General features: G+C 46.0%; 1 pseudogene; it reads left to right on the plus strand.

The window, feature by feature from the left end:
* Positions 1 to 6,779: 6,779 nt before the first annotated feature.
* On the plus strand, positions 6,780 to 104,447 carry LOC142019768 (semaphorin-3D-like; annotated as a pseudogene).
* Positions 104,448 to 144,179: the final 39,732 nt, after the last annotated feature.

Raw genomic sequence — 144,179 nt, forward strand, 5'->3', positions numbered from 1 at the left:
GTAGCCTAAAAGCAATTAAACTCCAGGGAGAGAAAGTGACTAGTCTTGCAGTTTGGAGAAAAGGTTTTTACAGAACCCATCAAATGAGAGTGGTTAAGTTAGGTGACAAAAGCCCTTTGGTCAGACAATGAGTACTCTGCCTCTCTCAAGATTAGGCCCTTCGTGAGCATTGTTGATCTGAGTATATTTGTTTGTTCCTTTTCCTAACTTATCAGAAGCCATTAAAGTTAAGATTTGTCACTCCAGAGATTTTTGTTTTCTTCTCTATCTCAGTAGATATACACTTAAATTGTGTCAGCTCAACAAAATTGATTGATGCTTCCTGTGGTGACAGGGCAAACTGCACTTTAGAACCTCTCAGTCCATCTCAAAAGCAATTTACAGGTAGCTTGTGAAAAACTCAATTGCTAAGTCTTATAATGTCTAATGAGAAGTTTTCAGCACAGCAGTTGTTACATTTATTTTTCCTGTCTACTTTTCCACTTCATCTTTCATTAGACACAGACTATGTCAAAGCTAGCCCCAGGACTTCGAAAGAGGCATGATAATGAACCTAATCAAAAGATGCTAATGAGGTGCTACCATGAACATACCACACCTCATCGCATAATGGCGGCCGTGGCAGTTCGAAAGCGCCGCTTTTGATTGCGCGTGGCTCATTTACATGGGCTCCTTTTCGAAAGGCCTCTGCACACTTCAAAATCCCCTTATTCCTATTTGGTTATTTTGGATATTTTGGAGCATAAGCTTTCATGGACAAAGACCTGCTTCATCAGATGCAGGAGTCAGGGGGCGGAGTTCAGAGGGGTATTTAAAAAGTGGGTTCTGACCCTCCCCCCACTTGTGCGTCTGATGAAGCGGGTCTTTGCCCATGAAAGCTTATGCTCCAAAATATCTGTTAGTCTATAAGGTGCCACAGGACTTCTTGTTGCTCTCAAAGATACAGACCAACATGGGTACCTCTCTGGTACTTCATACTTTCTATCTTCCTAACAATGAATACATCTCAATGGGCTCATTTTCTTTACAGAGCTTTGAAACAGACATTTGGAATGATCCCATTTTCCGTATGTCTGATTAAAGGTGGCACCTCATATGCACCACTGTTCATAGTGTAATACAGGCTGAACCTCTCTAGTCTGGAAGGCTTTCATTTGGTAACATCCGTAATCCATAATGATTTTAGTTATACAGATGACCACTTATCATGGGTGTGGCCAAGTTTCCCATAGCTCCATAAAGTTTGTTTATAGCCACCAGTCCTGGTTCTCACTGTTCTGTGTTATTATTTAGCTGTAATTTACCCCTAAATGTCTTCTAAGAGCCCAGTAAGCAATGGAAGAGTTTGTAATTCTGTTTGACAAGACTGACCTCCAATGGACCAGCATATTCTCTCATCTGGCACTACTCAGGTCTCGAAGGTCCCAGACCAGTGAGGTTCAACCTGTACAAAATTGAGGCTTAACTGATGCTTGGGATAACACACAATTACTGCTAAAAATTACTGCAACCATTAGCACAGTAACCAAAAGTTTTCAGTACAAATAATGTATTGTAATCAGAGTAAACTTGGCACTTTTTTTGTGTCAGGAGTTTTATCTCAAGATTTTCACTAGAGCATAAATAATAGACATTCCAATGTAAAATCTTGGCAACTGCTGTATAAAGTAACAGGAGAATCAGAGCCACTAGGTAGCATAGTGCTCAGCAGGGCCCACTTAAGCTCAGTGTGAGTAATTATAGGAGGCAGTTAATACCGGAAAACAGAAATGTGCATCAAGTGGGATAGAAACCAGTGTCTGCTGCCTATGAAACATAACTGCTGTACAGTCTGGTACATTGACAGAGAGAACTTTGCTCTGAATTAGGAGAACAGAGAAAAAAGTTTTCAGGGGGCATGCTGTAGATGGAAATTCTGGCAGAAGGGATTGAAAGAATTCCCTGAGAATTTACAGAACTGCAGCAGATACACCTTTGTTTTATTATGTTAGCTAAAGTGTCTTTTGAGATGGACGTTGCTGGAAATAGTTAAAAATAACTTAGCTTCCACAATCTACAAGACTTCCCCCACAAAATGTGCAGCATTTTCAGTGAGACGCGGAGACTAGTTTTCTAAATAAAATGTTAACTGAGTGTGCCTTTTGCTCACTCCGAGGGACCCCATAGACTCCGAGCCATTATAACACCATAGGAACAGCATTAACTTTCAGCCCAATGAAAGGCCTCATTGTGGGCAACCAAATGTTTCTACAGTTCCCATGGGAAGAGGAAAAATGCCTGCAACTGAAATGTGACCTACATTTTCAACCACAATTAAATGAGTCAGGACTGTGAGTGGCAGTCAGAACACTGCCTGGCTGCTTCACAAGATTTAGCCACATTTGCCACTTCTACACATGAAAGATCTTCCAGAAGATCAGCGCCTTCTTCCGGAAGATCCATGGTGTGTCTACACACATAAGGCACTCTTCCGAAAGGAATCTGGAAGAAGGTGCTCCATCCTCCGGATTCTGTCCTCTGCTGAAGAACCAGGAAGAGGGCCTTCTTCCACAATAGTCTCCCAGAAGAAAGTATGCGTAGACGCTCGTGGCCCTTTTCTTCTGGAAGAAGCAATCCGCCATGGTGGTGCCCTGCTGGAGAGCGAAGACTCTGTAGGCGACCTCAGTGGGCCTCTGTGGTCTCTTGGTCCTGCGGCTTTTAAAGCTGCAAGGATCCAGAGACCCCATGGCAGGAAGGTGAGAGTGGGAGCAAGGCAGAATGTGCAGGGCTGCCAGACACAGTCACCCAAGGCCCTACGTCATCCACAGAGCCCGGACCCGGAGAGATGACCAGCAGGTCAGCACCCCGCACCAACCAGGGGAGTCCCAGAAACCTGGACAAGGGCAGCCAGGCCCCCAACTGGGCTCCCAAATGGAGGGCCCCCTCATGTACCGTGCCAGAGCTCCAGGACCTCCTGGGGCTCTGTTGGGATGAGGAAATCCTCTGTGACACCAGTGGGCACTGGAGGAATGCCCCAGCCTTCACCCACCTTGCACAGGGCCTGGCTGCCCATGGCCACCCCTCCTGGACACCTCAGCAAATGAGGTGCAAGGTGAAGGAGCAGCGGCAGGGGTACATGCAGGCCCAGGACAGTGCTTGCAGATCCAGATGTGCCCCAGCCAGCTGCTCCTTCTAGAAGGAGCTGTGGGACATCCTGGCAGCTGACAAATAGACGTCGATATCCACTGACCCACAGGGTTCTACACCCAAGAGACACTGCAGCAAACAGAGAGGAATGTGGTCCTGTCACTCCTGGGAGCCAGCTCCCTATGCTGGCAGCTCCTCCTGGCAGTGTGTTTGTGCCATGACCAGACCTTCCTCCAGATGGGCTCTACCACAGGGCACTGGCTCTTGGGAGTGACAGGACCATATCCTCTTCATTGGCCTCTCCTCCTCAAAAACATAAGTTCAACACAGAAAGGGGAGCATGGTGCCTGGAATGATCATGTGTGCGAATTTGTGTTAACTAACATTGGTTAATGTGGATAGAACAGGAATATTTCAAGAAGAGAAAGGTTCAATGACTACTCTATTGAACTACAGTGTGGGCCAGCCAACAACTACATGTTCCCATCCTGTGGTCTTGGCAGTCTAATTGATGTGTTCCTGCACATAAAATAATAGAACTACAACTCAATCAGTTATAGTAAATTGAAGTTCCTTGAGAATAAAAAGGGTTAGATTTGGTTCTAGCCTAAAGGAAATGTTCAAGTCATATTTCTCGCTTTATCCAAACTATTCTCCAGCCCTCCTGCCCCACTTAAATGAAAGTTGTTGATACTAGTGATACAGATTCATCAGAACTATTTTGTTTTATTACAATGGTGCCTAAAGTTCCCAACTAAGGTCAGTGTTCCTTTATGCTAGGCACAGTACAAGCACATATAAGGAAGAGTGTCTGCCCTGGTAAGTTTAAAATCAAAATAGACAAGACTTACAGCTAGTGAGAACACAAAAGGAATCAAATGACTTGCCTAATATCATGTAGAAAGTCAGCAACGGAGACAGAAATAGACTATCAAGATGTCCTAGCTCCCTGACTGGTGTCTTTTTTACTGAGCTTTTTAAATTTTGTAGGATGTGAGAAAAATATTACTTTGGAATAGATTTTCAAGGCAAGGCTCTGAATGTCTATATAAAGTCAGTAACTCTGGGACCAACAGAAAAAAACTCAGTACATCCCTCTGTGTTCATCATAGCTTTTGGTTAATTGGTTATTTGCAAGTCAACCATCATCCCCGAAATCAGGTAGGGCTTGTGAGCTCATCCTGATCCCATCACTACTAGCAGCTTTATTGTGAGTGTAACATTGTATTAGACCTGCATGATGACAGAGGTGCTGAAATCTAAGGCAGATAAAATCAAAAAAGGAACAAATGGGATAGACATCAGGGCTATCACAGATCATGGAGAATTTGTTCTGTCAAACTTCACATTGATTATGATATGTTATACAATATCTGATATGCAAACAAATTACATTTTACGATGAGATTAAAGCCATATGTAGTTATTTTGCTGCTACACAAGCAACACAGAGAGATGCTTAAATTGCTCCATACCAATGAAAAGGCTTTGGGCTGCATTTAAGCTAATTATACCCATTCAGAAGGGGCTGCCACTGCTAAAAGGTAACTGCTCTCTTGGGAGATTTACCAAAAACTACTCTCTGCCTTACTTCTGGAAAAGCTAATGATGAATATTGTCTCATTTTTGGCTTCTGTGTTATTCTGGCCTGACATGCAGTTCCCCTTGTAGTTTTATTTCTGCTTTTATTTAAAAAAAAGGCTTTATAATTTCAAAAACGACTAGCCACTTTGGTTTCCAATATTTAGCTGCCCAATTTGAGATACATTAGCAGGGATCTGAGTTTGAGAGGGCAGATCATTGCTTTCTGAAAAGCTAGCCCACTGAAGGAATCTCAACTCAAATGCCCTAAAAAAAAGAAGGCAATAAAAACTTTCATAATTCTGAGAAATGTAGGCCCAATCACAAGAGCAATAGAAGCCAAATCTCTGTTGCAGAAATGAGCCAGGAAGGCAAGGTCCAAGAAAGGTGATTTCTTCCTGCAGGATTTTGGTTTTCACACTTACTTGAAACCCTTGAATGTGTTTAGGGATCTCAGGCTGAGATCTTCAAAGATATCAGGATCTCACTGTTTACAAAGTATTCACCAGAGTCATGGTAGCATTATTAAAGGTATGAATGAATAAGAATGTGACTGGACTGCTTTCAACAGGTTTATAGCTGGAGTTCAGGACTTCAGTTTTCCAGAAAGAAAATGTTCAATGTATGTTTTTTTATTGCTATTGTGGGCAAGCCAGACTCAGGAGTGTTTCCATCCAAGGCAGAAAAAGTGTTCGGTGCCCTTCCCCGACCCATCAGGCCAAACGGTTGTGCAACCCCCTCCCCATGAAAATAACCCTCCCTCAGACATCTGGCATTGTGAAGTAGAAAGATTTGGTACCCCTTCCCCTCAAAAACATTGGCACCCAGATTGTCAGCTCTGAATGCCTCCCCTTTGGCTGGCCGTTTGTTTGTAAATCCATTGTGTTGCTACTTTTCACAGGTTTCTAAACTTCTGCAAGGCCCAAGTCAAGTCCATGTTCGTGTCCCTCTTTAAAACCCACTTTTGGTGTGCTGCTTGGCAACAATCTTGTGCTATTAGTATAGTAAATTCATGTAGTTGATCAGTACAAATTCTCCACAATCAGTATCACATGCAAATCTGTTTCCAAACCTTGTCTCAGAGCCTAGTTTACTGTTCAGACTCAAAATAAGTCAATACCTTGATTACAGCCTCCAGAGACTTTTGTCTTTCCCCTCTCAGCCTCCAGAAAACATTACACCCCTTTCCCTTTAAACTCCTTGCTGACTCATGTGATAGGTAGGTAGCCCTTAACCCTTTCCTTGCTGTCACACACAAGTATCTTGATTTGCGTTCTGTTGGAGGCACACAGATTGTATGCTCTGCCTGTCCATGCTCTGGTGGTCCATTTGTTTTCCACCTGCAAAAGAAGGAGGCCCATGAGTGCTGCTTTGCCTCAGCACAATTGCCTGAAATATGACATAATCTGATAGAAGCTTGTTTAAGAGTCCATACAACGTGTGTTTATGTGTGAATTCAGAATATCAAGTTCAAAGAAATTGTTGGATGATCCCTTGTCATTTCTGAGCATTCTGAAATATGAACAAGCATATTCTCAAATAGTTGACACTGTGAAAATATTTTTTCCCATCAGTTGGCCACTGTATCAATATCAATGTTCACTGACTCTGGTGGCATGCAAATTGCCAAGGCTATGTTTAACTTAAAGAATCAGGCTGCAAATAGAGGTGTCAAATAGACCTGCATCCTAAGAAGTCTTCTGTGCAATCTGTAATGGTTCCATGGGTTTTTGGGTGGTACACTGACCAGGAAGTGATCACATCAAGGAATATGTGACCAATTTCAGAATCTACACTGAATGAGAGCCTTCAGTAGGCAATGCTGGAACATTGTGAGATGTAACAGCTCCAGTGGCAGAGTACATTAGTCATGTACAAATACACAGCCATCTCCATGGAAAAGCTTCTTGATGTTTACTCAAAATAAGACACAGTTGTCTGACATTTGTACAGAACCGATTCAAGGCAAGAAGCTTCCTTAATGACACATGCTCAAGTGAAAACTAGTCCTCACTGGCATGGAAATATCCCAACAGAAATAAACCAGGGTGGTGTGGTGAGCAAGAGAAGACATGTCCACCTCACATGAGGAAGCTGACAACATCCTTGCACAACAAATGGATATGTTTGCACAAGAGACAGTGGTCAAAAAATCAGCACAACCAGATCACACAGGTATGTATTTGTGTTACTCTTGCACCATAACCTTTGACAGGGCCTAATATCTGCAATGATTATGAAATGCTATGCATTCTGAGGTTGAGTTATAGTAGCTTCCTATTTTTGCCTTGACAAAGATTCTGTGAGGGGGATTCTCCCTTTCTCTGCTGGGTGACAGTGCAGCAATGCTTGATGCCAGGGACCAGGCAACCAAATTCATGGCTGCAATTCTACTGTTGCCCAATTACCTTGAACGCAGCCTATGCTTTCTATGGACAATCAAACTATGCCAGCAGGTTGGAAGCACAGCGGAAATCATGGCAGCAAACATTGGCAAATGTATCATGCCAAAACCAAAACTCCCCTCTTTACCATCAAAAACTAAAGTATCTTTAGAAAAAGATAAAATGGTCACCTCTTCCAGCCTGTGTACAGGAAATTGCTCTGAACGGAATCTAAATGCACCATGTGGTTAAATCTCCTGGCTTATCATGGAAATACCAGGTTTGTGATCTGGAAACAGGTCAGTCGCTTGACTGAAGAAAAGGAGATCAGCTTCTTGATAACATTGCAGCACTGAAAATATATTTTAGTGAAAGCAATAATATGTTTGTTATCAAAGACTAAGATTTAAGAGATACTGTGCAGGGACTATTATAAAAACAGAAAGGTTATAGATGAAATATCTGCCTTCTACAGACTAAACTTAATGAGCTAATCACATACCTAAAAGCAGTGCTATCTCACTGAAACATCATTCTTAGCAATTCCAGCAAGGGGAGGTTGGGATCCAGTTGTCATGAATGTAATTGTACTTCCTGATTACTTCTTGAAGAGAGGAAAAAAAGAAATATTATTTTGCTTTCTCCTTTGATCACCCAGTATTCACTGTTGGTTGCTGGAGTTAACATGACCCCCGACATTTCTTCCTGGTGTGGTCACTTCCTGTTGTTTTCACACCCTTATATTGACTTAATTTGCAAACAAGGCTTCAATTGTGTTGGCTTACAATGCTTAAATTACAGGTGAACTGAAGCAGTCATCTCTGAATGTCAACTGGGGCTTGATTCAGATGTTTTAAGGAACATATTTCTATTATAACTTCCTACACTATGTTTATTCAATACACTTCAATACTTATGGGCAGTGTACCCTTGTGTTTATTTTAGACCTTGTATAATGTTTGTTATGGACAAAAACTATGCAAACAGCATAGTAGGTGTACTAATTGTGTCAGGTGTTGCTGTGACAGAACAGTACACAATCTGTCAGTTGGCATTGAGAAGCGCTTAGTGTGACAGACTTTAAACCAATATGGCTGCTGGACTATACTGAGCACAAGCAATTAAGGGGGTAGTGGGTCAGAATCTCAGGAGCCCATTGTCCTGCTTGGATGCACAGGAAGGGTCACAATGTGACTTCACATATGGAAGGTTTCTACTGGAAGAAGGAATGAGTTAATAACACACCAGAAGCTAAAGATTCTAAAGCAGTATCCATCATATTGTGGTGTATGTGAGCCCAACCTCATGCTGCGAATTTCTCATAAAGTGATCCGTAATAATAATACAACCATCTTATCCTTTTTAATATAGCAGAGCAATAGGAATAGCAGAGCAATAGGAATCTTCCCAAGCAAATAGAAAAAAAAAAACTTTTCAAATATCAATGAAAAAACGTCTTCTAATAAAAATAAGGCCTCCAGCTAGAGAAAAGTGCTTTTCAGATACCACTCTAGAAATCTGAGCATTTGGATTATTTCACCCATGTTATGACTGAAAATCCAGCTCATAAAAGCTGTGTCTACACGTGCACGCTACTTCGAAGTAGTGGCACCAACTTCGAAATAGCGCCCGTCGCAGCTACACGCGTCGGGCGCTATTTCGAAGTTAACTTCGACGTTAGGCGGCGAGACGTCGAAGTCGCTAACCTCATGAGGGGATTGGAATAGCGCCCTACTTCGACGTTCAACGTCGAAGTAGGGACCGTGTAGACGATCCGCGTCCCGCAACGTCGAAATTGCTGGGTCCTCCATGGCGGCCGTCAGCTGGGGGGTTGAGAGATGCTCTCTCTCCAGCCCCTGCGGGGCTCTATGGTCACCGTGGGCAGCAGCCCTTAGCCCAGGGCTTCTGGCTGCTTCTGCGGCAGCTGGGGATCTATGCTGCAGGCACAGGGTCTGCAACCAGTTGTCAGCTCTGTGTATCTTGTGTTGTTTAGTGCAACTGTGTCTGGGAGGGGCCCTTTAAAGGTGCGGCTTGCTGTTGAGTCCGCCCTGTGACCCTGTCTGCAGCTGTGCCTGGCACCCTTATTTCGATGTGTGCTACTTTGGCGTGTAGACGTACCCTCGCAGCGCCTATTTCAATGTGGTGCCGCGCAATGTCGAAGTTGAACATCGACGTTGCCAGCCCTGGAGGACGTGTAGACGTTATTCATCGAAATAGCCTATTTCGATGTTGCTACATCGAAATAAGCTATTTCGATGTTGGCTTCACGTGTAGACGTAGCCAAAGTGAAACCATACCACACAAGTAACTTCATTTGGTTAGCAGAGAGAATTTGGAAGTCAGGTGAAGGAAAGAACTGGGTACTTCATTGGGTCTCCTGGTTCAAAGCTCCATTAATAAGCTAATAACCTTCCTTCCTATTTGAGGATAAACTAATCTGTAACTGATAGGAATTAGAAGGAAACATGCACCTTCATCTGAAGTAAATAGCTATGGTTACCTTCAGAGACAAGAGAGTGAACCATGTGAACCACTGGTCTAATCCAGCATTATAATTATTATTGTTTATTTGTTATACTGTTGTTGGCCCTGGGAACCCTAGTTATGGACCATGACTCCACTAAATACAAACAAAAACCCAGAGTGATTACATCAGCTAATATGGAAATGTCTATGCTCCTTACTCATGAACCAGAAAACCTAATTCAGATCTCACATTACAGCTATGTCTACACTAGCATCCCTCTTTCAAAAGAGTCATGCAAAAGAGGGAAATTGAAAATGCAAATGAGATGCAGATTTACATGTCTAGTGCCTCATTTGCATATTCTTCTTTTGAAAGAAGAAAAGCAGTGTAGATGTGGCGTTTTTGGTACTAAACCCTGTTTTCGAAGGAACTGTTATTCCTATGGGTGAAGATTTATATTTTGATGAAAAAAAAGCCAGGGGTTTCCTCCTACACTGATTTTTTGTCTACTGAAACTCAGCTGAATGTGGTCCTCAAAGAAGAGGAAAACCATATAAGAATGGAGGTCAAACAAGTCTGGCCATCTGTCCCTTTGTCTCCACCCAAGGCATTGACAACACTTGAAGAGCAAAGCAAGTATCATTAGAGGCAGGAAGGGATCCAGACAGAATGAGTTTCAGCCACTATTATTGTTAGAGCTTGTGGTGAAAGAGACTTTTTTGCATTGAATTCACTTAGTTTGTTAAGGTATTAGGTTATGTCTATACAGCAGTTTTATTCTGAAATAGCTATTTTGGAATAAAACTTAAACATAGTTTAAGCAGAGTAAGCAGCATGGAAGTTATTTTTGTTGGCAGAATGTAAAAATGGACATAGTATCTTCTATGATTGTATGTCATCAGGGCTTTGATTCACATGAAATCTGAGAGCTGACTGCTCAGAAGCAGTGTCTCCTTCCATTATATTGTGGCATTGGCTCAGTGCTGACTTAAAGGGAAAAGAGCTACTTACCTTAACTGGGTTTTGCATAGAGGTCTCTTTTCAAAACTTCAGCCAGGCCACAGCCTGTGTTTGTATTAATGGGTCTTCCAAAATAACAACATGGCTGCAAAGCTTGCCTGTACATCACAGATCAAAATGCATCTCGGTGCATTTTCAGTCTGTTGTAGGCTGTTCCAGAGGCACAGTAGTTTCAATACCACTTCACTGCCTAACCACTGGTTTAGGGGATGTGCCTGGGGAAAAGTGAGATAGCAGAATTGTTCATGTGCCCAGACAATCCCTGGGTCTCAGAATGGCCCCTTTTAGAATGTGTATAACTAACATAAACTAGAGGAGCCTTCAGTTTACTCTAATTTGCAATGGGGCATGGGCAGGGCATCTGACCACAAAGGTCTTAGCCACCTTTTCATCTGCATCCCTGGTCTGCCCTGGGATGCATCCCATTCGACCTGAGGATCTGTCTCTCTGTGTGTGTCCTCCTGCAAGAGTTAGTCAACCAGGGCATTTCCATCTCACGTAGGAACTCATTTAAACTATTAAAACACCATCGCATAGCTTTAATTAACTCTCCTACATCAAATTATTATATAGAGTGGTTTCTAGCTTTCACATTAACCCTGCCTGATATAATTAAGTTAGAAGATGAATTTTTAATCAACACAGAAGTAGATTTTATGCACTTTATAAACACTAACCTGACCTCTGAAGAACAAGCACTGACAGGGAGTTATAATTAGAGCTTAGAGTTGACTTTGGAGATGACTAACTCATTAGTTACAGTGATGCTAATCATTTTCAGTTTAAATTATTCATGCAAAATTAAGTGTTTTTAGCTCTTAAATCTTTTGAAAATCTTGGTCAATGATTTAATATACAACATGTTGAATACATAGAATCATAGAAATGTAGGCCTCAAATGCACCTTGAGAGGTCAAAAATGGAAGACCAAGTATGCAGAGAAAATCCCCAGCAGGCGTTTCTCTAACCTATTCTCAGAAATGCCAATTCTGCAAGCTGCTTTGGAATTCTTTGAAGTGCTTAACCACCAGTACAGTTAGAAAGTTTTTTTGTTTGTTTGTTGGTTTGTTTGTTTGTTTTTCTAATTCTAACCTGCAGCTCCTTTGTTTCAGATTAAACCAATTATTTCTTGCCTGAGCTTCAGTGGCCATGGACATCAATTAGAGTGACAAGATGACTAAAATAATAGCTTTCATAGGACCCACTTTTGTTGTTGAAATTGAGGAGGGACCAAAGTTCTGGTACCAATGTGGCTAAAACTCATTGCATACATGGAGAATAAATTACTATTATACTTGTTATAACAGCCATTAACATATCTGAAGATTACAAATCCTGTGGCACCTTGTATACGAACAGATATTTTGGAGTACAAGCTTTCATGGGCAAAGACCTGCTTTGTCAGATGCATGAATGGTGGTGGGGGGTGGGCGTTCTGAGAAGGATTTAAAGAGGGAGTGTCAGTCAAGGGGAGAGAGGAGAGAATCACAACTCAACATTAACTGCTGATAATGGGCCACATCCACCCTGACTGAATAGACCTTGTCAACCCTGGCACTCCCCTTGACTGAGACTCCCTCTTTAAATCCTGCTCTGAAACACCCACACACATACATCTGATGAAGCAGGTCTTTGCCCACTTAAACTTATTCTCCAAAATTTCTGTCAGTCTGTAAGGTGCCACAGGACTTCTTAGCTACGTCTACACGTGAAGCCTACATCGAAATAGCTTATTTCGATGTAGCGACATCGAAATAGGCTATTTCGATGAATAACGTCTACACGTCCTCCAGGGCTGGCAACGTCAACGTTCAACATCGACGTTGCGCAGCACCACATCGAAATAGGAGCTGAGAGGGAACGTCTACACACCAAAGTAGCACACATTGAAATAAGGGTTCCAGGCACAGTTGCAGACAGGGTCACAGGGCGGACTCAACAGCAAGCCGCTCCCTTAAAGGGCCCCTCCCAGACACAGTTGCACTAAACAACACAAGATCCACAGAGCTGACAACTGGTTGCAGACCCTGTGCATGCAGCATGGATCCCCAGCTGCTGCAGCAGAAGCCAGAAGCCCTGGGCTAAGGGCTGCTGCACACGGTGACCATAGAGCCCCGCAGGGGCTGGAGAGAGCACGTCTCTCAACCCCTCAGCTGATGGCCACCATGGCGGACCCTGCTATTTCGATGTTGCAGGACGCAGATCGTCTACACAGTCCCTACTTTGATGTTGAACGTCGAAGTAGGGTGCTATTCCCACCCCCTCATGGGGTTAGCGGCTTCGACGTCTCGCCGCCTAATGTTGATGTTAACATCGAAATAGCGCCCACCACGTGTAGCCGTGACAGGCGCTATTTCAAAGTTAGTGCCGCTACTTCGAAGTAGTGTGCATGTGTAGACACGGCTCTTGTTATTTTGGAGATACAGACTAACTCGGCTACCTCTCTGATACGTATTTGAAGACTGTTATTGGAGAATCTTTATCCTCTTTTCTGAAGATAAGCATTCCCAGTATTTTTAACCTTTCCCCGTAGGTCAGGTTTTCTAAACCGTTTTTGTCATTTTTGTTTCTATTCTCTTGACTCTCTCCAATTTGTCCACATCTTTTTTTCTAGCATGGCCCTCATAATTAGACACAGTGCTCCAACAGTGACTTTTCCAATGCTGAGCTGTGTGGGACAATTACCTCGTATTTTTGAGGTAGTCCTGTTAATACACACCTAAATGATGTTAGCCTTTTTTATGACTACATCACATTGTTGGTTCATATTCAAATTGTAATGCCCTATACTTCTCCACCAAATCTTTTTCAGCTGTACTGTCACTGAGCCAATTATTCCCCAATTTATAGTTGTGCACTTGTCTTTTCTGAATATCATCTTACTGAATTCACATCTATTCTGCATTTTGCATGACTGTTTTAAATCCTGTCCTCCAAAGTGCTTGCAATCCCTCCCAGCGTAGTGTCAGATTCGAGTTTTATTAGTGTTTTCTTCACTCCATTATGCAAGTAAATAATTAAAATATTTAATAGTACCAGACCCAAGACTTGACCCTGTGGAATCCCACTAGACATGTTATCCCCATTTCACAGTGATGCATGGATAACTACTCTTAGCCTACAGTCTTTCAACAAATTTCCCACCCGGTTTATAATAATTTAGTCTATAATTACATTTCCTTAGGTTGCTAATGAAAATGCTCTGTGTCAATAGCCATACTAAAATCAAGCTATAGCACATGTATATGACATGACTATAATAAAATGAAACTCTCACAATTTAGATACATTGGCTTTCAGGTCAGAAGGGGCTATTATGATTATTAGTCTGACCTGCATGCTGCAGACTGCAGAACTTCACCCACAGGTTCTTAACTAGATCCATAATCACTGGCAAGTTATTGAAGGTCTTATATCATGATTTAAAGACTTCATATTACAGATAATCTGCCATTTCCTCCAGTGTAAATCTGCAGGGCTATGTCCGCACCACAGCCTAGGTTCGAAATAAGCTACACAATTTGTGCTATGAAAATTGTGTAGCTTATTTTCAGTGTGGTTTGAAAGAGTCTATTTTAGCATTTGGTGCTGCCTAAACAGTACCAAATGCCAAAATAAAGCACTGTTTCAAGACATCCCTTATTCCTCCTGCAACAAGGTGTGCAGGGTTGCTGAAATAGTGCACCTGTTATTTCAGAAAAAATATTTTGAAAGAACTGGCTCATATCAAAGACATGGAGTAGCTATTTTGGGATACTGAGGTATCCCAAAATAGTTTTGCCATGTAGACATAGACCAAGTGACCCATGTTCTGCGCTATAAACTTAAATGGATTGGCTACAGTTTGCATGTAGGTTTAGACCCAATGGTCTGGAGTCTTGGTTGGCCAATCCCACTTTTTGCTGTATAATCAGTTTCAGATATTTGGATTACCCCATTACCATAGTATCTAAGGAATATTTAATGATTTCTCCTCTCAACACCTGTATGAGGTAAATGCTACTATCCCCATTTTACAGATGCAGAACAGAGTGACAGAGAAGTTAAAGGCACACAGGAAGCCTGTGACAAATCAAGGGATTGAAGGCTGTTCTCTCAAGTCCTAGGCTAGTGTCCTAAAACCATCAGTTTTTTAAGTGCTACAAAGCAGCTTCAAACAACTGAAAATAGAAAAGAAAAAATCTTATGCAAAAATTTGGTGAAGATGGCTCTGTTGCTTCCTGGACCAATGTTGCAAGTAGGGTGAATGTGCAGTCTTGGTTTTGCTAGGGGCCATGTTGCACTGAACTGTCACCTCCATTTTTCTGAGAAGTTCTTGCACAGAATGGAGAAAGAGGGCTTATATGTTTATGAATAACCATTCTAAAACCCTCAGTAACTTTCACTGACCTGCGTTCACAAAGTCTTACTTTTTAGAAACGTTTCACGCTACCTGCTGAGCTGGCCATAAATCCTTGGTATAAAACTGTTTGTCTTTCTAAGCAGCGTGGAGAAATAATGATATATAGAATGGTAAGGACATACGGCCTTTTGTGCTCACTAAAGTGAATGGAATGCAGCAGCTGAAACCCCCAGGTCAAACTGTATGTGAGCATCTCAGGTAGACATGGGTCAGTGACAAGAACAAAACTTCATATTGCATGTCTCCCTCCAATGTTTAAATGCTAACCATGACTCCATTGGTGCCTAGAAGTGTTTTTATGAATTTCATTTTCATCATCTCTCATGGCATGCAGATAAGTGTTTCAGCTTGCCTTATAAACTTTAACAAGCCAGATTCTCCACTCTCAGTGGAAAATGTCTGGTTTTCCATCACAGTGTCTGAGACACTGGAGAAGGGAAGGCCCTAAGAAGTTATGTACTCCATCTCCCAGTATTGGTCCCTGGAGTATATTTTCTAATGCTTATTTTAAAAGTGTGGCATTTTCACCACTTCCCTATTAACTCACTGCACTGTCAGGAGATTATTCCTGTCATTCTGCCTACATTTTCTTTTTCTTAATATAATCCTGTTACTTATTTAAGTCACCCTTGAGTTTTATTGGGGAGATAACAGTGTAAAAGGGAACAGAAAGGAGGATGAGTAAGTTTCTAGTAGGAAAAAAGCAGATGGGACATAACAACACATGCAGCTAGAGGTGGGCAGGGAACAGTTTTCCTGTCCTCAGAAAAGCTGATATTTCAAAATAACTCATGTTCTACCTTGTGATGAAAGTAGGACTGTTCAGAGATTTTCATGGAAAAATATATCTGATAGTCTTTGGAAGAGCCAACAGACTGAAGTCTAGGGCACTCACCAGGGACATAGAGAACTATCTTCAGATCCTTCCTGTGGAGGAGGAACTTGAATCTGTTTTTTTACATCAAAGCTGAAGGTGCTAACCATCAGGCTGATACAATCAGTCTTGCTGTGGTCCAGTAAGTGTTTACATGTAAAAACTGGAACAACTCCATCAGGAAAGGTTGAGAGCACCTCTGTACAATGCCTTGTCCACTGGTTTGGGCACTTACCTGAAATGTGGGTGATCAAGTTTCAGATCCCCCACAAATCAGCCAGAGCAGGAATGTGAACTCAGGTCTCCCAAATACCAGTACCCACATCACCTGGCCTTTATGATGCTTGTGCATACTCTGATTGTCACCAGAAGTTTCATGCTGCTGGGAAATCTATTTTAATAAAAGTTCCATTTGAACTGGTACATTTCCATGAAAGGATCTGATATAATAAATCAGCATTTTCTGATTAAAAGAATTTTTGCCAAAAAATTACTGACCAGCTCTATTTTCATGGCATTTTTTGTACCTATTTGATTACTTCTATGGCCCATGTCTTCCTAGTAGCTACAGCAGGCATGGGCAAAATATGGCCCAAGGGCCTGCCAAACAGCCTCTGGGCTGCCATGGCTGTTTGGGCTGCTAGGAGTTCCATAAATAGCTGGATGCAGCTAGCAAGCATGTCTCTGAGTGCTTCTTGGTAGGAGAGTGACTGCAGGTCTCCATGAGCTTCCCCCACCACAACATCTTCACAGGTCCCATAGGTGGGAAACCAGTCAATGGGAGCTTTAGGGGCATTGCTTGTGTGTGTGGACAGCAAGCAGATATCCACTGACATCCTTCCCCAAAGAGATTCACAGAGACACGCTTGCCAGAAGTGGGCAGCTGCTTTGAATATTGTGGGGCCACCTGAGTGCCTCACTGTGCTTCCAACTGAGAGCCTCCTATTGTAAGTGTCTTTTGGCTAGGGTGAGTCTGCACCTTTCATCCCCTTCCACATCCCAACCCCTTGCCACAGGTCAGATCCCCTTCTTGGTCCAAACTCCCTCCCAGACCTTGCACCCATCCTATACTGCTGCTGAAGGTTAGAACCTCCTCCTGCACCCATACAGCCTTCCAGACCCCTCATCCCCTCCTGCAACCACTGACTTGCCTGGAGCTCCCTCCTGTACTATCCCAGATCCAACACCCCATGTGTTAATAGCACAGAAAATTGCAGCCTGGGAATACTTACCAAAACTCTTGGAGTTGTCCCCTCCCCTCTGCCCCCACAAAAATTATTGCCTACCTCCAAGCTACAAGCATGTTCCTGCTCAGGAGTAGTTTTATTTAAGAGATGGGAGATTTCAAAAGTACATTCTTATTTCAAGATGTTTGGCGAGCTTGGATACCTCTCCAGAACTTCTTGAGATTTATTTTTTCCCAGTGCAACTTCTTAGTGAAAGCACAGCCAGACATTTCTAGCCTATAGAGCTCAGTTATTATTTTACTATAGGATGTTGCAGGCAAATACATCACAGTTAAATAAAGTGTCATGCAGAGTGAGAGGTTGGAAGAAAGATCTCTGTGAAGCAGGAAGGGTGTTCATACACTGTGAAGAATATTTTATCTGTATAATCAGCAAAACAATTGGACAATACATTCACACTGATAGCTATAAACACAGTCTAAACAAACTTTGAAAGTCAGTGGTATGCAATGTACATTTGTGGCAGAATGATTTTAGCTGATGTGGTTGTCACAAGAGATGTACATCAATGTCAGGCAATATGTAATAATGATTAGGAAAAGGGGCATTAACTAGAAGCACACGTATTTCTAAATCCTAGAGACTTACGTGTCTCCCCAGACCATGGTGCTCTCATTGGGTGAAGCTTCCTAAATGAACCTGAAAAATGCCAAATCTCTGTACTTAAAATAGTCCAGTTCAAGCTCTAATTCCAGTCAGTAAGTCAATTTTGCTGTACTTTAGTGGAAATTCTAAATATATGTATATTTGCATGACTGGGAGAAAATGATGAATGTTTCAAATCAATTACGCCTACTGGGCTCTCCTAAACCTCTGTTACAGCTTTGTACCTCAATATCTCCGTCTGTAAAATGGAAAGAGGAAAGCAGGGAGAGAACTAAATGATGATCATTGCATGGTGGCCGTGAGAGCTCTTTGAAATGTTCCTACATAGACCTTTGCTGGAGTTGTCTGCTGGCTCTTTCTTTTGACCTTGTTTACATCTTAATTTTTTATTTCTTTTATGCTTTGCAAAAGGACAAGGAACCTAGGGTTTGCCCCCTCCCCAGCTCACACAATACATGGAAACAGAATTTAACAAAGGGTCTGAACTAAATGAATATTAGTGTAACAGAGTGGATTTTTCTTCCACTGCTGCTTTGAAAGAAAGCTGGATTTTATTACAAGTTTTGGCTCAGAGAGGCAAATTTATTTCTCTGTCTGGTTTAATACCCAGTGGCAGTCAGGCAACTTGGACGGAAGGTTTTCATTTCTCCAGAGTGTGTTTCTTGTGCACTGAGTGGCCCCTTTTTAAAGTTTGCAAGGAGGAAAGTATAGAAATGGTCATTTGGGGGAAAACTGAGGAGTTTAACACAGAAAATGAGGATTGGCAGCAATACACTGGCAGTTGGGCCACTTGAGTTTATAGATAAGAACAAACTGGAATAATTCATCATAGGTATCCCAGGCAGCAAAAATTGCTTCTCATAAAGGATTTTGTTACATCCACAAAAGCAAGGAAGTAGAACCACCCACAGTAGACTGGGAAAGGACCCTGCCCCCCAACAGGTGTAAACAAAGGCAATTGCCCTGGGGCCTGGTGATTCTAAAGTGACTGGCACTCTTGGCTGTCATCCTGGGACCTTTAAATTACCATTGGAGAACAGGGCAGTGTGCTGCAGAGCCTCAGAATACATGCTGTAGGTAAATCAGAGGGCTAGCAACAGGTAGGGGAAGGAAGGGCGGCGCAGTCTGGGTGACACTGAGCCTTCTGCTCACTGCCCCACCCCTTCCAGAGGTGAAAAGCCACTTCACGTTGCCCGAGATCCTGGAAATCCTGTCAGCCTCCTCGGAAAGACTGCAAGGAAAGCACAGGAGGAAGGTACAACACAATCTAGTTCAGTGGTTTGGATATGATGAATTGTGGACTAATTTCATTCCACATATTGATGCCACAGTGTCTGATGCTTTTTATAGTTGTCTCTGAGCTTTATGTAGGTTCTTATCTGGTCCCCATCATCTTAGTAAATGAGAACCTTAGAAACAATCATAAATGTATCCTCACAATATACCTTCAGGGTATATCCGACCTCATTTTAATAGGTAGGTAATTGAGACACAGAGAAATTTCAAAGGTACAGGGAGCAGATAGGCACCTGGGACAGTGAAAATCAATTATCAATGGGTTTCCAATTCTCATTTGTGTCTTTGAAAATCTTCCCCCGAAGTGACTTGACCAAAGTTGTGAAGAAAGTCTGTGGCAAAGCCAGATCTTTTGAGACCAACTTCATAAGACCTTTCTTGCCTAAAACAGATCAATAAATTCTAAAGTCAGAAAGAACTATTGTGAACATTTAGTGTGGCCTCTTATATAATACAGGTTATAGAATTTCCCAAAATAATCCTGTGAGCAAATGTGTTAGAAACAGTGTTCCATCTTGGTTTAAAATTTGTCAGTGATGAAGAATCTGGGTAAATTGTTCCAATGACTCATTACTCTCACAGTTAAAAAATTACATCTTCATCTCAGTCTGAATTGGTCTTGCTGCACCTTAAAGCCATTGGACTGTGGTGTATTTTTCCCTGATAATACATGGGTAGACAGGGAAGCACAAATTTAGGACTAAACCTTTTTTCATAAAAAAGGTATTTTCTGGATACACGATAGTGAGTGTAACTGCCTTAGGGACTCCTGCCTAATCAGTGAGGTAGAACGTGAAAACTGATCTTTCCTAGCTACTTGTTTTTATTGAGCATTTGGTTATAAATTACCCTTCATTCTACATGTGGTTTCTATTAGTCTCTGATTATTATTGTGTGGTGCAAGTAGACCACAGAGCTTCTTGCAAGCAGGTAAATTCGAGTTTGCTAATGTTTCTTTTTTTTCAGTAATAGATAAATACAACTCGTGAACAGCAATTAGAGCCAAATTTTGAGATATAAGGTTTCTGAGGGGAAATGGCCCATCATTTCTTTGACTTCTGCCTTCTCCGTTTATGTTCCATTTCATTTAAAACACTAATTGAACTGTAAAAGAATATGTCTGACAAAAAGCTTTCACTAGATTAAGAAATAATACCCCCATGATGCCCTGTGTCCTATATTAGTCATCCTACATGAGTGCAGGAGTGAGTCAGTCTGCTATTTAGAAGGGAGGCCAGACCAGCAGAAGAAAAATGGAATAGATAAGAAAACAGAAATGTAAGTTGTAAAAACTTCAACTAGCTAAACATCTTTCTTGTATTGAATGGAACAATACAGCCGATCAGTTTTTTTTTAATGTTACAAGATGAATATGAAGGCGTGAGTCATTTAATGCCATGCTTTATTGTCTTTCACCAACTGGCTGAGGAAGGCTTATAAGATAACGTATAATGCACAATAATAGTCTAACCCTGTGTGTCAGGGCAGGTGATTTTCTGAATGCCCCATGAACTGGGATAACCCCCACCTGGCTTTAAGTCTGTATTTTCAAACAACAAAATCTCTCCTGTCTGTCTGCATCCTTCTGTCATCTCTGATACTTCAATTGAAAGCTCTTTGAGGTCAGGGACTGACTTTTTTTCTCTCTGTGAGTACAGCACTTAGTGCAATAGGGTCCTTAGATCAGGAATGGATCTCCCAGGCATGATGACAATGGGAAGATAAATGGTGGCTGGATGAAAAGCTGTCTCCCTTTACTAGTTGATTTCTGCAAATGTAACTCTGAGATGACACTAAAACATCTGCAAATTCAGCACCTAAAATACTGCTCTGAAAAAGCTTTTGATATTAAAGGGAGCAATGGATGTTCTGTCCAAACAAATTACAACAGCACATTGGAACAGCTAACTTACCAATAAGGTGCACAGATGCATTTAATAACTTCTAAATACAGTGGCAGATGATCAGTTGAAGGGAACTCCATTTTTGCAATTTTTTTTCTCACTCTTCTCAGTGACTCTGGGATTTCATTTCTCATCTGTATAAGCAGCTAAGTCATAAAGATGTTATTGCCTTCCTGGTAAAATGAAAGTTACCCAAACCACTAAAAAGGCACTAAGTGCTCCACCTAGATCTTATTTACTTACTTTTGTTGGAGAAATCAATCACTTATTTTTTTTCCTTTCCGTAAACATTAAATAGGTAACCCCAATGTCTGACTATCTACCAATGGGAAAAATCACTGATCCACGGATACTATTAAAATCCCCCACCAGAATCTTAACAGCAGGTTTCTAGGATTTTGGAATATTTTTATACCGGGACTGCTGAGAGCCACTAAAACAAACTGTCAACCCTGTACATAATGGACACCACTTCAAGTCGGAGGTGCCGCCCCATGCATCCTTATGTCAAGTACCTGTGAGGAAATACACATTTTAAAAGTCCATTATTGGAAGAATCTGTGAAATTGCATTTAAAACCAATACCAGAAATACCAGAAATATATTTAGACCCCTGCTTGAATAATTTTAAATCCATTTTAAATTACATTGGGAAATTCTTTGTGGCTACTTTGTCATCTTAATTTAAATAAATAACTACCACTACATGAGGAAGTTTATTTTACCTATTTCCCTTCTGTCAACTGAAAATCAATCCAGCAGTTTTTTGGAAGATGAGATTTAGAAGGTACTCTTGGAGATCAGGAGAGATTCTGTATGATTGGAAAAAAGCAAATGTAGTACCCATCTTTAAAAAAGGAAAGAAGGATAATCCGGGGAACTATAGACCGGTCAGCCTTACTTCAGTATCTGGGAAAATAAAGGATGGGATCCCCAAGGAATATATTTTGGAGCACCTGGAAGCGGGAAAAGTGATCAAAAGTAGTCAACATGGATTCACCAAGTGCAAGTAATGCCTGACCAATCTGATTAGCATCTGTGATGAGGAAACAGGCTCTGTGGACATGGGGAAGTCAGTGGGTATGATATACCTTGACTTCAGCAATGCTTTTGATACAGTTTCCCACAACATTCTTGCCTATAAATTAAGGAAGTATGGGTTGGATTAATGGACTATAAAATAGATAGAAAGCAGGCTTGGCACTTGCGCCCAATGGGTAGTGGTCAATGCGTCAATATGTGGATGGTGGTCAGTTTCAAGTGGCGTGCCGCAAGGTTAGGTTCTGGGGCCGGTGGTGTTCAACATTTTTATTAATGACCTAGATGAGGGACTGGATTGCACTCTTAGTAAGTTTACAGATGACACCAAGCTAGGGGGAGAGTTAAATACGTTGGAGGGTAGAGATAGGATCCAGAGTGACCTGGATAAATTGGAGGATTGGGCTGAAAGAAATCTGATGCAGTGTAATAATAAGAGTGTAGTGTGGAGATACTCATCTCAAAGAACTAGAAGGTCATTGAGTTTAGCTCCCTGCCCTCTTGGCAGAACACAGCACCATCCCTTCTTTGTTCAATCTTTTAGCCCCAGATCACTACATGGCCCCCCCTCAAGGATTGAGCTTACAACCCCTGGGTTTAATAGGCTGATACCCAAACCACTGAGCTATCTATCCCCACTCCTTAAGGAGAAGTGCAGAGTCCTACACTTGGGACAGAAGAATCAAGGGCTCTAGGGATTATGGTGGACGAAAGTCTGGACATAAATAAACAGTGTGCCCTCGTAGCCAAGAAGGCCAGCGGCATATTAGACTGCATTCAGAGGAGCATTTCGAGCACATCTGGAGTGTGTCCAGTTTTGGGCTCCCCCAGTATAGAAAATATGTGGATGTGCTTGAGCAGGTTCAGCAGAGGGCAACAAAAATGATTAAGGGGCTGGAGCGCATGAGCTGTGAGGAGAGGCTGAGGGATCTGGACTTGTTTAGTTTGCAGAAGAGCAGACTGAGGGGTGATTTAATAGCAGCCTTCAACTTCCTGAAGAGGTGCTCTAAAGAGGATATAGAGAGAAACTGTTCTCAGTGGTGACAGACAGCAGAACAAGGAGTAATGGTCTGAAGTTACAAAAGGAGAGGAATAGGTTGGATATTAGGAAAAACTACTTCACCAGGTGGGTGGTGAAGCACTGGAATGCATCGCCTAGACAGGTGGTGGAATCTCCATATCAACAGGTTTTTAAAAGTCCTGGCTTGACATATTCATTGCTGGGGTGTCTTAGTTGGGGCTGATCCTGTTTGAAGCAGGGAGCTAGACTCAATAACTTCTTGAGGTCTGTTCCAGCCCTGTGATTCTATGATTCTTCTTCTTCTTCTTCATTTCTCCTTGTTTGCACTGCAGTGGGACCTTTGAAATTGCATCACCCCCTTATGGAGTACCATTCTTCACTGGGGACAGTCTTGGGCAAGGTTAGGCCAGCCTTTTAGCTGATGAGATGACCAAGAGGTTTTGGTGATGGAGTGCTAATCCCTTGTGTTCTGCATGTGTGGGTTTCAATACAAGCAGTTCTACCCCTTCTGTTCTTGCCTCCACCGGAGCCAGGCACACCTTGCCCCAGGGTCCACAGTGGCTTTTGGCCCTGCTGCCCACATTGGAAAATGTTAACAATTACACAAGGGCCAATGCAGTGGAGAGTGAAGACATGGAATTGTACATTTTATAGAGCCAGCACCTTAGCTGATGCAGCTCTATTGACTTCAATGGACTTGTAATTCTCACAAGTTGACACTCTGGTCTATGATTCAAACTTATTGTCATTTTACACTCACTTTGCATAAGTATAAAAGACTGTTTCAGGTCCAGCATGGGAAAATTGGCCCGATAATTAAATATATTTCAGTAAATCATTAAATTGAATATTTTGCTTTTATTCAAGAGGAAAATTTAGTTGTAGTGTAATTGAATACACTTTCCAATGGCTTCAGTGACAGTTTTTTATTCCAGGACTTAATTTTTTTTAAACGCTGATTCTTCCCTCCTATATGTTTGATGTTTTATTTTCTGTTTTCCACAAAATGTTCCTGAAAAATTACCCAAATAGCCATGGAAATTATCTGTTTATCAATAAAGAAAATTCATTTTTCATTAAGCAAATTACGTCAGACAGCATTCTGATAACATTATTAAAATTAAAAGCTATTAATGAAAAATACTTCGGCAGTTTGACAATTGTTCACGGTTTTATTTTAAATGGTCATTTTACGCTTTTCATATGAAAAATGCTAACCAGTTCTAGAAATGCTTTCGAAGTTAGCATAAAAAATGCTCTAATTCAGACATTGTATTAAATCTTTAATATTCTTAACTGAACTGGTGTAACCATCTGAACTGAAAGCCAGATATTATGTTAGTACCTTCTAAACCTCATCTTCCAAAGAACTGCTGGATTGACTTTCAGTTGACAGAGGGGAAATAGGTAAAATAAACTTCCTCATGTAGTGGTAGTTATTTATTTAAATTGAGATGAGAAAGTAGCCATAAAGAATTTCCAAATGTAATTTAAAATAGATTTAGAGTTATTCAAGCAAGTGTCTAAATATATTTCTGGGAATAAAATAAAAATGTTTAAAATAGAGATTCATCCTTAGGTTTATGAAGTATTCTCAGGAGCAGCACTTTTGGGAGTTGATACAGAAAATTAATGTGACCACCTAAGTATTCAACATTTATTTTAAACAATCTGTGAAATTTCACTGAGGAAAACATACACAGTTTATTTCTACACATATTTAGCAGGAGAGTGTTGTTTGTTTGTTTGTGGTTTTTAAACTGACTAGGCCTCCATGAAGAGATGATCATTGTCAGCTACTCTAGCCTGTTCACACTGAAAGCTCTCTGAGGCAAGGACTGTCTTTACCTGTTAGAACAATGGTGTCTTGGTCCCTGACTGGACCCTTGTCCACAAGCTGAAGAAATACGAATATCAAGCAAACTGGTTTCTGTAAACTGTCTTGTACTTGAAACACAAAATAAATGTAAAATACAACCATTCCAAAGCTCAGTTTGAACTCATATAAATGGCCATCGAAGGTGCAGGACAATCATGAATGAGGTCCAATGTATCACTCACTGCTGTTTCTGGCATGTTGTGTTAAAATAGATGCTCTACTTCATGGTAATTTAGGGATGTTGACTCCCTTCTCATTCCAATTTTACACCCATATAGCTCCCTATATATCAGTTATTTCTACTTTAGTGAGTGTAAGGGCTTGTTTAAACAGAGAAATAATGAACAGCATTAAAGGATCAAAATCTATAGTATAGGTTCAACCTCCCTCGCCTGGCATCTTCGGGGTCCTGTGCCAGGGATTTTGTGGACCGGGGTGGTCAATTCTGCCCCCCTGCTGGCCTCAGCTCCTGCTCCTGGGCTTCCTCCTGCAGTTTCCCAACCCCTTCTAACCCTGACAGACTCTCCAGCTGCTGGCTGTTGGCCCGAGCCACCCATCACCAGCCCCGGCTTCCGGGAGCCATGGTTTTCCACTAGGCTCCAACCACAGCTTCCTGAGGCCATGGCTTCCAGCTGTCACAGTTTCCCATGCAGCCCCAGCGATGAGCTGCCAGCTTACCATCCTGGGTGACTGATCCCTGCTGCTGTTCCTGGCCTGGGCTCCCAGGCTGCTGCTAGCCCCCTGCCTGCCTTGCAGCCAGACCAGCTGTGGCTGCCCTGTCCTGGACTCCTGCTTCCAGTCTGGCTGCTGGGTTCTTCTAATCCCAGCCCCGGGACTCTCTGGTCCTTCGAAGCTGTGGTCCTGCTTGCCTACAGATGTTGCCAGATAAGAGAATGCTGGATTTGGGAGTTTTAACCTGTAATATTATACTATAATATAATATAGTAATTTGACATATGTTTACCAGCCGTGTGGCTCCTTCTACCTTGGACTAAAAGAAAATTTCTTGCCCTATTTATAAGTGAAAGCTGTCTTTAGCACAGACAAGGTGAGATAAAGGAAGGGCATTGAGGAGCAGCTGTCAGGGACCCTGGGCTACAGCCCCTGAAATCCCTACATGCTGTGTGTGTTCTGGACCAACTCTGCCTGTGGAGGTGGGGAAGCTCCACACACTGTCGTTCCTCCTCCTCCCCGGAGACACCTCATGGCAATGAGCTCTGCATTGTGAAGCTCCATCCTGACACCATCCTCACTTGCAGACTCTACTGACTGCAACTCCCATTGGCCACAATTTCCAGCCAATGGGACGCGGGGTCAGTGCCTACAAGTGAGCATGGGCTGCACAGAGCCACCTGTCCCTGCTCCAAATGGGAGCTATTACAGGTAAATACCCCGACCCCATCCCTCTTCCAGCCCCAGCTGCCCAGCCCTTTCCTGCACCTATCTCCCTAACTCCCTCCCAAACCCCACATCCTACACACCAGCCCTGAGCTCACTCCCATGTATAAAATCCTACCCAGAACCCACACCATCTTCCCAGACTCCTGCCCTGAACCCCTCCTGCATCTCAATCATTTGATGGCAGCGTGGAGCCATCTTCACCACAAATGCCTAATATCCAGTCCTACCCAGAGCCTGTTCCTCCCATCAAAGCACTCACGTTTCCTCACCGCACCCCCATTTATGCCTCCATCTTCAGCCCCCTCCCACATACTGATCCCCTAATTTTGGCTCCATTCCAGAGCCTATGGCCCCCTGCAAAATCTAGCAGCCCTGGGTACCCATAAGGGTTATTCTGGCTCTGAGCATTCGTGCTGGAACTAGAGGTGCTGAGGGTGCAGTAGCACTCCCTGTCTTGAAGTGGTTTTCATTATGTATAGAAGATTTGCAGTTAGATTAAGTGGCTTTCAACACCTCCACCATGCAAATTGTCCCAGCTCACCTGGCCTCTAACTTTCTGAAACACTATGAAATATACAGCGTGTTTACTACAGATTAACGTTGGATGTTCAAGACAGGGTTCTGCATCACCATATGTAAACCCAGAGGCACTAAGACCACTGACAAGGGAGCGTGAAGTCTCTGCTCCACATCCGTGGCTGAGCAGCAGCTGGCTTTTAGCTTATGTGGTAGAAAACCAGGTTTTAGCCTCTACCTCCTTCTGATGACCGAGGTACATTGGCCTTACGCATGTTTAAATTAATATCCCATCCTGTCATTGTCACATGCCTTCAGTATCTGGTTGTACTCGATTACTTCTAGACAAAAAAGTTTCCAAAGTACAAGAATCAAATACCTCACAAATCCCTGTAGCTCCACAATTTTAAAATATGGTTCATCTTTGAAAAGTATGCCTGTTAAAAAGGTGTCATGGAATTTCCTATACAATGTCTCTCAATGATTCCCATTTTAAAGACGGACAGTTTACATTTTAAAACAGATTTTTCCAAGTGTGCGCCCCGTTTTCTCAATCTAGGATCTGAAAGTCAAGATGGTTCTTTCATTTTTAGATGTGATCACCAGCTGTAAGAGGTCTCTGGGGCCACATTCTACCCTCTGCCATCTCACTGTCTTTACATTCTACCCTTAGCTCCAACTATGCACTTTGGAGTGTACAAATGAGAAGACTTCCAGTTGTCATGAAGTCTTTTATGATGTGGTCTCCTGCTGTGTAAGAAGTAAATGGAAATAACTGACAGATGATTTTAAGATTCAGATGTTCAGCAGCAACAGTCAGAACACACAGCCATTAGGTAGCATAGAAGAAACAGTTTTGCAATTTAAGATAAAAGAGACACATAATGACACTATTTCTATCAGAACTCATTAATTTTCATCATAGGAAGCTTACTAGGGTTATTATCTTTGAAACAGTAATAACTGCAGTATTTGTGCAATTATAAAGAAGATCTTCTGTTTATGAAATGATTAGGGAGACAGAATTTTAATTTAGTTGTCATTAGGAAATATTTTTTTTCCTCTGAGAAATTGTTCCAAAGACACAGGTGAATTCTCTTTAGGTCAGTTGATCAATGTGGAGTGTATCATAACACCAAAAATGTACTTATATTTGATACCGCTAACAAGTGTAAGCCAAAAATTTCATCCATATTTACTGCCCAAATCCTTTATTTTATGTATCCTGAACCAGTAGCTCTGCAGTACGAATATATACATTCAGAAATAATATAGTGGGTCTAATCCATCAATGCATGTGCTATGGATCAGGATTCCATCCTATCCCATCTCCGTGAGACCCTACAAGCTGCTTTCCACGTGTGATACAGGGAATGAATTTGCATAGTCTAGAATTCATTAGCCAAAAAACTAGCATCACTCTTCAGATCAATAATGTGGTTTCACTGAGCAAAGGTGCAAGTTCAGGTCTGCCAATGGGAGGCTGGGTGGGAGGGAAAAGGAGGCAGTTGCCCCAGGGCCCAGCAGTTCTAGCTTGGAGTTCCTGGTTGCTACTACTGTGGTGGTGGCAGCTGGTGCCCTGCACCCTTTTAAAGTGCCCCTGGAGCCCCACACTGAGCACTTCATGCAGCTGTGTGGACTGGGGAGGAGGGAATGGAAGCCAGCACCACTGTCCAGGGAATGTTGATGGGTTCATATCTTGTGAAAAGCAATGAGTCATTGCAAACACCTATGTAGAGTATATTTCCACAACTCACAGTAATCAAATGAACCCCAGCACATTTTTATGCCTTCTGCATCCTCATTCAGCAGAAGTGCACCCTCTACATCTGCCAGATTGTCTTGATTACAATATGACCCTAGTGAGGAACAGATTGGCACCTTAGGGCAGGCCTGTGGAAAGGATTGTGCTTCTTCAGGAACCCCCCACCTCACGCATTCTCCAGTATATAGGAAAAAGGCACATGCTTCAGATCATCTCCAGTGGTGCCATTTTTCCTTTTCTCAGCCAGTTTCCTCGGTTGTTCCTCAGGTCATGGACTCCTCTTTCCCCATCCCCTCTGATGGGGTACATAGAATGTTTGGGTCCTTCATCCCCATCAGTGCAGGGTCTTCTTGCTGTTCTCCTGGGTCTTTATAGGACTGTGTAAGAAGGCCTGATGGCTGCCTACTGCCTTCCTTTTGTACACTCAAACTAGCCTGGGGGACAATTTGGCCTTAGCGTAACACTCCAATGCAATGTTGGGCAGTCCAACCTTCACAAGGTGATTAATATGCAAAGCCACTGCAGCCTTCAAAACAGTATTCTTGGCTGCAGAAAGGGCTTTCTGACAGCTACTGCTCCCTGAAGGCAGCATTTTGGTGGATGATACAATTATGTGGGTGGGCAGATTCCCACTTGTATAGATGACCATGGGAGAATGCTCTCAAAGCTAAAGCTGAACCGTACTATTGCATTTTCACAGCACTGTACTAGTGGGAGCTAATCAAGCCTCAACTTCTCTGTGCCGTAGTATGATTACCCCTGTTTTACAGAGTGAGATATTTTGCAAAACATAGGAGGGCCTCTCACTCTTCTGGGCCCCAGGCCCTGTTCTGTCCACAAATGAAGCGGAGACCATTCCAGTTCCAGGTACCCATGTTTGTACTGTGTGTAAAATTCTCGCTCACCTCCTATATACAGCTCACCACAGTAACCCCTGTGGTTACCCAGATACAGGGGATTAGAGTCTTCCACACCCTGGCTCCTCCCCTTCCTCTCTCTAGCGTTCCTACACTCCCTCCTGCTACACTCTACTAGCTTTCTTATATAACACCTCTGCACCAGGGGCTCACAGACATCAGGCCTGGGTTTGCTGAGCCAGCTCCATGACCTTCTTAGCGTGGGACTGCTGTGACAGAGCTCTGCTTCAGCCTCTCTGGCCAGTAGTCTGTCACAGAAAGAAGGCTAAGGTCTAGATCAAATTTAGCTCTCAGTGCTTTGAAATCAATGGGTGTTATGCGCCCAAAAGCCTTTGAGGATCCAGACCTAAGTGGCTTCTCCAAGGTCATACATCTAGTGAAGGGCAGGGCAAACATGAGAACTCAACAGCTTCAGGTTTCCACCTATGTGTTCAGTTCCATTGATCACTCTGCCTCTTCCATTGTAACCGTCTACGCTCTGTTGTTCAGCTACCACATCTTCAGGTGATGGCTGTGTCTGTACAAAGCCATATAACAGTACTCATGGGACCCATATATCGTTGTTCCCATTTTAAAAAGGGATGTGTTTGTACTCCCTATTACAATCCAATCTCCACACCACCTGAGTTTACTTTACAGGATGTACTGGCCCTTGGTGTTGGCAGTAATGTAAATTTTTCTCACTTGTTCCCCCTCTGAGTGAGAATTTCCCCACTTTGGTCAGCTATTTTTCATTCTATATTGATAGCATCCATATGCTGATTTTTTCCACTGTATTTAATATTTTCTTTATGCTGGGATCTCTTCCAAACTTGGCTGTATACAATATGGCCTTTCTTATTCAATTATATGGCCCACACACAATCTAAGAGCTCAGCTAAGAAAGATTTTCCACAGCAATTTTTGCAAAAGTATAATTTGAACCAGTGAATGAAGAAATCTTAAGCTTTCATAGGATGTCTATCAGCATGAAAGTGAACAAATATACAAAGAGACACAGGACAAATCACCAGAATAGAAAAATCTTACAGATCATCATCAGCAGATATAGACTAATCGCACTCACTAGTGAATTACTTTTGGGACTCTAGTTATGTTACATTCACCTTTATTATTAGTATTCCAGTAGCATCCACTGATCCCACTTCAGACTGTGTCCATGTTTTGCTCAGCACTGTACATACCATGTTAAGATACAGTCCCTGTCTTGAAGAACTTAGAATTTAAAGAGAAAAGGCAAGAATCAGCAGTTGAAAGATATTATCTCCATTTGGCTATGTCTAGGTTACACCAATTTGTCAACAGAAGTTTTCTGAGAGAGGATATCTCTTACGTCGACAGATCACAGCTAAATTGCCAAGTGAATCGCAAGACCAATCTGCTTTGTGAACAGAGAGCAGACTGAGTGCCTGGCCACTTTCTTGACAAAATGGCCAACCAGAAACACAGCAGTGAAAGCTGCCCGGTGTCTTGGAAGCCCTGTCTGTCAACAGATGTCCTGATCACCTTTCTGTCAACAGATCTCTGTCAACAGAGGTGTTATGCCTTGTGCGGGTGGGATAAGACTATTGACCAAAGTGCTGCATTCTGTTGATTTACCATTGATGGAATGCCTTGGGAATCTGGACTCTCCCCTGGGTTTGTCAACAGAACACTAGTTTTGTTGACAAACCCCTCTAGTGTAGACATAGGCTTTTACTGAAAGGCAGTGAACTGATCAGTTCAAGTTCACACAGGGAGACTGTTTATAGCTTGGAGCTGATCCAGGTCTTCTGAGTCTCAACACCCATATTTTAACCACAAGACAATTTGTCTTGTCTGTGTCTGATTTTTAAGGCCCTGTACTTTTATTCTGCTAGTTCTAAACCTGTCTGCTTCAATAATACCTAGTGTGCACTACACTACAGGACTCAGAAAACAGGGGAAGGAAGAGAAGAATTCTATTGGCTTTTTGTGAAAGATGTCCTTTGTTTTGCATACTAAATAGAAGATTTACACAGTGTTGCTTGGAACCTTACCTCAGATAACAGTGTGTTCTTCTTTATTTAAATCATTGTACTGGTGTGTGCCTGGAAGTGAAGTGTTCAGTATGCAGGCTGCCCTGGGAACAGAGGACAACCCCAGACTCCTCTCATCTCAGCAGCATGGTGCCAGGTGAGAAGTGCCTTGCCATGGCCGCTGAAGCTACAGCTGCAGCAGGTACAGCTGGGGGAGAATTCCAGGTATATCCCATTGTCTTGACACAACGAAACACTTACCTAGCTTTAAGTTATAAAAGAAAGCTGTATACCTAATTCGATGGTTCTAGCTCTTACGGCAAGGAAGAGTTCTTGAACAGACAGACAATCTCACAGACAGAGAGATACAGAAAGTTTATTAAAATGTATAGTAGAGGTCAACATGAGAACAAACTCTGTTAACTAAGGGAGACAGGTCTGTAGTAAAAACTCATATGGAGCCTAGTTGAGTTACCGAGCAGAAGTCACTTTAGGTTGTGTGTGAGCAGTGATGATTCTCTCGAGGCTATTCCCTGATTTCTTTAGCAGAAATTACAAATCAATACTATGGCTAGACAATATGAGATAGCAGATAATCATCACCAACACAACCCAGACTACACATGTCTAATGAGGGGGAAATCAGAGGAGTGGCTCTTAACATAGCAATCCAGGGAGCTTGATCCCCTCCTGCCTGCTCCAAGGACTTGATCCAAAGCCTAGTGAACTCAGCAGGAGTCATCTTTGTATTCATGTCAATGAGCATTGGAATCAGGGCATAGGCTTGTCTCCAACCATGCTCTTTATTACTAATTTTTATGAACAACAATTTCATTTTTCATTATTGAGTACTCTTTTTACAATGCCTGCTTGTTGTGACAGCCTCTTTCATCGTACAAAAGTGGAAAATGGCACTATTACAATTGCAGAGAAGTTATGCCATTGAATAACACTTTGTCCATACGATGGTTCTCAGGGTACCAGGACTGTGAGCCACCTTATCATGCTCCAAGCACTGTCAGACCCTTATTTGCTTTGCTGGTTAAAAACAGGTACATCCCAGTCCCCAGCCTCTTTGAAGGGTTCCCTGTACTTTCCAGCCCCTTTTTCACTGAACACTCACAGAAATTTCAGGTGTGCTGTTTTGAGTGGAACAGTGCAAATATTAATTTGCATGATTCAGCTCAGGATCTGTATCTTGCTTAATATCATAGCACGTAGGTATACATTGTAGTGAACATAAAGATAAGTTTATTACCAAAGATTCAAGAGACAGTGAATAAGGGTAATAGAAACACAAAGTTGCATATAAAAATAAAAACATATTTTCTAGGTATGAAACTTGACAGGCTAACCTACCATCTCAAGAAATTCCCTCCAAAGTAGTAGTAAGAGTAAGCCTATTACACTCCTACATCTTGGAGTGTAGGCAATTCATGACTATTCACCCCTGCCCCCATCCTGGGTGATCTTTTCCTGTTCTGACCAGCTACATCCTGTCTTTTCAGTGTCTGCTTTCAGTTTCCTGTGCCAGGTGTTTCTTGGGCACCCTCTTTTACTTCTTCCATGTGGGTTCCAACTTAAAGCTTGCTTTGTGATGTTGGTGGTTGGTTTTCTAAAGATATGTCCAATCCATCTGACCTTTCCTTCTGGATTTTTTCTTCAGTAGGAAATTGGTTATTTTGTTGCCATGAGTCTTGGTCGTTGATGGCGTATGGCCAATAGATCCAGAGGACTTTACAGAGGCAGGTATTGATTAATATCTGAATATTATTTTGACAGTCCTTGTTGTTGTTCTCCAAGTTTCTGCTCCACATGGTAGGATTGATTTGGCATTGGAATTGAATAACCTTATCTTAGTCTGAGTTCTGATCTGCTTAGAATTCCCAATGCTTTTCATGAGAAGAGAAACAGTTCTTGCTTTCCCAATCCTCTCTTTCACATCAGCATCAGTATCCCCCTCTTTATCAATGATGATGACCAGTTATGTGAAGACCTCAACTTCTTCCAGTGCCCTGCTGCCAAGTATGACTGGCTGTGTGCTACTGATGTTGATTTTGCCAAAACTGTGTTTTCTGTCCAAAAACAATTAATGGAAAAATTTAAACCAGCTGTAAGCTATTCTTCACTTCTGATAATAACTAAGGCAATTCTAGTGTCATTTACATAAATATAAGTTGGCCTGTGGAGTTACTCTTCATGTACACCAATGTACCAATAACAAAATTTAATCCATGTCTAAATTCATAGAAAACCAATCTATAAATAATAACAAAGTATAGCTATTGTATCACTGGCAATTTTCCCCAAATGCAGCAATTTGCTGCTAGAATTTTTAGCAGCGAAATAATAAAAAGGAAATAGGTCCAATGAAAGTGGATGTAATGCAAATTAAACCAATCTGCTTGTATAATATTACTCTGTGTTTCACTGTAGCATTGGGACTTTATGATCACATATTTTTAATGTTCATTTCATCTTGTAGTTGATTTAAAGTCAGCTGTTGATTTTGTGTGTTTTTAAATGAAAATTAAAATAATTAGCTCCACCTTAAAACAGCTTAATTTAATTGAAGCTCCTACAACATTGTCAAGGCAAATTGAGCCATCTGGATGAACAGACAAAATCTTTGGAGAAACTCAAAAGACAGGTGGCATGCCAATGTTTCCCATTTCTACCTTAATATATGGATATAAAACTGGAATGGGCATAGAAACAAAAATAAAACTGTCATGGACTCCAAGATAAAATCTCAGTGTCAAAAGGATACTTCTGAAAGTACAAGGTATAATTAGACTTCAATACTGAGAACAGTTGTATTTGTTAATATGCCAAATTTAAGTGCTAATTAAAATTAGTACATCAGTACTTAAATCAGTTGAACAGTAACCATAAACCATCTCAAGAGATACCCTGCAACTCAGCTTGCCAATGGGATACAGTCACTATCATTTCAAAAGGAATTGTGATCTTTTCATTAGGTATCAGAGTAGAAGGCAAAAGATCAGGCTTTGGTTTTCAGCTCTGTCACACGCTTTCTGTATAAGCCCAGGCAAGTCACTTGGAGCTGATTGCTGTGCACCCACTGACATACATGGACGCTCATAACTTAAGAAAAATTGAGCCCCATCCATCTCTCTGGCTACATCTCCACTACAGTGATCTGTCAACAGAAGTTACTGCTGGAAGATATCTTCTGAGAAAACTTTCATTGGCAGATCATAGCCACACATGAAGGTGGATCACTCCCTTGATCTGCTCTGCTGACAGAGAGTGAACAGACTACCTGGCCACTCTCTTGACTGAATAGCCAATCAGAAGCACAGCAGACAGGGCTGCCTGGGGACCCGGAAGCACTGTCTGTCGACAGAGGGACCCCAGAGCATCCACACAGCTTTTTTTTTGACAGATTCTGTCAAGAAAGGCATTCTGCCTCATGGGGGAGAGGCAGAAAGTACTGCCAAAAGCGTCGAGTTCTGTTGACAGTATGTCAACAGAATGCATTTTTAGTGTGGATCCTCTGTGAGTTTTCTTGACAGAACTTGCTGTAGACAGAGCTCCTGAACCTCAGTTTCCCACTTGTAAATGGGAATAATATTTCTTCCCATCTCCCACTTTATCTGTTCTGTCCAATTATACAATAAGCTTTTTGATGCAGGTCCATTCTATATCTTCGAACAACGAATAGCACAATGGAGTCCCAATGTCCAGGTGACACTGTGCTAGATATATAAGGAGGCTGACATTTTTAAAAGCCCCTTTTCATGGTCTAAAAAAGTCTTATTTTGCAAAAATAAAAATAGAAAAATAAGATTGCCTCCAAAACTGACTTTTTCTTTTTCTTTTCTTTTCTTGTTTTGAATCTAATATGGTTTTGGAATTTTTACCAATTACTTTAATTGCTTCATAACATTTTCAACTGAAATGTTTTACAGATTTCTTTCTAAATCTTCTTCAAAACCTTTGAAATGAAAAAAGTCTTGCATAGAAATAATGAATAATGACTATAGGAAAGCAGAAGAGGAAAATATAGGCAGGGCAAAACTGTGAAAGTGAATGACACAATCTGATATGCTGGCGGGTGGTATTTGAGCTCACCTGTAAGACACCCCTATGAGTTAAAGGTTAGTGTTTTTATGTTCTTTTATTGCCTTTTAATGATATTTGAAAGGCTTTTAATGTCAAAAGCACACCTGTGTTGTTTTACAAATGCTACCCCAAGTGGGGCTGACAGGTTTAAAGAAATTTTGGTGGTGCTAAGAAGGGTGGCACTTACATTCCTCTCTCTCCCCCCCACCCACCTTTTCTTTAAATTGCGCCGGGGACAACAGGTGGGGCTGAGGGTGCATAGGGGGATGGTGGAGCACGCACAGGTGGCAGGCAGGGTCAGGAGATGCATGGGGAGAGTATGCAGTAATGGCAAGTGGGCTTGGAATTGCACCTGGGGAGAGTACATGAGAGCTGCAGGCAGGGCTGGGAAGAGACCTATGCTGTAGCTCAGCTCTGGGTCAGAAATATTTCCTGGTCCAGGTGCATCATGGGCCCATAAACTCATGCACTATGACCCTAAGGTAGGCTTTCCCATGCAATGGTTCTTAACAGACACTACAGTAAAGAAGGTTGTGTAAGTGCAGCAAAATCCTTCAGTCCAAACTAATTGAGACAGGGGTCAGCTAATCAAAACTTTGGATAATCCAGAAAAGAGCAACGTGTGAGGGTGCAGCTCCAGCTAGCAACTATGGAAGTGATTGGCTGTTTGATTGTTTGTTCGGTTAATACAGAGACCCCAGTAACAAAGCAATGGAAAAATGGAGTATTACCTCATCTAGATAAATACAGAAGATGGATTGGCAGGGAGCTGGGGTGTGACTATATAGAAACGGCAGAGAAGTCAGTTCCTAAACGGAAGGATCATCTGCACTGGTTCCCTGACTCCCTCTGCTGCAGATGTTATGTCTCTTCTAGGAACCCCTAGTAATGTAAGACTCGAGGCCTTACTCCTTCTGCCCAAAACCCTGCTCCCATTCCACTGGAGCTCTAAGTGCCCATCACTTCCACAGTCAGAGGATTTCTGGCCGAACTGCCTTGGATTCCCAACCAGTACCACCCCTGTTGAGAATCCAGCACCCTATCACGCTGCCCCCGTTACTGGCTCACTGATATCTGGCTGGTAGCAGAGCTGTGCTCCTTCCAGCTTGGCACCAGTCTGGGGGAAAGGGAAGAGCATGGGTAGGGTCAGGGCTTGGCTTAGCAGAGACTGAGCCTCCCCTAGCCTATTATACCATCCATCCATGCAGGAACCATATTGCCTCACAGCTCTCTGCTGCCCTGTAGCAGACCTTAGATCTCACAAGGAAATGGCAGTTGTGACAAGGGGTGCTTCTTGCAGATTTGAGCAGCACTAACCCACCTCTTGCAACACCCTCTCCACATGTAAAGAAGGATGGCAAAGTTACAGGGATAGCTTCCCTTTGTCCCCTCCTGAATCTTTGCATCTCTGTTGCATTTGGCCGCAAGCCTCTCACCCAAGTGTACTGGCTTGTGTGAGTATACTAAAAGTAACCGTGAAGATGTTGCTTTAATTATGAGGTGTAGGTTGATGAATAGAGTGGGCAACCAGTGATCCATGTGCCACACATGGCTGGTTAGGGTAAGCCACTGGTAGGTTGCCAGATAGGTTGTTTATCTGGCATCTGTCAGTACAGCTGTCAACACTGAGAAGACAACCTGTCTGGCAGCCCACCAGCAGCTTACTCTGATGAGCTGTGTGTGGCATACAGGTGGCTCATCACTGGTCTACATACATATTTGTTTTATCTCACATCTTGCCATTGTGCTGACGGAAGCCTAGGAAGGACTAATTCTTCAGGCTGGGACAACAGGCAAAGGTCAGGTACTGAAGGTCTCCCTGAGCATGAGGGTGTCTGACAATTATTCAGCTCATTAGATGGCTTTACAAACTTCTGCTCTCTTCCCCAGGCCTGAAGAAAAGCTCTGAGTAGCTCAAGATCTTATACCTTCTACTCACTCAACTTAGTCCAATTAAAGGTACTATTTCACCCATCTTGTCTCTTTCATATCCTGGGACCAACTTGCTACAATTAGACTGCAAATCTTCAGAGGTGAGATGTCCTGAAGGCAGTAATCAGAGAGCATTTAATTCACGCAGGGGCTATGCAACGGCAGCTCTGTACACTTAGATGTATGCCATTGTTTCTCAACCTTTTTTTTGTTTTTTTATAAAGTATCCCTTTAAAATATTATAAGTGCCACCCACTACCTACAATTTTCAGACACATTTTTTCTACCATGGTAACACATTTGTTCTACTGTATAAGAGCAAGTTGTAGTACAGTGGAATATTACTAATATGTTTAGTTTTCTAGAACTCCTGAAAACGTTTTTTGAATAATAACCTGAATATTACAGAGCAGTGTTTCTCAACCTTGCCATATAATTGTAGACTTTCAGGAGTCTGATGGGAGCATGCAAGACCAATGTTTCACCTCACGTTCAAAAAACTAGTTGCTTCCAAAATCAGTCCTTAAAATACAAATGTGTTGTAACACACTATTACTGTCAAATTGCTTACTTTATTCTGTTTACCATAAAATAAATTAGTTAAAATATAAATATTATATTTAAATCTGGGTGTGTAAGTCATTGTCTAAAATGTGTTTGTGCTGACTTCAATAATACTTTTTGTGTAAAAGGCCTGTTGTAAAACTAGGCAAATAGTTAGATGAACTGATGTACCCCATAAAAGACTTCTGAGTTCCCAGTAGGGTACAGGTACCATTGGCTGAGAACCACTGATGTGTACATTTAGGGCTGGATCTTCATAATAGTGTAACCTCACTTACAGCAATGGTGCTACAGTGATTTATACCAGCTGAAGATCTACCCGCCTTTTGTGTTTCTTTCTCTTTTACTTTATTTTTATGTAGGGAGGGTATTTATAAGGTTATTTGGAATAATCAGTCTTTGTGGTATTTTTAACATAATGCATTTAACTTTATTTCCAAATTTTAGGGCACTATAACCCTCAAAACACAATTATATGTAAGAATAGAAGTACAAAAGCTGCATGACAAATACTGTAAATTCTGAACCTTACGTGGAAGAACACTGACTTTCTGTTGGACAGTCAAAATACATACTCCATGTCTGTCCTGACCTTGGGAGCAAAAGCTTTTGATGCTGCATTGCTCAGACGAAGTTTTAATAATACAGCTCAGAGAAATTATAATCCTAACCCTATAAAAAGTACCTCAAAGCCCTGTACTTATATTTCCTTAGAAATGTTTGCAGAATGTTTCTCATTTAGGAACAGATTGTGATCCACTTAATCATGCAACTGAATTTAATAAAAAAAATCAAGATTAAAAATGGCTCTCTTTCTCCAAGAGGTTGAGTGAAAAAGAAATGATAAGTAGAAGTGGGAAAAGTGATTTGGATAAAAGAATAGCAACTTGGATGCTGTGCCTATCAATCCAAAATAAAAGTGTGTCCTTTTGAGGTTGGGTGACTGCGAGAAAAGTTAGCATCATGCCTCTCTGTGGTTCCTAGCTGGTTCTAGCCTTTCCTAGAGACCAAAGACCAAAACCCCACAAAATATGCTGTTCTCATAAGATTTGCTTCCTTCCTTATTTTGAATCCGAATGACTTGACCAATTGAGATCAGGGAGGTCAACAGACTTTCAGGGACCTTGGACAATGTGTGTGTTGGGGGGTGCTCCATGCTTCTGAAAGGGGTGGGGCCTCTGGTGGAAGGAACGGGGCTGGGAGAAACTGGTCTTCAGCACCTCTAGGAGCATGCTACACCACGGCTTCTACCTCCAGCTATCTCTCTGTGCTGCCTAGAGAGCACTGCATGGCACTCTGGTGGTGATTTAAAAGGTCTGGGGTTCCATCCGCTGCCACTGCTGGGCCTCAGAGCACTTGTCCCTTTTCCTTCCCTCCATCAGCCAGCCTGGTTCAGGTAACTTAGAGAAGTCAAGATGTTTATTGGAAGGTCATGCCATTTGTTCTAACCTCTAGCAGTACAGTGCAGTAGCTGAACATCTTTCAACCAGGAAAACTAAGGAAAAGGAGAGAGCTATGTTTCCAGTCGTAGGAACAATGGAAAGTCTTTGATTCATGAATCATAAGGTAAAAAGGGACCATAATTTACTCTGACCTCTTGTCTAACACAAGCTGTAGGATTTCCTGGAATTAATTCCTCTTAAAATTAGAGCATGTCTTTTACTAAAAGCATCCAATCTCAATTTAAAAATGTCAGTGATTGTGGATCCACCACAATTCTTGGTAAACTCTTTTGGTAGTTCATTTGTGCCACTCTTAAAACTCTGCATATTTTTTCTAGTCTGAAGAACCCTCTATTATCAACTTTCCCTATTAGTTACTTACAAAGATTGTGCTCAGGTCACCCTGTAAATTTCTGTTAAGCTAACAAGATTAGTGCATAATAACTAGAGCTATATGAAATTAATAATAGTATTTGGATTAATTATTAAGTATTCTCCAAAGGCCCTCTATATCATATCAAATCACACAACATGCCTGTAAGCTAGATAAGTCTTATTACCCCTGTTCTAGACAGAGAGGTGGAGGCACAATAAGGTTACATGATTTGTCCCAGAAACAGATTATCATGTTCCTGTTTTAACCACTAGACAAAACCTTTAGGGAGTTGTGACACAAAAGTTCCTTAGCAAAGGAGCAATGAAAGATCTTTTGTTCTTTTAAAACTCCTCTCATCTGAGGCTTGACAAGCACACTGAACCAAACATATGTCCAACAGGATAAAGAGTAACATGTAAGCCGTGTCTACAAGTGCATGCTACTTCAAAGCAGCGGCACTAACTTCGAAATAGCGCCCGTCACGGCTACACGTGTTGGGTGCTATTTCGATGTTAACATCGCCGTTAGGCGGCGAGACGTCGAAGCCGCTAACCCCTGAGGGGATGGGAATAGCGCCCTACTTCGACGTTCAACGTCGAAGTAGGGACCGTGTAGTCGTTGCGCGTCCCGCAACTTCGAAATTGCGGGGTCCGCCATGGCGGCCATCAGCTGAGGGGTTGAGAGACGCTCTCTCTCCAGCCCCTGCAGGGCTCTATGGTCACTGTGTGCAGCAGCCCTTAGCCCAGGGCTTCTGGCTGCTGCTGCTGCAGCTGGGGATCCATGCTGCATGCACAGGGTCTGCAACCAGTTGTCGGCTCTGTGGATCTTGTGTTGTTTAGTGCAACTGTGTCTGGGAGGGGACCTTTAAGGGAGCGGCTTGCTGTTGAGTCCGCCTTGTGACCCTGTCTGCAGCTGTGCCTGGCACCCTTATTTCAATGTGTGCTACTTTGACGTGTAGACGTTCCCTCGCAGCGCCTATTTTGATGTGGTGCTGTGCAACGTCGATGTTGAACATTGATGTTGCCAGCCCTGGAGGGCGTGTAGACGTTATTCATCGAAATAGCCTATTTCAATGTCGCCACATCGAAATAGGCTACTTTGATGTAGGCTTCACGTGTAGACGTAGCCGTAACGAGGTATCTACAGAAAGCTTGTTACTTGTCAAGGTTCATAATCTTCACAAATTGTGACATGTATGCACAGATAACATTTAAGGAAAAATACATATATATTTAATGTCTGGAATATAGATTCAGAGTAAAATATAGACTTGGAATAGAATTTAATCACTAGGGGACAACCTGCCTTGGTGATAGCCTATTTCAGGGAGGGAGAGTTCCTGCCTTACTTAGCCAGAGAGGTGATGTAAGACTCAGTTGCTTAGCCTTGCACAATGCTAAGACTTTCAACTGAAAATCAACACAGGCAACTATACACAGACAAAATAATTTAAAGGTTAAAAAAAGAACCTTACAGCAAGGTTGGTCAGAACAAAAGATTGTTTCTGTGTAACACAGAGGAGGGAGAGGTCCTGAGTATCCATTCACTGTAGGAACACCTAGTGAAATAGGGGTATTTTCATGAAGGTTTGGGTCCTGGTTCTTATGAGAACAGCCAACATTGCAAGAGACTGAACTTAGTGGAGAGTGGAGTCGGGGAGGCGCTATTTCATTAGCTGGAAAAGGTAAGTATTAATAAGTGTGGGGCCTAGCCAGTCTTTATCCTTTCTTATGTAAACACTACTAGTGTTTTATTTTAAGAGCTCACAAATACTGTGTGTTTTACAAAAGCAGTGGCTTACGCTGGCAAACTGGGGTATGTGGCACTTTTGGGTACAGAGGAGCTGGAATTTCTGTGTGCAGCTGGTGTCAAAGGCTAGGTATCATGAGGGAATAACTCAGTGGGACTTAGGTACTGGGGTGCACCGGTTGTTAATTGGCAAAGACAGAGCTAGCAAAATGCAGAGGCGAATGCATGAGTGGCTGAAAGACCAGTTGTATTTGGCAGATGTCTCCCAACCAGATACAGGCAAGATGGGGTTACAGAAAGGTGACTTCACAGTCCTGGGTGCCCCAAGACCTATCACAGTAGTCAGAAACACTGATTGCTGTGGCTCTGAGAAAGGATATACATCAGGAACAGTCCCTCTTAACACTACTTATTGATCTATTTGTCCCTGAAGGTTTAAAGGAAATTAATACACACATTGTTCACATGTTGTATGACTTCAACATCTCTCTTATCCACTTAGGGCCTGATCGGAAGTCCATTGACTTCAATGACCATTGGATAAATAACACATATCTATTCCTTTCTTAAAATACAGTATGTATCTTAACATAGCACTTGAGTTTATGGCTGTTAATCATTCTGTTTTACTTGAAAGATAAATTTACTCTAAATTATATCAAGGTGAATGAAATATTAGCAGGCAACAGCAGCTTCACTAGTTGACACAAAAGCTAGAACATGAACAAAGTTTAAGGTGTATGCATTTTTTTGAAATAACAAAACAGTCAAAATTGCTGATGGCAATACTTTTATTCCCAGATCTGTGTGCAGAACATAATGTGAAAAATAAGAAAAGCACCAACCCTCCTCTCCGGCACTGACCAACATTGAAAATGAAAAAAAAATGCAAATTTCCTATTCAATATTATCTCTGCCACAGCATCCATAGAAACATTTTGCATCCCATCTACTTTTATCGAACCACTAGATGGCAGTATTGCACCTCAGAAGTTGTGGGTTCTGTCATTGGTACTCTTCAGATAAGCCACCGCAGTCAAACGGCACAAACGGTGGCGGAGCTTTGTGGCTTTGTCCTCACCCGCAACTATTTCAGATTTGAGGACAAATTATACCTTCAAATTAGTGGCACTGCTATGGGCACCCGCATGGCCCCACAGTATGCCAACATTTTTAAGGCTGACCCAAAACAACTCTTTCTCAGTTCTTGTCCCCTAGCGCCCCTCCTCTACCTGCGCTACATTGATGACATCTTCATCGTCTGGACCCATGGGAAGGAAGCTCTTGAAGAGTTCCACTGTGATTTCAACAGTTTCTACCCCACCATCAACCTTAGCTTGGACCAATCCACACAAGAGATTCACTTCCTGGATACTACTGTGCAGATAAGCGACGGTCACATAGAAGTTAGTCAGATAGGGAACGTGGGAAATAATATATGGGCAAGATCAGATGTGAAACAATCGCATATAAAAGAATCCAACGCGTCTGTGAAAGGCGGACATATAAATAGTGGTAGTTTTTAAAAGTGCTTTTACACAAATGCTAGGAGTCTGTCTAATAAGATGGGTGAACTGGAGTACCTCATATCAAAGGAGGAAGTTGACATAATAGGCATCACAGAAACATGGTGGAATGAGGACAATCACTGGGACACTATCATTCCGTGATATAAATTATATCAGAAAGACAGAACAGGTCGTGCGGGTGGCGGAGTGATACTATATGTGAAGGATAATATAGAATAAAATGAAGCAAAAATCCTAAAGGAATCAAAATGTTCCATAGAATCATTATGGATAACAATTGATTCCTCTAATATGAATATGGCATTAGGAATATATTACCGACCACCTAACCAGGACAGTGATAGTGATGCTGAAATGTTAAGGGAGATTAGAGAGGCTATCAAAATAAAAAACACAGTAATAATAGGAGATTTCAATTATCCCCATATTGATTGGGTACATGTCACCTCAGGACGGGATTCAGAGATTAAATTTCATGATGCCTTAAATGACTGCTTCTTGGAGCAGCTAGTACAGGACCCCACAATGGGAGAGTCAATTCTCGCTCTAGTCCTGACTGGAACGCAGGATCTGGTCCAAGAGGTAACTGTTACTGGACCGCTTGGAAATAGTGACCACAATATAATAACTTTTAATATTCCTGTGTTGGGAAGAACACCGCAGCGGTCAAACACTCTGGCATTTAATTTCAAAAAGGGGAATTACACTAAAATGACGAAGCTAGTTAAACAGAAACTAAAAGGTAGAGTAACTAAACTAAACTCCCTGGAAGCTGCATGGAAACTGTTTAAAGACACCATACGAGAGGCCCAACTTAAATGTATACTCCAAATAAAAAAACACAGTAAGAGACCTAACAAAGAACCACCATGGCTTAACAGCCATGTTAAAAAGGCAGTGAGAGAGAAAAGGGCAGCTTTTAAAAAGTGGAAGTCAAATCCTAGTGAGGAAAATAGAAAGGAACACAAACACTCACAAATTAAGTGTCATAATGTAGTAAGAAAAGCCAAAAAAGATTCTGAGAAACAGCTAGCCAAAAATTCAAAAAATGATAGTAAAATGTTTTTTAAATACATTAGAAGCAGGAAGCCCACTAAAAAAGCAGTGGGGCCCTTGGACGATAAAGATATAAAAGGCGTGATCAAGGAAGACAGTGCCATTGCAGAGTGATTAAATGATTTCTTTGCTTCAGTCTTCATGGCTGAGGATGTTACAGAGGTTTCTAAATCTGAGCCAGCCTTTTTAGGTGACGAATCTGAGGAACTCTCCCAGATTGAAGTGACATTAGAGGAGGTTTTGGGGTTAATTGATAAGCTGAATAGTAACAAGTCTCCAGGACCAGACGGTATTCACCCAAGGGTTCTGAAAGAACTCAAATGTGAAATTGCGGAGTTATTAACAGTGGTTTGTAACCTATCCTTTAAATCCGCTTCGGTACCCAATGACTGGAAGACGGCCAATATAACGCCAATATTTAAAAAAGGCTCTAGAGGAGACCCTGGCAATTATAGACCGATAAGTCTAACATCAGTACCAGGCAAATCAGTAGAAACAATAATAAAGAACAAAATTGTAAGGCACGTAGAAGAGCACGAATTGTTGGGCAAAAGTCAGCATGGTTTCTGCAGAGGTAAGTCGTGTCTAACTAATCTATTAGAATTCTTTGAAGGGGTTAATAAACGTGCAGACAAGGGGCACCCAGTGGACATAATATACCTAGATTTCCAGAAAGCCTTTGACACGGTCCCACACCAAAGGCTTTTATGTAAATTAGGCGGTCATGGGATAGGAAGAAAGGTCCTTTGATGGATCGGGAATTGGTTAAAAGACAGAAAACAAAGGGTTGGAATAAATGGTAAATTTTCACAATGGAGGAGGGTAACTAGTGGTGTTCCCCAGGGGTCAGTCCTGGGACCGATCCTGTTTAACTTGTTCATCAATGATCTAGAAAATGAGGTAAGCAGTGAGGTGGCAAAGTTTGCAGATGACACCAAGTTGTTCAGGACAGTCAAAACCAAAAGGGATTGTGAAGAACTACAAAAAGATCTCAGCAAACTGAGTGATTGGGCAGCAAAATGGCAAATGAAATTTAATGTGGGTAAGTGTAAGGTAATGCACATTGGAAAAAATAACCCAAATTACACTTACAACATGATGGGGTCAAATTTAGCTACAACAGATCAGGAAAGGGATCTTGGAGTTATAGTGGATAGTTCTCTGAAGACATCCACGCAGTGTGCAGTGGCAGTTAGTAAAGCAAATAGGATGTTAGGAATTATTAAAAAAGGGATAGATAATAAGACAAAAGATATCATACTTCCCCTATATAAAACTATGGTATGCCCACATCTTGAGTACTGCGTGCAGATGTGGTCTCCTCACCTCAAAAAAGATATATTGGCATTAGAAAAAGTTCAGAAAAGGGAGACTAAGATGATTAGGGGTTTGGAACAGGTCCCATATGGGGAGAGGCTAGAGAGACTGGGACTCTTCAGTCTGGAAAAGAGGTGATTGAGGGGCGATATGATAGAGGTATATAAAATCATGAATGGTGTGGAGAAAGTGAATATAGAAAAATTATTTACCTTTTCCCATAATACAAGAACTAGGGGACACCAAATGAAATTGATGGGTAGTATATTCAAAATTAATAAAAGGAAATTTTTCTTCACACAGCGCACAGTCAACCTGTGGAACTCCTTGCTGGAGGAGGCTGTGAAGACCAGGACTCTCTTAGGGTTTAAAAAAGAGCTTGATAAATTTTTGCAGGTTAGGTCCATAAATGGCTATTAGCCAGGGGTAAAGTATGGTGCCCTAGCCTTCAGTACAAGGGCAGGAGATGGATGGCAGGAGATAAATCACTTGATCATTGTCTTCTGTTCTCCTTCTCTGGGGCACCTGGCATTGGCCACTGTCGGCAGACGGGATACTGGGCTGGATGGACCTTTGGTCTGACCCAGTATGGCCATTCTTATGTTCTTAGATAGCTCAAATACCTGCTCGTGAACAACTGTACATCTTGGGTGACTTCAGTGCAAGAGTTGGAGCTGATTGGGCCTCATGGCTTTCCTGCTTAGGACACTTCGGTGTGGGAAAAATGAATGACAATGGACAACGTCTCCTTGAACTGTGCTCGTACCACAATCTGTGTATCACAAACACACTCTTCCAAACGAAGCCACAGCACAGTGTCGTGGAGACACCCACGCTCGAAGCACTGGCATCAACTAGATGTGGTCATCACTAGGCGTAATAACCTCAGAAATGTCCTTCTGACATGCAGCTATCATAGTGCTGACTGTGACACAGATCACTCGCTAGTTTGCTCCAAGCTCAAGCTGAGACCCAAGAAGCTGTACCGCTCTAAACCTGCTGGAAGGCCCCGCATTGACGCCAGAAAGACAGCAAACTCGGAGAAAGCTGAAAAGTTCAGGGAGACCCTCCAGGAAAATCTGCGCAGCGGCCCTGGGGGTGCCGTTGCGACATCCAAATGGCAACATCTGAGGGATACAGTTTACAACACGGCCTTGTCGGTGTTTGGAAGAAGAGCTAGAAACACGAACGACTGGTTTGAAGCTAACTCTGATGAGATGATTCCAGTCATTGAAAAGAAGCGCGCTGCACTCCTGGAGTACAAACGCTCACCGAGCCAGAGTACCCAGCAAGCACTTAGACAGGCCAGAAGAACAGTACAGCAGACAGCCAGGCACTGTGCCAACAACCACTGGCTCCAGCTATGCAGCAGCATCCAGACCTGTGCCGACTTTGGTAATCTCAGAGGAATGTACGAGGGTATGAGGAAGGCATTAGGACCCACCCAGAACAAGATGGCACCTCTGAAATCCAAATCTGGTGAAGTCATTGCTGACAAAGCCAAACAGATGGAGCGCTGGGTTGAGCACTACTCCGAGCTGTACTCACGCGAGAACGTTGTGGTTGACGCAGCCCTCGATGCCGTCGAGCTCCTACCAGTAATGGACGAACTGGATCAAGAACCGACTGTGGATGAACTGAAGAGAGCCATCGACAGCATTGCAGCAGGAAAGGCCCCTGGTCAGGATGGTATACCACCAGAGGTAATCAAATATGCCGCGGACACACTCCTGGAACCCCTACATGAGCTACTGTGCCTGTGCTGGAAAGAGGGTGAGGTTCCACAGGATACGCGCGACACTAACATTGTAACGTTGTATAAGAACAAAGGAGACAGAAGCGACTGCAACAACTACCGTGGAATCTCCCTCCTAAGCATCACTGGTAAACTGTTCGCTCATGTCATCCTTGGCAGACTCCGGAAGATTGCTGAGAGGGTGTACCCCGAATCGCAGTGCAGATTTCGTGCAGAGAGGTCTACCGTTGACATGGTCTTCTCTCTAAGGCAGCTGCAGGAGAAGTGCAGGGAGCAGAGAAAGCCATTCTACATAGCCTTCATCGACCTGACCAAGGCCTTTGACTTGGTCAGCAGGGATGGTCTGTTCAAACTGCTCCACAAGATAGGCTGTCCTCCACGGTTATTCAAGATGATCCAGTTGTTCCACGAAGACATGAGAGGAACCATCCAATATGATGGCGCATTATCGGATGCTTTCAGAATCAGGAGCGGCGTCAAACAAGGATGTGTGCTTGGTCCGACATTGTTTGGGATCTTCTTCGCACTCCTCCTGAAGCATGCCTTTGAATCTTCAACAGAGTGCATCTTGCTGCACACAAGAGCCGTGTCTACACGTGCATGCTACTTCGAAGTAGCGGCACTAACTTCGAAATAGCACCCGTCACAGCTACATGTATTGGACGCTATTTCGAAGTTGAAATCGACGTTAGGTGGTGAGACGTCGAAGCCGCTAGCCCCATGAGGGGATGGGAATAGCGCCCTACTTCGACGTTCAACGTCGAAGTAGGGTCCGTGTAGACGATCCGCGTCCCGCAACATCGAAATAGCGGGGTCCGCCATGGTGGCCATCAGCTGAGGGGTTGAGAGACGCTCGCTCTCCAGCCCCTGCGGGGCTCTATGGTCACCGTGTGCAGCAGCTCTTAGCCCAGGGCTTCTGGCTGCTGCTGCTGCAGCTGGGGATCCATGCTGCATGCACAGGGTCTGCAACCAGTTGTTGGCTCTGTGGATCTTGTGTTGTTTAGTGCAACTGTGTCTGGGAGGGGCCCTTTAAGGGAGCGGCTTGCTGTTGAGTCCGCCCTGTGACCCTGTCTGCAGCTGTTCCTGGCACCCTTATTTCGATGTGTGCTACTTTGGCGTGTAGACGTTCCCTCGCAGCGCCTATTTCGATGTGGTGCTGCCCAACATCGACGTTCAACGTCGACGTTGCCAGCCCTGGAGGATGTGTAGACGTTATTCATTGAAATAGCCTATTTCGATGTCGCTACATCGAAATAAGCTACTTCGATGTAGGCTTCACGTGTAGACGTAGCTAAGATCTGATAGGAAACTGTTTAACCTTTCAAGGCTGAAAGCTAAGTCTAAGGTGCAAGAAGTCCTCATCAGAGACATGCTGTTCACAGACTATGCTGCTGTAGTGTCTCACACAGAAGACCAGCTTCAAAAACTGCTGGATCAGTTCTCCAAAGTGTGCAAGGACTTTGGGCTTACCATCAGCCTAAAGAAGACAAACGTACTTGGTCAGGATGTTGCTGAATCCCCATCAATCAGCATTGACAACTATACATTAGAGGTTGTCCAAGAGTTCGTTTACTTCGGATCCACCATCACTGACACCCTGTTGTTGGACACTGAGCTAAATAGGAGGATCGGAAAAGTGGCCACAACTCTGTCCAGACTCAGCAAGAGAGTGCAGAATAACAACAAGCTGTACACTCACACCAAAATGCAAGTCTACAGAGCCTGCATCCTCAGCACCCTCCTTTATGGCAGCGAGACTTGGACCCTGTATACCCGCCAGGAAAAGAGGCTGAACGTCTTCCACTTGCGCTGCCTCAGGCGCATCCTTGGAATATCATGGAAGGACAGAGTGACCAACACCGCCGTCCTCGAGCAAGCTGGAATCCCAACCATGCACACCCTCCTCAGGCAGCGTCAACTCCGCTGGCTTGGCCATGTCCACATGATGAGTGATGGAAGGATTCCAAAAGACATCCTGTATGGTGAGCTAGCCTCTGGCAAAAGACCTCCCGGACTCCCCCAGTTGCACTACAAAAATGTCTGCAAGAGAGACCTCAGAGAGGCAGAGATCGAGCTGGACAACTGGGAAGAACTAGCAGATGACCGCAGCAGATGGAGGCAGGGGTTACAGAAGGGCCTTCAGAAGGGCGAGATGAAGATCAGACAGCTAGCAGAGGAGAAGCGAGCGCACAAAAAGCACAATAAGGACTTGCCAGACACCCGCTACATCTGCAAGAGATGAAGCAAGGACTGTCACTCTCGTGTGGGTCTTCATAGTCACAATAGATGCTGTAAATGAAGTCCTCAATTGAAACTTTAAAGGGCGCAATCCATAGTCTATGCAGACTGAAGGGTGCCTACTACTACTACTACTACATAGATACCACCCTATACTGAAAACCCCCAGACCACTATGCTTATATACCCAGCTCCAGCTTCCACCCAGGGCATACTACACGATCCATTGTTTACAGCCAGGCACTAAGTTACAACCGTATTTGCTCTGACAAGGACAACATCTACAAGACCTTTACCAAGATTTCCTCAAACTACAATACCCACCTAAGGAAGTGAGGAAACAGATTGACAGCGCCAGACGGGTTCCCAGAAGCCACTTGCTACAAGACAGGCCGCGCAGGGAAAACAAGAGAACACCACTGACCATCCCATACAGCCCTCACCTGAGGCCTCTCCAATGCATCATCAGTGATCTGCAACCCATCCTGAACAGTGATCCTTCACTCTCACAGACCTTGGGAGGCAGGTCTGTCCTCGCCTACAGACAGCCTGCCAACCTTAAACAAATCCTCACTAGCCACTACAAATCACAAACCAGTAACTCTAAGCCTGGAACCAGCCCCTGCAACAATTCTCGCTGCCAACTCTGCTCACATATCTATACCAGTGACATCATCACAGGACCTAACATCAACCATGCCTTCAGGGGTTCTTTTACCTGCACATCTACTAATATAATATATGCCATCATGTGCCAGCAATGCCCCCCTGCAATTTACATTGGCCAAACTGGACAGTCTCTACTTAACAGAATAAATGGACATAAATCAGACATCAGGAACAGTAATGTACAGAAACCTGTGGGAGAACACTTGAATCTTCCTAGATGCTCAGTAGCAGATTTAAGGGTGGCAGTCCTGAAACAAAGAAATTTCAAGAATCAAATGGAGAGAGAAATCTCTGTGCTGCAATTTATTTGCAAATTTAACTCCATTAACCAAGGATTAAACAGAGACTGGGAGTGGCTCACAGTTTACAAAGGCAGGTTCTCTGCCCTGGATGTTAAGATCTCCCTTTTAGATTCTGACAATGGCTTATATCCCCCTGTCTGATCTGACATGTTTTTTCTTCTTTGGATACCTAGTATTGATAATGGGTTATTTCCACCTTGCTGAATAGACCTAGTCAGCTCTGGCCTTCCCTTTTTCTGGGACCCCATTCTTTAAATACCCCTCTGAACCACCACCCCCAACTCATGCATCTGATGAAGTGGGTCTTTGCCCACGAAAGCTTATGCTCCAAAATATCTGTTTGTCTATAAGGTGCCACAAGACTTCTTGTTGTTCTCGAAGCTACAGACTAACAGGGCTACCTCTCTGATGCAGTCAAATGTCTCCTTTGAGTGTATTCTAATAAAGAAAGCGCCTTTGCCTACTTATGTGGATGAATGACTATTCTTCACATGCAGGTGCAGTTAATCTTTTCAAGATGGAATAAAGTCCAATAAAGCCGCACTCTGTTGTGTAAAAAACAATAAGTCTTTCATGTTTATTTACCTTTTTTGTGTCATGAAAAGAGAGGTAGGGTAAAAAATGTGAAGCTTGTGTATTTAAGCAATAATGAGATTGCTGCATTGTCTAATGTAAACCCTGGTAGTGTGCAATTTCCTTTTTCCTGTTTTTCAAATTAGCTAGTGGGAGCAAGATCCTCCAGGTGAAAATAAGTTCTCCACACTTCTTAGAAGGGGCTGATCAAAAGCAAAACTTCTTTCCACAACTTGACTTACCTCTTAAACAAACTGGGGAGGCTTGATAAAGTAGCCCATATTCTCCATAGGGCTTGATCCATCACTCATTGAAGTCAGTTATGTCCTTACAAAGATTTCAGTGGACTTTGGATCAGATTTTAAAAATAACTGTGGTGACACACTGGTGCATCCAGCAGCACTCATTGGCAGATCTCAAAGTGCTTTACCAACATGAATTAATTAAGCTGGTCAGCAGTTTCATAAGGCAAATATTTAAAAGTAGTAACATGGGGCAGGAGGGTTAAAGTCCAAGGTACCCCTCACCTTCCCAGGACAAAGTAGAAAAAAGCAATCTGTTGTCAGAAATAGAAGTCCATATCATTCCATTGTTTGATTTGTCCTTGCTGAAGCTAATACCTTCTTCACTAATTAAGGTATGTGATCTCCTTGGCAGACCTAATAAGGTATGGGATGGTAGAGACTGTCGATCTCTATGGCTATGTCTACACTAGCCAAAAACTTTGAAATGGCCATGCAAATGGCCATTTCGAAGTTTACTAACGAAGCGCTGAAATGCATATTCAGTGCTTCATTAGCATGCGGGTGGCCACGGCACTTTGAAATTCACGGGGCTCACCGCCGCGCGGCTCGTCCAGACAGGGTTCCTTTACGAAAGGACCCCACCTACTTCGAAGTCCCCTTATTCCCATCTTCTTATAGGAATAAGGGGACCTCGAAGTAGGCGGGGTCCTTTCTAAAAGGAGCCCCATCTGGATGAGCCGCGCGGCGGCGAACCGCATCAATTTCGAAGTGCCACGGCCACCCGCATGCTAATGAAGCACTGAATATGTATTTAAGTGCTTCATTAGTAAACTTCGAAATGGCCATTTGCATGGCCATTTTGAAGTTTTTGGCTAGTGTAGACATGGCCTATGTGTGAGATATACAACTCTTCTGTGAGGTCTGTACTGTGTCATGATACCAAACGTTGACTTGACACAGTCTCTTGTTAAGTATCAGAGGAGTAGCTGAGTTATTCTGTATCTTCAAAAACAACAAGAGTCCTGTGGCACCTTCTAGACTAACAGATATTTTGGAGCATAAGCTTTCATGGGCAAAGACCCGCTTTGTTAGATGCATGAGTAGGGGTTCCCGAGGAGGGTCTAAATTTATAGGCTTATGAAAAGAAGGGAGTCCCAGTCAACAGGTGGGCCAGAGTTGACAAGGTCAATTCAGTCACAGAGGATGTTGACCTTGTCAATTCTGACCCTCCTCTTGACTAGGACTCCCTTCTTTTCATGAGCCTATAAATTTAGACCCTCCGCTGGGACCCCAACTCATAAATCTGATGAAGCGCATCTTTGCTCACAAAAATATCTTGCTGGTGTGTTAGTTTTAACACAGTGGAGGCAAGGGCATTTCAGCTGCTAATTAATACCTTTGCACTTGGTGGATTCCAGTATCACCTCCCAGCTGCCTTCAAATGCTCTGCTCTTTGCAGTGCTTCAGACACCCTGTTTCTGTGATCTTCTCTTCCTGATCCTACAGGCCCTGGAGCTGGTATAGCAACCCCAGAACCCTCTGCTAATTAATCACATTAGCTAAGTAAGCTGTATTGCTTGGTGATAACTCTTAACTATGCTCTGCAATGCTACAGCAAGTCAGGGGTCAAAAAGGACTCTCAGATGTCACTATGCTGGCTGTCATAGCCCTTCAAATGAACACAGAAGTAGTGAGATACAATTAAGAGCTTTTTGCTTCAAAATCAACCCTCTAGCAGTTAAACTAAAAGAGTATCTTAATTAGCTATTTGTATTGTATAGCCTGTAACCACAGTTAAATACTTCTGCCTCTAAATGACACACCAGCCAGTTCATTACAGCACCATTGTATCAACCTTCCGCTGTATACCACTAAAATGTGTATCAGCCAGACATATTTTCCTGTCATGGCCTGTAGCAAATGTCTTCTTTTGTCTCAGCAACGAAGGATCCTGTGGCACCTTATAGACTAACAGAAAAGTTTTGAGCATGAGCTTTCGTGAGCACAGACTCACTTCATCAGATGCAAATGGCCATACATTTTGAGGCATATGTTACATAGGCAACCAAACAGGGAGATCCTTGCTTGTTATTGACTGAATAAAAGGGACATTCCAGAGATACACCTCTAAGGTTATATTTTCCTGTAGACAAACAAATCCTTAAATATTAACTGTACCTACACTCTACAATGATTATGATAACCAATAGTCTACTGGTGCTCCATACTATGCATATATTTGACCCAAGGGATTAAGTTTCTCTGTTAGCTAAGTGCTTTTGTGGCTAAACAGGAGAGATTCAGGTGATGCTCAGCTAATTAGCAGAACACCCACGGCTCGCAACACATGCTTCTACAGATAGTGCTCATCTGCACATGGCTTGGTGCACATAACAAAATTTATTCTGCCCATGGAAAAATAGAGAAAACTGCAAAGATTGCTATAAATCATTATGCACCCTCCAATGCTACTCTCTAATAGGCAAAATTAACTAATGCCCTGCTAATTTCCAAAACTTAAATTACTCTGTCAACTCTAATTGTAATCCTCCTTATAAACCAACTCTGCACTATATGAATTACTGGTAACACACTACTTTAAAAAATAGAGCACATCTGAGACATCTCCAGACAGTAGCAACCCTCCTCCCAACTCTATGCAAAGTACACATCTGCTCACTTCACAGAACTTGGTACAGTCACAAAGCAAGTTATAGTTCTAGAGGAAGCCAAGGGATTTTAAGGTACCACCTGTTTCAGGCTCCTGTATATCATGGCCAATGAAAGAAGCCCATGTTCTTTATTGACAGAAGGGTCAATGTCATATCTGAAGAGGAAACCTAGCATCCCATGGCTCCAACTGCCAATTAACAATAGGTGATTACTGTAGAGGGGAGGGAAGGAACAACTTTATGCAGGCTTGGGGAATCTCTAAAATCTCATCACCATCAGTGACCTTTCAGACACTCTTGTGTGAAAATCCATTGAACACCTGCTTGGCTTTCAGTGCTTTACCTACTATAATTAGTTTTGCGTACTATGCTCTCCAAAGAAACACACAACTCCCTTGTGTCAAAACCAAGCCATATGGAAAAGTCATATATCCCCTATATTTGATCTAACTTATTTCATATGCACATAGAATAGATATCATTTATACAAACTTGATTTTAAGCATACAAGTAATCCTTGCTATGGAACTAGATATATTTTAAATGGAATAACTATATTAAAAATAATATCTATTTTAATTATGTCCTTGAAACAAATTTAGCTTCATGTCTAGTGTCCTGTGTGATGAAATTAGATGATTTTTAAACTATGGAATATTTTATATATAGTTTCTGAGCATTATATTTAGAAAAATATACGGAGAAAGATATTGCAAGGTAGGAGAGATATCTGGTGGATATGGCAGTGGATAAGGCTTTGAGGGACACATGGCTCAGACACAGATATCCTATGTGGCTTTGACCAAAGTCACTTAATTTACCCTTAGAAGTGCTGTGCATTCACAACTGAGGTCAATGAAAACTCAGGTCTGGCCATATAAAGTATAATACAATACTCTAAAACCTCAGGGCTTAGACATTCAAAATTAGTGGAACTATCTGATCTTAATCTCTTTGGCTGTTTCTACACAGGCCACTTTCTTCGATGGTAATACATGGCCCAAAATATGCTAATAAGGCATGGATGCAAATTCCCCACACCTCATTAGCATACGGTCACGTGATTTGGAGTCCAGAAGGCCATTCTTGTGGACTCCAAAACGCCGTGTAGAAGCGTGGACCTGGGGGAGCTTCTGGAAGGAAGTCCTTCTTCTGGAGGTCCCTTCTTCCCAAAAATTTTGGCCAAATGGTCCTTCCTCTTGCTATACTGGCCAGCACCATGTGCCAGGACATGGATGGTGATGTGTGTGCCATCCAATGTGCTGAAGCTGTACGGGAAGCCCAGGTCCTCGAAACCTGTGACGGTGGCATCCAGATCCACCAAGCGGATGGCCCTGTGCAGCAGCATCATGTTGATGGCTCTGATGACCTGCATGGAGGGAGGGGAACATGTGGTCCATGAGGGCATAGCGGGCTGTTGCCCCCCGTCCAAGGCTCCAGTCCAGGTCTGCTCCCTTCCCCCTCCTGGCCTGCCCCCAAAATATTCAATGAGTGCAATTAACCTCTTTGCCTTATGATTTTCCCTTTCTCAGTCCTCTACTTTCACCTACTTACAAACTCTTATGGAGCCAGATTATGCCCAGCTATTCAGACGCCTCCTATCCCACATCTCTGTGCAGTAATCAGGCCCAGCCACAGGCCCTCACTCTCAGCTTGGCCTTGCACCATTAAACTTGATAATAGTTTCCATGGACTTTAATGAGAACAGGTTTAAGCTCTTTTAGAGCATGGCTCTCCGGAGTACAGCAATCCCCAAAAACCAAAGCATCCAAAGGAATGGAGTATGCTCCATGCATGTGTACTGTGTTTGTAGAAGGCAGTATGCTAATATCAGATAACATATTTCTTCCCCTATTCTGAATCTTAGCTTATTTTTCTGCTGGGACCTGACCAGAGTTCAGTCTTTTCAAGGCTTTATATAGCTATCTAACTAATACAGAACAAACCAGTTGTCAGGTAGCACTTGAAAGACTAACAAAATGATTAGGTGACGAGCTTTCGTGGGACAGACCTATTTCTTCAGATCTGAAGAAGCACGACTGTCCCATGACAGCTCATCACCTAATAAATCATGTTGTTAGTCTTTAAAGCGCTACCTGACTGCTGGTTTGTTTTGTTAGAATACAGGCTAACTTGGCTACTTCTGTTACCATTTAACTAATACGGAATTAGTCTTTCTGGTAGAAAGAGACAAAATCTGTGAAGGAAAATGTATACTAAATCTATGTGGATGATTAAGCAACAGTTTAATTGTTACTCTCAAAACACTTATGAGTATTGTCAATATCTGCTATTTTAAAGACAACACTTTTTGGAAAGAAGGTGCATGTTACCTAAATGTTAGTACTTGTTACTGTTACCTATTCAAATGAAAAACATAATTATGCACATATGCCCCTCCCTCCTAGGCTCTTCTCAGGGAGGTTTACCTTCCCCAGACTCCATGAAATGGTGTCCAGAACCTGTGTAGGACACAGCAGCTCATTATAGTCTAGGGAAAAAAGTGATCAGGTTCACTGATGGGAGGGAAAAAAGGAGAAGGGGGGCTGATGATTCAAAAGTGCCTGGGGCTCCCAGCCACTGCTGCTGCTACTTACAAAAGCAGCCCTGGGCCCTATATATGCCTGCCCGAGCCACAAGTGGTGTGCTCTGGACAGTGCTGATGGACAGGCGGGGATGGGTGGGAAGGCTCTTTCTAGCCCCACCCTTTTTGCCTGAGACCTCCCCACTTCCAGGAGCATTGACCCTGTCTCCCCACACCTGACTCAGGAGCCCAGAAAATTTGTTGGCGTCCCTGCAAGTGGTTAGCCCACAGTTTTAAAGACAACGTACAATTTGCACAGGCTGCAGCAGTTCTGGACCTTCTCCTTTGTTTTCCATAGGTTTTGCAAGTGTCCAGTTTGCAACAGAACACCTTGCTGAAAAGGGAACCCATTGACTCTGGTCAGCACCTGTCACTGGGCCATTCAAAGTCTGTTTGTGACACAGTAGGGAAGGCAGGTTCCCTGCCCAGCTCTGCACCTCTGGCTCTTAGACACCTGGGGTACAAAGGCGGATACAGGCTGTCCCCACTCTGAACACTAGTTCTGCTGCTCCCATTGGCCAGGAGCTGCAGCTTACTTAGATTTCCAGAATGCCTTGGACAAGGTCATTCACCAAAGTCTCTTAAAAAGTGGTCTTCAAATGTTTTGGCCCATGGCCCACACTGCTCAACACAAACCTTCTTGTGGACCACCAGCCAACCACCTATGATGATAAAATGACTTTGTTTATCTATAAATTACTTAATTACCGAAATATTCACATTAGGCTACTGAAGCTAGAACATGAGGGCGCATATATAACCAGTAAGAAAGGAAATATTAATAAGCAAAGACTAGGGTGACCATATCCTCCTGTCCCAAATACAGAACAGGGAGATATGGGGTGGAGGCACGGCTCCTCCTGGCTGCACCACTGCCCTCTGCAGTCCCCCAGCCCCATGGAAGCAATGTCTGCAGGTGTTCCCCACCTGGAGCCCTGGGGAAATGGTGGATGCAGGTGCTCCCCACCCAGAGATGCAGGAAAGACGTGGCCATGGGGTCTCCTAGCCCTGGAGTCCCGGGAAATCAGCAGCCATGGACGCTCCCACCCCCAACCCCTGAGAGCCTAAATACTGGATAATTCATCCCTTTTAGAAAATAAGTCAGGATGCCTTTTTGACATCCCAAATACAGGACCATTGTGCCCAATACGGGATAGTTGGTCACCCTAGGAAAGACAAAATATTTAATTTGGTTAAGTGATTCACCAGTATCATGTTTGTTTACCAAACGTTATTTTAAATAAAATAAAATTTTAATTTATCTCCAAAAATAGGTTTAATCATAATCTTTATTTATGGCAGGAGTGGCAAACTTTTGTGGATTGAGGGCCACTGTTCTACAGAAGAATCAGTCAGGGGCCAAACAAGTGAGAGGCACCCCTCCAAAAGGAAACAAAAAGTCTCCCAAATCTCACTGATATGACTCCAGATGAGATACCTCACTCCCCTGGTTCTCCAGCCTGATGGGGGGGTAGGGAGAGGAGGCAGGAGGGACCAAGCTTTAGGGCTTCCCACAGGCCAGATTAGCCATTTTAGGGTCCTGGGGTTAGTACATTTTGTGAGCCCGCCAAGGATCTAGTGTGAGTCCAAAACTGAGCGGTTCTGTGTGCAGGAGAGGACTGCCAGGAAGTGGGATAGGAATGAGAATGCAGATGGGGATTTGGGCAGGGGGTAGGGTGCTGGAGCAGACTGGGGATGGAGGTCTGACCAGCAGGAAGAGTGCTGGAGCAGTCTAAGCTTGGAGTTCCTGGAAGGCTGAGAGGCTGCAGGAGTGGGTTGTGGTGGGCATAGGGCTAGGAGGCAGGGTGCTGGACAGGACTTGAGAGTGGGAGCACTGGAAGAGAGAGAAGGTGTAGCAGTGGGTGGGGATGGGGTGTCTGGCCAGGGAGAAGGATGCAGGAGCAAGGATGGATGCGGAGGCAGGTCAGGAGACAGGATGCAGAAGAAAAGCAAGGTGCAGAAGAGGACTGGGGGTGGGAGGTCTGGCAGGCAAGGGCTGGAGGTAGGGTGCCTGGCCAGAAGGGAATGTGAAGGAGCAAGGGAGGGTGCAGTAGCTGTGCAGGAGGGGGAATGTAGGAGCATCGGGTGGGCCCAGGATTGGACTGGGAGTGGGAGAGCTGGGTGGGTGGGGGTGCGTGGGGGGGAGGAAGGGGATGCAAGGGCTGACCATGATGGGAGTGGGAAGGGGGCATTTACTTTGGCTTCTTGCTCCCCGCAGCTTCCAGGTACCACTCTCGTCTGCTCCCAATGGCTGAAATCCTGCTAATGGGAGCAGCAGGGAAATCCCCGCAGAAGCTTCCAGCACTGAGCTCTCCCAACTGTGGGAGAGTGGGGATGACAGCATGCTGAGCCATGCTCCATTCCTTCCTACCTTGGCCCACAGGGTTTGGAGCTGTTTCATGCCCACAGCAGGAAGTTAGTGTGAGAACCTCATGGGAAGAGGAGGCAGCACTGTGCAGCTGGAATGCAGTTTGAGAACCAGTGTTCTTAAATAAAGTAAGTTGTCATGGGATAAGTGGGGAGGTCTCCTAATGGATTCATAGCTGGCTAAAAGACAGGAAACATAGGGTAGGTGTAAATGTTCAGTTTTCAGAATGGAGAGAGGCAACTAGTGGTGTCCCCCAAAAGGGTCCGTAGAGGGACCAGTCCTATTCAATATATTTATAAATGATCTGGGGAAAGCAGTAAACACTGAGGTGGCAACATTTGGTGATGATACCAAATTGCTTAAGACAGTTAAGAACAAAGCAGACTGTGAAGAGCTTCAAAAGGTGTGATGGAGTGGGAAATACCTGTGTGTATGTGAGTGACTCACAGAGGGTGTGAGGCTCCTGCTGAGGGTAACCTTAATGACCAGGTAACACCTTTGTACTGCAGACAAAGGAGGAGGTGGAGGCTGAGGGGTTTAAACTGGAACTGGGAGTTGGGAAGCAGTTAGTCTGGGCTGGGAGAGAGAGACAAAGGAGGGGGCTAGGCCCCAGCTCTGGGGGCCCCTCGGGGCCTCCTCTCCCCAACATGGATTGGACTGGCTGTCTCTGCCTGCTGTACTGACTCCTCTGTACGATGCTGTGTCCTGTCGGCTAATAAACCTGCTGTTTTCCTGCTGAGTAAGAGACTCTCCTGCCTGCGGACAGGGTGCAGAGCTTGGGGGACCCCAGAACCCCATCACAAAAGGTTCTCACAAAACCGGGTGACAGGGCAACAAAATGGCAAATGAATTTTAATATCGGTAAATGCAAAGTAATGCACATTGGAAAAAATAATGCCAACTATACATACAAAATGATAGGAACTAATTTAGCTATACCGACTCAAGAGTGAGATGTTGGAGTCATTGTGGATAGTTCTCTGAAAACATCCACTCAGTGTGCTGCAGCAGTCAAAAAGCAAACAATGTTAGCAATCATTAAAATGGAAAAGAGAATAGAGAACTAAGAATATCTTCTTGCCTCTGTATAAATCCATGGTACGCTCACATCTGGAATACTGAGTACAGATGTGGTCACCTCAATTCAAAAATGATATATTGACATTGGAAAAGGTTCAGAAAAGGGCAACAAAATGTATTGGGGTTTGGAACGGGTGCCATATGAAGACAGATTAAAAGGACTGGGAATTTTCATGTTAGAAAAGAGGAGACTATGAGGGGTTATACTGGAGAGCTATAAAATCATGAAAAGTATGGAGAAAGTGAATAAGAAAAGTTATTTACTTGTTCTCATAACATAAGAACTAGGAGCCACCAATGAAATCAGTTGGTAACAAGTTTAAAACAAACAAAATGCAATTTGGAACTCCTTGCCAGGCGATGTTTTGAAGGCCAGGACTCTGTCAGGGTTCAAAAAAGAACTAATAGCCAGGATGGGTAAGAATGGTGTCCCTAGACAGGATGAACTGTTTTTCAGAGACTGGAGGTGGATGACAGGAGAGGGATCACTAAATGCCTTTTCTGTTTACTACCTCTGGGGCATTTGGCATTGGCCAGTATCAGAGACCAGGATGCTGGGCTGGATGGACCTTTGGCCTCAATTAATACGGCTGCTTTCATGTCCTTATGTACAAGAGTGATGCTTTCAGGCAGGGGGTGGGAGCCGGGTACACAGCTCCCTGTCTGCCTTTCAGTGTAGGAGCTGGAGGGATAAGTCATTGCTTCCAGAAGCCTCCTGAGATAAGCACTGCCAAGAGCCTGTACCCTGAACCCCTCATTTCTGGCCCCATTCCAGAGCCTGCAGCCCCAGCCCAGAGACTGTATTCCTTCGTACATCCCACCCTCTGCTGCGGCTTAGAGAAAATGGTCAAGTAAGAGAGAGTGGGGGAGAGTGATGAAGGGGGGATGGAGTGGGTGGGGCCAGGGACATGGAGAAGAGGCAGGCGGGGGAAAGGACATTTGGTTTTCTGCAAATAGAATGTTGGCAATTGTGCTTCTCCACAGGGGGGTGGGAACTGCAATCTAAAGCCAACAAAACTTGCAGAGTGCCTGGAACACAATCCTTACAGAAGACCCTTCTGATCCTTGTGTTGCTGCGCCACTAAGTCTTGCAGTCTGGCTCCCATTACTAAAATCCCTACCACCTCTGCGGTTCCATTCCCTGGGAGACGGACTCTGCAGGCATACTGTCAAGCTGTTTGCCCACAATGGAATTCACCCAAGTACTTTCACAAAGCTAATGAGCACTTCGTGCTCACCACACCCAACTTCTGGATGATTCTAGCCTCATGGTTTTCAATCGCAGCCTGCGGGCACATGCAGGCCAATTAGCAACAGCTGTTGTCCAGCTGTGAGCTAAAAAAAGAAACCCAAGGATTGCTGTGCCTATTGCCTCACTACTAGGTCCTGACAGGGGAAGGGGCAGGTCCAGGTGAGGGGGAGATGCACCATAGAGCCCTTCTGGAATCTTACTGAACAGATGGGAGGGCAAAGCAGTGTGTATAGTAAGAAAGACACTCAGCTGTTAGTCAGCCAGAAGCCTGCTGCTTCCTCTCTCCTCGCACTGCAGGGATGCACCAAGAGTGCTGCTGCCATGGGAGCACAGGCTCCTTGCTTCTGGGTGTGTGCAGGGGGACAAATAGAGGATGGGGTACGTGCTCCCAGAACTATGTTGCCTCTTGGCAGGGGGAATCATGCTGTGGGCTGCAACTCACCCTTTGCTGCCTCCAACAGAGAGCTGAGCCTGCAAGCCTGCTGGCCACGTCCAGTGCTCACTTCCAGAGTAGGAAGTTGATATTTTAGTTGCATCTTTGCAGGGAGAAGGGGTTCAGGGCAGCAATTTATCTTGTGGTGGCTTCCCAGCTAGGATCCTCCATAGCTCAGGAGTGAGATCTCCCCTGCTCCAATGGCCTGGGAGCAGGCCTGGAGAGACTTGTGCCTGAGCAGGATGACACAGAAGGCGGGGCAGGGAGGATCTCTTTCTCCATCTTATGCAATCTTTGCTATAGGGTTCTAATGCTTTCTGCAGCAGTGACCCTCTCTGGCCTGGATGGTGCACTTTTGATCAGCCCCATCTGGGTCTGAGTGCATGTGTCTGGTGCCTGGTTCTCTGAGCTGGACTTGGAGCTGCACCTCTATTCCAGTGCCTCTGTTCCAGCCGAACCTCCTAAGACCAGCCAGAGGACAATACTCACTCACACATGCACAGAGATTAGCAGCCTCCAGTAGAGCTCTCTCCCCACCTCAGACGAGCTCCAGGTGAGGGTGCCCAGGGCATGGTTGTGTGCCACACACCATGAACTTGGCTCCCTGCACTAAAGCACAGCACCCCCAGAGGAGGACACACTGCCAGCTCTGTTTTGTGGGCCCAGTTCAGACAAGACCTAAAGTGGGCAGAGTCACAAGGGCTACGTCTACATGTGCACCCAACTTCGAAATAGCTTATTTCGATGTTGCGACATCGAAATAGTCTATTTCGATGAATAACGTCTACACGTCCTCCAGGGCTGGCAACGTCGATGTTCAACTTCGACGTTGCGCAGCCCGACATCGAAATAGGCGCAGCGAGGGAACGTCTACACGTCAAAGTACCACACATCGAAATAGGGATGCCAGGCACAGCTGCACACAGGGTCACAGGGCAGGCTAGCGCTTCCAGGGCAACAGCTAGCCGCTCCCTTAAAGGGCCCCTCCCACAGACACTCAGCCTGCACAGCACGCGGTCTGACGAGCCAGATAGGCACACAGACCCCGAGCGCCGCAGTTATGGACCCCCAGCAGCAGCAGCAGCAGCAGCAGCTAGAGGTCCAGCCAGCCCTCCTGGCAGGAGCAGGGCTTGCCCTGGCTCTTGTCATGTTGGGGGCAGCTGAGCACCATCCTGCCCCAGGGGAGGAGATGCCCCCGGGGCAGCGGGGCTCAGCCCTTACCCCTGCAGCACCCCGCTCCACCCCCCGCCTCACACGCCGGCGGCTGTGGAGCCACCCCACCAGCACCGACTGGTGGGAGCGCCTGGTGCTTGGGGAGTGGGACGACGAGCACTGGGTCCGCAACTTCAGGATGACCCGACAGACATTCCTGGAGCTGTGCCAGTGGCTCAGCCCCGCACTCAGGCACCGGGACACTGCCATGCGGCGTGCCCTCCCTGTGGAGAAACGGGTCGGCATCGCTGTCTGGAAGCTGGCCACTCCGGACAGCTACCGATCCGTGGGCCAGCAGTTTGGCGTCGGAAAGGCCACCGTTGGGGCTATCCTCATGGAGGTAAGAGAACCCACAGGGGGAGGCCAGGCCAGGGCAGGGGGGCCAGGGCAGGCCAGGGGGGCCAGGGCAGGCCAGGGCAGAGCAGGGCAGGCCAGGGGGGCCAGGGCAGAGCAGGGCAGGCCAGGGCAGAGCAGGGCAGGCCAGGGGGGCCAGGGCAGAGCAGGGCAGGCCAGGGCAGAGCAGGGCAGGCCAGGGGGGGCAGGGCAGGCCAGGGGGGCCAGAGCAGGCCAGGGCAGAGCAGGGCAGGCCAGGGGGGCCAGGGCAGGCCAGGGGGGCCAGGGCAGAGCAGGGCAGGCCAGGGCAGAGCAGGGAAGGCCAGGGGGGCCAGGGCAGGCCAGGGCAGAGCAGGGCAGGCCAGGGGGGCCAGGGCAGGCCAGGGGGGCCAGGGGGGCCAGGGCAGGCCAGGGGGGCCAGGGCAGGCCAGGGCAGAGCAGGGCAGGGCAGGCCAGGGCAGAGCAGGGCAGGCCAGGGGGGCCAGGGCAGGCCAGGGGGGCCAGGGGGGCCAGGGCAGGCCAGGGGGGCCAGGGCAGTCCAGGGCAGAGCAGGGCAGGCCAGGGCAGAGCAGGGCAGGCCAGGGGGGCCAGGGCAGGCCAGGGGGGCCAGGGAGGCCAGGGCAGGCCAGGGCAGGGCCATGCACACCCTGCTCACCCCTCATTGGGGCTGTCCCATGTGCTTTCCCTGCAGGTCGTGTGTGCCATCAACTCCATGCTCCTGCACAGGCTCGTGAGGCTGGGGGACCCACGTGCCACTGTCGCCGCCTTTGCCACCCTGGGCTTCCCCAACTGCTTCGGGGCTCTGGATGGGACCCACATCCCCATCCGTGCCCCGGACCACAGCGGAGGCCGATACGTGAACCGAAAGGGCTACCATTCAGTCGTCCTGCAGGCCTTGGTGGACAGCCAGGGACGGTTCCAGGACATTTACGTGGGCTGGCCTGGCAGCACCCACGACGCCCGGGTTTTCCGCAACTCGGGCCTGTGCCGCCGGCTGGAGGCGGGGACCTACATCCCCCAGCGGGAGATCCCTCTGGGGGACACCACCGTGCCCTTCTGCATCATTGCGGATGCGGCCTACCCCCTCCGGCCGTGGCTCATGCGCCCCTACACGGGCCACCTCTCCGCCAGCCAGGAGCGCTTCAACGAGCGCCTGAACCGTGCGCGCCAGGTGGTGGAGCGCTCCTTCAGCCGCCTCAAGGGACGATGGCGATGTCTCCTCACCCGCCTGGATGCCAGCCCCAACAACATCCCCCAGATTGTGGGTGCCTGCTGCGCCCTGCACAACCTTGTCGAGAGCAAGGGGGAGACCTTCCTTCAGGGCTGGGCCGCCGAGGCCAGCAGGGCACACGTCCAGCCACCTGCTGCCCCCAGTCGGCAGGTGGACCCAGAGGGGACCCGGGTCCGGGAAGCCCTGCGGGCCCACTTCGACGACCAGGCCGCGGGGTGAACTCTGCCCGGGCCCCCGACTGCCCGCCCCTTCCTCCCCCACACTCCTGCCTCAACGCCCACACCACCATGGAGCACCCCACCGCCCCCCCCCCCCCCCCCCCCCGTCCAGGAGAAACGACAGCACGAACTTGTGGGTGAACGTAAATGTTTTCTTTGGCTGAACCTTTTTTTTTTTTTAAATAGAAAACTATAGACATGTGAAAGGGAAAGCAAAAAGGAGGGACAAACATGTAACAAAAGCAAGATGGGCACGAATAAAACTATGTACAACAATAAACTCCAAGCAGGGTGCGCCATCAACAAAAGAAAACCAAAAAGCAGGGAGGAGAACGGGGAGAACTATTTACAGGGGGGACGGGGCAAGCAGGGGCAGCACCCACACCACCCACCCACCCAGTCCCCAAAGTCTGTCCATCGGGGGGGGGCCACGTCCCGGGCCCCTCACCCCCTACAGGCCCCCAGTGGGCGTTCCCGGCCGGGAGCTCCGGCGGGCCTGCAGTCTGGTCCGCGGCTGGGTGGGAGCGGGCTCCACCGGAAGATATCGGCGCCGGCGAGTCTCGGGTGGCTCCAGGGGTCCCTCGGCGCGGTGGCCCTCGCGGGGAGGTGGTGGGGCGACGGCGGACGGGCCGGCGGCGGCTGGAGCAGCCGGTGGTGGGGCTGCAGGAGCGGGCATGGCGGGCGGTGGCGCAGTCGGCGTGGCATGGGGGGCCAGGAAGTCAATCAGCTGGTTGACGGTCTGGAGAAGGGCCCCCCATGCCTCTCGGTGCCAGGCCAGCGCCTGCTCCTGCAGCCGGAGGTGCTGCTCCGACACCTCCAGCTGCCGGCGGAAGATGGCCAGCAGCTGGGGGTCTGTGGCCACCGCCGGTAGTAGGCGCGGGGTCCGCCATCTTGCCCTCCGCGGGGCCGGTGGTTCCTCGGCTGAGGGGCTTCCCTGGAGCGAGGGTCCCGGAGGAGTCTCCAGGACGACCGACGCCTCGCCGGCGCTCTCTTCCAGTCCTTCGGATGGTGCAGGTGCAGGTGCAGGACACAGGAGAGGAGGGGGGAAAGAAGAATGGAGACAGGCGTTAGTGTGGGCCCCGAGCCGTGGCCTTTGTCCCCCCCGCCCTGTGCTGCAGGTTCCCCATCCCCGTCCCTGGGAGATGCTGCTGTGATGGATGGGGTTCAGGGGTCCCCCTGCCCTGCAGCCCGTCCCCTGGTGGGAGCGACTCTCACTTCACCCCACAGGGTCTGACAGCAGGAGAGGTTTCTTAGGCCACAGATGCCCAGTTTCTGCCAGGAGTGACAGCACCAGCTGTCGGAAGAGACAGTCCTTCCAACCCGTCGTGGGGAGAAGACCCCAAGGGGGGGCCCCTCTGGGATGCAGCTTTCCCTCTCCTCAGGCTGGCTGCCTACCAGCTCTCCCTTCCCCTAGCCTCTACCTGTGGCCCCCGCCCTTGCCCCCCAATTCCAAGCCAGCTCGGCTCCTCCCTCCTGTTTGTTCAGGGCAGAGGTGTCACCCGCCAGCTGTAGCGCCAGGATCCTCCTTTGGCTCTGGGAGCTCCTCGGCTCGGGTGGTTCATCTGCAGCCTGGGTCTCCCTTTGGCACTCCCCGCACTCCATCGCATGCTGCTGCTGCGGGGTGTCCCACCCCCTCCGCCCGGGGGCCCCTCGAGGTTCCGCTCCCCCCTGGCCTGGGGATGGGGCATGGCACTGTCATGCAGGGTGACGGGGGGCAGGGGCTGCTGGCTGCAGTGCTGTGAGGGCCCTGTCCCTGGTGTCCTTGGGGCCATGGCCATGTGAGCGTGTGGGGGGCCCTGGACAGATCTCTGTTCCCCCCGCCCCTCCAGCCCCGGGGTGTCCACCAGAGAGGGGTACCTACCTGTGGGTCTGCTCCCATGGTCCGGAGATCCCCGGGGGTCGGAGGCCCTGCTGCTGCTCCGGGATGGCAGGAGGAGGATCTGCAGGCTGGAATCGGTGGAGGAGGAGCCCCCCTCCTCCTCCTCCTCCTCCCCCTGCCGCGATGTCCCAGGAATGGCCTCCGGGGGGGACCCCCAGGGTGCGGGGCTTACCTCCGGGCCGGAGCCCGGCTGCAGGGCCTGCTGGGGCTCGTCAGCCGACGTGTCAAGGGTGGCCGGAGGGGGGGAGGTGTGCCGGGAGCCCAGGATGTCCCTGAGCTCCATGTAAAAGGGGCAAGTGACTGGGGCGGCCCCAGATCGGCTGGCCGCATCCTGGGCCCGGGCGTAACCCTGCCGCAGCTCCTTCACCTTGCTGCGCACATGGTCAGGAGTGCGGGCAGGGTGACCCCGGGTAGCCAGGCCGTCGGCCAGCCGAGCGAACGCATCCGCGTTCCGTCTCTTGCTCCCCATTACCTGGAGCACCTCCTCCTCGCTCCAGAGCCCCAGCAGGTCCCGCATCTCGGCCTCCGTCCAAGAGGGGCCCCGCTGCCGCTTTCCAGACTGCTTGGCCCTCTGGCTGGGCTGGCTGCCCTGGCTGCCCTTGGGGGGGGTCCCCTGGGGGCGCTGGGGGGGCTGCTGGGCTGCCATGGCTGCTGTCGGAGGCTGAGGTCTCTGCAGGCTCCTCGCCGCGTGTGCAGCCTGCAGCCTGCACGTTGCCACAGCCTCCTGCAGTCAGGGCGGGGGAGGGGCCCTTTAAGGGGCCGCTCCACGCGGCCACCAGTGAGCTGCGGGGCTGGAGAGAGCGTCTCTCAACCCCCCAGCTGATGGGCGCCATGGAGGACCCGTCAATTTCGACGTTGCGGGACGCGGATCGTCTACACTGTCCCTACTTCGACGTTCAACGTCGAAGTAGGGCGCTATTCCCATCCGCTCATGGGGTTAGCGACTTCGACGTCTCGCCGCCTAACGTCGAAGTTAACTTCGAAATAGCGCCCGACGCGTGTAGACGTGACGGGCGCTATTTCGAAGTTGGTGCCGCTACTTCGAAGTAGCGTGCACGTGTAGACGCAGCTAAGGGGTCACAGTGTCAGGGGGAAGAATTAAAAACTAAGTTGGTCACAGACAGTATATCTGCAGTTGCATGGGGTGGGGCAGGCGCAGCATGATCAATCTTCCAGGGGTCAATTTTGCCATGTGTGTGAAGACACAGTACAATTGATTTCTCTGGCCTTGACTGTCAACCCTGGTACTCCACGCTGATGTGTAGAGTAAGGGGCATCAGCACAAACCTGAATATCCCTGATCTACACCAGGGAACAAAGCCAATCCTGATATGTCAGTTCTATCTAGACTTATGTCATGGCTAGAATTGCGTATCTGGGATCAGCTTTGATCACTGGTATAGACCAGGTTTGAGGAGCACACTTTAAGGGCTGCCCTAAGGACTGAATGAATATTTATTTCAGCTGGGATAAGCAAAGACCACCCCTTTCAGACATGACTTTGTCAGGCTACTTTAAGCACAGAACTCAGTTTCACAATTATCTTGTAGTGATCAACAACTCAAAACAATCTTGATTATTATGCAGAACGTGGTTGATTCACACCCTTTGCCCACAGTATTATATACCATAGTCACTGGTATTATATATTGTGTGGGTGCAGCTGATGTAACACTTAAGCTATACCTACACAGCAGCATAGAATAAGACGAATAAACTATTCTGGAATAGTTTATTTTGAAATAACACTACCTCACACAAAAATGCATTTTGAAATAGCGCTTAGCTATTTCCAAATGAAGTGTCTACAGGCAAAGGATGTGTCTATACAGCATTCACCTTTTGGAGGACTGTAAATGAGGGAGATAAAAAATGCAAATGAAACACTGATTTACAAATTTTTCACTTCAATTGCATAATCTAGCATGATCACATTTCTGGAAGAGACTTTTCTGGAAACAAAAACAGTTGTGTAGACAGAGTTCCCTTGGAAGAAAAACCTTGTTTCCAGAAGAGCCCTTTTTCCTCAGTTCTTCAGGTATAAGGAAATTTTGAAGTCTGGGGTTTATTTTGAAGCACCTACACCTACATGGCCAGTTTGTGTTTCAAAAGCAGCTCTTGCGAAGTGCGACTGGCTGCCATTATGCTAATGAGGCACTGAGTATTCATATCAGCACCTCAGTAAACAGTTCTGATCCCTGTCATTTATGGGCTCCTTCCGAAAGGGAGGGGTAGTGTAGCTATGGCCTAGGATGTTATTTGGCAATAACGGGTGTAATTTAAAAATAACATTGTTGTGTAAACCTATACTTAGAGAGCTGCATATGGGACCCACAATGATAGCTAGGTTGAGAACCATTGTTCTAGTCCAATCGGGAGAGTCACCCCACAGGGCTTCAGTAGGTCTGCAGCCACAAAGACTCCCTGTCACCTGCTTGCCTGAATTCATAGGCATCATCTGAGAAAGTGAGCACACTTAATTTTTAGGAGTCCAATTAATATTTAATGTAACATGGGTAACTTGGACCTTATACAACCCAAAATAAATCAAAATTTGCTCATTGATATATATATATATATAGTGCAATCAGAACTGGGTTTTGACCAAACCTAGCTTCTTGTGTTAAGGCACAGGAAGGATTCTTTCTCCTCTCTCATAGCTTCACCTAAAACTACCATTTGATATAATTTATGAGGCCCTTTTACCTGGACAGCTGGACCCTGATTGGCCTCTGCCTGCTCCCATCCTTTCTAGCGCCTGGAGGGCCAAGTGTTGCTGGTTCCACCAGCAATTGACACAAGGAGTCTTTTCTGAACAATGCCTAAAGGGAATAGGGACTTGAACTTAGCTCTGATACCTCACAGTAGATGCCTAACCACTGGGCCTCTTCCCCCTGCCACTTCCTATTTAGCTGATTCCTCAGTTTTCACTCTTTCAATAATACTCCAGATCTGAAGAAGTGGGTCTTTCCCACAAAAGCTCATCACCTCATAAATAATATTGTTAGTCTCTGAGGTGTTACAGGACTTCTTACTTTGTTTTCTGAGACAGTGAGCCAAGGGATATTCTGATAGAGGACTGCCTCAGTGTCTTCCGTTAAAGCCATTCCACTGTGGCTAAATCATTTAAAATATTATTAGGGTAGGGGGAGCAGGTACTGTTTCTTCTCTTAGATGACTGCTCTAACCATCAGGCAACAGAATCATTCCCAGGCTTGCATCACACCCAAGTTTATTTGCAAATCTAGCTGTTAGTGACTGATCCTATGTTCACAGGGCTATACACTCTAATTGTATACACATTATGTTACGCATGTGCCTTTCTTACTGAATGCAATGGGATTTATGTACTTTTCTGATTGGAGCCTATGGCCTGCATGGAAATTATTTTAATAGATGTTCCAAATCCCACTGCAGACTCATTATCGTCAATGATATTTGGATCAGGTCATAAACGGTTTATAATATGGTAGCAAAAAAGAATAATCTGAACAGAAAAGAGGAAGGTTATTATTATTTTTTCTTTTTTTAATTGTACAACCATTTGATAGGGGTTAAAGCCTCATGTTTAAAGTTTAAGCCTGTAATGAATTACTTTAGTAAAACTATAAATCCCTAAAATGAAGCTTTATAACAGAAGTGCTGACAAAATCTTAACTAAAAGAGTACCAGTGGCCCTGCTACAACTATAAAATAACAAATCCTGTTTTGGAGGAACTTGCACAGTCCAGCTGTTTGTTCTGGTTTATTGAACTGGTGTTTTTCACTGAATTCATAGTTTATATGTTGCCTTGCTCTGTGTTGGTCGGTAAGCCAATAATAAGCGACATATGGGACTGGAGGGCACAGGGAACTGATTTGTCGTAAGGAGTATCTGAAGTGTCTGTATTTTGTTTCTTTACTCCCGTTTATGTTGCTGCTATTGTAAAGAGACTAGAAATTAAGTCTGTATATCTTTGCTATTTACTTACTGTACTGTAATAGCTACAATAATCAGTTAAGCAACCATATCCTGTCTCCGTGCAGATTTGTGTCTGCCAAAGTAATCAGGACAAGGCAGCATTCATAATACCTCACTCCATCAGAGAAGAGAAGGAGAATTAGTGCATGGTTGAATTTATCTGGAGGTATGTGGCATGGGAAGACCTCGGTGAAGTGACTATGAAGAATGGTCACCACACCCCTGGTGCAACATGCTGGCTCAGAACGTTGGTTTCAATAGGAGTGTTGGGTCTGGCTAGGGGCAGAACCAAAAGATTCCTGGTTTCATGGAGCCAGGAGGTAGAAAGTCTCTTCAGGAGATGTATGGAGTATCTGTACCCTGGGCACAACCAAAAGGACCCTAAGATGGAGTTTGGTGATGGAAAGGTGTGGGCAGGGCTGTCACTAAGGTGGATGTTGAGTCTTGGGCAACCACTACACCAGTGCCCTAGGTGCAGAGCCCAGGACAACACTCCCTGTGGCAGGCCCTGCCCTGCTCTACCCATTCCCTTAAGCCCTGGCCCTGCCCTACCCTGACTCCTACTGAATCCCTTTCCCTCAAGCAACATGAGCTTGGAGATTACTCCAACATGAGCTGGGAGATTACTGGGGGGTTTGACGTGGGCTAACAGCAGGGTTGGGCCTCTCTCCTGCATTTACTGCAGCAGTCTGCTTTACCCAGTCACCCTTCCAGTCTGCTACATTCCATTTCTCCGCACTTCCCCCAGACTCAGGGATGCACATGCCGCAGCCAGGGTAACTTGCCAGTGTCCTCTACTGCCCAGGTGTTTTAAATTACTCCAGGGCAGTAGGTAGGGTTGAGGATGTGAGGGGGGAGCGTGCAGAGCAGCAGTGTGGATTGGAGGATGCTGGGGACAGAGGCATCAGTCAGTGAGTTTTCATGAAGATTCCTGATACTAGAGCTTCACAGGCTCATGTAACCCACTGCTTACGCCCACGGAAGCATCTGTCTGGACATGCCCTGTTCGTAGGCCCTTTGGAGAATATCTGCACTGTTTCTATGGGCAAGTATCCCAGTCCTGCCCCTTGGGGCTATGTTAGAAGGCTTCATGATAGCACCTTCAAAATCATGGTGTAGACCTTTTGGCTGTTAAGCCTCCTACCCTCCCTCTCTGCTTTAGAGCTCAATTGTCAGAGCGCAAGCATGAGCTCATTAACACAAGTCTGTAGTCCCAGGTTGGAAAGCTTGAGCCTAATCAAGACAGCTGGGTGACTAATCCTGACTGGTGGGGGGCATAAGCAGAAAAGGCTGGAGCAGGGACAGTCTTTCAGAGCTATCTGGTAGCTGGGGATATCCCCCCACAAGGTAGTGACCAGGCATGGATTTTTACCTAATACACTCCCAGAGATAGCATCATTGGCACCGTCCCCCCACCTCACCATCTGACCCTGCCTACAACTCTCCCTACACTCCATGTGGCCCTACCTGGGGCCCTTCCCACTCATCCACATGTGGTTCTGTCCAAATCCCTCCCTAACTTGTCTCCACCTGACCTTCCCTAAATCTGCCCTTCCTCACCCCATGTGGTCTTTCCAGTAGCCACCCCATCTCCCCTATATCCCCACGTGGTCCTGCCTGGAGCCACCCACCCCACGTGGCCCTCTGGTCTGTGTTGCATACTTTGTCATGTAACCTGACTCTAGGAAGTCTGCTGTGCCTTCAGTTGGGGAAAAAAAGCACCTGTCTTCTAGTTGTTTGCCACTGCCTGCTGGAGCAATCATTCTCAGTCAGATCAGGCTGTTCTGGTGCCACAGGAAGGTGAAAGGCAGAGCTGAAGCACATTGGGTTTTTTGGTGGAAAAAAATTCTGCATCTCACAGCCAAGAGTTCTGCACATGTTGCAAACATCATCTAAGTGGGGGAGGCACAAGGGCCCACACATAGCTTGTGGGGCATTTTGGCAGGCAGCAGGACTGATTAGGAGGCTTGCTGCCTCCCAAGAACTCCTGAGCAGGGTGACCAATGGCAGCAGGGCGGCAAAAAGGATGAAATAACTTAACTCATTACATTAAAAAACCTCAGCAACAGGTAGCTGAAAATAACTCAAATCGACTATAAAATTACATATTTAGCAAAGCTCCTAAGACACCAGCTCCTCAGGCACATGCCTACCGTGCCTAATTGCAAATCTGGCTCTGGTAGCAACCTTGAGTAGACAGGAGTGGGTGCTTTCATTAGGAGTCTTTATACCTGCCTTGGAGTCACCTGGTTAGGCCTTTGTGGGTTACTTAGGACTCTGACAAATATTGACAGGTCAGGCTCTGAGCACCCAGGCTCAGAGATGACTCATCAGGCTCAGAACACTTATCACTCTCCCAAACACAGGCCTTTCCCCCTTCTTCCTATCCAACCACTGAAGCATTTTCAATGGAAAGGGTAGCTTTCTGGCTCCTCAGGGGGTCCATGCACTTCAGGCCAATAACTGAAGGGTGAGGTGGACTTGGGTTTTAGCATGAGGAAGAGCTAGTGTGGCTTTCACTGCACAATTGTCTGCCCAGGAACGCGCACTGTCTTGATCATGGAGAACATTCATCCCTTTGCCTCTCTGAATGAAGTCTTTCTGACAACAAACTAAGGAGGAAAGTCATTGTGCATTTTCAGATGCTGTGAAATCCCTACAATTCAAATATAAAAGATATATCTGAAGTGTACACACCACACACAAACATCATCTTTCCCACATTATGCAGGCTGAAATATAGATATGCTGCCTACCACATGGAATATTGTTTGGCATGGTGTAGAATTTTTATTCAGTTATGTGTTATTCTCTACTGCAGTAAGTTTTCATTCAAAATAAACATATCTTAGCTCAATACTTAACTTCTTGTCAGGTTAACCATTGATAGATAGCACTGACATCCAATTTTCAGTGTATTTCTTTAGTGTAGATACTTGGAGGTGGCTACGTATCCTAGGCCGTGTCTACACTTGGCAAAAATTTCAAAAGGGCCATGCTAATGGCCAAATCTGAGAACACTAATGAGCTGCTGAAATGAATATTCAGAACCTCATTAGCATGCTGCTGGCTGCCGCACTGTAAAAGTGCCATGTTTCAATTGTATGCAGCTCGTCCACACGGGGCCGTTTTCAAAAGGACCCCACAAACATCAAAATCCCCTCATTCCTGTCAGCTGATTTTGATGTTTGCAGGGTCCTTTTGAAAAGGGTCCCATGTAGACAAGCCATGTGCAATTGAAACATGATACTTTTGAAGTGCTGTGGCCAGCAGCATGCTAAAGAGGTGCTGAATCTTCATTTCAGTGCCTCATTAGTATTCTCAGATTTGGCCATTAGCATGGCCCTTTCAAAATTTTGACCCAGGGTAGACACAGCCCTATAGTCCCTACGTGGTGCTGTACAATTTGAATAAAAAAAACATCATTAGGTAGAAAACAATGTTCTTTTACTTGGTAGGTAAGATGCAAGCCAGGGACTGAGTCAAACCCAGTCAGTACTAAAGATTATGTATAGTATTAAAACAACAAAAAAATGCGTTTTAAAGCAATGTTGGAAACTACAGCTGATGACATCACTAGGACTTCAAGTGGTAGCTGGAAAAAGTCACCATTGGCCTTCTGATTTAGTAATGTCAACATCCTTATTTAGACTTGCACAGATAAAAATGGCTGTAGTGGGAACATCTACACATAACAGGCAGGCTTTCTCAATGTTCCATTACTTTTGGTTGAACACTCTTATATATATTTTATGCCTTGATTGTCAGTTTTCAGAATGGAGAGAGATAACTAGTGGTATCCTGAGTGTCTGTACTGGGATGAATACTATTCAAAATATTCAAAAATTATCTGGAGAAAGGGATAAATAGTGAGGTGGCAAAAATTACAGATACTACAAAATTGCTTAAGGTGTCTATGCCCAAAGCAGACTATGAAGAGTCTCAAAAAGGATCTCATAACTTAAGTGACTGGGTAATAAAATGGCATATGAAAATAGCTTATTTGAAAGAATAATCCCAGCTATACATGTAAAATGATGGGGTCTAAATTATCTGATTCTACCCGAGAGAGAGAGAGAGATCTTGGAGTCATTATGGACAGTTCTCTGAAAACATCTACTCAGTGTGCAGAAGAAGTAAAAAAAAATGTTGAGAATCCTTAAGAAAGGGATCAATAATAAGACCGAGAATATCTTTTTTGCTTCTGAGTAAATCCATGGTATGCCCATATCTTGAATACTGTGTTCAGCTCTGGTCGCCTCATTTCAAAATAGATATTTTGGAATTGGAAAAGGTTCCAAAAAGGGAAATAAAATTATTAGGAGTCTAGAATGGCTGCCATATGAGGACAGATTAATAAGACTAGGACATTTCTGCTTGAAAAATAGACTACTAAAGGTGGGAATATGATAGAGCTTTATAAAATCGTGACTGGTGTAGAAAAAGTGAATGAAGTAGAGATATTTATTCCTTGCCTGAACATAAGATCTGGGACTCACCAAATGAAATTAGTAGGTAAAACAAACAAAAAGGAGTACTTCTTCACACAACACGCATTCAATGTGTGGAACTCCTTGCCAGAGGATGTTATGGATGCCAAGACTATAATAGGTTTCAAAAAAGAACTAGAGAAATTCATGGAGAAGAGGCCCATTAATGGCTATTAGTCAGGATGGGCAAGGATGCCCAGAACCTGTTTGTTAAAAGCTGAGAATGGGTAACAGGGCATGGGTTATTTGATTTTCACCTGTCTTGTTCATTGCAACTGGGACACCTGGCATTGGCCACTGTCAGAAAAGGACTACTGGTCTAGATGGACCTTTGGTCTGACCTAGTGTGGCTGTTTCTATGTAGAATGTTACTCAGAAGACCCTCGTTCAAGTCCTTGCTGTCCCCACGAATTTCTTTACGTTGTTGGGCAAGTCTTGCTGTGCTTCTTTTCCCCATCTTTAAAATGGGGATAACAACACTGCCTGTCAGGGTATTTGGAGGTTAAATATAAACAATTGTGAGCTATTCATATATGATAGAAAACTAATGGGTAGGGGGAGTCAGTGTGAAATCAGTTAGAAATAAATCAGTAGTGAAACACAGTCACTGCATTGGGTACTACAGACCTTTACTTCAGACACAGGAAGAGTACTGAAAGTTGTGCATATTAGAAAGGAGAAGTGGAAGAGCTGCACATTTTAACACTGGGTATTAAAGAAATGAGAGATTAATTCAGGGGTGTTTTAACCTCTTATGGAGTTTAACCTCTGAAGCAGTTCATTTCTTAGAACCAGTGCAAAGTTTCCAAACTTTATTTTTAATATGAGATCCTTGAATTTTCCAAAGGTGACTGACTTAAAAAAAGCATTTATTTTCAAGCTCCTGCTGTTAACTCTTGCAGCTTTATCATGCATCTCACCAAGTGTGCTTGATTTTTAGTATTTTTCCTAAAGCTACAACATCTGAAGTCCTCAGATCTCTGTTATCATTTAAAAATGCTTTCCGTCATCATAGTTGTGGAGAAAAACCTTGAAAATGTGAACAATTTGGGTTAAAAACAACAACTAAAAAATCCCACAAGGCTATTAAAATGAACCAAAATAAAAAGAACCAGATATCTATTATTTTAAAAAGTTCAGTGATTTTTAAAACGAACTCTTGATGTGCTTTTGTTTTTGTTTTTGAAAGCTGATTCAAGGTGTTGTGTCTTAAGGCTGCTCAATATTGGTAGAATGTCAGAGAGAGAAGAAATCCACAAAGTCAGACCAACACCTATGAGATGGTCATAGATGGTATCTATATTGGGCTAAATGCTGCTCTCTATTATACGGACATAAATCCTGATTAACTCTGTTGATGGCAGTGGAGTTGATATGGATTTACATGAGTATAATGGAAAATAGAAGGTGTGTGTTGATTTATTTTTTCATTCAAGTGTTTCTCTCCTTCTTTTTGACAGACTCTCACTGTTCCTTTTTCATTGACTCCAGCTCTACTTCATTTTTCACCTTGCTGTTTTGCTAATGTTTTCCTTTCTCCCCACCATCTGCTCTTTTGACTCTCTCCTAAGTGCAGTGCAAGCCCAAGAACAGTGGGGTCGTAGTTGATCTTTCTAACTCACAGTGGTCAAGTGATTTTGAAATCAGATACAGAGAACTCACCCAGCAGTAGTAGAGACTCTGTAAAACTGACTGATATTACAAAGTTAATCTCACTATGTGCCTTTTGATTCATCATCTATACTTTGAGAAGCCTCTTGATTTAAAGGCTCTCAATATCCTCTTTCCATGGCCATGAGCACCAATTATAAATATTACTTTGAAAATACCAAGATTGCTCAACAGTCTGCCAAGTAATCAGGCGTTTCAGTGTGCACACCAATTTGCTGCATTCCTATAACAGAACGTCAAGGGCAGACATACCATATCATATTTAACACTAAAAGGGTTGGGGTTTCCTTAGCAGACATCCCCCCACTTTCTGAATTTTACCTCTACATTTTAATACAGAAAACTAAAGAGGAGAGAGCAGCTGCAAACCATTCATTATTCCTAAAGTCACATTAAAACTACACAATAGGCTTAGGTGTTGTGTTATGTGATAGAACACAAATAATATACCACAGCCATCCTGCTTTTACTACAGTCATTGGCACAACATCCATTGACTTCCCAAGAGGTAATATTCACCATTGGTACAAAGGAGCAACCTTGAGTCCCAAAATAGTGCTTAAATGGAGCTTTTAGATCTAGTGCCAGTCCTCTGTGCAGGATGATTTAAGATCTTCCTGGATAATCTAATCTACTAGCAAATAGCAGAGAATATTTTGCCGTGTGTTTCTGCTAGCAAATATTTTGTGTTTTCTAATCTTTCCATTAACCAATTAAATTGACATGCAGTTTTATTTTTGTCCTTAGGAAGGTACTAAAATATGCCATCTATTCTATTAAAGATAGAAGCAAATGTAAGTGAATGGTTACACTCACATTCCTTCATTAATTTTTCAGCATCGGTCATTTATCTCAACTTTGGACATGTCCCCAAAGCAGGTAATTCACACACTTGTTTAATTCACATGAATAGCATGGTATTTGGAGCATTCAGCTTTTTGCTTTGCTGGTGACATCTGTTGCTTATTGGTCAAACTTTCAAAGGTTGCCACTTAAGCTGCATCTGGAAAGTATATGTGTGAACTAGTTTGCATGGAAAATTGACATTTGCTTGCAGATAGTTTGTGTTCACAAACTGTTAATTAGTCATGGAGACAAATCCTTAGTGTTAAACACATGGGCTTTGAGAATGAAGTTGATGCGCAGCATTTTTCAGACATCATGAAAATTTGACTCTGTATAATCAAACAATTTAACAAGGCACTATTATAATTTTATTATTGATCATGGTAATGGTATTACAAGTGCCATTGCTACAGATCCTAAATAAAGAGCAGGGCCCACAGATTCCAGGCATTGTATACATAACAAGAGGCAGTCCACATTCCAGGAGTTTATGTTGTAAATGCACAAATAAAAAAGGTGGGAGAAAGGAAATGTTATTCCCAATTTTAAATATGAAACTGAGAGACAGAGAGGGAAAGTTATTTGTCTGAGGTCATCCAGATGTCCTGAATTCTGGGTCAGGTTAAGAGTTTAATGTCAGACTATGGAGGACATCAACATCACACAGCACCATCACATTAAACCCAACATCTGAAATTAGATAAAAAGTATTACAGCCCACTGGAAAATTAACTATTATGTGCTATGGACAGAGAATAGGAGAGACTGAGTTGTACGGTGCTCAAGGTCCCTGCAATGGCTGGGAAATAACTGGGTCAGATGTACCCAGCTAATCCTACCAAGTAGGGCACTTACCACAGAGTAAGAAAAAGCCCCCATGTTACTGCCAATCTGAGATGGGGCAATATGTTTTTGCAGCTTCCTATGTGATGATTAATTAGACCCTTTGAGCAAGAAGCAGCCTGCCATATACCCAAGAAAGAGTATGCTCACTGCCACTGCCCCATCCTATGCAATATCCCATCTCCAGCCATGGCCATCCCTGATACTGCAAAGCACGAGATAAAAATATGTTGATGGGACAAAAGTCCCTCCTGGTCTGTGCAGGCAACCTCCTGAAAACCTGAAGTGTGAGCTTATAGGAACATATGAGATAAACCAGAGGTGAGGCCCAGGTCTGCTGAGCTTAACATCAAGGTATATCTTCCTATTTATCAAATCATTAATAAAGTAACTGTTGCTGTGGGGGATTGCTGCTGACTTTCACTACTTTGAATTCATGCCAACTTTCTAGTAGTTTTGCGGTTCCAAGTCCTTCCAGTTAGCCCATTTTCACTAAGTCGTCTGAAGTGGATGGGACTGGCCAGCACACTCAGTGCCCTGAGAAACATTTTACAGCAAATGTGAAATTCTCTTCCTTTCAGTAAAATCTGGTCCAAGATTGAAAGATTGTGAGGGTGTTACTGAGAAGGGGAGCATTTAAAAACTTGCTTGAGGAATGCTTCTAATTAATTTGCTGTGCCTGATTTGCAGCAACAATTGTACATTGGTTCCAGAGATGGATTGGTTCAGCTCTTTCTGCACAGATGTGACACTTATGGGAAGTATTGTGCAGAGTGCTGCCTTGCCAGAGACCCATACTGTGCTTGGGTTGGAAATTCATGCTCCAGATATGCACCAACTTCTAAATGGTAAGAACATGTATACAGCTCCTATGGAAAAATCCATCCAGTCAGGTACTCTGCATAAAGGGCTTCAGAGCTTCCCACTGAGTTTCTATGGCAGAGGAAAAAAAAATGTTGCCCTTTTTCAGCATGTTGCTTATGTAAACTGCTGATATAACTGTGTCCATGTTTTACTGGGAGTGCTATGAAAACCGTGCAACACTGTAATTTGAATGGTGATAACTGCGCTAGTGCATTTAACATAAGAAGATATGTGTACTTATTGTTATTCTGTGGGTGTGTCTACACTAGCCAGCTACTTCAAAGTAGCTGGCACAACGTCGAAATAGCATGCGTCACGTCTACACGCACCATGTGCTATTTCAACGTTGAAATCGACATTAGGTGGCGAGATGTCGAAATCGCTATTCCCATCCAAAGATGGGAATAGCACCCTACTTCGACGTTGGACGTCAAAGTAGGGCATGTGTAGATGATCCGCGTCCTGCTACTTCGAAATAGCAAGGTCCGCCATGGCGGCAATCAGCTGTTAGACAGAGATATGCTGTCCAGCCCCTGAGTGGCTCTATGATCTCTGCACCCAGCAGTTCTTAAAGCTTCATGGACCCAGAAACCCCGTAGCAGGAAGCTGACACCGTGCAGGCAGCAGCCGTTCCATGAGGTGCCCCTGCACAGGCCTGACAGAGACCATGGCAGCAAGCCAGCCTCCCAAGCGCCCCCAGAGCTGCCCCCCCGGGGCCTTCCCAGGGCTTCCAGGCCTCCAGCTGGCCAGGTAGGAAGCAGGGCCCCTCCTGGACTGACTCTGAGCTCCGTGACCTGCTGGGGCTCTGGGGTGAGGAGGAGGTGCTGCACATCATGGGGAGCAAGCGGCGGAACGCGGAGGTGTTTGCCCAGCTGGCCGAGGGCCTGGCTGCCCGGGGTCACCCTGCCCGCACTCCTGACCACATCAGGAGGAAGGTCAAGGAGTTGCGGCAGGGTTACTCCTGGGCCCGGGACTCGGCCAGCCGGCCTGGGGCTGCTCCCGCCGCTTGCCCCTATTACCGGGAGCTCTGGGCTATCCTGGGCCCCCGAGGCACCTCCTCCCCCACAGCCACCTTTGACACCACGGCTGACGAGCCCTAGCAGGCCTCGGAACCAGGGTCGGGTCTGGAGGCCAGACCTGGACCCGTAGGGCTAGAGCCAGGACCCTCTGCCCCGGCCATGCAGTGGTCCAGTGAGGAGGGGGAGCTTGTGCTGGACATCCCATCCTACAGTTCCAGCCGGGCATCTGCTAGATGGGCCTCTCCTGACCCTGGCAGTGGACCATCGGGTACGTATTCCACAGGGCACAGACCCCCAGAGCATGGGGTGGGGGCACCACTTGACTGGGGGCCCCCCACATCCCCACAAGACCCCAGCCTCCCATGGCCTGGGCAGACCATGGCCCAGGGATGGTGCCAGAGCCACCAGTGCCCAGCAGCACCTCCACCCATGGACAGTGCTGTGCCCCACCCCCGGTGGGAGGTGAGAGGGGCGGACCACTGGAAGGGGCCACCCACAGGATCCCTGCATGCACCAATGCGGAATGGGGGGAGACCAGAGCCCTTGTGGGGATAGGGGTGGGCCGTGGGTCAGGGCTGGGTACTCACAGCCTCCCTCCCCTCTTTCCCCCTATTTCTGCCCCTTTCCCCCTATTTCTGCAGCTGCCCCATCCGTGGTTCCTGACAGCCCCCCAGACCCCCGGACCACCAAAGCCCAGTGTCACTGCCTGCACCAGGATGGGCCCACCCCCACCGGGGCCAGAGGTGCACCATTCAGGACTCTGAGGTGCCTGCTGTCCTCCGGCGCCAAGCAGACATCATGGAGCGGAGACCCCAATTCAAGGAGGTCTGGTGGGATTTTATGGCCAACTTTAACCGGGTGGCCGCCACGTTCAAGGAGTTGGTGGCCTGGCTGCACCCCCCCCCGATGTCCTCTGTCCTGCCCTCCCTGCCGCCCCACCTGATGTCCCTCCTGCTGCCCCACCCACCAGCTCCGCAGGGCAGGATCCCACTAGGGCCAATGACTGGGCCAAGAACCCGCCTTGGCCATACCTCCCTGTCCTCCCGGCCCCCAGCTGGCCTTGCTGGGGACCCTGGCTCGGGGGGAACCAGCCACCTGAACACAGCGGGGGTCGCACCCTTCCATCCCAGTCCCTGAATGATGGGCCGATGTGTGGCCTGCCCACATCTCCCCCGTGTACATACTTGTCCCCGCCCTGTATATAGTTATTTATAGTTGACCCCACTGTATATAGTTTATTATAGGTGTCCCCACCTGTATATAGTTATTTTCAGTGATGCTGTTTTATGGTTTATATGCACAACAGAGGCGAATTTTTTGGTTATTTCAATAATGACAGTTTTATTTTTCAAAAAACCCGTGTCCCGTGTGCTTTTGGTAAGGGTGGGGTGTGGGTGCTGGGGTGGGGTGCAGGGATGGCCTGGGTGGTGCTCACTAGGCCCCCTGTTCAAAGTACTCCCACAGGGCCTCCCAGACCCGGACCCTGTCCTGGTGGTCCTGGTGGCTAGGGGCAGCGGCTGGCTGGGGGGTAGGCTGTTCCAGCCTCCAGTGCCCAGCCCTGCATGAAGGCCTCCCTCTTGCTTTCCATCAGGTTGTGGAATGTGCAGCAGGCACCCACAACCTGGGGGATGTTTTGGAGGTCCAGGTCTAGACATGCCAGGAGGCAACACCACCAGCCCTTCAGGCACCCGAAGGCCCGCTCAACCACTTGGCGGGCATGGTTGAGTTAGGCGTTGTAGCTCTGCTGGCTAGCATTGATGTGGCCTACATAGGGCCACATAAGCCAGGGCTGGAGAAGATAAGCCTCATCCCCCACAAGGCAGAGGGGTATGGTGGTATCCCCCAGAAAGATCTCCCTCTGGGGGATGTAGGTCCCCACCTCCAGTCGGCAGCATAGTCCCAAATTCTGGAAAATGTGAGCATCATGGGTACAGCCGGGTCAGCCCACGTATACATCCTGGAAGCGGCCACAGCCTTCCACCTTGGCCTGCAGGACCACATAGTGATAGCCCTTCCTGTTGATATAGCACCCACCACTGTGGTCTGGGGCGCGGCTGGGGATGTGGGTCCCATCAAGGGCTCCAAAGCATTTGGGGAGTCCCATGGCAGCGAATCTCTCAACGGCAGTGTCCAAGTCCCCAACTCAGATGACTTTCTTCAGCAGCAGGGAATTGAGTACACGCATCACCTGTGGGGAGGGAACATGGGTGCCTGTGAGGGTATGCAGAGTGTGTCCCCTGACCTGGGCCCCCATCACCTGGGCCACCCTTCCCAGTGGGTTTAGACCCAGGCCTCCTTACCTCCATCAGGACAGCCCCGACTTTGGCCTTGCCAACGCCAAACTGCTGGCCCATGGAGCAGTAGCCATCTGGAGTGGCCAGCTTCCAGACAGCTATTGTGACCCTTTTCTCCACGGTGAGGGCATGCCACATCCGGGTGTCGTGGTGCCTCAGTGCAGGGGCAAGCCACTGGCAGAGCTCCATGAAGGTCTGCTGGTTCATGCAGAAGTTCCTCAGCCACTGTTCATCCTTCCATTGCCCCATAACCAGGTGCTCCCACCACTCGGTGCTGGAGGGGTAGCTCCAGTGTTGGCAGGGCACCTGGCAGGGTGGGAGAAGGAGGGCCCAATGGTCCGGGGCATCTCTTTGTGCCCCTGGGGAGGGCTCCCATTCCAGAAGCTGCTGGGTGGCTGCCCAGTCAGCATCTAGCAGGGCGCCTGCTCCGCAGGAGGCGGCTTGGAGGGCTTCCAGCTGCTGCTGGACAACCATGTCTGCGGGCTCAAGGTCTGCGAAGCTTGTGTCCGCAACGCAGGGCTCATGCAGTGCAGGCTGGATATGTCTGAGAGGGGCCCGTTAAGGGAGTGGCTTGCAGCCGCCCCGGAAGGGCTAGTCTGCTCTGTGACTTCGTCCGCGGCCTTTCTTGGCCCCTTATTTCGAAAGATGGAGCTTGTGAGTGTGGACGCTCTGCATCTCCTTTGGGGGAGGCGCCTTTCAACGTTCCCCATTGCTACTTCGACATTAAACATCGACGGCACCAGCCCTGGAGGACATGTAGATGATAAGAGTCAAAGTAGCCTATTTCAATGTTCTTACTTCAAAATAGGCTACTTCGACGTAGTGTCCTAGTGTAGATGTAGCCTACATGTTTTAACCTCCCGAGTTATGAGGCTAAGAGCTAGCTAGTTGCTAGCTCAGTGCGAGCATGAAAAGGAGGGAAGTGATTCAAGGAACCTTCCATACTTGTGCCCGTGCAATAGAGCCTGTCATGCTCACAGTGGGAGGTGTGACTCTCACATGATACCCCTGGATGGGCCATCAGCAACAGGAACAGGAAGGGTAAGCTGCTGCTGTTTGAGCTAAGAGATCCAGGTCACAGGGCTGAAGTGCTGTGGAGTTTAGGTACCTTGGCTATCAATGAAAAGAGACACAGGGTGTGTTGGTATTGTTTATACAAACACTGTGCTGAGCTAATGCCAACTGCAGCACCTGCCTCCCAAAACAGAAAAGACCCTGAGGACATACCTGGACTCTTTCTGTGTCAGATGGATGGAGTGCATGCTGCACTCTAAAAGGCTAATACAGTGACTTAGTTGGTGTTTGCTTCTGCTACTAGCATTCTGACTGGGTAGACCAGAATTTTTCAGGTCTTGCTACTATTCCAAGGCTCCTCTTCACCTTCTAGTTTCCACCTTTGGTGAAACTGTCTAGTGGGCAGTCCTTAAAATGAGAGCCAATAACCAATTGTTCAGTTTGCTGGCAGCTCCCAAACACTGAGATACAATTTAGATTGAATCAGAAGATTATCAAATGTTCCCCCACCCACCCACACAAATTCTTTTTTGGCTGAAACCGATTTTTTCAGCATGTAAACTATTTATCTGAAATATGTTGCCCAGCTCTACAAATAATAAGGACCCATGGTTGATGTCTATGGTGGGAGTTTTGCTTCTTTGAGGCCTGCAGTCCTGGGCTTAAATGATTGAATGAACTATTACAGCAAGTGAATTAAGGATTATTGTGTTGTGGAACCATATACATTTCACCCTAGGCCAAAGTGAACTAGAATAAATTCAGAGAAATGTCCATGAGAAGGGAAATAGAAAACATATGATTGATGACCATGTTATGCACCCCTAGGACTGCTGATAGCTGTAGTGTTTTCCTTCCCCTGCATGGGGAGGCAGAGAATGAGGGCTAGTTCCTGACCCCTAGGTTGGTGGATAAGGCAAAGAATTTTGGGAGCAAGGCACCAGAAGAAGAGGGAGCTGTTTGACCTTGTGCATCCTTTACAGGCTTGGTCACTTGGGCATTTTTCTTTAACTCAGACTTCCTGTCTGGCAAACTCTGGCTGCATCTACACTAGCAAGTGTTTTGGGAAAGCTGGGCCTTTTTTGAAAAAAACAGTGGTGTGTCTGCACACAAAATGTGCTCTTTCAATCTGAAATTGAAAGAGTGTGTCCCTTTTCCCGGCAGCCCTCTTCCTCTCCCAGATGAGGAAGAGCACCTTTTCCTGAAAGAGACCGTCAAAAAAAGAGTGTGTAGATTCTCTCTTCTTTCGAAAGAGCAGTCCTTCTGGTGCTGGATTTTTCAATGCCTGGCCCATTCTTTCGAATAAGCAGGGGCTGTGTGGACACTCTGTATCAAAAGAGTGGATCGATATTGCAATCTGCTTTTTTATGTGTGGACATGATCTTTCGAAAGAAGTTTTTTTGGAAGATCCCTTCTGAAATAACTTCTTTTGAAAGATCACTGTAGTATAGACACAGCCTGTGGTTCCAGGATATTTAAGTCTCCTTCCCCTAAAGCACACATAAACACAAGGAATTAACTCTTCCACTAAGACACTACTGCACTTTGCTCTTGTAAGTTTGTTGCATTCTATGACACTGGCCAACAGTGTGTTCCTGAGGAAATCACTTTGCCACTCTGTGCCTCAGTTTCTTCATCTGAAGAATGAAAATAATTAGATTTTTTGCCTTGTGATCTGTAAATCAAAATGTTTAAGAATTCTTATCAATATTCTGATAAAACCTAAAATCAGTCACAGAGAGGTTAAGTAATTCACTCGAAGATCACTAAGTTGACTCCCGCAGTCCCCTGCTCTGTTCATCTTTGCATAAAGCTCCCCAAACCATACTCTGTTGCTGCTATTCTCAAAACTGTTCTCTCTGAATCAGCACCTGGTCTCCTCCAGCATTGCTTGTTTCGGAAATTCAGCCGTGGACATGACACTCTGCTGGCCATTGAATTGGAATGTGGTCTGTTGAGCCTCGTAGGTTTATATGATACAGTGTGGAGGGTTTTGATGGTCTCCACAGTGATCCATCCCTACCAAATCACAGCATGTCTTCTGCCCTTAGGTCTGGCTCTGCTCTTACAGCTGATTTGGAATCTGTCTCTGCCACTAGATTGCACTCGGCCTCTTCTAGGCAGATCTCTCTCCCACCAGTGATTTTTGTAAACCACGGGCCTGTCTCTGTGCCATTTGTACAAACCGCCCTGTGCCACTTACCCGCTTGGGAGTGAGGCTGGATTTACTTAGGGCTGTAATAGTCAACAATAGGGCAGGAGTGCTGCAGTCCCACCTCTGCCAGGCTCCTCTGCCTTTTGCTAGCAAAGTCCACCAATTATTCTTGAGGTGTTAAGAATTTTAATGCTCTTGCCATAGGTGAGCCAGGAGGCAAGATGTCAGATATGGAGACCCAGTTGCTCAGTGCTGGGATGTGGAAGAAGGTAAGTATTTGCACTTCTTTCTCTGCAAAGATGCGTATGGTCAGTGTGTCTGCTTGTTTACGCTACTCTTTGGAGTGAGGCCTCTGAAGATATCTGGGCATCTAATGCCCAAGCAGTGAAAATCCCTCAATATTCTGACTCCCCTTTCAACCCCCAGTCAGCAGTTAGACTCGCTGAGCCATGGGAACTTAAATGAAGTACATGGAGAAAAATACCTCCCCCCACATGCTCCATAGGAGAGCGACACCAGCAGAAGGTTGCATGAGGGGAAAAAACAAGGCCATTGCCATGAATACCTCAAGACCTGCCATGAGTGAGATGCTCCCTCGCAGACTATCTGAAGAGAGAATTAAGTAAGAAAACCTCTGAGGAAAAAGGAAATCTTCTTTTTCTTCCCATAATACATACACACACTCGACAAAACTCCTATAACCTGGCTGCAGCTGCCAATCCCTCCAGTTCCCCCTCCCTGTAGCTACTTAAACACTCCCTTTATTAACAAGAGCCTTCCCCTTCCCTCGCTCTCAGCTGCCAACCAGTCTGGCTCGCTCCCTTGGCAATTGCTGCAGTTCACTTACTGTGCACTGTCAATGCTAACTCCTGTGGTTACTCTGCGATTTCTGTGGCAGCGTAAAATAAATGAAAATCATTCAAAACTGAAGTTTGGGTTCGTCTGGGGTTTCTACATTCCACTGCAGAAATGAATCTCCCAGTCACAACAGTATTGATAGCATTGCTGCGTTTAATTTTTGATCTAGTAGAGACGGCTCCCTTGATTAATCTCTGATTATTTGCATGCCCCTGTGGTGCTGGAAGCCTGCTGCAGAACTCAGCGTGAGTCACCACAAAAAGTAGGGCTGTCTGCCACAAGACCATAGACCAGTCAGTCTGTTGCATGGCATACTGGGCTCCCACTGTGCATAGATACCGCAGACGTCATTCAAAAAAAATCAGTGTGAAATCCTGGTTCCAAATGACATTAATGACCAAACTTCCATTGATTTCAATGGGGCTGGTATTGCATGCTCACGATTCACCCAAGGTTACTGTGGTGTCTGAGATATGCCACAGAGCTTAGTGCTACTGTAGGTTTGTCAGGTGTCTCTTCAGAGAAATGGTTATTCATGTAATTGTCTTTGTTGAGCAAATACAAATGTACTTAGGTGTTGCAGTAATATGAACTCAACCCTGAACCCCCACATGGTGGCAAAAATGGAATGTATGACTAGTTTAAGCAGTTGGTGGGGTATTTTCTCTGGTGCTGCAAACCAGATTCACATGGCTTTGTGCTACCCCACTTCCAGTTCCTTAAAAGTCATTAATAATAGTTATTAGTAATAGAGGTTGCACCTCCAAAAACCAGCACTATCTTGTCCAGCAATGTCCATCTTTTGGCAGGAACATGAATGCTGCTGGATGACAGAGTCCAGATAGGAAGGGCAGGCTGCCAGCTGCAAGGAGGTGGGCATCCCAGGTCTAGAGCCCTGTGACAGACCACAGCAGCAAGGGGCTAGGGCCAGAGGCCCCTGACATGCCAGAGTCAGAGACCCCCACAATAGTCAGGGGCCAGAGCCCCGCTGCAGTCCAGAGAAATCCAGTCCAGGGCTGAAGCCAGGGAATGTGGGGTTGAGGCTGAAGCCCTGTGGCAGTGCCTGGTGGCCAGAGCCCTCCTGCTTTCCCAGGGAGCCTAGGACCAGGACTGGAGCCTCATTCACAAGGCAGATGGGAGCGTAACTGCAGTCCTGGGCTGGGGCTGGAGTGCCACCCACCAGGCTGTCCAGAACCCCGCTACAGCCACATGGAGCCCCAGCCAGGGCTGAAACCCAATGGCAGCAGTATACAGGATGAGGCCAGAACCCACTGCAGGTGGGTTAGGGGGTGAGTTGGAGGTGAGGGAGCCAAGCAGGTGCTAGGGGCCCTGGCATGAAACCTCCCCTAGTCCAGCAAATTCTCCCTATCAAGACCAGTCAGGTCCCAACCATGCCAGACCAGGGAGGTGCAACCTATAGATAATAATTGTATGATGACAGCATTTGCAAGCCCCAGTTGTGACTGGAGCCCCATTGTGTTAGGCACTGCACCAATAGAGGGCAAGAGGCAGACCCTGCTCTGAAGATCTTGCAATCTAAACAAACAAGACAGGCTAAGGCTGGAAGGGGAAATAAAGGCACAGAGAGGTGGAGTGACTTTTCCAAGGTCCCAGGGAAGGTCACTGGAAGAGCCCAGAGAAGAAGCTAAGTCTCCTTACATCTAATTCAGTGCCTTACGTGGAACACACTGAGCTCCAGCAGTCACTGGCTGGTAGATAGCCACTAAAAGGAGTGATTTAAAGTAACCTTGAGGCTGCTTTAAAGTATGCTGGATACTAAAGCAGTTCCTGGTGGTTCTCAGAATTAGTGAGATTGCAGCTAGCTCTTATGGCTATCCCACCTCTACTCTGCTCAATCCTCACTGCATGCACAGAAGCTGGAGCAGAGGAAATATCTAGTTATAATACTGAATTCACCAGCAACAGCTGAATCTCTTTAAAATTAAGCAAGTCAGTGGTACAGATTTTATTAACCTTTCTTAAAAACAGTTGCACTGGAAGAAAGTTAGCAGCCACCTCTAAATTCTAACTGTTACACTTTTGCTTTTCTTTTGCTTTTGTTATAATTCACGTGCTCCTATAGCATCTGTTCTAAATCAGTCTGTTTTCCCATTGCTTTAAAAATCAGGTCAGGGTTAATCTTCTGTACCATGTTTGCTTTCCAGGCATTAGTCATGAAACTACTGATGAAAAGGTGATTTTTGGCATTGAATTTAATTCAACTTTTCTGGAATTCATTTTGTCCCAACAAGTCTCTGTTATGTGGTATATTCAACGCTCAGGAGAAGAACACATAGAAGAGGTGACTTATAGCCATCAAGGCAAGCTTCCTCTGTGGAGAATTCAGCAGTGTATTCAAAGGCAGGAGTTACTGGGATTAGTAGATGTTTTCCTTTTCCTTCCTTCAACTTAGGTATCATGTAGCTTTCTGGTATCACCATTTGGGGCATAGAGAGGTTGGGGGAGAGGCCATTTGCACTGTACCACAGGCAGATTTATTTTATTTATTCTGACTTATAAACTCGTTCAAAAAAAAAAAGAGAGAGAGAGAGAACGTAACCTTTGCTTTAAGCACTCTTGGGTGCATTTCAAAAAGACAGACTACTCCAGTAACACCCTTTCCCCCAATAATTAACACATGGAAAAACTTAGCAAGCAAAATATATATTCAGAATCTTCTACTCTCTAAGAGTTTCCATACATCCTTATCACATTAGTATCCAAGAACCTTCCAATTAAGCATTATGATGAATGTCTCTCATGTGAAGTCTGTTCTTTCTCTCATCTTGCCCTAGGAGGAGAACTGTACATACAATGGAGTGTTATGTTCATTGGATTTGGTTTGTGGTTGTTTAAAAATGTTTTTGCTCCTCTGTGTTTAAGTTAGAGAAAGCAAGTGGGAGATATGTCCCTTGTACTTCAGATTGGGGTGGTTTCCTATAGTTCCTGGGGAGAGTTAATTCCACAGTCTGGGACCAATGCCCATGGTATCTCCTGCCTCACAATCTTTATCGTTTCCAACAGAGTTCTCTTGTAGTACTGAAAAAACAATGGGCATGAGCGCATGCCAAGAAGGTCAACAGATTGGCACACAGAGAATGTTTTTTCCCGTCATACAAGCAATTTTCCATCTCCGGCCACTCTGTACTTACCTGTGAAATCATTGCAAGTCTCCTGGTAGTAAAAAAAGGAGAGATAAGGTCTTGGATATGCATTACTGTCCAATGATCATCAGTTAGTCATGCCTGAATCTGAACCAGATTGAATTATTTTTCTTTCAAGTCCTAGCAGAGTGTGAACAACACAGTCCTATAGGTACTATTAAATATACATAATAGTTTATGGCCCAGCCTTCCACTGATTGTGGGCGCTGACAACTGTCCTATTAACTGTGATGGTAAGATTGATCTCTTTCTTTCTAACACCTGAGAAAGTCTGGTGATGTTTGTAAGATTGTAGCCTTCTCCAGGGTTACAGTCTCTGTGGCAAAGGACTCTGATCACCATTTGGGCTCTTTGGGGGAAGTCACCATTGGTAAAGCCATATGAGGGCTATCACCCCAGTAATATGTCAGAGAGCAGTGATGGGTGCTAACCTTGGGATTCAGAGAAGCTATTTTATGTGCAAGTAGCTCAGGCTACAGATACTTTTTCCAGCATATGAGCTGGAAGTACAGGATGGTCTGTATATCCTGTCTTTTAGGTACCTTTGTTCCATCAAGTCCTACAAACTCAAGCTTGAAGAAGGGAATTTCACCACTGAGTATGAACACATAACACATGTATTTATATATCTAGCATGTCTCCTGTTCCAGGCTTAATGTCTTAGGTAAAGGTTATGACAGTTTCCAGAGGGTGCAACAAGGAATTGGGCTACCTCATAGTCCTGTCTTGCCAAGCTGGACTGCCTCTCATACTGTGATGCTGTTACTCGCTGCAAACCCTTCCAGGTCCTGCACTCACACAGCCATCACAGGCATGGCCACACACAGCTGAGTTACATGAATACTTTTGCCATCCACTCATGGACCAACAATAGAGAAGCTCAAGTCAATTCCCTCGGCTCCCCAGCCTATAACCCCACAGATGTACTGTTTTGACCTGGTCAGGGGCCTGGCCAGTGCAAGTGTATTATCCAGTCTGCACAACCCCTCAATCTGGAAAGGACATGCACCAGTCCTTGTTCATGACCAGATTTCCCTTGCAGTTCAAATAACACATTGGTTTAGGTAAAAAAACAAAAAAACATAAAATAAATTAATTATTTGCAGAAAGATAGATATTAATTGAATGGAAGTACAGATCAAAGTTATTTATCTATGAAATAAAAAATAAAAATGTAATCTGAATTCCATAAACTAGCCAGGATTTAAATCAATCAATGTCCTTGCTTATTTTGATGGATGGTTCCTTTGTACACTAGCTGGGATTTTCCTTTTCATCCAGAAATGACCTTCCCTGTTCTGCCTTTGTTCTCTAGAAATGCTTCCAGGTATTGAACTGGTTGTGGAGGGAGGAGAAGGGAGTGAAGCCTTTTATAGCTTCTTCCAGATCCCTTGCTGTGACATGAGTCAAGCAGCCTCCATTTTACTGAGAGGTTTCCAGGAGATACAGTTCCTGAGGTAGTCCTAGTGAGCGTGCATGTTCCCTTTAATGGGCCACATCAGTTTCTGGCTGGCCTGTTATTGTACCTCAAAGACCAGTTGTGGGTTTTTCCAACGTTTTAATACTTTTCGGTAACATACAAAGAACAAAACTTATAACTTCACATACAATGACAGTATATGCAGTCTAACAGATATTTTCAACAGATTAAGATTTTCAGAATGAAATCTCACAAGGCATAGTTTGCACAAAATATAACATAGTCACATGGGAGCACTAGCATATTGCTTTTGAGACAGGGTATCAGAAAAGCACAGTGATTTAGAACTTTGTCTGTGACATCTATCAATACTTGAAAAAATCATATTGTGTTCTGTTCAGCAGCTCAGCTGGTATGTCTTGAGAATGGCCAAAGAGCACCAATAGATAGAGGAGGCTAAACTGAAAACTGTGCTATGCATGGCTTGGAAGACCTGTATTAATTGCTCCAAACATACCATAATTCTTGATCTAATTGTTTATCTTTGATCCTCTTCTGCAAGAAACTGTATTCCTTACTTTACAGGTGAACCACTTCAGAAAGGCACTTCAGTGTAGGATTACATCCATCTCAAATCATGAAAGCAATTGATCAATTATTTAAAGTTTCATTATTTTCAAAGGGTTTTAAGCATGTGCTTAAGGTTATACAAGTGCTTATCTCTGTTCCAGAACGGAATGGTAACAAGGGCTTAGATGAGACACACTAATTATTTAAAAAAATCACCTTTGTAGTTGTAGTACCTATTCAAGGTTTTCAAATGGATTTACAAATGCTAATTAACCAAATTTTAAGCCTGAAGACGGTATTCTTAATAATGATAATGTATAAAATCTCTTATATCTGAAATTGCTTTGCAAGGTTGGTTAAGCATTATCATCATTTTTCTTGCAGATAAACAGAGATACAAAAGACACAGTGTTTTCCTAGTGCTAAATCAGGAAGACTGGGTATACACTACAGAGTTTTGTCGACAAAACTGGGGTTTTGTTAGCAAAACTCATGGAGTGTCCAGACTAAAAATGTGTTCTGTCAAGTAACTATTGACAGAACGCAGCAGTTTTCTTGAGAGAGTTAAGTCACTGCCGTGCAAGGCATAATGTCTCTGTCGACAGATTCTGTCAATAAAAAAATAGTGTAGATGCGCTGGGGGCCTTCTGTCAACAGACAGGGCTTCCGATTTACTAGGCAGCCCTGTTCGAAGAGCTTCCAGTTGGCTGCTCTGTCAACAGAGGACTGGGCAGTCTGGCTGCTCACTGTCAACATAGAGTGTCGACAGGGGGCGTCTCTATTAGGAGTGGACATGTTCTGTTAACAGAGGTTCTGTCAGGAAATATGTTCCTACAGTAATTTCTGTCGACAAAATTCTGTAGTGTAGACCCAGAGGAACTGGAATTCCTGGCTCTCTGTCTGATGCTTTAACAAGACTAGTTTTCCTCTCTGGAATTGTTCAATCCCATTTGGAGAAAAATCAGAATTTTTGTTAGAAATCAAACATTTAGTTGGTGCAACTTACGGTGGACAAAACAAAAGTGCCTTGAAGCTACCTATTTATCTGACTTGTTCTTGGAGCTGGCTTAAGGCCAAACCAGTGGCCCCAAATAACCAATATGCTAGCATTCTCTGGCACCACTTCCCAAGCTGAGCTCAGAGAACATGTAGTGTAGAGTCTGTCATAAAAATTTTATGAGACTCTCCTACACCATTGGATGCCACAGGTGGTTCAAAAAGTAAAGCCAAGGATATGGTGTGAAGGACAGAAGGAGGGGTGTATGCATATGTTTTATGGCTTTTGCATCTCTAATATGTTCCCAGCACTCACTGGCTGCCTTCCAAGGCAATGTTTACTAGGTTCACATTATGGAAACAATCTAACATGTTTATATGAGAAAAGCAAAGCTTCACTAACATGCTGCATTAACTATTGGGTACATTTAGAAGAAAACTCTCCAGACTGATTTTCCATATTATGAATGTTAACAGTAGGCAAAGAGTCTTTTACCGCATGCTGCTACCATTTCAATGGGAGTGTATACATGTTTGATCTTTGACAAAATAGATGTTAAAGCCCATATTCTGGGTTGTTTTCTTAAACTTACTTTTCCCCCCCAAAGTCCCCAGCCAGAATCCTTTGGCACTTACAAGATCATAGCAATTAGAGATGCCAATGAATGTTTGATCCGATGTGCAATATTTTGACCTAATGTAGTTTTTGTTGTCATAAGTAATGGGGCACCCACCATTTTCATTTTCAGAGTCATCCCAGTGGTGCATTTTAATACAAAAACAAAAGGAATATTTTTTCGAGTATCAGAGAAGTAGCTGAGTTAGTCTGTATCTTCAAAAACAACAGGAAGTCCTGTGACACCTTATTGACTAATAGATATTTTGGAGCATAAGCTTTCGTGGGCAAAGACCTGCTTCGTCAGATGCATGACTTGGGGGGTTTCAGTGGAGGATTTAAAGAGGGGGTCTCAGCAATGGGAAGGACCAGAGCTGACAAGGTCTGTTCAGTCAGGGTGGATATGGCCCATTGTCAGCAGTTAATGTGGAGTTATGAACATCAAGAGAGGAGAAAACAAGTCAGTTCAGTCGGGGTGGGGGGGTGGCCCGTTGTCAGATGCTGATGTGGAGGTTGAACATCAAGAGCGGAAAAACTGCTTTTGTAATAGACCAACCACTCCCAGTCTCTGTTCAACCCTTGGCTAATGGAGTTAAATTTGCAAATGATTTGCAGCTCAGAAATTTCTCTTTCCATTTTATTTTTGAAAAAAAAATTGTTGTAGGACTGATACTTTTAAACCTCTTACTGAGTAGCCAAGGAGATTGAAGTGTTCTCCTTCAGGTTTTTGTATGTTACCATTCCTGATGTCTGATTTATGTCCATTTATTCTTTTATGTAGAGACTGTCCAGTTTGGCCAAGTAAATTGCAGTGGGGCATTGCTGGCACATGATGGCATATATTATATTATATGTGAGGGGAAAAGAGCCCCAGATGGTGTGGTTGATGTTAGGTCCTGTGATGATATTGCTGGTGTAGATATGTGAGCAGAGTTGTCAGCGAAGTTTGTTGCAGGGATTGGCTCCAGGTTTAGAGTTACTGTGCTGTGGTCTATAGTTGTTGGTGAGAATTTTTTTAAGGTTGGCAGGCTGTCTGTAGGTGAGGACAGGCCTGCCTCCCAAGGTCTGTGAGAGTGAAGGATTGTTGTCCAGGATGGGTTGCAGATCACTGATTATGCGCTGAAAAGGCTAGCTGGGGGCTGTATGTGATGGTCAGTGGTGTTCTCTTGTTTTCTTGTTGGGCCTGTCTCGTAGCAGGTGACTACTGGGTACACATCTGGCTCTGTCAGTCTGTCTCTTCACTTCCTTAGGTGGGTTTTGTAGTTTCACGAAAACTTGGTAAAGGTCTTGTAGATATTTGTCTTTGACTGAGAGATTGAAGCACATGTGGTTGTACTTTAGTGCCTGGCTGTATAAAATGGATTGTGTAGTGTGCCCTGGATGGAAGCTGGAGGTGTGTAGATGAGCATAGTGGTCCATGAGTTTTTGGTATAGGGTGGTATTTATGTGACCATCACTTATTTGCACAGTAGTGTCCATGAAGTGGATTCCTTGTGTGGACTGGTCCAGGCTAAGCTTGACGGTGGGGTGGAAACTGTTGAAATCACAGTGGAACTCCTCAAGACCCTCTTTCCCATGGGTCCAGACAACGAAGATGTCATCAAGGTAGCACAAGTAGAGGAGGGCACTAGGGGACAAGAACTGAGGAAGTATTATTCCAAGTCACCCATAAAAATGTTGGCATACTTTTCGGGAAATAACTCTCTGTCACAATTCAACGTGGGAGAAGAAATATCTTTTTCTGAGCCATCTTTTGTTAGACAGAGCTCTGCATAAGCCTGAAATCTTGTCTCAAATGAAACAAAGTAGTCCCATATAAGATATTAACTCAACCATCTTGTCTGCCTGAGACCCTGGGACCAACACAATTACAAAATTGACATTTTTTTTTGTTATTTTTAAATATATATAAAAAAGTGTAAAGGTGATTTTCAAACTGGGTACCTAGATCTGTAAATTCACATGTAGCTGCCGAAAGAAACCAGACTGATTTTAAAAGATGTGATATCCCTACTACTCCCATTGGATATTGATGGTCCTGATTTGCATGTTTGGCATCTCTGAGAGGTTCTATTTATCGAAAAGGTCTCGTTTTAGGCACTCACGTTTCAAATTTTCCATCAGTGTTGCACACCAAGTGGATGGCCTCTATAGAGTATTTAAAGATAGGGAGATATTACATTGAAGGGGTTTTAAATGCAGTTTACTTTGACCAAAACACCATATGTAACACAAATAAGGTAGTTATATTTATTACGTAGCCAGATCTTTCTTCAGCCAATAACTTACTCTAACTTTTCCCATTACAATTCTGTATTCTGCTCTCTCTTCCTGCATTGTATTTCCTAATAAAACTGAATGTTATTTCAGTGCATGTCTTAAAGGTATAACTTACTATGATGACGATACCATGCTTCATGAATGACTCAGTGCACCTGGAAATTACGTTACAGACTTCCAGTTACAGTGGTGTAGCTGGAATGTTTCAGCAGATCTTTAAACCTCACTTTACAAATAGATGGTTACGCTTTGTCCATGACATGCAATACAGTTTCCTGAGGGGAGAGAAAGGGCAAAATACAGACTAGATTGGGAGCCTTTGGCCCAGCAGGATGTCTCTTGCATTTCACCTCTAAGGTCATGGCTCGGAATCCTACTTCCAGTCAGAATGGCCTATGGGAGGGGACAGGATCTCCTGCGGTACAGGAGCTGTCACCAGGTCATTCTGCTGCCCAGCGGAGAGCATTTCCCTGAGGTTTGGGGGTCATGAGTCAATTATCTGGTGCTTTTATATCTAGTGCTGCTCATGCAATTGATCATGTTTATTCCCATTTTGGGAAGGTTAGTCACTGACCTTTGGGAGCACATTTTTGTGACTTGGATTAATAAATAAGCCTATACATCATTTGTTCATAAAGCTTTAATGTGCTGAATTTCCTGCAGCTTAAGTTCAGCTGTTTGTTTATTCCTTTTAAAATTCCTATGTGTTGTGTTACTTACATAATGGGTGTCAGGACCAGAAAAAGCAAACCCAGGTTTCCCTGCAAAGCTATTAATATTAGCCTTCTATGGTTTTTAAAAAATCTTAAGCTAGTTCTGTGGACACAGATTTTCCAGGCTGCCATGTCCACCTTCCAAGAGACAGCACAAGCCACAGATTTTAAACTAATGGCCGGTGCATTGACATGGTTTTACTCCTTGCATGGTGTGGGTGATGGAAAATAACACATGGGAAACAACAGCATATTTCAGCTTCTTTGCTCTTTCCCACTGTCCCACCCTATGTTCACTGGCTGATGTTGGCCAGGGGTAGGGATTTCTGGCCAGTATGGTAAAGCTGTTGCAAGGTTTTCGTTTGGTCAGACATTGAACTTGATTACCATAGTCAACACAGTGGAGACAGGGAGGTGCTTTTCCTGTGATGCATTTTGCCCTGGTATGAGAGAGGAGGCTTCAGTTGCATTTGGAAGCTAGCTTTGTCTTTTAGTATTGCCATTTTGATAGCTAATTGGTGAGAGACATATTGGGTTCTGTTGATTTAGTCTGTGAGCTGATGATTTCTGTGTGGTTACAGCCTATTTTCTTTGGCTGCAGCTTCATGGGCATAACACTCTGGTTGTGATTGTAGATGGATTCTGTGACTATTCAACCCAAATCCTAAGAATAAGATGAAAGAAGAATGGAGAAGACTAAGTCTGGTAGAGAACAGTGGTTATGGGTCTAAACCTTACTACAGAACAAGATTTAAACGTATGTCCATCATGTGCCATGCCCATTTCTTTGAGCAATTAAATTTTATTTTGGGGGCCCAGTGATTAGTGGGAATGCTGAGTCAGACTGAAATGCATGTAACCCAGAGGCACTGATACCACTAATGAAGGAGAGAGAAGTCTGCTGTACATCCTTAGGTGAAAGAAAGCTGTCTTTTAGCTCATGCTGTAGAGGTACAAGGCTTTAGTCCCTAAGGTCACAGGTTCGATCCCACATGCTGATCAGCTGGCTTCATTGGCCTCACATACATGTTGCCCGGTGAGGCTGGAATGAAATGTTAGGTAATCATTGATTCATTTGCTCTTGAATTTAATTAAAGGTACAGCCAAATTGCTTTTTCCCATAAGTTTGTGACATGAGGGACTATTATGGGAGAAATCCTCTGGTGTGGAAAGTAAAGGTTTGAACTGTAAGTTTTTTTTACCAATGATTCCCTCACACTTCTACTTTACTTTAATCAATTGAGTGGGGAAGATGGGTTGTTATTGTAGAGTGTTGTTTGCTTGTTTGTTTGTTGTTTTATAATTCCTTGAAAACGTTAAATCAAACCATTATTTTTCCACAATTTTAAGAGAAAAAAATATATCCTGAGCTAAAATATGCCACATGGAATTCAGGGAGATTAATTTGATTTGGGTAAATGGACAGTGGGAGTTAAAAAAATATCCTTCCAATGGGAAGTTTGCTTCAACCTTAACTACAGTGGACTGATATCTCTCCATACATAATGATGTTATATCCCCCAAACTAAAGACAAACTCTGTGTAAGCTCAAAAACTTGTTTCTCATTCTCAGAAGTTGAGCTAATAAAAGATGTTCACCCACCTTACCCCCCTCTTGCTTTACCACATTATTCATTCTTCTTTCAGATTTTTAGCAAGTACGCTACATGTTGTAAAGAGTTCTCTCGACAGCCATGTTTCAATTACGTTATTATTTTGGCAGTAACAACATAGCACATAATAAAAAAGATCTACTTTCTCAATGGACTAATGATATAGGCCATTGATAAAGAAGAACGAGGAGAATACTCAGTAAACACTTTTTATTTTTCTTTCTTCCACTCTGTCTTTGCTCAGCCTTTGCCTTTAACCTTTGGTTATCTCAGCTTTACCTCTGGTGCTTTTCCCATGTTGATTAATGAGGGAAGGAAGGCTTTGAAGCCACTATCTTCTCACAGACAGGTGCAATGTTTTAACTGTGAAAGAGCTGACGTGTGAATTATTTGTAATAAAGGGGCCATCTAAACACAGCAATAACAAAGGACGAAAGACAGTGACATAACCTGATGCCATGACACTTTTGAATCCGTAGTTGTTTTCGATCTATTTCAACATTTGTCATTTTACGGCAGTTTAAGTTTTCCCCATTGCTAAATTCATGCTGTAAAAATGAAGCAATTAATATCAATGAACCTCTTATTCATTTCCCAGACATCTACTGTATCAGTGCTCAGCATATTGCATTTAATATTTTATATCAATGAGCAAAAACTATTTAAAAGTTGCTAAAAGAACATACAGCAAACTCCATTTCAGTGTCACTGAGAAGATACAGCATGCACTCCTCAACCTATCTGCAAGCTGAATCAATGCAATAACATGATGTCAAAAAAGATAAGTCAGCAAATGTTAATAATCAGCTGCTTAATTTCTGGCTCATACTTTTGGCCGTTACAAAAAACACTTATGCATGTGTTCAGCTTTAAATACTTGCTTAAAGTTAATCATATTATTGAACTGGGATCTCTGGTCTTCTGAATTGCTAAAAAATTAGTTATAGCTCCAGCAGAATTATTGATCATGGTATGCTGAAAATAATGATACTTCATACGATGGAAATAAACTTATTTCTTCTGTGTAGCCAGGCTTTTCACTATACTCAACATTTAATAAAACGTGTTTTATGTCTGCAGGTCAGGAACTAAAGAACAAATTAAGTATTCGAGTGAAAGGTTAAAGATCGACTACCAAGTAATGAAACGCCAGGTGTTTATGAAACTCCAGAGTCCTGTGGGGGAAAAATAGAGAGGAAAGACAGGAAAAGTTCTGAACCTATGGGTAAAACAACATCAACAGGATACAAAAAGAGAAAGAGAGAGAGAAATGGGAGAGAAACCTATAATGAAGTGTAGCTCAATTTGTGTGAAATCCAAGCCATAATTTCATCCCGTCAGAGTAAGAAAGGAATGAACAATGAAGCCACAGAAAAGGAGGAGGTGACAGTCACTGTAAATCAATAACCAAGATTTAAATGAGACATTGAATAAGACCCTTTTTCATTAAAAACAGAGGTAAAGCTGGATTAGAATTAAGGGACACATTAGTGTCTATTAGCCTGTTTTACAGGCTCCAGGGAACATGGTGGGAATCTCAATGGTTTGCATGTTTATAACTGTACTGTGTTAAACTGCACATGAAGGCAACTGTAATAGTTCAACAGCAATAGCGTAAAATAAGGGACAGCAAAGCTTAGTATGGAGATGGACTAAGTGACCCAACAGCACTTTTCCAAAACTAGTGTCTTTCAAAATCATCAGTGGCTTTGTCCTGTCTTTTTATATGTACCCAATATAGGGTGACCAGATAGCAAGTGTGATAAACTGGGACACTTTTGTCAGGGTGGGTAGGTATGGTTACATATATAAGACAAAGTCCCTAATATTGGGATGATCCTGATAAGATCAGGACATCTTGTTACCCTAAGCCAGTGTAGCAGGGCTTCTGCCTTCTGAATCAGAGATGGGGCCAGAACAAGCTGTGCTCTGGAAATCTCCAGCCAACAAATAGATTTTTGGAAGACATAACAACCCCCAGTCGGCTCTAAGATATGATGCCAGGGAGCCAAAGCAGGCCTTTTTGAAGCTCCGTAACCTGGACTCAGTACTGGTAAATTCCTTTTGTGTCTACTTGTATAATCTCTCCTCCACCACTGATGCAAGCTTTAATGGCCTGCTGTTGATCTTTGCCTGCACTTTCTTTCATACTGTTCTCTGCTCCCAGCATGACCTGCTTGAAAGGCTATGAGAAGACAACATCTTCAGCTCATTCAAGCCCCTTTTTTTAAGATCCGCCTTTGACATTATGCCAGCATGAAATTAGCCAGGTTAAAATATTGTTTTTCCAGAATAATCATGAAAACCTTTCTTTATATTGCCATGCTGTGTTGATTAAGTGCATAATCTTGGTTTCTAAACATGATGGGGAAAACATACTATTATTTTTGTTTGTTTGTTTGTTTGTTTTCTGTTTTAGAAGACAATGACACATCTTTGGGTGGCCTAAGAAATTATCATAGCCAAAAGTGAGGAAGCCCTTGCTCTTGAAATAGGCTTTTCAAAATTTATCCAGGTCAATGTCTTTTGTAAGATGGATCAAAATCCCTGTGGGACAAAAGCGGGGCGGGAGGAAGTTTGCAAGGCACTGAAAATGTTGTTATAATCTAAGTCAAAGGAAATCTCTCTCCCTCACTGCCCATACAGTATTACTTTTTAGGGTCAAGTATTATCTCCTAACAACATGAAGCATATGCAAAATAAATTGTGCAGGTTGAACTTCTCTAATCCAGCACACTCTCATCCAGCAACATCTCTAGTCCAGCACAATTTCAGTAGACTGGATGTCCACTTATCATGGCCATGGCCAAGTTTCCCATGGTCCCATAATGATTTTTACAACCACCAGTCCTCACTCTCAGTGCTATGTACTGTTATTTAGCTTTAATGTACCCCTAAGGCTGTGTCTACACTGTGGGGACCTCTTGGCAAAAGATACGTAATTGTGCACAGCAATTTGTATATCTTTTGCCAACAGTTGAGTCAGGAGAGGCTTTTCTGACATTTGTCCTGTCCACATGGGGCCCAATGTCAGAAAACCCCTTCTGTCGAGACATCCCTTCTTCCTCGTGGAATGAGGTGTACAGGGACATTGATGGAATGCTCCTGAGCAGCAGATCTCGTAGGAGAGATCTGCAGTCAAGATACGCGCTCTGTCAACAAAACTTCTGTCAACAGAAGTTTTGTCAACAGAAGCCTTCAGTTTAGACATAGCCTAAATGTCTTATAAGAGCCGAGGAAGCAATGGAAGTGTTGGTAATGATGCTAGACAATGTTGACCTCCCATGGTTCAGCAAATTCTCTCATTTGGAACCAGTCAGATCCCAAGGGTGCCAAACTACAAAGGTTCAACCTATATAGGTGTATCTTTGTTGTCACTGACACATTTTTATTATAGCTTTAAAGTAAAAACAATGGGGATGCTTTTGAAAACGTTGGGAAACCCTACCTCCTGTGATGTTATTAAATTACCTAGTCCATCTCCCTGCATTGTTACTTAGTCCATCTCACAACTGTTAGCTGTATTTTGATCATTGCCAATTTAGTTTAACTCAGACAAACTTTGGGGTTGTATAGTGTATAGTGCCTGGTGACAAAAGATCACAAAGCAGGTGCCAGGAACTTATTAAGTAAGGCCTGCACCTCCGCAGTGCAGTAAGTATTGTCACCAGAGCTGACTTGCCTCAGGTCACAGTGTGTGTAAGTATCAAACAGAACCCACCAGTAAGCCTCAGTTCTCTGAGCCCTGTTCTGTTCCATAGAGCACCCAACCTGTCTAATAGCTGACATATACTCTCTGATGTAAATAGATCATTAATGGTATAGAGGCAGCTCAGCACATCTGGATGAAGAGTGATTCACCCTGTATGACATAACAAGCCTGGCTAGCAGGAGCAGGGTGGAGATAGATAGATAGATAGATAGATGAACAGGGAAATGAATACAGATTTTACACATAAAAACAGTTTGTAATATACCTGCTATGAGTACAGTTAATTTAGTCATCTTTTGCCTCCCAGCTCTTCATCCTCTGAAATAAGATAGCAGGGCAGATTTATAATCTGGGACATTTTCCAGAACTCTCCTTTCTTTCTTTCTTTCTTTCATTCTTTCTTTCTTTCTGAGGCACTCAGAACAACAGGAAATTAAATAGGGCCTTGTGTACTATAATAATGCCACCACAGTAGTGCTGAAGATGTGCTTAAAGTGCATGTGTCATTGTGTGCTAATCACTGTTGTTCTCCCGTGCAGCCTCTATGAGGCAGCAGAACACTGCACACTCTGAAGTGCCAGCTTTTTTTTGGAACATCACTGCTTCAGAAGGAATGTATCCTGGAGCATGGGATTAGAGCATGGGACTGGGAGTCTAAACAATGATATTGAGTTTGTGTGTAACCTTGGGCAAGTCACTTAGCATCCACGTTTCCCCAGCTGCAAGGATGCTAACATACACTATCAGTGCCTCACACAGGGGTTGTGAGGTTTAGTTAATTTTGTAAATCACTTACAGAATTCCAGATTTGCAAAGTAACTGGCAGCATGGATGACGATATTTGCCTCAGGTACCAGTTTCATTAAGCCAGCATCCCAAAGACTAATATGTCATATTGTGCTAAATGTTGCTAGTATTTCCATAGCCTTCATAACTTCAAGCACAATTCCACAAAAGCAGCAGGGAGTGGGATACATACTGTACACAAATGGAGCCTTTATCTTTAAATCTCAGGTTTTTTCACAGTTTTCTCTTTCACAGGTCCTGCACCCGACATGATAAAGAATTAAACTGGCTTTTAGCTCCCTTAATCTGACTGGCATTTTTTCTGTTCTGACTTATAATGGTGTAAATGAACAGTAACAACACGGAAGTTAATAGAGTTTGCACTGTTATAAACCCAGTGTTAGATCAGACTCAGACTCATTGACTTGAATGTTATTACTTTTCATTTGTTGCTTGTAATACAGTAATTGCTAGGTTCCCCTAGATGGATCGGAATCCACTATGCTGCATGTTACAAACACAGAATTAAAAGATAACCCCTGCTCAAACAGTATTCAGTGTAATGGTGTTTGCCCAGTGATCTAACTCTTGCTTGGAGAAAATAGATTACCTTACTATTGTTTTTGTCTGTTTTAATTTTATTGTTTTCTCATGACTCTATTCTCTCTGACTATAGCCACCTACACGTGCCAGCTACTTCAAAATAGCCGCGCCAACTTCGAAATAGTGCCCGCCACATCTACACGGGGTGAGAGCTATTTCGAAGTTGAAATCGACGTAAGGCGGCGAGACGTCGAAGTCGCTATCCTCATGAGGAGATGAGAATAGTGCCCTACTTCAACGTTGCACGTCGAAGTAGGGCACGTGTAGCCAATCTGCGTCCCGCAACATCGAAATAGTGGGGTCCGCCATGGCGGCCATCAGCTGAGAGGTTGAGAGATGTTCTCTCCAGACCCTGTGGGGCTCTATGGTCACCGTGTGCAGCCGCCCTTAGCCCAGGGCTTCTGGCTGCTGCTGCTGCAGCTGGGGATCCATGCAGCATGCACAGGGTCTGCAACCAGTTGTTGGCTCTGTGGATCTTGTGCTGTTTAGCACGTGTGTCTGGGAGGGGCCCTTTAAGCGAGCGGCTTGCTGTTGTTCTGGAAGTGCTAGTCTGCCCTGTGACCCTGTCTGCAGCTGTTCCTGGCACCCTTATTTCGATGTGGGCTGCTTTGGTGTGTAGACACTCCCCTGCAGCGCCTACTTCGATGTGGTGCTGCCCAACATCGAAGTTGAACATCGACGGCACCAGCCCTGGAGGACGTGTAGACAATATTCATCGCAATAGCTTATTTCGATTTCGCTACATCGAAATAAGGTATTTCGATGTAGCATACGTGTGTAGAAGTAGCTTATATGTACCTTTTACTAATGCATGCTGGACAATAGAAGTCTGAAATGAAAATGTTTGAATGGGAATCTGTTTATCTACGGTATTTATGTGCCTGTTACTCTGAGGTAAAAGAGTGAATATCTCATTGTCAATCCCTGAGCAAACCATCCCCACAATGTCCTCTACTCCCCACCTCACATGAATTCAAATGTTATTTTGACTGTCCTATTACTGCATTGTTTTCTGCTTTGTCCAACCTCACAGCTGAAGGCTGATGAGAGTCATCAAAATGGGATAACAGCTGCTGCTCCGTAACCTGCAGAGAAAGGACGCAGGGGCACATTACTGCAAGGTGCACAAGCACACATTCCTTCATACCATTGTGAAATTAAATGTGAATGTCACAGAGAATGGGCACATGAAAAAACAAACAAAAAAACAAACCTCACAAAACGGAGGATGAAGAGGGATGGGTGAGAGATTTGCTTATTGAGTCTCAGCTGAGGTACAAGGATTATGTCCAATTTAGCAGCAGTCCCAGCTTTGGCTTGGATGAGTATTGTGAACAGATGTGGCAGCGGGAGAAACAGCAGAACTATGATGGGACAAAATGGAAGCACGTGCAGGAGGCGAAGGAAAAGAAAGATTGAAGGTGCCATGAACCTGTCAGCAGCCCACACGCTAGGCTGACGACTATGTAGCTTTTATATTCCATCTAAAGGAAAGGAAATTTAACAGGCAAAAATAGTGTGTGCTGTTTCGTGCATCCTCCTATTAATTAATATTGCTTCTCAATGGGCTTAGATAATGCACTGTCATTGTTGGTCTGCATGGAACTGCACTGTAATACCAGAATTTTGTAGTAAGTGAAAAGTTCCTTATTTGATCTCTACACTAGGGGCAATAACTCCAAATATGCTATTTTGACAGAAATTCAGGTGTTTTAGCTAACACTTAGAGAGAAAGAAGCTTATTCATGAAGTATGTTGTGAGTGTTTCATGGCTTCCCTGGAATAAGTTTTGACTGTTACTGAACTGTCTGTAGTTCAGGGGTAGGTGGACATATTTGTAGAAGTGCTTTGGGATTCTGTAAGGATGGGAGGTGCCATATAAATGCAGGTCATTTTGTGATAGAGATACAAACTAAACTAAATTATGCATTGGACTTATATTTCAGTTCATGGGTGGCATTTGCTAACAAGGGCTACGTCTACACGTGAACGCTACATCGAAATAGCCTATTTCGATGAATAACGTCTACACGTCCTCCAGGGCTGGCAACGTCGACGTTGAACTTCGACGTTGGGCAGCACCACATCGAAATAGGCGCTGCGAGGGAACGTCTAAACGCCAAAGTAGCACACTTCGAAATAAGGGTGCCAGAAACAGCTGCAGACAGGGTCACAGGGCGGACTAGCACTTCCGGGGGAACAGCTAGCCGCTCCCTTAAAGGGCCCCTCCCAGACACACTCAGCCTGCACAGCACGCGGTCTGCAGAGCCATAGACACGCACACCTCAGTGAAGCAGTTATGGACCCCCAGCAGCAGCAGCAGCAGCAGCAGCAGCAGCCAGAGGTTCACCCAGCTGCCTCTGCAGGAGCAGTGCTCGCCGTCCTCCATGCCATGCAGGAGGCAGCTGATCACCTTTTCTTCGTGGAAGAGGAGCTGCCTCCAGGGGAGGAGGAAGCAACCCAAACCCTGCTGCCCCCCTGACCCCCCGCTGCACACGCCGCCGGCTGTGGAGCTACCCCACGAGCACTGACTGGTGGGAGTGGCTGGTGCTCGGAGAGTGGGATGACGACCGCTGGCTCCAGAACTTTTGCATGAGCTGGCAGACATTTCTGGAGCTATGCCAGTGGCTCACCCCCGCACTGAGGCACCAGGACACCACCATGCGGCGTGCCCTCAGCGTCGAGAAATGGGTCGGCATCGCTGTCTGGAAGCTGGCCATTCCAGACAGCTACCGATCCGTGGGCCAGCAGTTTGGCGTTGGCAAGGCCACCGTCAGGGCTGTCCTCATGAAGGTAAGAGGACCCACGGGGGGAGGCGGGGGAGGCAGCCCTGGCAGGGGATGGGGGGGAGGCAGCCCTGGCAGGGGAGGGCCACACACACCCTGCACACCCCTCATTGGTGCTCTCCCATGTGCTTCCCCTGCAGGTCGTCCGTGCCATCAACGCCCTGCTCCTCCACAGGCTCGTGAGGCTTGGGGACCCGGATGCCGCCATCGCGGGCTTTGCCACCCTGGGCTTCCCCAATTGCTTTGGGGCTCTGGATGGGACTCACATCCCCATCCACGCCCTGGAACACAGTGGAGGACGCTACTTAAACAGGAAGGGCTACTACTCAGTGGTCCTCCAGGCCTTGGTGGACAGCCAGGGCCGTTTTCTGGACATATATGTGGGCTGGCCTGGCAGCACCCATGACGCCCGGGTATTCCGGGACTCGGGCCTGTGCCGCCGGCTGGAGGCGGGGACCTACATCCCGCAGCGGGAGATCCCTGTGGGGGACACCACCATGCCCCTCTGCATCATGGCAGATGCGGCATACCCCCTCCGGCCCTGGCTCATGCACCCGTACACGGGCCATCTGTCAGCCAGCCAGGAGCGCTTCAACCAGCGCCTGAACCACGCGCACCAGGTGGTGGAGTGCACATTTGGCCGCCTCAAAGGGCGCTGGAGGTGTCTCCTCACCCACCTTGATGCGGGCCCCACCAACATCCCCCAGATTGTGGGTGCGTGCAGCGCCATCCACAGCCTGGTGGAGAGCAAGGGGGAGGCCTTCTTTCAGGGCTGGGCTGTGGAGGCCGACAGGGCCGATGTGCAGCCACCCACTGCCCCCAGTCGCCAAGTGGACCCCGAAGGGACCCGGGTCTGGGAAGCCCTGCGGGCCCAGTTCAATGAGGCCGTGGGGTGAACACTGTCAGGCCCCCCACTGCCCCCCCATCCTCCACAACACTCCCTGCCCCTACGCCCACACGACAGAGCACCCAAGAGCACACCCCCACACTTTTCTTGTAAATAAAAGCAGACAGTTGTTCGTCAAATCAAATATCTGTAGAACTCTTATTATTATATCAACAAGACTAACTATTTACAGGCAAAATCTAACTTATATATATATGTATTATAAATAAGGATAAGATGAAAGGGGAAGACAAGGAAGGGGAGAGCTATGTACATGGGGGGGCAAGGATCAGCATAGTAACAGGGGTCAAATATACAAACTATTTACAAAAGAACGTAACACTGGGGGGAATATATACAAATGGGGGGGGGGAATGTCCTGGGCCCCACACCCCCTAATGTCCAGCGCTGGGTGTGGGTGGCCGGGATCCCCGCCTCGGCCTCAGCCCTGGCCGGGGCTGGCTGGGGGCCGGGCGGACCGGTAGATATGGCTGGCGGGTATCAGCTGGCCCCAGGTCTCCCTTGGCAGAAGGGCCCTCGGTGGCGGGTGGCGGTGCGACGGCGGACAGCGCAGCGGCTGGAGCAGCGGGTGGAGCAGGCAGGGTGGGCGCAGCAGCGGCCGGAGTGGCATGGGGGGCCAGCTAGTTGGCGATACAATTGAAGGTCCGCATGAAGGCCCCCATGCCTCCTGGCACCAGGCCAGCGCCCGCTCCTGCAGCTGGAGGCGGTGCTCCTCCACCCGCAGCTGCTGCTCGGTGACCTCCAGCTGCCGACGGTGGAGGGCCAGCAGCTGGGGGTCCATTGCCATTGGGTGGTGGTGCTGGGTCCGCCATCTTCCCCGCCGTGGGGCTGATTGGTCCTCTGCCGAGGAGCTGGCCTGGAGTGATGGCCCCGGGGGGCTGTCCGGGACCACTGACACCTCGCCGGCGCTCTCTGGTCCTTCCGATGGTGCAGCTGTGGAACACAGGAGGGGGGGAAGAAGAGTGGAGACAGCCGTTAGTGTGGGCCCTGAGCCATGGTCCTTGTCCCCCCACCCCTCTGCTGCAGGTTCCCCATCCCCGTCCCCAGGAGATGCTGCTGTGATGGGGTTCAAGGGTCCCCCTGAACTGCACCCCGTCCGCTGGCAGGAGTGACTCTCACTCAACAGGTACAACAGGAGGTTTATTAGGCAATAGATGCCCAGTTTCTCACAGAAGCGACAGTACAGCAGTCAGAGACAGTCCTTCCAACCCGTCCTGGGGAGAAGACCCTGAGGGGTGCCCTTCTGGGGTGTAGCTTTCCCCCTCCTCAGGCTGGCTGCCTTCTAGCTCTCCCTTCCCCTAGCCTCTAACTGCCGCTCCCAGTTCAAACCCAGCTCAGCTCCTCCCTCCTCTTTGTTTAGGGCAGAGTTGTAACCTGCCAGTTGTAGCCCCAGGATCAGCCTTAGCCACTGGGAGCTATTCTGCTTGTTTCTCATATCTAGCCTGAGTCTCGCATTTGCACTCCCCCCACTCCATCACATGCTGCTGCTGCTGCTGCTGCTGGGTGTCCCACCCCCTCCCCCCGGGGCACCCTAGAGGTTCCGCTCCCCCCAGCCCCAGGGATGGGGCATAGCACTGTCGTGCTGGAGGGGGGGCAGGGACTGATGCACTCTTCTGAGGGACATGCCACTGCTGTCCTTTGGGCCATGGTCATCTGGGCATGTGGAGGGCCCTGGTCATAACTATTACCCCCGCCCCTCAACCCCAGGCATGTGCACTGGGGGGGGTACATACCTGATGGTCCACTCCCACGGTTGGGGGACACCCGGGGGGCGGACGCTCGGCTGGAGCTCCTGGATGGCAGGACGATCCTCAGGCCAGCGTTGCTGGAGGAGGACTCCGCCTCCTCCTCCTCCGGTGCCCCGGGGGTGGGCTCCTGGGGGGACCCCCAGGGTGCAGGGCTTGCCTCCGGGACGGACTCCGCCTCTGGGGCCTGCTGGGGCTCGTTGGCCGAGGTATCAAGAGTGGCCAGAGGGGAGGAGGTGTGCCGGGCGCCCAGGATGTCCCTGAGCTCCCTGTAAAAGGGGCAAGTGACGGTGGTGGCCCCAGATCGGCCGGCTGCATCCCGCGCCTGGGCGTAACCCTGCCGCAGCTCCTTCACTTTACTCTGGACATGATCCAGAGTGCGGGCAGGGTGACCCCAGGCGGCCAGGCCCTCGGCCACCCGAGCGGACGCATCCGCGTTCTGCCTCTTGCTCCCCATTACCTGGAGCACCTCCTCCTCGCTCCAGAGCCCCAGCAGGTCCTGAAGCTTGGCCTCCGACCAGGAGGGGCCCCGCTGCTGCTTCCCCGCCTGGCTGCTGGGCTGGGAACCCTGGTTCCCCTTGGCGGGGGTCCCCTGGGGGCGCTTGGGGGGCTGGCGGGCGGCCATTGCAGCAGTGGGGTGTGTGTGGGGCTGCTGAGGGACGTGCAGGCTGGCTGCGTCTCTGGGCTGCCACCTGCACCTTCTCTCAGCTTCCTGCACAGGAAGGCAGGGGGCAGGGAGCTTTAAGGGGCTGCTCCACGTGGCCACCATCGAGCTCAGGGGCTGGAGAGAGCGTCTCTCAACCCCTCAGCTGATGGCCGCCATGGAGGACCCCGCTATTTTGATGTTGCAGGACGCGCAACAACTACACGTTCCCTACTTCGACATTGAACGTTGAAGTAGGGCACTATTCCCATCCCCTCATGGGGTTAACGACTTCAATGTCTCGCCACCTAACGTCGATGTTAACTTTCGAAATAGTGCCCAACACGTGTAGCCGTGATGGGCGCTATTTCGAAGTTGGCGCCGCTACTTTGAAGTCGGCGGCACATGTAGACGCGCCTAAGGAGAAGCAAAACAAAAATCAAATTAAGCATCAGGTTAACATTAACATTCGTTTTCCCCATAAAAATCTAATCACGTTTTAAGAGGAGGAAATGCAACACTTTATTCATTAAGGCATAAGCACCCACCAGTTTGCAGTCCTTGTGCTGAAATGAAAAGTTGACTCAAATTGAAATTGCAAGCAAGATACTTGAGAGTAAATTTCCTAAACAATGTGTGGAAGGTGTGTGCACAAACCCTACTAGCACCTCACCTCTATTGTCTTTCTGAAGCTTTTACCCTTGACTGTCTCCACTCACCACTGAAACTTTAACCCCTAGCTGGCTTCCTTTTCTGGTGCATGGTTAGTTTGATGTAGGGGAAAAAAAAAGGGAGGAACACACACACACACACACACACACGCACACACGGGGAACATACATGGTCACAGACAGACACTGACAATGCTCTTACACCAGGTGTAAAACCAGGAAAAGAACAAATATCCCTATGACTTGTGTATTTTTCATTTTTAAAAGGTCTTGTGTATTTCAAGCAAGGCACCGTGTTGTTGTAATTACTACTTTTTTAAAAAATTAAGTAAAAACAAAAAAGCCCAAGTGTAAATTAATAGAAGTAGAAATTAGGGATGAGCAGCTTTACAATTTACAATAACAAAATGTATAATGTGTTCCTAGTTTTAATTTTTGTTCTTTAATAAGTCTTCCTGTATAAGCAAGAGACACCATGCTTTCCTTAGATCTGATACATATCAGTGTAACTCCATTGGCTTCACTGAACTTTACCTTAATTTATGCTAGTGTTAGCAAGATTAAAATCAGGCCTACTGCTTTTTCTCGTGCTTCTCGCTCCTCTCCCCACAATACCAAAACTTCCTCAGTTCATCTTTCACGCCTGTTTGAGTGTGAAATGACAAATTAACCACTTCCTCACATGGAAAAAAGCTTTGATGGATACTAAAACAACATACTTTACTTGTTTCTCATGCATTCTACATGTCTGAAGAGTAAACCCTGTGGGCAACCCATGTAATTGGTGTGTAATTCATTAAGAAACCCAGAACTTTGGCTCTGAATCATGGAATTACCCCATCCCAATATGTGCATGTGTATTTAGTCCCTGATCAATAATTGTGGCATTGTACATTTCCTTTTTGATAAATTATACAATAGATGTATTTTTCAGATTATAGAAAGGAAACTCATCTGACTCAAGTTTATAGTAAAACAGAATTAAAGCAGAATGTGCATGTATTGTATGAACCCAGGGATACCATATGCCACTAATTTTAGATCGTTCTTTCATTAGAGGTACATGAGTTAATTAGAAGGCATTAGGTAGCTTGTGTACTGTACTTTGATATTGTATTCTGAACATTTTAAATATTATAAAAGACAAGTGGGGAATTTCATTGTATAGAATGGTTAATCAAGTAGCTGAGTGTTCAGGCACTTAACCAGTAAGCATTGTCACTACTAAGGCAGCCTGTTAATAGCTATTGAACTTTTCGCAGTATAAGCATTATGCTCAGAAGTAAGGTTGTACAGCAATAGGTCCTTGAGCTCAGATTTTCAAAAAGTGACTAGTGAGTTTAGATGCCCCAATATTTCGTGCAAGGTTTAAGACTCTGGAAGAGATGTTATCTTCTAAATACAAGGCACCTAAGAAAAACTTATGTTGGGCTCACAAAAAATGAGACACTCAAAATCTTGAATCTCTTCACATTTTTTTTTGCCTGGGGATAACTGCAGTTCCCGTACACAACCAAGCGATATATTCTTTGCTGCATTTTATCAATCCAGACAGTACTATCTTTCAGACTTGCTCTTCATGGGAATGAGTGACACCACAGCATCATTATCATCAACAACAACCATGGCGTCAGCGCCCATTGGTGTCCGATGCCTCCCTCATTATTTCCTTCCATCTTTCCCTGTCCACTACAGAGTGGCTTAGTTTCTGTAGACTAGCTCCTCACCTATCTACTACATTTTCTACACATTCTCTGTGGGATAGTAACAGAGAGGGAGCCGTGCTAGTGCTGAATCTTAGTTGTGCTTAACCTTACTCTTGACCTCCCCCCCTCAACACTCTCTGATTTGCTCACCTTGATCATTTTTTTTCCTGATTTGTCCTCCTTGATTACTGTTTTTGGTTCTCTGTGCCTTAAATATTGAGTCTGTTCTGGTATGGGTATGATCTGAAGAAGTGGGTCTGTCTCATGAAAGCTCATCCAATAAATTATTTTGCTTGTCTTTAAAGTGCTACTTGACTGCTTTTTGTTTTGATTCTCTGTGGGGTCTGCCTTTCCTATTCAAACCTTCCATTATGCCAAGTACCAGAGTCTTGACTTTTCATTCATCATTCATTCTGCAGATATGCCGAAATAGCTGTAACTTCTGTTGTATAACTTTCTGCATTAGGTTCTCTTTTAGCTGTATCTCCCTACATAATTCCTCATTGGTGACCTTCTGCATCCATCCTATTCTCAGGATCTTTCTACAACAACTTCTTTCGAACATCAATATCCTTCTCTTTGAATCTTTCATTATCACCCTTGTCTCACATCCATACAACATGCTGGTAAATACACACATTTTCAAGATTCCAACCTTCATTCCTCAGCGAATTGATTTGTTTTTCCAGATCTTATCCATCGCCTTCAAACTCACTCTTGCTTTTGCTATTCTACTCCCTATTTCCTTCTTACAGTCTTAATGGCTACGTCTACACGTGAAGCCAACATCGAAATAGGCTATTTCGATGAATAACGTCTACATCTCCTCCAGGGCCGGCAACGTCGATGTTCAACTTCAACGTTGCTCAGCCCAACATCGAAATAGGCGCAGCGAGGGAACGTCTACACGTCAAAGTAGCACATATCAAAATAGGGATGCCAGGCACAGCTGCAGACAGGGTCAACGGGCGGACTAGCGCTTCCGGGGCAAGAGCTAGCCGCTCCCTTAAAGGGCCCCTCCCACATACACTCAGCCTGCACAGCACGCGGTCTGAGGAGCCATAGGCACACAGACCCCGGGTGCCGCAGTCATGGACCCCCAGCAGCAGCAGCAGCAGCAGCAGCAGCAGCAGCAGCAGCTAGAGGTCCACCCAGCCCTCCTGGCAGGAGCAGGGCTTGCCCTGACCCATGCCATGTGGGAGGCAGCTGAGTACCTTCTTGCCCCTGGGGAGGAGATGCCCCCAGGGCAGCAGAGCTCAACCCCTACCCCTGCAGCACCCCGCTCCACCCCCCGCCTCACACGCCGGCGGCTGTGGAGCTACCCCACCAGAACCGACTGGTGGGAGCAGCTGGTGCTTGGGGAGTGGGACGATGACCACTGGCTCAGGAACTTCAGGATGACCCGGCAGACATTCCTGGAGCTGTGCCAGTGGCTCACCCCCGCACTCAGGCACTGGGACACTGCCATGCGGCGTGCCCTCCCTGTGGAGAAACGGGTAGGCATCGCTGTCTGGAAGCTGGCCACTCCGGACAGCTACCGATCCGTGGGGCAGCAGTTTGGTGTCGGAAAGGCCACCGTCGGGGCTGTCTTCATGGAGGTAAGAGAACCCACAGGGGGAGGCCAGGGCAGGGCAGGGCAGGGCAGGGCAGGGCAGGGGGGCCAGGGCAGGGCAGGGCAGGGCAGGGCCACACACACCCTGCTCACCCCTCATTGGGGCTGTCCCATGTGCTTTCTCTGCAGGTCGTGCGTGCCATCAACGCCATGCTCCTGCACAGGCTCGTGAGGCTGGGGGACCCACATGCCACTGTCGCCGCCTTTGCCACCCTGGGCTTCCCCAACTGCTTCGGGGCTCTGGATGGGACTCACATCCCCATCCGCGCCCCGCATCACAGTGGAGGACGATACCTCAATCGGAAGGGCTACCATTCTGTCGTCCTGCAGGCCTTGGTGGACAGCCGGGGATGTTTCCAGGACATTTACGTGGGCTGGCCTGGCAGCACCCACGACGCCCGGGTTTTTCGGAACTCAGGCCTGTGCCGCCGGCTGGAGGCGGGGACCTACATCCCCCAGCGGGAGATCCCTCTGGGGGACACCACCATGCCCTTCTGCGTCATCGCAGATGCGGCCTACCCCCTCTGGCCGTGGCTCATGCACCCCTACACGGGCCATCTCTCCGCTAGCCAGGAGCACTTCAACGAGCGCCTGACCCGTGCGCGCCAGGTGGTGGAGTGCTCATTTGGCCACCTGAAGGGACGCTGGCGATGTCTCCTGACCCGCCTGGATGCGGGCCCCAACAACATCCCCCAGATTGTGGGTGCCTGCTGCGCCCTGCACAACCTCGTGGAGAGCAAGGGGGAGACCTTTCTGCAGGGCTGGGCCGCGGAGGCCGGCAGGGCACACGTGCAGCCACCTGCTGCCCCCAGTCGGCAGGTGGACCCAGAGGGGACCCGGGTCTGGGAGGCCCTGCGGGCCCACTTCGACCAACAGGCCGTGGGGTGAACTCTGCCCGGGCCCCCTACTGCCCGCCCCTTCCTCCCCCACACTCCTGTCCCAACGCCCACACCATGGAGCACCCCACCGCCCGCCCCCCCACTTGTCCTGGACAAATGACAGCACGAACTTGTGGGTGAACGTAAACTTTTTTTTTGTTTTTACGAAACTTTTTTTTTGTTTTTGTAAATAAATAAATATGTGAAACACAAACCAAAAAGGAGGGACAAACGTTCAACCAAAGCAAGATGTGCACGAATAAAACAATACAACAACAAAGCAAAGAAGTGTGCGCCATCAACAAAAAAGAAAAGCAGGGAGGAGAACGGGGAGAACTATTTACATGGGGGGGATGGGGCAAACGGGGGCACCAAAAACAAACAGTCAAACTATATACAACAAGGGGGTGGGGCCACGTCCCGGGCCCCTCGCCCCTAGAGCCCAGCACTGGGCGTGCCCGGCCGGGAGCCCCGCCGTGCCTGCAGTCAGGTCCGCGGCTGGGTGGGAGCGGGCTGCACAGGAAGGTATCGGCGCCAGCGAGTCTCAGGTGGCTCCAGGGGTCCCTCGGCGCACTGGCCCTCGCGGGTGGGTGGTGTGGCGACGGCGGACGGCCCGGCAACGGCTGGAGCAGCTGGTGGTGGGGCTGCAGGAGCAGGCAGGGTAGGCGATGGCTCGGCCGGTGCGGCATGGGGGGCCAGGTAATCAACCAGCCGGTTAAATGTCTGCATATAGGCCCTCTATGCCTCCTGGCGCCAGGCCAGCGCCCGCTCCTGCAGCTGGAGGTGCTGCTCCGAGACCTCCAGCTGCCGGCGGAGGATGGCCAGCAGCTGGGGGTCCGTCGCCGCCGGCGGTAGTAGGCGCGGGGTCCGCCGTCTTGCCCTCCGCGGGGCCGGTGGTTCCTCGGCCGAGTGGCTGCCCTGGAGCGAGGGTCCCGGAGGGCTCTCCGGGACAACTGAGGCCTCGCCGGCGCTCTCTTCCGGTCCTTCAGATGGTGCAGGTGCAGGTGCAGGACACAGGAGAGGAGGGGGGAAAGAAGAATGGAGACAGGCGTTAGTGTGGGCCCCGAGCCGTGGCCTTTGTCCCCCCAGCCCTGTGCTGCAGGTTCCCCATCCCCGTCCCCGGGAGATGCTGCTGTGATGGATGGGGTTCAGGGGTCCCCCTGCCCTGCACCCCGTCCCCTGGTGGGAGCGAGTCTCACTTCACCCCGCAGGGTCTGAGAGCAGGAGAGGTTTCTTAGGCCACAGATGGCCACTTTCTGCCAGGAGTGACAGCACCAGCTGTCGGAAGAGACAGTCCTTCCAACCCATCGTGTGGAGAAGACCCCAAGGGGGGCCCCTCTGGGATGCAGCTTTCCCCCTCCTCTGGCTGGCTGCCTACCAGCTCTCCCTTCCCCTAGCCTCTACCTGTGGCCCCCACCCTCGCCCCCCAATTCCAAGCCAGCTCAGCTCCTCCCTCCTGTTTGTTCAGGGCAGAGGTGTCACCTGCCAGCTGTAGCGCCAGGATCCTCCTTTGGCCCTGGGAGCTCCTCGGCTCTTGTGGCTCATATGTAGCCTGAGTTTCCCTTTGGCACTCCCCCCACTCCATCACATGCTGCTGCTGCGGGGTGTCCCACCCCCTCCGCCCGGGGCCCCCTCGAGGTTCCGCTCCCCCCTGGCCCGGGGATGGGGCATGGCACTGTCATGCAGGGCGGGGGGGGGCAGGGGCTGACGGCTGCAGTGCTGTGAGGGCCATGGCCCTGGTGTTCTTGGGGCCATGGCCATGTGAGCATGTGGGGGGCCCTGGACACAACTCTGTTACCCCCGCCCCTCAAGCCCAGGGGTGTCCACCAGAGAGGGGTACCTACCTGTGGGTCCGCTCCCACGGTCCGGAGATCCCTGGGGGTCGGAGGCCCTGCTGCTGCTCCGGGATGGCAGGAGGAGGATCTGCAGGCTGGATTCTGTGGAGGAGGAGCCCCCCTCCTCCTCCTCCTCCTCCTCCTGCCGCGATGTCCCGGGGATGGCCTCCGGGGGGGGCCCCCGGGGTGCGGGGCTTACCTCCGGGTTGGACTCCGGCTGCAGGGCCTGCTGGGGCTCGTCAGCTGAGGTGTCAAGGGTGGCCAGAGGGGAGGAGGTGTGCCGGGAGCCCAGGATGTCCCTGAGCTCTCTGTAAAAGGGGCAAGTGACGGGGGCGGCCCCAGATCAGCTGGCCGCATCCCGGGCCCGGGCATAACCCTGCCGCAGCTCCTTCACCTTACTCCGGACGTGGTCCGGAGTGCGGGCAGGGTGACCCCGGGCAGCCAGGCCGTCGGCCAGCCGAGCGAACGCATCCGCGTTCCGCCTCTTGCTTCCCATTACCTGGAGCACCTCCTCCTCGCTCCAGAGCCCCAGCAGGTCCCGCAGCTCGGCCTCCGTCCAGGAGGGGCCCTGCTGCCGCTTCCCAGACTGTCAGGTCTTCTGGCTGGGCTGGCTGCCCTGGCTCCCCTTGGGGGGGGGTCCCCTGGGGGCGCTGGGGGGGCTTCTGGGCAGCCATCGCCGCTGTGTGGTGGGCTGAGGGCTGTGCAGGCTGCCCGCGTGTGCAGGCTGCAGCCTGCATGTTGCCTCAGCTTCCTGCAGAGTCAGGGCGGGGGAGGGGACCTTTAAGGGGCCGCTCCACGCGGCCACCAGTGAGCTGAGGGGCTGGAGAGAGCGTCTCTCAACCCCCCAGCTGATGGCCGCCATGGAGGACCCGGCAATTTCGACGTTGCGGGACGCGGATCGTCTACACTGTCCCTACTTCGACGTTGAACGTCGAAGTAGGGCGCTATTCCTATCTCCTCATGGGGTTAGCGACTTCGACGTCTCGCCGCCTAACGTCGAAGTTAACTTCGAAATAGCGCCCGACGCGTGTAGACGTGACGGGCGCTATTTCGAAGTTGGTGCCGCTACTTCGAAGTAGCGTGCTCGTGTAGACACAGCTAATATGTTATGTTGCTCCCCAGATATGTGAACTTTTCTGTGTTCTCTAGTTCGATTCCATCAACACTGATCTTCCTTCCTACTTCCTTATCTCCAAAAACCATTGTTTTCATTTTATCAATGTTCATAATCAGTCCATACCACTTCCCTTCCTCGTTTAGCACCTACACCATTCTCACCAGCTTCTTCTCTAAAATGCGAGTTTTAGATAGTCCATCCTTGGCCTGTTTTAACATGTATAGATAGGGACCCTGTTGTGCTCCCACTGAAAGCAATTAGAGCAGGTTGAGACTAAATATTTTAATTATTGATTACAACACAAACACTACTTACCTTCTTCATAGAAGAAGGACCATTGCATTTACGTAGGGGTGTCAACCCTCCAGAAATATCCAGGAGTCTTCCAGAATTACAGATTAATCTTTAATTAAAGATTATATTATCTGATGAAATCTCTAGGAACCAGTTGAACTAAAGTTGGCAAACCTAGACCCAGTGGTTCTAAGCAGTGAGAAAAGGTGAGTAGGATTTGGCCCTAAGTAAACTGTTTGTTCAGTACTTTTCTCTGTCTTCCTTGTGAGCTAAGTTTAGAAAACACTGGAGAGTGTAGGACTACAGTCCCTGAACAAAAACTCCCTGTCACCTTCAATGGGAGCCGTGTGATGCTAAGGTCCTATCTACATTAGCAAGTTCTTCTGAAAGATTTTTTGAAAGAAGGGCCTTTTTTGAAATACACAGTGGAGCATCTATGCACAAAACATATTCTTTGAAATTAAATCAAAAGAATGTGGCACTCCTTTCGAAAGTACTCTTCCAGTCCCGTTTCAGGGAGACCGCCTTCTTTTGAAAGCTTGTTTCAAAAGAAAACATGTGTAGCTGCTCCATAGGACCTTCTTTGAAAGAGCAGTCCTCATGGCACCTGATTTTTTGATCCCTGGCCCGTTCTTTCTAAAGAACTTCTCTCTTGCGAAAGAGCAGATCACTCTTTTGATCTGCTTTTTTGGGTGTGGATGCACTCTTTCAAAAGAAGTCCTTTCAGAAGAGAGCTTCCTGAACAGCTTCTTTCAAAAGATCACTGTTGTGTAGACATAGCCTAAGTGGTGTAGCACTGGAACTGTGACTTTTAGAAGACTGAATTGCAATGTTATTACTCTTAAATTCAAGATATTTTTGTTTTATTTCAAGTGCTTTTGAAGCTGGATTCCTCTCAGAGGACTCACCTCATCACTTCTGGGTAGAGTAACAGAGTAAAGTCAAAAGTGAGAAATGTGGCCATTTTGATCCTGGAGAAATAAACTCAATATCCTCTGAGTCATTATGCTTTATTGGCTTCCTACCAAACTCAGGAGAGATATTCAACAGTATTGTACAGATAAAAATTCTGAGGCTCCATAAATTTTATAAGGAGATGACTGTTGAGCTCTCACACTAATTCTCATACATAAGTAGATGATAGACTAGTAACAATTCCAAGGTGCACTGGAGACCACTAAATTAGCTAGACCGTCCAGGGAGCAGTGAGGAAGGGTAAGAAGGAATTTCTTTAGACAGTTGTTTGTTATTCAGTCAATAACCCAGGCCAGGAGTAAGAGAAGTGAATTCTGCTGCAAGATGCAATCCCAAAGACAGGCTCAAAGAAGAACATAATGAGCTAACCCAGGACTTGCAGCAAAAAAGCCAGACAAGAAAGGATTCTCTTTCTTTAAAACATTCAGCTATATATACTCAGTTATATTCTTATACATTTTCTAAATTAAGAATTGAGAGTCCATTGTGCTGCTGAGCAGTACAATAATTCACAACAGGCTCCCAATTAAACTGTAACTGAACTCAGCCGCCCTAAAGGGCTCAGTAAAAGTAATGCTAACCGAAGTCTGGGCAACGCATGGAAAAAGTTACCTACACATTAGTATTTGAAGGTTTTCCACAGATCCCTTAGTGTAGACTTAAAAACTTACTTTGTTCCAATCAGTAGTAAGTGTTCCTCTCCAACATCAACGCCACCTAAAAAGTTACCCCCTCCAAAACATCCCTCCCCAAAATGTCCCTTGCTTCCCACTTCAGAACACAGCTGGTGTTTGCTTCAGTGATCTGAGTTTCAAACAGGCTGACAGAACAGCCAGTGCAGCTTGGACAGTAGTTAGAGTGCTGAAGACTGATACAAACTTTAAAGATCCAGCAGGTTCTTCCAGACTGTGAGTCCTGAAGTCAGATGAAATAAAACTGACAGTGGGATTGTCAGAAAAAGAAATAAAGCATTTAACACATAGGCTGTGTCTACACTAGCCCCAAACTTCGAAATGGCCATGGGGCTCCTTTTCGAAAGGACTCTACCTACTTTGAAGTCCCCTTATTCCTATGAGCAGATGGTACTTCGAAGTAGGCGGGGTCTTTTCGAAAAGGAGCCCCGTCGGGACCAGCCGCATCAATTTCGAAGTGCCGCGGCCGCCCGCATGCTAATGAAGTGCTGAATATGTATTTCAGTGCTTCATTAGTAAACTTCGAAATGGCCATGTAAATGGCCATTTCGAAGTTTGGGGCTAGTGTAAACACGGCCATATTCTGATAAATTGGTTCCTTTCCTGTAAAACATTCTAGGTATGTGTGAGAATATGCATTTGTACCTTAGGCAAACAATTTTCTGTGTAGGCACTTACACACATCGGCTGCATCTACACTGGCAAGATCTTTTGAAAGATATTTTGAAAGAAGGGGGCTTTTTCGAAAGCTCCCAGGGAGCATCTACACACAAAAAGCGTTCTTTCGAAAGTAAATCAAAAGAATGCAGCACTCCTTTCGAAACTGCTTTTCCACTCCCGTTTCAGGAAGAGCGCCCCCTTCAAAAGCTTCTTTCGAAAGAAAATGTGTGTAGATGGTCCGCAGGCCCTTTTTTTTTTGAAGGAGCAATCCTCATGCCACCTGATTTTTTCGATCCCTGGCCTGTTCTTTCGAAAGATGCTCCCTTTAGAAAGAAGTTCTTTTGGATGAGATCTTCCAGAAGAGCTTCTTTCAAAAGATCTCTATAGGGTAGACATAGCCATGCTGAGGAGACAAAGGCCGTTTCTACACAGGCCACTTTCTTTGAATGCTAATTTTTGGGAAGAAGGGGCCAACGGAAGAAAGACTTCCTTCTGGAAGATCCCCTGGGGGCTGTGCTTCTAAACGGTGTTTTGGAGTCTGGAAGAATGCTCTTCCGGACTCCAAATCATGTAGATAGGCATCCTTCAGTCTGCATAGACTATGGATCGCGCCCTTTAAAGTTTCAATTGAGGACTTCATTTACAACGTCTATTGTGACTATAAAGACCCACACGAGAGTGACAGTCCTTGCTGCATCTCTTGCAGATGTAGTGGGTGTCTGGCAAGTCCTTATTGTGCTTTCTGTGTGCTCGCGTATCCTCTGCTAGCTGTCTGATCTTCAACTCGCCCTTCTGAAGGCCCTTGTGTAACCCCTGCCTCCTTCTGCTGCGGTCATCTGCTAGTTCTTCCCAGTTGTCCAGCTCGATGTCTACCTCTCTGAGGTCTCTCTTGCAGACATCTTTGTAACGCAACTGGGAGCGTCTGGGAGGTCTTTTGCCAGAGGCTAGCTCACCATACAGGATGTCTTTTGGAGTCCTTCCATCGTTCATCCTGCGGACGTGGCCAAGCCAGCAGAGTCGATGCTGCCTGAGGAGGGTGTGCATGGTTGGGATTCCAGCTCACTCAAGGATGGCAGTGTTGGTAACTCTGTCCTTCCATGATATTCCAAGGATGCGCCTGAGGCAGTGCAAGTGGAAGACGTTCAGCCTCTTTTCCTAGCGGGCATACAGGGTCCAAGTCTCACTGCCATAAAGGAGAGTGCTGAGGATGCAGGCTCTGTAGACTTGCATTTTGGTGTGAGTGTACAGCTTGTTGTTATTCCACACTCTCTTTCTGAGTCTGGACAGAGTTGTGGCCGCTTTTCCAATCCTCCTATTTAGCTCAGTGTCCAACGACAGGGTGTCGGTGATGGTGGACCTGAGGTAAACGAACTCGTGGACGACCTCTAACGTACAGATGTCAATGCTGATTGATGGGGATTCAGCAACATCCTGACCGAGTACGTTCGTCTTCTTTAGGCTGATGGTAAGCCCAAAGTCGTTGCACGCTTTGGAGAACCGATCCAGCAGTTTTTGAAGCTGATCTTCTGTGTGAGACACTACAGCAGCATCGTCTGTGAACAGCATGTCTCTGATGAGGACTTCTCGCACCTTAGACTTAGCTTTCAGCCTTGCAAGGTTAAACAGTTTCCCATCAGATCTTGTGTGCAGCAAGATGCCCTCTGTTGAAGATCCAAAGGCATGCTTCAGGAGGAGTGCGAAGAAGATCCCAAACAATGTCGGAGCAAGCACACATCCTTGTTTGACGCCGCTCCTGATTCTGAAAGCATCCGATAATGCGCCGTCATATTGGATGGTTCCTCTCATGTTTTCGTGGAACGACAGGATCATCTTGAGTAACCGTGGAGGACAGCCTATCTTGTGGAGCAGTTTGAACAGACCATCCCTGCTGACTAAGTCAAAAGCCTTGGTCAAGTCGATGAAGGCTATGTAGAGTGGCTTTCTCTGCTCCCTGCACTTCTCCTGCAGCTGCCTTAGAGAGAAGACCATGTCAACGGTAGACCTCTCTGCACGGAATCCACACTGCGATTCGGGGTACACCCTCTCAGCAATCTTCTGGAGTCTGCCAAGGATGACGCGAGCGAACAGTTTACCAGTGATGCTTAGGAGGGAGATTCCACAGTAGTTGTTGCAGTCGCTTCTGTCTCCTTTGTTCTTATACAACGTTACAATGTTAGCATCATGCATATCCTGTGGAACCTCACCCTCTTTCCAGCACAGGCACAGTAGGTCATGTAGGGGTTCCAGGAGTGTGTCCGCGGCACATTTGATTACCTCTGGTGGTATACCATCCTGACCAGGGGCCTTTCCTGCTGCAATGCTGTCGATGGCTCTCTTCAGTTCACCCACAGTCGGTTCTTGATCCAGTTCATCCATCACTGGTAGGAACTCGACGGCATCGAGGGCTGCGTCAACCACAATGTTCTCGCGTTAGGACAGCTCGGAGTAGTGCTCAACCCAGTGCTCCATCTGTTTGGCTTTGTCAGCGATGACTTCACCAGATTTGGATTTCAGAGGTGCCATCTTGTTCTGGGTGGGTCCTAATGCCTTCCTCATACCCTCGTACATTCCTCTGAGATTACTGAAGTTGGCACAGGTCTGGATGCTGCTGCATAGCTGGAGCCAGTGGTTGTTGGCACAGCACCTGGCTGTCTGCTGTACTGTTCTTCTGGCCTGTCTAAGTGCTTGCTGGGTACTCTGGCTCGGTGAGCGTTTGTACTCCAGGAGTGCAGCGTGCTTCTTTTCAATGACTGGAATCATATAATCAGAGTTAGCTTCGAACCAGTCGTTTGTGTTTCCAGCTCTTCTTCCAAACACCGACAAGGCTGTGTTGTAAACTGTATCCCTCCGATGTTGCCATTTGGATGTCGCAATGGCACCCCCAGGGCCGCTGCACAGATTTTCCTGGAGGATCTTTCTGAACTTTTCAGCTTTCTCCGAGTTTGCTGTCTTTCTGGTGTCAATGCGGGGCCTTCCAGCAGGTTTAGAGCGGTACAGCTTCTTGGGTCTCAGCTTGAGCTTGGAGCAAACTAGCGAGTGATCTGTAGCACAGTCAGCACTATGATAGCTACGTGTCAGAAGGACGTTTTTGAAGTTATTACACCTAGTGATGACCACATCTAGTTGATGCCAGTGCTTCGAGTGTGGGTGTCTCCACGACACTGTGCTGTGTCTTCATTCGGAAGAATGTGTTTGTGATGCACAGATTGTGGTACATACACAGTTCAAGGAGACGCTGTCCATTGTCATTCATTTTTCCCACACCGAAGTGTCCTAAGCAGGAAGGCCATGAGGCCCAATCAGCTCCAACTCTTGCATTGAAGTCACCCAAGATGTTCAGTTGTTCACGAGCAGGTATTTGCACTACAGCAGCACTAAGCACATCGTAGAACTTGTATTTTACTTCTGGTGTGGTGTACAGGGTTGGGGCATAAGAGTTGATCAGGTGGACAGGACCGGCGCAAGTTGGAAGCGTGATCCAAAGAAGTCTTTCTGATCCGCCCATAACTAAATCCACCATTTATAGAAGGGTGTTTCTGACAGCAAAGCCAACACCATGCTCTCAGGGTTCTTCTTGGGCTTTACCCTGCCAGAGAAAGGTATAGTTCTTTTCCTTTAGAGATCCCAAATCTGCGAGTCGCGTCTCTTGCAGTGCAGCGATATCAACTCGGAGCCTCTTCAGTTCCTCGTTGAAGACAGCAGTCTTGCGGGTGTCACTGATGGCCTGAAGATCTTCAGTCAAGCCAGTCAGCATGGTCCGCACATTCCAGCAAGCAAACTTGAATTGTTGATGTTTCTCATTTCTTGTTGATTTTCTTATTGGTTTGCCTGGTGCCCAAATTTCAGTCACTTGTCAGGTTCAGGAACCTTAAGCCTCACACACCCAGTGAGGCAGGTGAACTGTGGCGGGACAGTACCCTATTGGTTGGGGGCTGCCCAGCTTGAGGCGGGCGGTGACTGTCCAGTGAAATGCGAGGATCTCTCCCACAGTCGAAGGCAACCCCTGGCACTCCTTCTCTACGCCAATCGAGCAAGAGCTTATAACCGGTATCTGTTGCCTCCCATGTTGACGCAACGCTGTTCAGCGATGCCGGAGTACCTCTCTGGTCACGAGCCTGGGCATTTGTTATGGAGACTCTGGGCTGCCCAGACACCAGTGTCCCCCTCTCGGCTTTACTGATATAGTGCAAAGGAGAAGATAACCTCCACGTCTGGTACTAGCTCAGCTGCAGGAGTTGCCGGGACAGTGCCAGAAGTTGACACTGAACCGCCTTTGGACTCCACTCCGGATTTTCTGTCAGGATTTACTCCCTTAGCCTTTCTCCTTCCCAGGATAACCCACAAGGCAGTGGGGTGTGGAGAATGTGGTTAAGGTTCCTACTACTTCATACCTCCCTGTCACCACGAGTCACCATAGCTCCCTGTAGAGCAATGACCTCATATCCCCGGGACCCTCCTCCCTACCTTTCACCCCCCCCCACAGCTACCATCACCATAGGACCCTCCCCAACCCACTACCCCCATCTGCTCCCATGTCCGCCCTCCTCACTGCACTGGCCCCTCTCCCGCCAGCTACTCTCAGTGCCCCCAGGTCCACCTTCCCCCATCGCTTTTCAGGCTCTTTTCTTCAGAGACTCCTTTTCCTGGTAGTGCTGCCTTGCATGGCACAGGTGGAACATCGTACCCAAGCTCCTCTAGGACGCTTTGCCCAGAGGCAAACTCCCTTCCCTGTTAGCTGCTGCCCCCTGTTCGCTGCTCACCCCTTGTTCGCTGGGAGCTCCCAAATCATCCAAATCATGTGACCGTATGCTAATGAGGCATGGGGAATTTGCATCTACTCCTCATCAGCATATTTCGGGCCATGTATTACCATGCCACTTTCGAAGAAAGTGGCCTCTGTAGAAACAGCCAAAGAGTCTAGATTTTGCCAATCCTGAACGAGAAACTAAGCCTTGATTCTTATTTCAATTATTCTGATGTACGTAATTAAACTTAAAGGAATTATTTTTGGTTTCCATTCACGTGAGATCAGAATTGGATGCAGGGCATAAAATGCTCTGAAATTTTTTTCAAATCTATGTTATTCTTAACATGCACCTATAATTGACAATCTGTTATAAAAATAAATAAATGATTCATGGAAGTTTATTTGCCCACTAAATTGCTTTAACATGAATGACTGCTTTGTAGAGACCCACAAAATAATAATAATAATAATTGTAGGCATTTTATTTTATGCATAAGATTATTGCAATTGTTTAATACGAGTTGAAGATATTCACAGAACCACTCACTGATGCCAGTGATCAAAGTCCCATTGGTTTTAGTGGAAAATAGATCTGAACCTAATCAAATTAATTAAAGAAAGTTATTCCAAGAAACAGCATAGGATGCAGATAACTGTGTAGTGTTTCATTATACAGAAGAGAATCAGGAGTTAACTCCATGGAAGTCAATGGAATTACACCTGTGTGACTGGAAAATCAAGTCCACATGTTCCTCCAATATATTCTGTAACAACTTATGAAAATGTAAGTGGTTTCTTATTATATTTCATCTTAGTGTCATAAAGATTACTTAGAATTAGGCTTCCGTGACTAGCTAATGTGTGAAGTCCTTTGTAGTTGTAATCCAACTGTTGACATATATAAAACAAATTCTTTACAGAGACAAACAAACAAACAAACAAACAAACAAAAAAGGATAAAAGAACAGCCGGGGGAGAATTTTAAGACTGTGAAAAATTATCTTGTTTTTTACTTACATAAAGTATTCTCATGATGATAGTCCTAAAAGGGTCCTAGTCATGCATATATTTTCACAGTGCTGAATATTTAAATACATTATATTACTGGGACAACAATTCATCACCAATCTTCAGCTAAAGGACTTGCTCCCTTTGGAAATAATGAGTCTTGCCATATAATTCAACAGGCATAGGATTGGATACTTAATTGTTCAGATTTCAGATACTTCTATCCTCGCCTATCGAGCCAAATTTTTTCCTGGTTTTCAGTCAGTCCTCATTCAGGCAAACTCTTGCTGATGCTTAAGGAAAAAACTAGGAAAATCAGTGAAGATTTCAGCATTTGGCTTACTGCTTTGTCTGTAATGTAAAACACTTTAGAAGGCCCATCAACATACTCTCATTTCTGACAATATTTTTTCCCTTTGGCACTTGTGTTTGTATAGGTTAGTGTCTACCACAAATGTTCCTATGGTTTTAATACAAAACTATTCAGTTCAGTGACTGGCAGATGTAAACCAGATCTGAAAGTCACATCACAGATCGGAAAGGGAAATTTGCCTCAATAATGAGATTTTGAAACTCATTTAAAGTTGGTCTTTTTTCTCTTTATTGTATTGTCATTCTGTACAATTCCCCAGTTTAAAATCAATGTCTCTGATGCTTTTGAAACAAAAAACTTTCTGGGTGATGTAAGAACCAGAAAAACTTTTCCAGGTGACTTTTATTACTGCTATGGACCACTAGTTAATGGCTTCTAATAGTCTGTGCCAAGAAAGTCATCTGCCCACACAAAGGCAGTCATGATATTTTTAATGGACCCTGACATGTCTCGATTTTGATGGTGTTTCATATTCTGCTCCATTACTCTCATTATATGTAAGTGCATTTGGCTGTTTGTTGTGTTCTATCATTTTGTTCTTGCTACTCATGCTGTTAAATGGAACCATGTCCAAGTCCAGCTGTTCTCTGAAGATTCAGCATATATAGTAATAGTGAATGGAACAGGAAGCTTAGGCAGATAACTTGTCTGCTAAAGAGTGTCATAGCTGTCCTGGGCAGAGCCTTGTGGGCTTCACAACTTCAATGAGTTTTGAAAACTTTATGCACCCTATGGGGTGGCACTATATACCTGCCTCTAGAATGAAAGCCAGGATCATTTCACAGAGCTTGCATTTACCATACTTGAAAGCACCACCTGAAGTTATATAATTTGATATCAAAAGTTCCAAAAATCTGATAGCTATAAATGGTCAAATTTTAAATGGAAAAAATACTTTATCGAAGTGCAGCTATTTTCCCAGAATGAAATTTTATATGGGGAAAAAAACATCATCATATTTTGACGATTCTCCATTTTTTCCAAAACCTTGTACACATTAGCTACTTCACATTAACTTTCTTTGTTGCAGCTCCTCCTATCTACAAAGACTGTTCTTGTGTGCTTTAGAGTAGAACAGTATCCACACAGGTAGCCAGTGCATTTTAAATTCACACCTAGCTTATTACTCCATACTAATTTCACATCTTTTGCCTGGAGACAATGTCCATCCATGACCTGCTCCTGTGTTGCCACCAGGAGGACATGACCACTATCATTATGAGAAGACACTGGAGATGGATAGGGCACATGATGGTAAGGGAAGCAGACACCATTGTAAAGATAGCACTTCACGGGACACCTGAAGGACAATGGAAATGTGGGAGGCCCAAGATAACATGGTGGCATACTGCTAAGGTGGACATGAAGAGAATGAACTACAACTGGGACACACAGGAGAAAATGATGAAAGACAGACAGAAGGGGAGGACCTTTGTTGCTGCCCTCCATGCCAGCAGGTGTAAGAGGCTTTAACTAACTAACTAACCAACTAACTAACTAACTAACTAACTAATTTCCCATGTAGACAAGTCCTTTGTCACAAGGGCTCTTTAAAAAACTTTTTGAAAAATCAAATTTGAAAATTAATTTTGTAGAAAAAATTCCAGAAAAAAATGGAAATATGACAAATGGTGAAAGGATGAATGTTGCTCTCAAATTTTTAAACACCCACACAAGTAATACCTGAACTTCCATTTTAATGATGTCTTCATGAATTAACTTGAAGAGATTTCTTTGTAAACTAAATGTAAAAAAAGTCATTTTAAGGTTGCTTGTCAACATATTGACATAAAAACTGGAATATGTTACCATTGCATAAGAAACACAGTAATCTACGAAATATAAAAATCAAGAGAGATTGATCAATAATCTTTTCAGTCACTTGTATGAAGATATATGTGCTTTTCCCACAATTAAGCACAGAAAATGTAATGTGTCTTAGGATAACTTTGGCTGGGAAGAAAGCAAATTGCTGAAAAGCTCTCCAATTGCTTTCTAGACAAAAATAATGCACAATTAAACTGACCAAAAGGAATATTTTGCTTCATATGCTGTCAGTAAAGATAATATTTTCATGTAAGGCAAAATTCACACTATGTGACAAGGTCTAAGTGTCACATAGACAGACTGTCTGTGCAGGAGTCACTTTTACCTTTTACCTCTATTATTATTTATAGAGTGAAAATAAGAAAAAAAAGTTTTTGGCAGAGAGGTGCTATATGTAAATTACCATAGCTAATCATAGAGACATAGTGAGTGAGGTAATGTCTTTTATTGGACCAACTTCTGCTGGTGAAAGAGACAAGCTTTCAAGTTTAACTAGACTGAAGAGCTCTGTGTAAGCTCAAAAGTTTGTCTCTTTCACCAACATAAGTTGGTTTAGTAAACGATATTACCTCACACACTTTGTCTCTATTGTATCCTGGGACTGACATGGCTACAACAATACCAAAAAAAAAAAAAACATAGCTAGTTAGATAATATCATAACTGAAGCATTGCACATGGTAAGAAATGGACTTCGTGTTTGGTCATTCTGCTGTTTTTACAGGAATTCCAATCTTGTAGTCCAAAGGTATCTGAAAGATGTGAGCAGAGGTTTTACTATTATAAACAGCTGATATTGACTGAATTTTGCTGTCTGTTCTTTGCATTAATCAGACAAAATAGTAAAATATGGGCTTCCAAAGGGGGAAAAAAATAGCAAAATAGACTGGAAGAGGTGAGAGGCGGGCTATGTTTGCTCTATGAGTGCTTTACTGGTGTAGGAATACAGTTATGCTATACCAGCAAAGCAATCCTAGTGTGGACAAAGCTACACCAGCACTCTCTACTTGTGTGTTCCTATTGTGAAAGTGCCTATTGAACTGAACAGGCTATACGAGTAAAAGGACAGCTTTGCCAGCTGCATGTAAGTTAGGGCCTTCTGTGAGCACAGTTTCATCAATCAGTGGACACATGGCTTTTCACCACTGCACTGCATAACTATGTTGGCCAACTTTTATAGTGTGGACCTGGCCTGAGTAACTAATACAAATTCAACAGGGCAAATCTTACTCAAATAAATATCTTGTTAACATCAACTACAATTTCACCTGAATAAGGACTGTCGGTGATATTCATCCCTGTGCAGACCACCTGTTCAAGGCCTATTCACTAAGGCTACGTCTACACGTGCACCCAACTCCGAAATAGCTTATTTCGATGTTGCGACATCGAAATAGGCTATTTCGATGAATAACGTCTACACGTCCTCCAGGGCTGGCAACGTCGATGTTCAACTTCGACGTTGCTCAGCCCAACATCGAAATAGGCACAGCGAGGGAACGTCTACACGCCAAAGTAGCACACATCGAAATAAGGGAGCCAGGCACAGCTGCAGACAGGGTCACGGGGCGGACTCAACAGCAAGTCGCTCCCTTAAAGGGCCCCTCCCAGACACACTTTCATTAAACAGTGCAAGATACACAGAGCCAACAACTAGTTGCAGACCCTGTATATGCAGCACGGACCCCCAGCTGCAGCAGCAGCAGCCAGAAGCCCTGGGCTAAGGGCTGCTGCCCACGGTGACCACAGAGCCCCGCAAGGGCTGGAGAGAGAGTATCTCTCAACCCCCCAGCTGATGGCCGCCATGGAGGACCCCGCTATTTCGATGTTGCGGGACGCGGATCGTCTACACGTCCCTACTTCGATGTTGAACGTCGAAGTAGGGCGCTATTCCCATCCGCTCATGGGGTTAGTGACTTCGACGTCTCGCCGCCTAACGTCGATTTCAACTTCGAAATAGCGCCCAACACGTGTAGACGTGACGGGTGCTATTTCGAAGTTACTGCCGCTACTTCGAAGTAGCGTGCACGTGTAGACGCAGCCTAAGTGAGTCTTTAGATGGGGCTTATGTAAGACATTAGTGATACACAGATTTTGCCCATGTTTCATGTACCGCACGCTAGGTAATAAAATGAGAGGACTCCATGTCTGAAAAAAACCCAAAAAACTACATTGGATCATATTTGATAACAACTATTCACACAGGAGGTACAAATGCAGATAGCTATCTAGCCATATGAATACAGACTGGTTACTTGGTGTTTCCTCTAGCTCTTCCCTCTTGCAATCTGTGCTCCATGCTTTCAAGGTCCATGTGGATTTTTACAGTTCATACTCTGCAGTGAAGTAATCTTCGCTCCCTCAGGAAGAAGGGCCTTCACAAGTCCTAAGGATTTAAGTTCTACAGAAGCCTTGACAGCATTGCAGTGAGATGCAAATTGTGCAAGCGCCTAACAAAATCTGAGTTAATAAATGCTGAATTGTAACCCTAAAAGCAAGGCACAAAATTGGCTCTGTATTGGAAACCAGTTAAGTTTTATGTACTGTAAGTTATTCCTGTGGCTCAGTGGAATCAACTTAATCATTAATTTGGGAATGGCAAATGAGTCCTTGACATCAAAGTTTGGGGAGCTCTGTTGCCTCCCTCTTTGTTTATGGTTATGAGGATCATATATATATATTTGTTTGAAGGGAAAGTCACTACCCCAGTTCCTTTCTATCTGTCATATAGAGCTCCCCAGACTCTGATGTTATATGTATAGCTCCCAGGATTTATTAAAAATTAAGGAGGAGTATTTTGATAACATACTGCCAAAAATTCATTTTCATATCCACACACCAAGTAAATGGCACTGTCAGGAGGGTCTGCTTCCTAATCCCAGGCTGTATCCAATAGACCACACTGATTCTGACCTCTGGATATGAGAGCTCCCTTTGTACTTTATGCTTGTGAGGCAAAGACTAATTCCAAATGTGGTAATAACATTCTGCCCTACCTAAATTGCACCTGGAGTAGTAATTGGATATGGTGGTCTTCATTCCATACCTAAACTGTTGCTCTGTATTACCATGTACTGTTAAACAGCTCCTGTGCCCACTCCCCGCCCTGCAGGTGGGGCATCTTGGTAGTGCCTTCGGGGGGATCATTCTTGGTTCCACTCAAGTCACTTGCCATTGATTTCAGTATGACCAGGTTTTGACCCTGTGTGTTGCTAGTAAAACAGTCAGAACTCTGTGGGGATGAAATGTGCTTTAATGCAATGTGCAGGCTACTCACGAGGGCAGAGAGAAAGAGGGGGAAAAAATCCTCAGATTGGTTTCTGCAGCTACGTATTTAGTTGGGAGGGTCTAAAGTACAGCACTATTTCAGGGGCACCAAAGACAAGCAAGCTAATTAAGTTGAAATATTTCATTTTATATGAAAAGGTTTAGTGGGGTCAAACTTGAAGACAATTAGTGAAGTCTCTGGTTTGCCATGTCCTTTTAATTATGAGCCCTGTGCATGAGTAAGAAGCTCTTTGAAGCTCACACAACAGCATTTATGAAATTGATTACCGTTCTAAATTTGCTTCATGCCCTCACTCTCACCGAGTAGCACATTACTTCATGTCTTGTCTCTGTAAAATCAGGGGAGTTGCTGACTAAATAAGGCACCACTCAAAGAAAGAAAAGGAGGGAGAGGGTGAATTCTGGCTGTTTGGAAAAACTCGGGTCCTCTTCACACACAATAAGATTTATAATGTTGATGACAAGAGATTCAAAGTTGGCTTGACCCTGGTACTAATTTAGATTTCTATCAAGTAAATATATTTGATCCATTTTTGTTGTGAGGGGAAAGAACAGCTATTTACCCACAAGATCTGCCCATCATCACTTTTTCCTCTGTGTTGGTATTGGTGGCAGATAATGCACTCTTTGAAAATGGTGGCACAAACTGGCATTCCTAACCCAGGTCAGTCATTTCCCACTGATGAGTGTGTTTCATACATGGTAAGGGTTACATCCATTTGGCTATAACAAGGAGCATGGGTGGCAGATGAGACCACAGCTAAGGAAGGAAGCACCAGTCCCGCCCTTTCCACCCTGAGGATCCACTCCTTCTGCTCTCCAGTTACTGCCCATTCCACAACTTTCCCTCCCCCACACCCAGGAGCCAAGACATGCTGACCCCAGTTCACCAGGGCAGCTGGGGAGCTGGACTGCCATGCTGCGGCACCCACCTTCCCTGGTGGTGGGAGTGTAGGCAATTTTGGAAAGTCAATGCCTTCTCTTGTCTGCTTTACCCATAGGCCAGGTAAAGAATGAATAAGAGACCACCAGAGTTAAAAGCATTGGCTGCTACAGCTTGTGCTGAAGAACTAAGTTTTTGCAGCTACAAGCTGTGGGAATTCCTGTCCTGTGTGGATGAGCACAGAATGGGGATGTGTAAACACATTCACCAACAGATGGTATGTTCACATTGCAGTGGTGCCTTTCAAAACTGGCTGAGGCAGTCCTTCATATTTAGCATTTGTCCAGTTCAAGGTCCCTCCTTTGCTTGTGTACAGTGATGTGTCCAATCCCCATTTTGGACTCTGAATTAATTCTTAACATTGTGGGTGGGGAGAGGGGGGAAGCAATTACAACTAAGCATGTTTTGGACCAAGCTGATGTACATCTTCGAAAGAGTGCTGCAGCCCCATGGAGCTAAAGCCTTTAAAGTCAGGCAGTACCAGCATTAAGGTTCCCTCTACAACTTTAATGCTGCTTGAAAAAACAAAAACAACAACTTTAATTACATGATTACACACTATTGTATCTGTAGAACCATGTCTAATTCAGCACACAGGAGGGACAGTGCACACTGAAAGAGCCAGCTGTTCCCTATTTGTTTCCTCCCCCTTTACTATTCAGTGTGTGGTCTCTTCCATCATGCTCTGCAAACCAGCCAGCCTCTGCACAGTTTTACCACCATATCCCTAGGTTTTGTAAGAAAAACAACCGCAAACACCTCTTCTGTAAGGGAATATAGCTGCCGGTGCAGCGTCTATGGTTTTCCTTTCCCACACCTCCCTTCTGTAACCCCTTTCTTCCTCTCTCCTACATTCCCAGATTAATTATGTGCCAAGATTATACTGGAGGTAACAGTCGTTGGCCCTGATTTTGCAAACAGTTATGTGCTCAGCTTTATTGCCACAAATAGGCCCATTTACTTCCACAAAGAGTGTTAGGCATAAGATTTTGTCAAGGTGGCCACCAATGTTATGGAACCTGTGAATTTTGGCATTTCTTGCCACACAACCATGAAACCAGAGAACCAGTCTTGTGGAAGCTGGAAGTGATCACAACTTTTTGGAAGCATCAGCAGCAGTGAAATGCTAAAGAGGTAGGGGGAAAAAAAGAGTCAAGTGGCTAAAATAACTGCAAAGCTGCAAGCCAAGCCTTACCCTGAAAACATTTCATGAGAATGGAGCAAAGTCACAGTGGAGAAGCATGGACATCTGAAACTTCAGAAAATGGTTACCCAGGTGCTTATTACTAATACAGACAGCGGCTTAGCAGAAGATGTGAAATTTGCAAATTAACAGAAGCCTTTTTGGCTTCTGACGTAATCCTAGCAATCCAAATCTGAGGCGGTTTTAGAGTGTGACCTGGAACATTGTGTTTTCATGGGGCATCAACAACTGGGGCATGGAGAAGGATGTTGAAGAATGAGTCAGTCTCATGAGAATCAGCACGAATAATATTTGTACAAGAGAACAGACAGGACTACAAGCTGGAACCAAATAAGCAACATCATGACTGGAGTCAATGCACAAAGAGGAGCATCATCAGCAACAAAAAAGTTACCTTTAACAAGAAAATCCATGCATTCCACATCAGAGTGAAAACCATGCTCCATTCCTTAAAGCAAAACATGACAATGATGGTGTGGGTGGCTGGGTTTTGAAGATGGGTGATTATAGCTGAAGGGGACAGTTAGGTTACATCTACATGACACCCTAATTTTGAAATAAGATACCCAATTTTTGCTATGCAAATTACATTCTTATTTCAAGTTTATTTCAAAATAAGCCATTTCAGCCTTTGGTGCTGTTAACTGAGCCAAAAGACAAAATAATAATCCCTGCAACAAGGAGTACAGGGATGCCGAAATAATGTGCCCCTTATTTTGAGAAATATTTTGAAATAATGAGCGTGTTTCCAAGTTGCAGAGTATGCCCCGTAGATGTAGCCTTAAGGAATGCTCTGATTTTAAGGGAGGAAAAATGCTCAGTGTTTAAGGCCTTATTTCTTTAAAGTACTTAAGTAGCTCCCATCATCAGAGTACTGGAACACGTCCAAATTTGTAATACAGGAATTCCCACAATACCCCTATGAGGGAATCAACCATTTTTCTAATGACACAAAAGCTGTGTCTACACGTGCACGCTACTTCGAAGTAGCGGCACTAACTTCGAAATAGCACCCGTCGCGGCTACACGCATCGGGCTCTATTTCGAAGTTAACTTCGACGTTAGGCGGCGAGACGTCGAAGTCGCTAACCTCATGAGGGGATCGGAATAGCGCCCTACTTTGACGTTGAACGTCGAAGTAGGGACCGTGTAGACGATCCGCGTCCCGCAACGTCGAAATTGCAGGGTCCTCCATGGCGGCCATCAGCTGGGGGGTTGAGAGATGCTCTCTCTCCAGCCCCTGCGGGGCTCTATGGTCACCGTGGGCAGCAGCCCTTAGCCCAGGGCTTCTGGCTGCTGCTGCGGCAGCTGGAGATCCATGCTGCAGGCACAGGGTCTGCAACCAGTTGTCAGCTCTGTGTATCTTGTGTTGTTTAGTGCAACTGTGTCTGGGAGGGGCCCTTTAAGGGAGCGGCTTGCTGTTGAGTCCGCCCTGTGACCCTGTCTGTAGCTGTGCCTGGCACCCTTATTTCGATGTGTGCTACTTTGGCGTGTAGAGCTGCGTCTACACGTGCACGCGACTTCGAAGTAGCGGCACCAACTTCGAAATAGCGCCCGTCGCGTCTACACGCGTCGGGCGCTATTTCGAAGTTAACTTCGACGTTAGGCGGCGAGACGTCGAAGTCGCTAACCTCATGAGGGGATGGGAATAGCGCCCTACTTCGACGTTCAACGTCGAAGTAGGGACCGTGTAGATGATCCGCGTCCCGCAACATCGAAATTGCTGGGTGCTCCATGGCGGCCATCAGCTGGGGGGTTGAGAGATGCTCTCTCTCCAGCCCCTGCGGGGCTCTATGGTCACCGTGTGCAGCAGCCCTTAGCCCAGGGCTTCTGGATGCTTCTGCGGCAGCTGGGGATCTATGCTGCAGGCACAGGGTCTGCAACCAGTTGTCAGCTCTGTGTATCTTGTGTTGTTTAGTGCAACTGTGTCTGGGAGGGGCCCTTTAAGGGAGCGGCTGGCTGTTGAGTCCAGCCTGTGACCCTGTCTGCAGCTGTGCCTGGCATCCCTATTTCGATGTGTGCTACTTTGACGTGTAGACGTTCCCTCGCTGCGCCTATTTCGATGTTGGGCTGAGCAACGTCGAAGTTGAACATCGACGTTGCCGGCCCTGGAGGACGTGTAGACGTTATTCATCGAAATAGACTATTTCGATGTTGGCTGCACGTGTAGACGTAGCCACGATGTACCCTCGCAGCGCCTATTTCGATGTGGTGCCGCGCAACGTCGAAGTTGAACATCGACGTTGCCAGCCCTGGAGGACGTGTAGACGTTATTCATCGAAATAGCCTATTTCGATGTTGGCTGCACGTGTAGACGTAGCCAAAGAGAGACAAAGGGTATGTGCCTGCCAGTGGCAATGGCTGGTTTTGGAACGGTGGTTCTGAGCTGTACCGTCACCACCACCGCCTGCCCTGTGCTACTCACCACTCTCTAGAGCTGGGGCCAATGCACTGGAACCTGCCAGTGGTGAAATAGGAACCTACATGTGGGGCCCATTGGTGGAGCCCCCACAGGCAGCTTCAGCCCTGGTGACTGGGGTGCCAGGTGGCAGGGACACAGGGGTGGCAGCCAAGACCCTGGGCATCCAGGGAATGTTGCTGGGTTGCCCAAAACCTGGCGGTTCTGTAACACTCCCCCACTTCTACTTCCTGGATGGGTCTTCACAGAGCAACTGTCCCGGAAGCTCCATGCTAATGAGCAGCCTCACAATTGCAAATGGCTGCTCATTAGCATTGTCCCGTGGCTCATTAGCATAGCTGCGCGATATCTTGCTCTAGGCAGAGGGGAGTGCCGGCAGTAAAGAGGCTGTGTGGATGTGCCTCCACCAGCAAAAAGTCTCTCTGTTGCCAGACTGTTATGCCTGAAAAAATTCCGAGGCTGATCATTAGCATGGAGCTGCCGGGAGAGTGGCTCCATGTAGACCCAGCCCCTGTGCCTATAACCTACCTTGCAGAGTTTTGTTGCCAACAATGGTGCCACTTTAACCAAATCACTTTAGTTCACCTGCTGTTGACACAGGGAACTCTGCACTGTGGCTCCTATCCCATTGTGCAACTGGCTATAGGGTGCTCAGGAAAGGGCTCGCGGTGCTTCATGGAGCAGATTCTGTCAACAGAAAACTATTGTGGATGCTCCAGGGGGGCCTTTTGTTGACAGAACACTCCTCAAGGTCACCGGCCAGCAGGGACACCTTATCCATGGCAATCACAGCTCCATGCTCTCTGCCTCCACCCACCTTTAAAGCTGCAGGGAGCACTGAAAACCTCGTGGCAGGAAGCTGAGAATGTACAAGAAGCAGAGACTCATGCTGTCTGCATCCATGCCCTTTGACCTACTCCCAGGGACCAAGCACACAGCACATAAGAACATAAGAGTGGCCATACTGGGTCAGACCAAAGGTCCATGTAGCCCAGTATCCTGTCTGCAGACAGTAGCCAATGCCTGGTGCCCCAGAGGAGGTGAACTGAAGACAATGATCAAGCGATTTGTCTCCTGCCATCCATCTCCCGCCTTCGACAAAAGGCTAGGCACCAGAGCTTACCCCTTGCTAATAGCCATCTACGGACCTAACCCCCGAATTTTTATCGAGCTCTTTTTTAAACTCTGTTAGAGTCCTGGCCTTCACAGCGTCCTCTGGTAAGGCATTCCACAGGTTGGCTGTGCGCTGTGTGAAGAAAAACTTTCTTTTATTAGTTTTGAACCTGCTACCCATTAATTTCATTTGGTGTCCTCTAGCTCTTATATTATGGGAACAAGTAAATAACTTTTCTGTATTCACTTTCTCCACACCATTCATGATTTTATATACCTCTATCATATCGCCCCTCAGTCTCCTCCTTTCTAGACTGAAAAGTCCCAGTCTCTCTAGCCTCTCCTCATATGGGACCCGTTCCAATCATTTTAGTTGCCCTTTTCTGAACCTTTTCTAATGCCAATATATCTTTTCTGAGGTGAGGAGACCACATCTGCACGCAGTACTCAAGATGTGGGTGTGCCATAGTTTTATACAGGGGAAGTAAGATATTCTTTGTCTTATTTTCTATCCCCTTTTTAATTATTCCTAACAGCCTATTTGCTTTACTGAGTGCCACTGCACACTGCGTGCATGTTTTCAGAGAAATATCCACTATAATTCCAAGATCCCTTTCCTGATCTGTTGTAGCTAAATTTGCCCCCATCATATTGTATGTATAATTGGGGTTATTTTTCCCAATGTGCATTACCTTACACTTACCCACATTAAATTTCATTTGCCATTTTGCTGCCCAATCCCTCAATTTGCTGAGATCTTTTTGATCACACATAGCAGAGGCCACACAAGACCCCCCCGACCGCTTGCAGAACCTTCCTAAGTGGTCCCAGAACCCACCCTGGGGGTTGAAGAAGCAATTCTCATCCTGGTCCAGGCCTGAACTACAAGACCTCCTAGGTCTCTGAGCCAAGGGGGCCATTCTGCTGGACCACACTACTAAGAGGTGTAACACCCCAGGCTATGCATGCCTGGCCCCAGCCCTGATGGAGTGGGGATACCCGCCTGCACCCTGGAGCAGGTGTGAGCCAAAGAGAAAGAGCTCTTCCAGGGGTATGTCTGGGCCCGGGAAGCACAGCACAAATCAGGGGCAGGGACAGCCACCTGCCCCTACTAGCCATAACTGCATTAGCTGCTCAGGGGGCAAGGACAGCACCTCCCATCCAAGTGGCCGTTAATATGGCAGAGGAGGCCCCCCACTGAAGCCAGAGCCTGAGCCACAGCAGGTGGAAACCCTGCTGGAGCCCCAGGTGGAGCGAGAATCTGACCCCAGGTCCAGCCAGGGGATCTTGGTCATCACCCTGGACTCAGGCCCCTCTAGTGAGACAACATTCAGGACATCTCTGGACCTCTTCAGGAGACTGTCTGGTGAATACCCAACAGCTCACACATCCTGGGGTATTGGTGGGTGGGGCACAGACAGGGCAAGCGGCAAACCTCACTAGGCTGGCTAGGATTGGATCCCATGTTGCAGTCCCAGCAGGTGCAACCATGTGAAAGGCAGCATGTCCCACCCAAACCCAGAAGGCAGCCCATGGGCACAGGTGCCAGCCCACTGTCAACCCCATGGGGGAGATGCATGGGCCTCAGAGTCCTGGGAGATGGGGGACCCACCTGCCTCTGCCATGGATGGGAGTGGACCAGCCACACAGCAGATCGCTCAACCCCAGACACACTACTGAGGAATGTGTCCCCAGTCAGCACTTGCCTCTCGTGGAAAACGCCAGAGTGCAGGGGTAACAGGGAGGGCCAGGCTGCATCTGGCTTATCTAACACCTGGGCAGGGTCCCCTCAGTGGCCAGACATCCCCCTGGGCTGCTAGCCCATCAGGCATGGGGTGGAGAGGGCACAGCCATCAGTCCACTGCTTGAGGCACCACAGGGTCTCCATGTGGCAGGCCCCACCATGCAGGGGGCACAGGCGTGCTCTCCCAGGGCATCCCCATCCCAGGGCATGGGTTTAGTGGCTACTGTTTTCAGTGGGTGGGGGTGGGGGCCATGGAGATTGTGTTGTGGGAAGGACTCACAGTCTCTCCCTCTCTTTTTACAGCTGCACTATCTAATGGCCAGGTCAGCCCCACCATGCCTCCAGAGCCAGTCAGCCCCATCCTGGGTCCAGAGCCAGCCAGCCCTATCCTGAATCCAGGGCCAGTCAGCCCAGGAGCAGCACACAAGAAGGCCATCATCCCAACACAGCCAGGGTGGGCCTGAAGCCAGAAGGTCTGTGCCCCCAGAGGAGGTGGAGGACAGCTGCGATCAGGGTAATCAGTGGCTCAAGCAACTGGGAGTGCATCCAGTGAAAGCCCAGGGACTGCTCTGGCACTATTGCTAACTGGAAAGGTCAAACTCACAGAAAGTGTGTGAGCTCTGCACTAGCTACGCTGTCCCTCGAGATAGTAGGCAAGCCTGAGCATGAGCAGAAACATTGGATGCAGCGAGTCCCTTAACAGGTCTCCCAGAAGGGCTTGCTGGCCATGTGACCCTGTCTGACATGGTTCCGGGGTACGTTTTGTTGATAGAGCAGCCAGGCTGTGTGGCTGCTCTCTATTGACAGTGTGGATTACTTTTTTGACCCACTTTTGTCTGTGTCCATGACATGTTGATAGAGGTTTTGTTGGAAGAGCTCTTCCAAGAGTAACTTCTGTTGACAGATCATTGTATTGTAGACATAGCCTGAGAGTAACATCCAAGTTATAAGACCATCCCTTAGCTCCCTTCAGCTTTCCTCCTAAATTCATCTATAACTGCATGATGCCTTCAATTCCAGATAGACATGTAGATAAACAGAAAGGACCTGACTCTTGCACAGATCAGGATAGTAGCAGTTTATATCCACTTGTCATAGAGATTAAATGGCCACACATACTTCAGGGAAATGGAGAATCAGGCCTACAGACATCAAACATGAAAATAAGAACGTCCATAGTGGGTCAGACCAAAGGTCCATCTAGTTCAGTATCCTGTCTTCTGATAGTAGACAAAGTCAAGTGCCTGAGAGGGATTGAACAGAACAAATTATCATCAAGTGATCCATCCTCTGTCACTCAATCTCAGTTTCTTAAAAATGGAGGCTAGGGACCACATCCCTGCCCATCCTGGCAAATAGCCAAAGATGGCTCTATACTCTGTGAATTTAATGTAGCTACTTTTTAACTCTGTTACAGTTTTGTCCTGCATAATATAGTCTGGCAAAGTGTTCCACTGACTGACTGGGTGTTGTCTGAAGAAATGCTTTCTTTTGTTTATTTTGAACTTGCTGCCTATTAAATTCATATGATAACCCCTAGTTCTTGTGCTATTCGAAGGAGTGCATAGCGCTTCCTCATCTACTTATTCTACTCCAGTCATGATTTTATAGATCTCAGTTTAATCCCCCCTTAATTGTCTCTTTTTCAAGCTGAAAAGTTCCAGTCTTATTAATCTGTCCTCATGCGGCAGCTGTTCTGTCCCCCAGTCACTTCTGTTGCTATTTTCTGAACCTTTTCCAATATCTATATAACTTTTTAGAGATGGAGTGACCACATCCGCATGCGGTATTCAAGATGTGGCTGTACCATGGATTTACAGAGGTAATATGATAGTTTGTGTCTCATTATTTTATGCTTATTGTCATGTTTCACAATAGTAACATTGTCTATCGCGAGCAACAAATGGAACAGGACTACAATATAATGTAATATGTTTATTACACTAATATGACAGTCTGCTCATTATGCATAAAGACATGAGAACCATAGAGCATGAATTGCAATGGCTTGGAATTTTGGATAGTTGTTTTTACTCTCTTTGTGGAGCTGTGAATGACTAGACTAGGTGCCAGATGGTGCAGAAATGGCTAAAAAAAGTCAGAAATGGCTATAAAAGGCTACCAAGTCAAAAAGCTATTCTTGTTTTGCACCATGCAAAAAACCCCCCAAAACTGACAAATTCTTCCCTCCAAAACCCCCTTTCTCTGTGACTACGTGGTCTCTACTGTAGAATCGCTGCCTTCTAGGAGCGTTTGCCTAGCATGCCTGTCTGCAAACAGATTCTTTGAATGTAGCAGAAACAAATATCTGCATGCCTAAAATAGCCTTTCTGCAACTTCCTGCTGTTTGCTGTGCCTCCTTTCTCTCCTTCCAGCAGTAAATATTTTTATTTCCTGTGAGACTGTCCCTTTCTTATTTCTGAGCAAGATGTATTCTCACAGGTAGCTAGTGGCAGCTTATACCCACATTATTTCTCTTACCACAACATAGGTCCCCCCGTTTAGGATAAGTTTATTAGGGTAAAGTTCTATATAAATTCCCATACAATTTAAATCACCACCATAGCACTATTATGGGCCACAGATGGTGACAATCTATTCAAGTTGCCTGCAATAAATGAGAAAAGCCACATCATTCTCTGCATTGATGCAACTACTGTTCTGTTCCTGTTAAGACACCTTTTGCTTTACTTAAATGCCTCTGTCTCTACACATGAACCTGCTTAGAGAGACCTCAGATCTTCTGGGTCTTGTCTTAAAGTTTTACTACATTCACTTTGCATGCCGATACTGTGTTAACCTGTACAAAGAGATGTTTTGTTCATTTTATTGCCTCCATGTACATGGAACTAGTTTCATCTTGTAGATTTACAAACATACTCCAAATAGGGAACATTTGAGTTCTGTTTAACAGGAGCAAAATGTGCCTTCAGGATCATTATGTGGCTTATATTTATTTTCTAGTAGTCCTAGGTTGAAAGAAATAACCGTTTTCAATGAAAAATCTTTGTTGTTGTATTACAGGCATCTGTTCAATTAACAATGCATATTATGATTTTAATTGAACTTCTCTCTCTAAGGGGACTGTTTAAATTAGAGTCAAGCAGGGACTGTCTTTTAACTATTTGTTTGTACAGTGCATAGCTCAATGTTCCTGACTGGGGCATACAGCTAGGAATGTGGATTAAAGTAAGAGTGAAGATCATACGATAATTTAATTAAGGGAAGAAAATGCTTTTAGGAACATGAAAAGATTGCAGGAAACTTGAAACTTCATAAATAAAACTTCAGTCCTTCAATTCCTTCCACGTGATTCCTGAGGCTTGTAATGATGGTGGTCTACAAAAGGGATGTTGGGATATGTCAACAGATACTGATTAGATAATACACCATATACAGAGGAATATGTAGCATTGGTCTTAGGTTTTCTAGGACCAATAAAAACTGTTGTGCAAATTGTTTCCTTTATTCTGGTCTTTATATTAACTCATAATAGGGCTTAGCGGAGAACTCAAGCAGCACCAGTTTGGAATCAGCTTTGAAATCAGGGACAAGTACTAATTCCACCACATTTTTCTTTAGTACATATCTAGTCTTTAACATATTTATCCTGACAAGACCCCAGGAAGTCGGGAAGCGCTACCATCTCCATTTTGCAGATGAGGAACAGGAAGTGACTTACCTATGGTCACATAGGCAGCTTCTGGCAGAAGAGGGAATCAAATCAGGTCACCTATATCCCAGGCTGAAGACAACCTCTAACCCATGCTTTTTATATTACAATGCTTTCCTGGTACACCACTGGTGTTTCCCATTCTTATTTCAGACCTAGTAGAATAGATATCATGGGCAGAAAAAAATACGAGAGCTGCCCCATTCCAAGATCCAGAGCTGTATGGAAGTGTTCATATTTTTTCCAGTGTGTATTTTCAGAAAGATCTGTTTATGGATGTAGGACACAGATTCTGAAGGGCTAGGTCTACACAGCACAGTTATTTCAAAATAACAGCTGTTATTTCAAAATAACTATCCTAGTCTCTACACAACACAAACATGATTTCAAAATAATTTCAGAGTAGCAGTTGGCATATTTTGAAATTGGTAAACCTCATTCTACCTGCATCTACACTAGTGTGTTCTTTCAAAATTGTTTTTGAAAGGAGGGCCCCTTTTAAAAGATCCCATGGAGCATCTACACACAAAACATGTTCTTTCAAAAGTAATTTCAAAAGAACACAGCACTCCTTTCAAAATTGCTCTTCCATTCTTGTTTCAGGTAGAGTCCCTTCTTTCAAAATCTTCTTTCAAAAGAAGGCATGTGTAGATGCTTAGCGGGCTGCTCTTCTGAAAGACCAGTCCTCCATGGCACCAGCCAGCTGGCGGGTGGCGACATCCCTGCCAGCACTAGTGGGGATCTATGGTTGGCGTGTCTGGATATGTTTACAGATGCAGGGTCCCAGAAATCTGGTGACCCCACAAGCTTCCAACAGCATGCTTGCCTGGTGAAACCAGGGCCCAGTGAACGGCCCCACTGGTACCAGGGCCAGTGCACAGGACCCCCGTGCCCCTCCAGGGGTCCCCCACGGCTCACCAGAGGGAGCCCAGCAGGGCAGCCAGTGCCCAGAGAAGAGGGCCACCTTCTGGAGCAAGGGGGAAATTAAAGACCCTGTTGGATTGTGGGGGGAAGGTGAGGACGTGTTCCCCCACATCAGTGGCCAGTGCCAGAGTGCTGCGATCTTCATCCAGTTATCGGCAAGACTCACCACCTAGGGCAACCCCCCCCCCGCATGGCCAACCAGGTGAGGTTGAAGGTCAAGAAGCTGTGGCAGGCATACACCTGGGCCCAGGATGTGGTCAGCTGCTCGGGGACAGTGCCCACTTCCTGTCCCCACTTCAAGACCCTCTACTGGACAGTGGGGTGAAGGATGCTGCCAAGACAGAGGCCATATTGGAGATGGTGGCACCAAAGGTGGACTCCCAGCTGGTGCCGGATGACCAGTAGGGAGCCACAGACAGGACCTGGGACCAGGACCTGGAGATTTCCTCAGTTGAGGAGAGGCCCCTAGTGATAGCCATACCCTCATGTTCGTCAAGAGAGGCCACCTCCACTTGGGCCACCCCTGAAGTCCTTGAAGGACCCTCAGGTATGTATCTGGTGATTCGGCCACTCCAAGCTGGGGCTGGAGCTGCCACAGGACACCTGGCAATGGGCTGGCTACACAGTTGCCAGCCCCATCCCAATGCACCCTGGCCAGCTGTGACCCCTAGGCTATAGAGCAGCCCATGTGTGGCACTCAGTACACCCTCCTGTGGACAGCACCACAACCTGCAAGCCAGGGAAGGCAGACTATGGGGGACAGACTGCACCCAACATGTGGCACACCCATGCGGGCAACCCCGGGTGCTCAGAATCGCCCAGGGTCTCGGGGCCATCAGGTGGCTGGCCACAGGGGGTGGGGGGCACTGCCCCCGGGGCCAGGTCACAGGGCTGATGGATTGCTGCCTGTCCCCTTCCCTCTCCACACCAGTGCCATCTGAGGGCCAGGTGAGCCCTGACCAGAGGTGGGGAGCCCCATACCGAGTGTGAAGAGGGCCAGGGCACTACAACCCCCATTGCCCAAGCAGACCCACACCTGGAGGCCATGCCATCACCTCCACAGGGAGGAGGAGAAGGAGGAGTCTGCCTCACAGACTGCGGGCATATGGAGGCAGACGACCCTGCTGGAGGAGGCAGTCATGGGGTGGCAGCAGGAAGCCTGGGGCAAGGTTGCTGTGGCCTTCTGGGCCCCCACCTGGGCCACCACTAAGAGTCCACCCCCGCCACCCACCACCACCTCCCCTGCAGCTCATCCACCATCCCTCCCACTTCCCTGTCACCCCCAACCTTGCTTCCCTGATTCCTCTCAGGTGCCCACCAGCCACCCTGCTGAAACTGGTCCAGCAGCTCATGGCCAGGGCAGGCCAC

The sequence above is a fragment of the Carettochelys insculpta genome, chromosome 1 (genome assembly GCF_033958435.1).
Source record: "Carettochelys insculpta isolate YL-2023 chromosome 1, ASM3395843v1, whole genome shotgun sequence".
NCBI lineage: Eukaryota > Metazoa > Chordata > Testudines > Carettochelyidae > Carettochelys > Carettochelys insculpta.